Source organism: Saccopteryx bilineata, chromosome 1, assembly GCF_036850765.1.
Source record: "Saccopteryx bilineata isolate mSacBil1 chromosome 1, mSacBil1_pri_phased_curated, whole genome shotgun sequence".
In the NCBI taxonomy this organism is placed as follows: domain Eukaryota; kingdom Metazoa; phylum Chordata; class Mammalia; order Chiroptera; family Emballonuridae; genus Saccopteryx; species Saccopteryx bilineata.
Window position 1 is genome coordinate 79910982 of NC_089490.1, and position 141531 is coordinate 80052512.

Here is a 141531-nt window from a genome sequence, read left to right on the forward strand (position 1 = left end):
CGGGGGGAGCAGTCATGTGCACCTGCACCCCACAACCGCTTTTACTAGCTCCCACCCCCTCAAGTTACTCTCTCCTGGAGTGGGACCTGGGTTCACTCCAAGTCCGAGTGTCCTCGTCACCTCTCTGGATTCGAAAGGATGTACCCCTTTGCTGGGCCCTTTGGTGACTGTCCCTCAAGCCAGAGGGCAGTGCTCCATGGCCTGTAGTGTGGGGCTGGACTTCAGCCCTGGAATCACCCCAAACTCCTTTTCTCTTCCGACTCCTCCTATGCACAGAAAATTCCAGGCAGGGGCCCGGCCAGAGCAGGGCCATGAGAAGGAGAGAGCCCGGTGCGGCTCTGGGCCCCGTGGTGTCTTCCCTCCCTGGCAGGTGTGAGCTTCTCAGGCCCGAGACAGGCACTGCCCCATGACTGGGGGCATGGGAAGGAGTGTAGTGCTGGGGAGTCACCCAGGGCATGGTCCTCACCCCTGCCACTGGCCAAGGTGCCAGAGCCCTCACCCAGCTTTCCTTCCTCAAGAGCCAGCGCCCCAACCCAGCCCCCGCCTGGTCTGCGGTCACCCCCATGAGGCAAAGCAAATGGGGATGGAGCCTCCACCCCATGCAGTGTTCACCTGTGGCCACAGTGCAGGGGTGGAGGTGACAGTATACCAGGTGGCTGTATGGGCACAGTCTCCTCAGAGAAAGGCGGCCCACATGATCTGAGACACCCAGTGAGCCCACTCATACCCGAAGGCCCCCACCATGGCTGCCCTAGGATGGGCCCACCCCGCCAGGTGACACTGCTGCTCCTGGAACATGGCTTCCCAGTGCCAACTGTGGCCTGAGGTGGACAGCAGATCCATCCACATGACTTTATGGAGGGACAGGCCTGTGGGGGAGAAACATGGTGGGACTAGGCCCCTCACCTCCAGGACTCCTGTCTTGTTTTTAAGGGCTGGTGGCTCCAGACCTTCCTAATGTCCACAAAGAACGGTCCCTGAGCTCTCCTCGCAGCCCCCCATCCTGTGTGGGCTTAGGGGGATGGAACACCTGGGTCTGAGCCCAAAGAGTCCTCAGGAGCTCCCCTGCCCTGGGTCTCAATAGTCTGCACTGCCCACTGAAGCCAGAGGACCCAGAAGTCCAGCTGTGGTGGCATCTGAGGGGTCAGCCCTTGCTTGGCGCCAGGTTGGAAGGAGATGGGGGCTGGATGCAAAGAACCTGCACCAGAGAGTAAGATTTTTGTCAAATAAATGAGGGAATAAACGGCTGCCTCTCTGAGATCTCCGGCTGCGCGCTGGGGGCTTCCAGCAAGGTGGGCTCTTGGGAAGGACTCACGCTCATCTGGCTGGGTCTTGCAGTGGTGAGAGGTGTGGGAGGTAGGAAGAGGTGTGGGTATGGGTTCAATGCAGGGTGAGGGGTGGGTTGTGGGATGCAGGCACCAGGACTGGGTGGGGCTCCATAAGAAATAGCATGGTTCAGATTGTACCATTTCTCTATAATAGCTCTGTATAGCTCTGTGAACCTCATCTGTGTTTAGGTTTCCCAAAAAATGAGCCACACTCTGGAGGCCATGGGCCTAAGACCGCATCCAGGTCCCAGTTGTCATGAGGTCCATGGGCTGCCCTGCTGGCCAAGGGGCCTGCAGGACAGTGGCACAGAAGGAGCAGCAGTATTTGCAGGACTGGACTCCCACTGGTGCCACATTCTCCAGTTCTTCCTTCGGTCCTGACCCTGCCCTGGTCCTCCACAAGGCAGGACACGCCCAGGAAGACCTAGTTCCTCTGCCTGGTGTGCCTGAGCTCAGATTCCCGGAGCTGAAGCCCATCCTCACTGACCCAGGCATGAGGCTGTTTTGCCCATTGGCCACCTGGGAGGCACTTGCAGAAGGGGCAGCCATCCCTCACATGCGTAGAATCGGCTGTGTGCTGGTCCTTGTTGGGTAAGGGTGGCCATTGGCAATGCAATGGGAAGCCCAGCAGAGGCTTTGAAAGGCGAGCCACCCTGCCCCAGCCCCATGCCTAGTGGATAGATGGGAGCTGCTGCTTCACAAGGACTTCCACACTGTTCCTCATATACCCGGGGCAGGTTTGGCCTGCAGGCAGATGGGATCTGGGCCCTTAGAAGCCGAGGCCTTGGGCAGCCTTCCACAGGCCTCTTGCTCATCCTCTGACCCTGCCCGCTGCCCTTGCTCCAGGACACCTCCCAGGTCTCTGGCCAACCCTCCTTAGAGAGTGGGGTGGGCCTGTGCCCAGCCCCCTCCTCAGGCTGCTCAGGCCCCCATGGGGGAAGAGGAGGTGGAGGAAATGGCAGCTCCCCAGACATCCGGCCTCAGGGCCCAGGTACGCCCCAGCAGCAAGATCCCAGCAGCGCCTCAGGCAGGGTCTGGATTCCACTCTTGCCAGTGCTACCCTCTGCCAGGGGCCTGGCTGAGTCATGTTCCCTGGGGTTCGGGTGGGTCTGGGTGGAGAGGGAGGCTGTGGGGCATGGGGTGCTTATGCAAAGCAGCCTGCAACTTCCTGGAGCCTGGAGAAGACGCTGAGCCAGATCCTGGCAATGGCCTCCCTGTGGACACCCCAGGGCCTGCGCACAGGAAGGTGTGGGAAGCAGGGGGCTGGGGCCAGGGTTAGATGCTAGGTGGGAGGTTGAGTCTGGGGGGTAGCAGGCACAGAGGCCCAGGGTGGCAGCTCGGCAGGGCAGTTCTTTGTCCCTCAGTGCACTAAACAGGGCCCCCATGGGCTGGAAGGGCTGAGGCTGGGCCAGCTCCACGCCCAGGAGATCGGCTCTGGCCCCAGTGTTCAGAGCGGCAAATGTGCTCGAGTCAAGGCTCCTGCTTAGCTGCACACACATGGTGCCCGCAGGGTGTGCGATGGAGGCAGCAAAGGCTGGAGCTCGAGCCCTGGTCCCGTTAGGGACTGTGTTGGATCTTGGGGTAAAAGGGGCGGTACCAGGTGGGTATGGTGTGGTGTGTGCAGGAACTGGTGCTCTGGGATCCAAACAAACCTGGGGAAAACTGCCAAACCCAGGCATAACGTATGAAAAACATCTTCTTAAATCAACACCATGCTGGCAAAGAGCAAGGAATAAGGAATGGCCCGGTCTCCACTGCAGGAACACACAGGAACACAAGCCCCGAGGAACCCCCCCCCCCCCCCCCCCCCGCAACTTCTTCCCAGGCTTTGCCCACCTGGGGGCTGGAGCTCAGGATTCCCTGCCTGGGGCTAGGTGCAGGCAGAGTCAGCCCAAGACGGAAGAGACTCCCACCCTTCATGAAGCAGCAACCTGGAAAGGTCCACCGCCCTGCCCAGGGGTCAGAGGACTGCCCCCATGCTGAGCAACACCGTGAACCCCAGAGAAGTCCGAGCTGATTAGCCCACGTGTGCAGGACAGATTCCTGTCCCAGTGCTGGGACACAGTGTCTGGTGTGGATTTCAGTGACGCTGAGCGCCTTCCTCGGGCCTGGAGGGACAAAGACCTACACTTTGGAAGGAACACAAAGAATCCCTAGAGGATAAGAGGACAGAGGGAAAGGGGATGATAGGATGGAATAGACCTGAAGGGAAGGGGGGAAGGAGATGTTGGGAAGGGGGCAAGGGAGATGTTGAGGGGACTATAGGGGAGGGCAGGATGCATTCAGGGTGACACTAGAATCTATGTAAACACAATAAATTTAATTTAAAAAATAAAAATAAAATAAAGAATCCCCAGTTGACTGTGTACGGAAGACAAGCTGTTCACACGAAAGCGAGTGTGTGTGCCAGCAGAGCCATAGCACAAGCATGACAGGACATCAGGTGTTACTGTACAACGTAATTAGACACTGACCACGCACGAACTGTAAAACCTCAGCGCTGCTGAGAAAGTACAGGCAAGGGAGAGGAACACAAAGGTGACCAAAAGCTTCATTCAATGGACCCTCTAAAGACATGACACTGGTCTAACTAAAATTAAAGCCTCCAAGATGGGATGGGTAGTGCTCTGGGCCCCTGTGCAGACAGAGGGACTGGGGGCCACGCAGGAAGCAACAGTCAGGGATACGGGAGAGACAAGGGCACATCCAGTCTGTCCCAGAGGGAAGGAGCAGGTGGGACGCAGAATGGCTGATGATTTCTCATAACTGATTAATGACCTAGTGCGCAGATTGGAGAACTCACAGGACCCCAGTTAGAGTAAATGAAAGTGGACCGCACCCCAGACCTGCGGGCAAACAAGACAGACAGCTCCTGCATAGAGAGCAGCAGGGAAGCCCGACAGGAGCAGGTGACTCAGGTGCTGAGAGCAATGACCTTGCCCTGGACTCCCCTCAGAGAATCTGTCCCTTCCAGAAATAAGTGTGGAAAAGACATTTGTAGACCGGAAACTAATCCGAGTGTGCCACCAGCTGCCCCCTCACCAAGGGAGACTCTCAAGAGCATGTCCCCAGCAGGACTCAAGTGATCCCTCGTTGATGGTCTGAGACACGTGCAGGGGTGAACGGCACAGACGTGTGTGCGTAATCCTAAAAATCACCCATGGCATTTCACTGATTGTGTCAAATGCTTCAGTGTGTGTTGGTAGATTTTGTAAATTTCCTCCTCTGGAAAGGTTTTTTTTCATATAATTTCCCCATTTTCTGAGTGTATTGTGAACAGCTTTTCCCATTTGTAACTTGTAGTTTCACAGTTTAAAAGTTATCTTCTGATGGAAGAAAACTGCAGATTTTTTTTTTCTGTATTTTTCTGAAGCCAGAAATGGGGAGAGACAGTCAGATACACTCCCGTATGTGCCCGACCGGGATCCACCCGGCACGCTCACCAGGGGGCGACGCTCTGCCCTTCCGGGGCGTCGCTCTGTTGCGACCAGAGCCACTCTAGCGCCTGGGGCAGAGGCCGAGGAGCCATCCCCAGCGCCCCGGCCATCTTTGCTCCAGTGGAGCCTCAGCTGGGCTGTGGGAGGGGAAGAGAGAGACAGAGAGGAAGGAGAGGGGGAGGAGTGGAGAAGCAGATGGGCGCTTCTCCTGTGTGCTCTAGCTGGGAATCGAACCCAGGACTTCTGCACGCCAGGCCGATGCTCTACCACTGAGCCAACTGGCCAGGGCCTGAAAACTGCAGATTTTAATGTGCCTATTGAGTGGGTGGTCCCCTAGTGGCCAGGGAAGCCTTCTACCAAACCTCTCCCCAGTGGGTACACACAGGTTCTGCAGAGCCAAGGCCCAGCCCATCTCAGGCTTGGCCTGTGTACCCAGAGGAGGGTGCTTCTGTGGCCTCAGGGTCCCCAGGGAAACAGCGAGGGTTACCTAGGACTCTGGGGGCAGGTGTGTGGGGCAGGGGTTAGCAACTGTGGCCACTGGCACTGGGTGTGGCCTCCAACCAGAAGGCTTCCTGAGGAGGAGCCTCGAGGTGATTGGTCCACAGGTCACTCTGCACCTGCATGGCACAGCCCCTGCCTCCGCCACTCACCTTGGTGGTGAAAGAGGCTGTTCTGCCTTAGTGATTCAGCATCTGGTCACAGCTCAAGCTGTGGTAGTCGATGGCGTCCCTTTTGATCGTCCACAGGAAGTGAGGCATCTCATTTTTTACCAACCTGGACTGGCAAGAAAAGCTTTGTCAAGACCCAGCCTTCAAGGTCCATGTCCTTGGTCAGTAGGATGTAATCGAGGGTAAAGGAAGTCAGACTTCCAGTAACCACACACAGATTCTGACTGTGCATCTCTCATTGCACTGCTGTGTGTTGGAGACCCACTGTGTGCAGGGCTGGGGGCAGCCGGGAGCACACAGCTGCCTGCTGTCAAGAAGCAAGTTTGGGGGAGGTGGGGCTTCAGGCTTCGGCTATAGTGTCACTGAGGGGGACCTGGGGCTGCGTGTACTGTCTGAACAGCCTTCCTATGGGTGTCTGTGTGGGCTCAGGGATGTGTGGATGTCAGGTGAATGCAGTGCTTGCTGACCTGGCTAAACCCACTCCCAACATCCACGAGAGAGGGGCTAGAGAGGGGTTGACTGATGCTGGATGAGCACCCTTGGTGGACACACTGTGTTTACAAACAATGGCACGAATTTGGTAAAAAATTCTTACCAAAGAGATACAAGGTAATGAAAGCTTTCTCCAAAATCTTACCCCAGAGACAATCCCTGACCTGTGAAGACCCTCAGGGTCACTTCCTAATCTCATCCTAACCCCTCACTGAGTGCAGGCTTAGGCAGGGATGTGAGGCTTTGTTGTGGGGTCTCAGACAAAGTATAAGAAGCAGGACCACCCAGGCACCAGGGTAGACCCACGTCCAGGACCGAGCCACCTGGATCTGGAGACCCAACTCCATCCCACCCTGTAGCACATGCCTGCCAACAGTGTCACCCAGGGGCAACTTCTATAGAAACAAATTAAAACAACATGCCCGCCAGCCTGTTCACCTCTCTGTTCGTTTTCCTATGTGCTGTTTGGAACTATTTGTGAGTTCCTTCCACATTCTGGGCATCAGAGCTCTGACATCACATGTGCTGCTGAGCTCCCCCCACTCCAGCTTCTCCTCTGGCCGTTTCATGGTGTCCTATGAGCAGCAGGCCCTCATCATTTTAACGCAGTCCGGTGTGCCCAGTTTATCCCGATGATTGCTCTAGATCTTGTATTAAATCTGTCTGTCCCCTGAGGCACAGAACGACAGGAGTCCTTCACTGTCTGGCTTGCTTCTCCCCCGTGTGGACATCTCATGTCTCTACACCGGCTCTCAGGCCCTGCAGTGCAGGCTGAGCTGTCCCTGGCCCAGTCAAGGTCACAATGCTGGGCCCTGTGGGGTTCAGTTCTGCGCTTGATGGTTGGTGTGCGGCCAGCAGCACACTGTCTTTGCTGTCGTGGTCCCTGCTCACAAGCCTGGGGCTGCCCTGGTGCTTTTCCATTGTAGGTCATCACAGACACGGTGTTTTCAGCTGACACATAGGAACATGGATGCACACATACACACGCACAAGTGTCCTGCAGTGCATCCCCTGGGCTGTCTGATCCCCAGTCTAGCTCTGCGGTGGCTGGTCAAAAGGCCTGGTGTGACTCTGCCTTTGTTCCCCTCCCCTAGGAAATGCCCTAAAGGAGGTAGGTCAGATGCCATTTCTTTGTTATAACTGCCACTGTTTCTGTTAGAAAAAAAAAAAAAAAGAGGAAACTGTCAGTTGAGTTGTTCCTCTGAAATGTCTATTTTTTCTTCTCTGCTTTTAGATGTCCTGTCTTTGGTTTTCAGAACTTTACTGGGATATGCCTAGATGTAGGATGTTGTGTGTCATTTTAAAATGTTTATTGATTTTTGAGAGAAGGAAGAAAGAGAGGAATGTGTATCTGTCCTGTATGTGCCCTGACCAGGGATCAAACTGGCAACCTCTGCACTTCCAGATGAGGCTCTAACTAACTGAACTATCCAGCCAGGGCTTGTGTGTAACTTTTAATATACTCTGACATTCTGACATCTGTGGCTTCACCCACTGTCAATTTGGGAAATCCCTCAGAAACCCACTGTCTCCTTCAGGTCCTGCCTGTGCACATCCTCTTCCTCCAGGACTCCTGGGACCTGTCACCTCCCACTGTCCCACGCCACCTGCTCTCTACACTTGAGTCAGAGGTTTGCTCCTGACCTGGCTTTCTATCCAGCAATCTTCTCATTCAACTTTATATTAGGTCCATCTATTGAATTCTTAATTGGTTATTTGATTTTTCAGTTTTAGAATGTGTTTATAGATTCTTAATCTCTGGTGACATACTCCACTTTATCAATTTTCTTGACTGTATTGATCACAGTTAGCATCCATGTCTGAAAATTGGCATTCTCCTGTGTGTCTGTTTCTCTTGTCCATTCTCTTACTTTTGGTCCTGGTCCTCCTTTTAGAGTTGGATAATTTACTAAGAGTCAAAATGTATGTAGGTAAAGTTGTAGAAGCTCTGGGTCTTTTCAGAAAAAGAAAATTTTTCTTTTGGGCAGGATGGAATAACACAGGCCACCTTAATGCATTCAAGGTTGGGATGACACAGCTGTTTCAGGCTTTGTGAGAGCTGGTCTAACACATTTGCCCTTCAGAGGCTGCTGCTAGAAACTTGGGGTCCTACTACTGGCAGGCACTGGAGTCTGAACATCTGCCTGCACAGGGTGCCCATTTAACTTCTCAGCTTCTCAACCTGTACACAAGCACCTTGTAGGGACTGGCATCTGTAGCTGGGGAGATCACACGGGACACAGTCCCTCCTGAGGCGCTCTCTTCCCCAAGACCTCAGCTCTTGGAGTCCTGGTTGATTTCACTATGGGTCTCCCCAGACCAATGTTACTGCTTCCTGCTTTGCTTGCCACCTTGGCACACCAGCAAAGGTAGAGTTGTGAACACAGGACTAGTCTTCATGCAAGAGTCTCCTTGCTAGTGTTGTTCTTCCTCAAATTGTTGAGTGCTCCTTGATGTCTTCAAAAATCTCTTTAAAAAAGTACCTTTACTCTGGTCCGAACAGTTGTTGGCCTGATACCTGATGCTGCTTCACACTCAGAAGTGGAAGGAAATTTTAACTTTAAGTGCAGTCCAGTGTTTTATTAACATACAACATCATTCATTCACTGAAATGAGACACTTCCTGAGGCCGACACAAAGGGCTTTCTTTTTATTATGAGTGATCAGAGGAATGAAGACACCTGCCCCAAATGTCACCTAAAGCTGGGAAATGAACAGCTAGGCACTCAGGTCTGAACAAGTTGTGGTGGGACAGCTAAGAGCAGATGCATTTCTAGTTGCACCCAGCAACCCTCTGTCAGGCAAACATCGGTGTCAGGACCAGCGATGAGCAGCACCGTACAGCTGTCAGCATCGGTCCTATTTCCTCTTGCAGGACTGTCAGCAGCATGAGGACAGATGGTCTGTTTCCACAGTGCTCACAGGGGCTGCTTCAGTAATCAACAAGAGCGAATGTATGAGGAATGAAGAACCACCCTGTGCCTGTCATTTAAGGTCCATATTTTGGGCCGTGTTCTCTGCCTATGGATGTGAGCCTGGATTTCTGCAATCCCCTTTCATACATGACTGTAACAGTGTGCCTCAACACAATAGCCTGTGGCTGAACAGGAGAAATGGAACAGAAAGGTAGAGTAGACCGGGGCCAGCAAACTTGTCCTGGAAAGGACCCAACAGTGAACAGACAGCTCATGGGTATTACTGTGACAATCAGTCAGTGCTGCCCCACAGCTTGGGAGTAGACAGGGCATGAAGGAAATCTCACCTAGCAAACAGGCAACAGGCAGACAGCCTCATAGGGTCAGTGGGTCCTATGAGCCTATCAGCTCTGAGGGTCAGGGCTATGTGTACTCTGACCATGCTATGGGCCAGCAGAAAGGGGGGAATAACTGAACACTCTGCCAGTAACTCTGTGCTGACCTGCTTTAGGGGGAAAGCCACTAAGCTCAGTACCCCAATTCTCAGGATACTGACTTCAAAAGAGTACCCTCAGACAAGCCAGGCTGCAGGTTGACACAGGCACAGCTGAGCAGGACTCAACGCCCTTCTCCTATCCCACCTGCAGCTACATCCAAGTCAGGAGAGCTGGTGACCATGGGAGCCCCTACCTCCTCTGCTGCCCATAGCTTTCTTGACAAGGGTTGCCCAGGTACTGCCAAGAGACAGAGTAAGTCCCACTGTTTGGGGCAGCACCAAATAGTTGAGTGCAGGAGTCAGGAGGCCTTAGTTGGGGCTGGTCCTAGCCTGTGCAGGGGTCAGGGACAGGGAGCAGCTAAGCTCTGGGAGAGACTGGGATGACTGAGTCCCAAGCCACACTGTTGTCCCACCAGCTCACTGTTCTTACATGATGAACCCTCCCCTACTGTGGAAATCTAAGTCAAACCCTTGAAGCATGGATACAGAAGTAGGAAAATGCATCAACACTTGTCTCTGACATAAGCCAGGGACAACCATATCTGTGTGGACATGTACAGAGCCTCTTTTTTTTTTAAGATTTTTTTTTTTTTTACAGGGACAGAGAGAGAGTGTCAGAGAGAGGGATAGATAGGGACAGACAGACAGGAATGGAGAGATGAGAAGCATCAATCATCAGTTTTTCGTTGCGAGACCTTAGTTTATTGATTGCTTTCTCATATGTGCCTTGACCATGGGCCTTCAGCAGACCGAGTAACCCCTTGCTTGAGCCACTGACCTTGGGTCCAAGCTGGTGAGCTTTTGCTCAAACCAAATGAGCCCGCATTCAAGCTGGCGACTTCCGGGTCTTGAACCTAGGTCCTCTGCATTCCAGTCCGACACTCTATCCACTGCGTCACCGCCTGGTCAGGCATACATGAAGAGCCTCTTGTGGCCAGCAGAACCCTGAGGGATGGGGAGCCCCAGATCGTGACTAGAGGCAGAAGCATAGTTTAGAAACCTGAACGACTCCGAGTGTCAGCCCACTACCAGATATACAAACTTTTTAAGGACATTTTCCCCATATCAAGTCCAGCCAGGGTCTCAGATGAGACCCTAGAGCCCCCAGCCAAAAGGCCACCCACAACCTTGCCCCACTTGGTCTTGTGGAGAGAGACCAGCCCAAGATAAAAAGCTGAAAGACTCTTCCCTCCAGGAAAGCTAGGAGTCCAACACCGCATCTCCACATCTCTCACACCATTGGGACTTACTTCCTGCACACGGTTAGACTCAGCACAGGGAAGAATGATGATGGCCTGAATCCCAACCTGGTGAAGTCTTCATCCAAATTACTGCCTTGAGCACACGTTTATGGGGATTCTCATGTAAGTCATACTAACGTGATTCACTAGTACAGTGGTTGGCAAACTGCTGCTCGCAAGCCACATGCGGGAGATGCGCAGCTCAGCATCAGCTAAATCCCAGCCCTGGACCAGGAGGCCTCAGGAGAGCCCACACATGTGCATCTCTGTCACTTCTGTTGGCCTAAACCCACTACTGCTGAAGAAGCCGGCAGCAACCTCCTGTTGATATTTGGCTCTGTTGACTAATGAGTTTGCTGACCACTGCACTAGTGTGTCCCTGATCGGTGCTCCCTGGGCACTGGAATAGGGGCTGGTTGAGAATGTACACTACTCTGAGAAACGCCGTTGTAAAAACACATCAGCAGCTCTCCTGTGTCTGACCTGGAGTTAAGGTGAAATTTCAAAGGCTGCATGAAGGTGGTTTTTATGTATACTAGCCTCCAAAGAGGATGACTATTTCATCATCCTAATAATAAAAAGCCAGTGACCTCCAACAGTAGCAAATTATAAATACAAATTTAATTTCAGAAACCCAGTTCACCACTTATAAATACACTAAAACAGAGTCAATGCAATGTCAGATAAGTACAGAATTTTGACAAAACAAATTTTCTAAAAGGTCACAGCAATGAGTAACTAGTTTTGTAAGGATATTTAATTGGTATAAGAAAATTCATGAACCCTTTTCTAGACGTTGAAGCAAAAACTCTGAAGACATATAATTGTTAAAAGAATCTGACAAGTAACACTTCATTGTGGTGTCCTTGGGATTCTATAATACCTGTGAAGGCTGAGTCTTCCCTAGTATAAAAAAAAATCCAGACACCTAAGGCTATTCTTACAAGGGTAAAATAACAATCTTCTTCCCTGTTATTAAGCCACCTCTTCTAAAAAAAACTTTATATGTGATTTGATCAAACTGGGGGTCACTACACAAATTTCAAAAGACAGCTTCAATGCGTAGAGACAGTAGGTCAGAGGCACAGAGTTCAATCACCAGAACTGCTTGCTGCAAATGTGTCGTGCTGCAAACCTGCTGGACCACAAGCAGCAAGGAGCTCATTATAAACAGTTGGGACGACTGTGAGTTAATCAACCATGTGAAACCTGAACACAAAAAAATATCAGAGTTCTCCTATCAACCACCATTCAACTGACAAGTCCATGACACATCTTAAGTTTAGTCTTCAAATGCCACATCTCTGTCATAGTGAACAGTTACCTTCCACACATAATGTTATGTGTGTCTCTGACTCCTCACATACGTTAGGGCTAGTTAAAATCTGCTCGGTCAGGATGGCTTCAACTCCACCTCCTATTTACAGATTTTATTTGACAGTCACAAAGGCTGCTTTGTTGCAATTAAAGCAGTTTTTAACTAACATACAGTACTTGATTTGTGGTTTTTATATAATTGAGTAAAACACCTACAGAATAAACTTGTTTACATCTTCTCTGTCATTCTAGCAAAACAAATAACTAACCTCCAACTTTAAAAGACTTTAGTTATAAATTATAACCATATCATCATATTTCATAATTGATAGGACAGGCTATTTCTAGTGGCTTCTTAAAATGCACCATGGTACCTGGCATGAAGGACTAGGAGTAAGGCACATGTAGACAATACGGTGAGACTGGAAGGGAAATTTCAGCATGAACCTGAGAGTGCCTGGTCTGTTGTCATCCTTGGCCCCGAGAGGAGCAAGCCACCAGCTCCTGACAAATAGCTGGTGCCTCGTGAGCAACAACATCTTTAGCCTGGTGGCTCCATTGTGATGTCAATACTGAAAGTATATTAACGGAAGATTCACTTTCAAAAAGATAAGTTTTTCAAAATGTTCCATCATGAGCCTGGACTGGCCAAAGCTACCGTTCTCGGTGGGTGTGCTGAACAGCCTTTCTGAAGGGATGATACTTGGGGGACAGCCCAGAAACCTGACAGCTAAGGCTGAGAGGCCCGGCCAGGCCGACTTCTTTAGGTTCCAGTAGGTGAGCGGGTCACAGCTGTGTTCAAGCACCTCCTCCTCCAGGTATGCGAGCACCATGGCCTCAGGCATCTTTGTCTTTTTTCTAGGGTCTTTCTTTTTTATCTTGGCCATAAGGGACCACAGGCTCTCATCCCCATCAGAGTCTCTTGACGGGGAGCCTAGAGCACACCCATTGGAGACAGTTGTGTCCTCTGAGGTAGAATTCAGCATTTCTAGTTCCCTGATTAAATCCTGCTTGTACTGCTCTGCCTCCTCCTCGGAGAACAGGGAGGCTTTGTAACGAGGGTCCAACAGTGTAGCAAAGATGTACCTGGGGTCGTGGAGGGTGGCGGACAATCGGCTCACCATGGCTTCCTTCAGAGATTTCAGCATGGTGTCGATGCCCATCGTCTCCTCAAACAGCATCTCAATCTTTCTGTTCAGGATGTGGATCATGGGGATGACCTGGCTAAGGGTGGACATGTGGCTGCTCATCTCACGACTTGCAGCATCAAAGGGCTTCAGCGCGTGACACACGGACTGCATGACCTCCCACTGGTCACAACTAATCAGTTCTCTGAAATTACACTCAATGGACATCTCATTAATTGCCCTCTTCTGTTCAATGAGCCATTCGAGCATGTGAAATGATGTGTTCCATTTAGACGGCACGTCCTGAATAAGATGGTGTGGCGGCAGTTCATACTCCTTCTGCAGCTCGGCCAGTTTCTCTTTTGCTTTGTGTGAGCGAAGAACCCGTTCACATATCTTCCGAGCAATGCTGAGTAAATTCTGGACCATTCTCTGGCTTTTAATGGCCTCAGTGACAATGAGATTCACCGTGTGACTGAAGCACTGCACGCTGGAGTATTCCCCTTCATTCAGCGTCTTTCCTATGCTGGGATTATCAGTCACCGTAATGCCAACCTGGAGGCCAGTGGATGTCACCCAGGCCTCCCACCAACATTCCAGCTGCTTCTGAATGCTGTTCCCACTATAGTCGCAGTCAATCTGGGACACGTCCAACAGTGCTGAACAGTGGTAGTCCTCACAGTGCGGCCGGACTGACGACTCAAAGGTGACCCAGTGAGCGGTGAGGGTCAGGTACTCCCGGGTCTGGTTACTTATCCATATTGCAGACGTGAAGTGGACCACGCCACTCTCAGCCTCCTTAAGGTGTGACAGAATGATTTGTTTCACATTATCGTACATTCCTGGGATAGCTGTCCTGGAGAAGTAGGAAGGGGAGGGCAAAGAGTACTGAGGTTTCAAGTATTTGAGCAGTCTGTTAAAGCCAACATTGTCTACAAAAGAATATGGTTGAAGATCAAGTGCAATCATTTCAGCTATGAGACTGGTTATCTTTTTGGCAACTGGATGAGAATCATAAAACTTCTCATCGGTGTCATCAAAGGAAGAAGCTACTGACAATTCTGTACTCAGGGGCACATGGATGCCCGGAGGAGAGGGCAGCGTAGTTTTGGGGACATCGGTCTTCAGCACGCTGCCGTGGAACCTCTGTAAGTGCCTCAGAAGACAACTGGTGCCCAAGTTAGTTGGCTTCTTCCCCCTGCTTATCGTCCGACCACAGTGCAAGCACACGACTTTCGTGGGGTCTGCAGAGTAGATGGAAAAATGATTCCACAACTTGGAGGTCTTTTTGCTGTGAACGGGGAATAGTACTGGATTTTTTGTGACCACTGTTGGCAGGTCAGTTAACTTGGAGGAGGAACTTTCTGCAGAAGCCAAGGTGGCATACGGAGAATTTGCCAAACTGGACCCCAGGAAGCCCTTTTGGTTCCCAACAACTTCCGGGTGGTGTCTGTAGAGATGTCTCATCAGACAGCTAGTGCCCACATGACCCTTCTTCCCACGACTGATGACACAATCACAGTGTCTGCACACTGCCTTCAGACTGTCCATGGGGGCTAGCGAAAAGTGATGCCAAACCTCTGACTTCAGTCTCTTCATCACCTTTTTATTCTGTTGGAATACAGCACCAGACTCAAACATATGAGGCCTTGATCCGCCACCCTGCTGCTTCTTAGGAGAGGACACCACTGAGGCCTCATGAATGTCATCAGAGGATGACAGCACCAAGGCATCTTCCATTAGTGCATCCCCGGTGTTCAGACGCACCTGCAGGTCCTCAGTCAGCTGACCTGGGGAGGAGGATGCCGAGGCAGATTCTTGGACCAGCTTTCCTGGAGATGAGGACATGGAGCTTGGATCTCCTTCGGGAGGTGGGAGGATAGACAGCAGAGTGGGGGGCGCAGAGTAGTGGGGCGGCATGCTCGCACCCCGAGCCTTCTCCTGCAGCACGATGGCACGGTGTGCCCGCCACATGTGCCTGATGAGGCAGCTGGTGCCCAGGTCTTTCCCGTTCTTCCCTCTGCTGAACTCATTCATGCAGTGAATGCAGACGGCCTTGGAACTGTCCAGAGGTGACAGGTAGAAGTGCTTCCAGACCGCAGACCTCCTTCGGGATCCGGAGGTGCTCTTGGGAAGTGGGAGGCCCTTTTCTGGCCCACTCTCCACAGAGTCATCATACTGGGGTACAGGGGTGGGTGGGGATGGCCCCACTAGGGCATCTTCCTGGTTGTACTTCTCAGAGATGGACACGTCAGAGGAGATCTCCTCAGAAGACACGACAGACACAGATTCCTCCAGCACCTGATCGGGAGATGGGATCTTAGGGGCCATTTTCTGGACAAGTTTGATAGGGGACATTCTGGTGTCCAGGTCTCCAACGTGTGCTGGCTGTGGTGGGAGCAGCAATGCAGAGGGGGTGCGGGAGGTCAAGGTGGACACACTGCCATCTTCCTGGATGAGCGCCGTGGGGTGCGCCCTCCTCACGTGCCGCATGAGACAGCTGGTGCTCAGGTCCTTCTCGTTCTTGCCGCGGCTGAACTCCTTCATGCAGTACACACACACCGCCTTCGTGCTGTCCCGAGGAGAGATGAAGAAATGCTTCCAGGCTGGGGACTTCTTCCTGGAGCTCACGTTGCGGCTGGACAGGAGGCTCTGCGTCACAGCCTCCATGGCAACATCGTATAACGTGCTGCTGTACTGGGAGAACAGAGCCCCGTAGCTGTCCTCGTGGTCGGAGGGAAAACACTTTCTTGGGGGCCTACAGCTATAGCTCACTTCTCTGATCTGTGCCTGTTCGTCACCACTGTCGGCTGCCTTCCTGTCCTCATGTTCAATTTTAAAGTCCATTCTTTCCAAACCGTCATTTGGAATTCCATCATCATCTTCCTCTTCTATTTTAAAATTTATTTTGTCAGAAACAAAATCAATATCCCCTTTGCAGTAGGTGTCCTGATCATTCTCCATGACTGACCATAACTATTCCCGCTGTGCAACCATGTTGATATCTCAGGTTGGTAAAAAAATTATCCGAACTCTCATCAGTGCCCTTCAATGTACTTTATCTTCAGTGTTCTGAAAATGATTCTATCTTTTGGGATGTTTATGAATACAGCCAATCACAAACCTCACTGAAAAACAGAACGTGTAACTCATGAGTATTTCATCTCAGCACACAGACCACTGCTTTCCAGGAATTCTACAAAGAATCCGTAAATTCACGCTGTGTGGACCTGTTCATTGTCTTGGAAAAACGATTGCTGCCATCTTGGTGGTCCTTCTGCATTACCTACAAGAGATGAAATCGGGTCAAGCACTTAACTGAATTACACACTGCAAACCCTAGTGCCAGGGACTAATCAGCCTCAACATGCACAGATTAAAATTCCATAATGGTAAGTCAAAATAAAAAAAACTTGTTCCTTTAATTTTTTAAAATCCACTTACACAATGAAAATACCCTAAAATGGCAAAATCAGTGAAAAAATAAAGATAGGAGTTTAAATTTAAATGGCCTATTAATAAATGATTGGGAAGCATGGAAAAAGCCCTTTAATGGTAAACAGGGCTCGGTGTCGTTTAGAATTGACGCCCTCTCATCAAACACTGTACCAGAGGCACTTATAACTGCTGCCACCAGCAAGCTGAACTCCCTAAAATCCATTTCATTCCACTCTGCTGTAGGAACTGACATAGGAAGTGACAAACCTGCAGCTAACCTCTGAAATAACCAGTTCACAGACTAAACACTGAATGTCATACAGAAAATGAGGTCCCTGCAACCAAGAACAAAGGTCAGTCCTATGATAGCCATGCAGCGTCCAGCCTCCATGGACCACCCATCCTCAAAAACTAAGATCTCCACTGTGCCCACCACCAGAAACCAGGACGCGTGATGTTCTGAAGGCATGTGAGAGCGAACTGAACATGTGGGACAGGAGCTGGTATGGGCAGCACAGAGCCCGAGCTGAAGCATGTGGGGTCGTGACGAGGCGAAGCAGGAATGGAGCACTGAATAAAAAAGTATAAAAGAGCAACAAAAACCAGCCCTGGCCAGTTGGGTCAGCGGTAGAGCATTGGCCTGGTATGTGGAAGTCCTGGGTTCGATTACCAGCCAAGACACACAGGAGAAGTGCCCATGAGCTTCTCTACCCTTCCTCCTCTCCTTCCTCTCTTCTCCTCCTGCAGCCAAGGCTCCATTGGAGCAAAGTTGGCCCAGGCGCTGAGGATGACTCCATGGCCTCTGCCTCAGGCGTTAGAATGGCTCCAGTTGCAATGGAGCAACGGCCCAGATGGGCAGAGCACCAACACCTGGCGGGCATGCTGGGTGGATCCCGGTCAGGCGCATGTAGGAGTCTGTCTCTTTGCCTCCTCACTTCTCACTTCAGGAAAAAAAAAAAGGCAACAAAAACCCGTTCTTGGCAACTTTGAGGCACAAATACAAGGAAGAGCATGCTTGTTATAATAATAAAACTAGACTCTACATAACATACAAAAAAAATTTTTTTTTTATTATTATTTTTTAAGAGACAGAGAGAGAGTCAGAGAGAGGGATAGACAGGGACAGACAGACAGGAATGAAGAGAGATGAGAAGCATCAATCATCAGTTTTTCGTTGTGACACCTTAATTGTTCATTGATTACTTTCTCATATGTGCCTTGACCGTGGGACTTCAGCAGACCGAGTAACCTCTTGCTGGAGCCAGTGACCTTGGACTGAAGCTGGTGAGCTTTGCTCAAACTAGATGAGCCCATGCTCATGCTCAAGCTGGCAACCTCAGGGTCTCGAGCCTGGGTCCTCCGCATCCTAGTCTGACGCTCTATCCACTGTGCCACCGCCTGGTCAGGCAAAAAACTTATTTTTTTTGATACAGCATTTAGCAGGGGTATAGAGATATAACCAAAATAGAAAAGACTCAAAACTACACATAAGCCAAAACCAGAATGCCATGAGGTGGGGACAAAAGGCAGATTTCTGACCCTTAGCTCAGCCAGCCTCTAAATAAAATCCCATCAGAGGACAAATCAAGAAAATAAGGAGAGGGCAGTTCTCGGCTGTGGGAGGAAAGAAGGTTGTGGATGGTCAGGGGATCAGGACAGGCCCTGCACTGGGAGGAGGGCCAGGTTCCTCACCACAATGCAGCTGACCCTGAGCTGCCCCAGGTGCATGGGGGCCCTGCCCAGCTGGGAGGCTGGACCATGCCAAGGACAAGGCTATGCTCCCCTGGAACAGATGGCAGCTGCCCAGGGTGGCTGTGCTGGGTGGGATCTGCATTCAGGTGGCCCATGCAGGGGACGGGCATGAGCTCAATCACAGTACCTGCCTCAGCAAGAGGCTGACCGCAGGTGCCTCCAGCATCCATGCAGAATGCAGACACAGCATCCTTGCCCTTCATGCCCATCCAGGGCCAGCATGGTTTGGATGGGCCACTGAAGGGCATTGGATGCCCAGGGACAAACACCTGGTATAGGAAGCAGTGCCAGCCACAGGGCCTGGGCCTAAACACATTGAGGAACACAGGCTGCCCAGCTTCATTCCCTAGCCAACAGCTGCTGGGCAGCCCAAGCGCCTTGGGACTCCAGCTTGTTCCAAATGTTGACATCAGCTGTTTACATATAGAAACACGACACAAATGCATGAGTACATGTATATTTATTTACCAAACTGTATAACTTATTACATGTCAATTACAGCTAATGTGAATTAATGATATATATCTATATCTATATCTAAAATATATATCTATGAGTCTCTGTTCCCAGTTCCTGCTAATATTTGGTCTTTGACACCAGTTCCTGACACAGAGCTCTTGAGTGATAGGAAGATCTCTGGTTCTAATTAAGTGACTATGGGTGACTCCTGAATGGGGACTCAGTACTGGAAAGATGAAGCCATGATTAGAAGCTTGGACCTAGCACCCTACACCCTCCCCCATCCTTCAGGGAGGGGAGATAGGCTTGAAAGAGTAATAACTGATTGTGCCGACGCAGTGAAGCCTCCATAAAAATCCCAAGTGTACAACGTGGGTCTGAGGAACTTCTAGGTTGGTGCAAAAAGCAGCAGAAAAAGATTAAGGTCAATCTCACAAAAAGATGAGAAAAAACTATAAAGAACAAAAAAATATATAGATAATATAAGCACACAAGAAAACCATAACCTCAAATTAAATAAAAACTGTCACTTATTTCAAAAGAAGCTAATGATATGGAAAAAATAATAATACAAAAAGGCGACATAAATCAGGATAGAAAAATACTGAAAGAAGATTATGGATCCTAGGAAAATATTACAAATAAAGTAAAATATCATTTCAAGGATAAAGATGATCAATTTTCAAAATAATGGTTTTTCTATCATCCTCCAAAGTTGACCAACTGACTTCACTTTAGTACTATAAACTCATAGATTTAAACATACTGGATGAGGTTTGGTTTTTGTTTTTTTCTCCCCGAAGTGAGAAGGGGGTGGGGAAGCAGACAGACAGACTCCCGCATGTGCCCAACTGGGATCCAGCCGGCATGCTCTGGGGCAGTGGTCCCCAACCCCTGGGCCGCGGACCGGTACCGGTCCATGGGCCATTTGGTACTGGTCCGCAGAGAAAGAAAAAATAACTTACATTATTTCCGTTTTATTTATATTTAAGTCTGAATGATGTTTTATTTTTAAAAAATGACCAGATTTCCTCTGTTACGTCCGTCTAAGACTCACTTTTGACACTTGTTTCGGTTACGTGATACATTTATCCACCCACCCTAAAGGCCAGTCCGTGAAAATATTTTCTGACATTAAACAGGTCTGTAGCCCAAAAAAGGTTGGGGACCACTGCTCTGGGGCATTGCTCTGCTGCACTTGGAGCCATTCTAGCGCCTGAAGTGGAGGCCACGGAACCATCCTCAGTGCCCGGGCCACCTTTGCTCCAATGGAACCTTGGCTGCGGGAGGGGAAGAGAGAGATAGAGAGGAAGGAGAGGGGGAGAAATAGATGGGCGCTTCTCCTGCATGCCCTGGCTGGGAATTGAACCTGGGACTGCCACATGCTGGGCCGACGCTCTACCACTGAGCAAACCAGCCAGGGCCACTGGATGAGTTTTAATGTGACTATAGGCCTTTTTTATGTTCAAACTGTCTCATTTTTGAACAGCAGGAGCCTGTACAAGTTGGCTCCTGACAGAACTGTAGTACACTCTCAATGGCTCCTTGCTACCTGGTACGCCAGCATGTCCCAGACTTACTGTTCTTCCTGCCCGACTGCAAACAAACCTGTCAAGAAACCCTGGTCTCTTTTAACGGTCACTAACCCCTTTTGGTCCCTCCACAAGGCAATCATCACACCAGAGGAGAAAGAAACCAGACTGAGGGGCTGAAGCTGGGCCAAGAAAAAACATTAAGTACAAAGTAAAGAGAAGGACTGCACTGACCATGATCACTGTTCTTCATGCTCCAGCAGCTCATGTCCCATCTGGTTACTCTCTGAATGCTACACAGGACAGGGACCTGAAACAGAGACATACACAATCATCTCTCAATGTTCACTGAGCACAGGATCTAGGACACACCCTGGATGCCAAAATCCGCAGATGCTCAATCAAGTCCCTGATATAAATGGCGGTAGTACAGTTCAGCCTTGAACAATGCAGCATTAGGGGCAATCCCCCCCACCCCGGCACAGTAAAAAATCACACATAAGTTTCTCTTTCCATATTAACTACTAGTAGCCAATGGGAAGCCGTACCAGTAATATAGGACCAGTAATATAAGCAGTCCACTAACAGAAACTTTGCCTGTGTATTTATACATTGTATTCTTACATAGAGAAAAGAAAACCGTAAGAGAAAGTACATTTACAGTATTTATTAAAAGACAAATCCATGTATAAGTGGACCCTCCCAGTTCAAAGCCCTGTTGTTCAAGAGCCAATCATATTTGCATATAACCTATGCACATCCCACCTGTAAACTTTAAATCATCTCTAGGTTCCTTGTAATACCTAATAAGATATAAACTAGTAGGTACACAGAACTGTTTAGGGAATAGTAACAAAGGAAAAAAAGTCTGTAAGTGTTCAGTACAGATACACATGCAGCATCGCAGGCCTAAGTACAAAATACACAACAGCAACATGTAACTTTTTCACTAATATTTTGGCTTGCTTGCAGACGTGGAGCCCCCAGATATAGAGGGCCAACATACTTCCTTCACTAAGTAAATCCTGCATAGCAGCTGCACAGAGTTTAGTCAACAACCCCAATAATTTACTTTCACCAAGGTGTTGAGAATATTCTTTGCACAGCCTGAGAGGCTTGGGAACCTCCTTATGTGCACCGAAGAACACAGCAGAGTGTTCACCTCCAAACACTTCAGGAGTTAACCAGAACAATGTGTGTGGGCCACGGAGGTGAGAGGGGGGCTGTCAAGTAATCATCTGTCATGTGGACTGAAAATCTGAGCTTTCTTCCTATATAGGAGATGAACTGTGTCCTTTGAAACTTTTTGAAGATATACAGAATCTCTCTAATCTGTTCTAGAGCTTTTTCTGAGAAAATGTAAATTATGACAAGCAGGCATAATCTAAGGATGACAGACAGCACATTCCTCACAGACATCCCAATGGAAATCAGAGTACGGAATCAAACTCCCTGTAAGCAGTTTCCTTTCTCAAGAGAATTTTGTTTAGTAACCGAAATTAACTCACAATTGAAATCTGGCTGATCCTTAGCACTTAAAAGAAAAAATTTCCTACCAAATCCTTCCTAGTCTCCTAATTTTATCCGCATGTTATAAACATCAACAATTAACATTTCAATATTAAAAATCACACGGCCGCCTGTGCTTTATGTAGGAACTGGCCTCCTTAAAGTCTAAAGTGACTTTCAAAAACTATACACAGTTAACTTCAACAAATAACTTCCCCTTTCTACAAACCCTAGCATGCCAACAGGGGCTTCTCCGAGGGCTCAGCTTGGTGTGCGCTCTTCTCCTGGAAGCAGGTGTCTCCACAAAATCACCAGAACGCGAAGCAGCACAGGAGCCAGGGTGGCACCTCTCATAAGCAATGGGGGTGTTGATCACAGAATGAAGAGAGAAGACAGGACTCTTAAGTTCACTTGGGCCTAAAAAAGCAACTGCAACAGGAAAAAACATCCGAAATCACGATTAGCGATTTGACTCTTATTTCTGTCAACTAAATTTGAATAGTCACACCCAGGAAAACATACAGTAACAAAAGCTTCAAAAGCCCGTAGTGACAACGAAGCGGTCTCACCCGCTTGCTAGCACATTTCAACAAGGACCCCTGGAATCGCTCTTCTTGGAAATGCCCCTGGAAACCAACTCCACCCGGAGACGCGTCCTAAACACACAACGTCCCAGGCGATTCGCTGCGGCGACGGGCACAGAGTCCCCGGAGAACGCCGTTGGGCACCTGTCTCCGCGACAGGAGCCGCGGAGCCGCCGAGCCGCCGAGCCGCCCGACCCGCAAGCCGCGCCGAGAACGCCCGGGTCGGGGGTTTTCGTCCCCGCGGACCCGCTGGACCCCGCAGAAACCAAACGCACCGCGCGCACATCCTTGTGCGGTCGCCCTCATGGCGGCACCCAGGGGGCACCAGCGCGAATACGCCGGTCCGCGCCCTTCCGTCCGCACCTAACGCCCCTGTTGTCCGGGTCCGCGGCGGCGGCGACCGCACCAACTTTACCATTTCGGCTGCTTCGTTCACAAAATCCCGCAGCCCGGAGAACAAGCCTGTAGACCGCTCGTCTGGCCAGCCGAGTGTCCGGGCCGCCCCTCGCCAGCTGTCAGCGGGCCGGGTCGAGGCCGACGGTAGACCGGCGCTGCGGGCACCGCGGCCCAGTCGGCGGCGGGCGGGGTCCAGGCCACGGGATGTCGCGTCCATCTGACCCCGACCCCTGGCCCGGACGCAGACAATATCGCGGCTGCCCGCCCCCAGCCTGAGCCCGGCCCCTTGCCCAGCGTAGACAGTCCCACCGGGCCGAGAACCCCGGCCCGACCCGGTCCCCAGGCCCAGTCCGACGGCGTGGCAAGACGGCCGGGCTCGGGGGCAGGTTCGCGGCTGAGGCAGAGCCAGCTCCTGCCGCGCACTCACCTCGGGCGCCGGGCTGGGTCGCGGGGCTTCAGAAGGCTGCGAACCCGGACGGCGGAGAGAGACGCACTCCCATTCATTAGCTGCGGCTTTGTCTGCCCTCTCAGCCCCTCCCGCCACCGCCACCCCCGGCGCCGCCGCCCGCCTTTCGTTACGCCACCGGACGCTGCGCCCCTCCCAAGGCCCCGTGCAGCGCAGGGTGGGGCCTGGGCGCAGGGCTGGAGTGCGCAGGCGCAGTGCCCATGGGCCCCGCCTCGTCCCAGGGACCTGCCGTGCAAGACGCTCTCGGTGTCGACGAAGAGGTCTCCGGGCGGACTACGCAGGCGCAGTTGGCTCGTTGGCTCCGCCCACACCCTGGTCCGGACCGATTTTTCAGGTGCTGATTTTCACTCTGGTCCCGCCCCTAGATTCGGCAGTACCGACTACGCAGGCGTAACCCCCCATACTTTGACCCCGACCCGCGCAGGTCCGGACCGATTACCAGGTGCCTAGTTTCACTTTGGCCTCGCCCCCGAGCTCGACTGGACCGATCACGCAGGCGCAGTATTCATTTTTTGGCCCCGCCCCCTCGGGTCCGGCTTGACTACTCAGGTGCAGATTAGAGCTTCTGCCCCTCCCCAGCAGGCTTGTCCTACGTTTCGGTCCCTTAGGGGTCTTGAACCTCTAGTGTTGAAGTTGGGCGCTAGGCTTGGCCGGCAGTTGTGCCAGTCGCGGTCCATTTGTTCGTTTCTCGTTGGTGGGTCCGGCCCCACGCCCGCCTGGCCCTTAGCCGTGGGGGTGGGAGTCCACCTGTGGGCGACGTGCCCCGGTTGCGTGACGCAGCGTCCGACCACTTTACCCGGAAGTGGCGCCGAGTGTCCAGCTTCATGCCCAGGAGCTCCGAAGGCTGTTGCAACCACGTGCTGAGTGTACTTAAGCTCTTAAATCTAAGGTGATAAGGTGCTTCCAGGCGCGGCCCCGTTCTATGTAGAAATGGGATTAAAACTTAACCCCAGTGGGAGCCAGGGAGAAAGACGCTCACACTGTGGTAGCCAACACCAGGGAAGCCTTGGGTTGGCAGGCTGTGGCTTCCGAGCAGCCCCTCGGGTAGAAAGGGCCAGCGGCAGCAGGTGCTGATCACGTGTAATTCGGCCCCTTTTTAAGTATATGTAAGCACTCTGGACATGTTATGTAGAATTTCCTAACGCAGATTGTGGGTTAGTTTATTTTGTTTGAAAATGACAAGTGTGTACACTGTATAAGTATCAGTGTAATGATTAAGCATTCACTTACTCAACAATTATTGGCATACTTTGCAAGGTGAGTCCACGGACCCCTTCTGCCCAGAGCCCTTCATGGCTCTACTCCCCATTCTCCCACAGCCTCCACAACCCTCTCTTGTGTGGATAATTGAGGCAGGCACGCAGGAATTTATGACCTTTTCACACTCTCGATAATTATAACTCAATAGCAGAGTTTTGCTTATTAATTCTCACTGATGGCTCCCCCTTCCTACAATGCTGCCTCGCAAAGAACAGTGCTGGATGATCGTATGGCTCAGGGGCAGCAAACTATAGCGCAGCCCTAACCCTGCCAGCACCTGTTTTTGTGCAGCCCCTTGCCAAGACTTTTTTTCTTATTTTTAAATGCATGAGGGAAAATCAAAATAAGAACACTTATTTCATGACCTGTGAAAATTATATGAAATTTGAAAGATCTGGGCGCCCATTTGCCCCAAAAGCTCCTGGCCCACAGAAACCTCCATGGAAGTAGAGAGGCCTGCAATCTGGAGACCATGTTGAGAGCAGGAGGTGGAGCAGGGCAGGAACTCACCAGAGCTGATCTCCAGAGATCAGCTACTCCTAGGGTGGAGTTGGGCAGTGACACCAGGTGAATCCAGCCTTTCCCCAGTGTCTATTCCCTCATCTGAGCACCTAGCCTCATTCAGGTAACAGCCCCCTCCTAGGTATCTCCATCCATACCCTTCCAGGTATCCTCCTGCGGTGGGTGGGGCCTGGAGTGGAGGCTCCAGCACCTCCAGGACTAGCAAAGAGGAAGTGCCTTTCAGCTTCCGCTTTGAACCGGTTTTTCATTGTCACTTCGTGTGTGTGTGTGTGTGTGTGTGTGTGTGTGTGTGTGTGTGAGAGATAGAGAGAGAGAGAGAGAGAGAGAGAGAGTCAGAGAGAGGCAGGACTGCAGGCTCCTGTTGTAGATGTGCAAACTGTTGTTCTGCTCTTTTTCTGGGTGCTCATGTCTGCCTTCAATGGCCCTCCTACTTCAGGGGACACAGCTACATAGGCCTTAACCGAGGTGGAGTTGGGCAGGTGGATGTAAGGGCTGGTGTCCCAGGGACCTCAGCACTCACGGTGGAGTTGCACTTAACCACCTTCCGAAAGCTTGCTCCCCCGGCAAGGATCATTTTGAGAACAATTAGATGTATATCTTGTCCAGGTTTTATATACATGTTGGCAGATTAAAAAAGGGATTTCACTATGTGTACTCTTTTCTAGTATGCTGTTTTCATTTAAAATACCTACCCCCATATGTCCAGGGCAACTGTGGCTGCACAGCACAGGTGGACACACAGCTCTAGGAAGGGGTGCCAGCTGCGTCTAGCTCTCTGTCATAGACAGTTCTCGGAGAAGCATGACTACTCTTATGCCTTTGCAGCCCCTCTGGTTACTTCCTCAGAAAGAATTCCTAGCAGTAGAAGTTTTTTAATTGAAAGTTTTATGGAGGTAATTATATATTCACATGCGATTCTAACAAGTAACACAGAAGGCACCCTTGTGCATGTTAGCTAGTTTCCCCAGAGGTAACTAACATTTTATAAAACAGTAGAAGGTCACAACCAGGAAATTGATGCTCATACAATCCATCCCCTCATTCTAATTTCCCACCTTTACTTGTATTTGTGATTGTATTAACTTCTGCACAGTTTTATCACCAAGTTGGTTCCTGTATCCACAGTCAGGATACTGAAAAGCGCCAATGATGATGGCTCATGTTGCCCTTTTATAACCACACCCACCTCCCAAATGTCTCCTACTGGACACTAACCCCTGACAACCACTAATCTGCCCTTCATCCCTAAAATGTTGTTATTTTACTTCTCTACAAGTGGAATCACATAGTAAATAGTCTTGGGGAGTAGCTATTTTGTCCAGCATAACTCCATGGAGCTCCCTTTAAATTGTAGCATGCATCAATAATGTGTTCCTTTGTATTGTTAGTAGTAGTCCACAGTATGGGTGGGCCGATTTATTTAACCACTCACGCATTGAAGAACATCTGGGTTCATTCCAGCTTTATTCTATTACCAAAAAGACACTAGAAACAGGTGTGTATAGGCTGTGGTGTAAAGAGAAATCTTCATTTCTCTGGGATATGTACCCAGAGTGCAACTACTGGGTCATACAGTCGTACTTGCACGTTTAGTTTTTGAAGAAACTGCCAAGCTGATTTCCAGAGCAGCAGAACCATTTCACATCTGCACTAGCAACGGGGAGTGATCAGGTGTCTCCACATTGTCACCAGCAGTTGTGGTCACAACTTTTTGTTTTCATCCATTAGGTGTGATAGCTCATTGTGCTTTTAGTTTACATTTCCCTAGGGTAATGATGTCACACCTCTTTGCTTCTAACTGATTAGACAACACCCACCCACATTATGGAGGGCACTCTGTTTTACTCAAAGCCCATTGATTTTTACTGTAAACTGCATCCTGAAACAACCTCACAGACACATCCCCAATGATGTTGACCAAATATCTGGGCACTGTGACCCAGCAAAGTTGACTTATAACATTCATTAATCATCATAACCTTCTCATTACTTTTTTGATGTCTGTAGGGTGTGGAGCAATATCTCCTGTTTCATTCTTTTTATTTGTCATTTGTCTTCTCTCTTTTTTCTTGTCAGTCTTGCCTGAGGTTTGTCGATTTTATTGTGTTTTTCTTCTGAGAATCCAGCTCTTCATTTCACTGATTTTTCTGTTCCCAATTTTATTGATTTCTGCACTTATTTATATTATTTCCTTCCTTGTCTTGCTTTGCTCTTTTTTTTTTTTTCCAAGGTTCTTAAGTTGGGAGCTTAGATTATTGATTTGAGACTTCCTCTTTTCTTGGCTGTGTATTTAGTGCTCTAAATTAGATTTCCCTCTCAGCCCTGCTTTAGTTGTGTCCCAGAAATTTGGATGTATTGCCTTTTCCTTTTTATTCAGTTCAATATTTTAAAAATGCCCTTGAGCCTTCCTCTTTGAGCCATGAATTATTTAGAAGTGTGTTGTTTAGTATCCAAGTCAGGGGTCCCCAAACTTTTTACACAGGGGGCCAGTTCACTGACCCTCAGACCGTTGGAGGGCTGGACTATAAAAAAAACTATGAACAAATCTCTATGCACACTGCGCATATCTTATTTTAAAGTAAAAAAAACAAAACGGGAGTAAATATAAATACAATATTTAAAATAAAGAACAAGTAAATTTAAAACAACAAACTGACCAGTATTTCAATGGGATCTATGCTCCTCTCACTGACCACCAATGAAAGAGGTGCCCCTTCCAGAAGTGCGGCGGGGTTGGATAAATGGCCTCAGGGGGCCGCATGCAGCTGTGGGCCGTAGTTTGGGGACCCCTGATCCAAGTACTTGGAGATTTTCTTGTGGTCTTTCTGCTTTTGATATCTGTTTGATTCTGTTATGGTCAGGAGAACACATTCATTATAATTTAAATATTTTTAAATGTTTTGAGGTTTGCTTTGTGAGCCAAGACATGGTCTATCCTGATTAATGTTCCATGGCTATTTGAAAAATATGTGTATTCTGCTATTGTTGGGTGGAGTGTTTATTTTATTTTAAACTTTATTTTATTTATTCATTTTAGAGGGGGGGGGGAGAGAGAGAGAGAGAGAGAGAGAGAGAGAGAGAGAAAGGGGGGAGGAGTAAGAAGCATCAACTCTCAAATGTGCCTTGACCAGACAAGTGCAGGGTTTTGAACCGGCGACCTCAGAGTTCCAGGTCGACGCTTTATCCACTGCACCATCACAGGTCAGGCCGGGTGGAGTGTTTTATAAATATTGTTTAGATCTTGTCAGATGTTGGTAGTATTGAGATCTTCTGTATCTTTATTGACTTTCTGTCTAGTAGGTCTATCAGTCGTTAAAGGGGGGTGTGAAAGTCCTCAACTATAATGTTACATTTGCCTGTATCTCCTTTCAGCTCTTATTTTTTGATTTATGTATTTTAAAACTATGTTGTTTGATGTTTACACATTTAGGATCATTATGTCTTTCAGAAGGATTGCTCATTTTATCATTATGTAATGTTCCTCTTTGTTCCCAGTAATTTTCTTTGTTCTGAAGTCACTTTACCTAATTTTAATACAAGATTAATAACATCATAACATATAATGTACATTATTTAACAAATAATAAACTATGGCCACACCTACATTTTTTACAAATGTTTGCATGTATTATATATTTTTCATTCTTTTATTTTTAACCTACCTGTGTCATTATGATGAAGTGAGTTTCCTCTAGACAGCATGTAGTTGGGTTGAGTTTTTTTTAATACACTCTGACAATCTGTGTGTTTCAATCAGTGTATTTAAACCGTTTACATTAAAATTTTTGATATATTAGGACATAAGTCTACCACTTTACTATTTGTTTTCTGTTTATTCCCTTTCTCATTCCTCTCTTTTTGTTATGGAGGGGGAGAGAAGCATCAACTCGTTCCACTTAGTAGCGCATGCATTGATTGCTTCTCGTAGATGCCCCGACTGGGCCTAGAACTGGTGACGTGGGGGTTGAACCACTGACCTTGGTGCTCCAGGCTGATGCTCTATCCATGGCACTGCTGTGCCACCATGTCACTGTGCCACTGGCAAGGTCCCTTTCTTTCTCTCTCTCTCTTTTTTTTGCCTTCCTGTGGGTTACTTGAATATTGTTTAGAATTCCATTTTGAATTTGACTGTAACATTTTGTATAGTTTTCTCAGAGGTTCTCTGGGTATTGCAGAATCCATATATGTTATCAAAGTCTACAGATACCATTTGAGTATCTGTAAGCACAGTGTAAAAACCTTACTTCCACTTAGCTACCTTTACTATCCTCATTTTAAAAAATGTGACTAGCCTGACCTGTGGTGGCGCAGTGGATAAAGCATCGACCTGGAATGCTGAGGTCGTCGATTCAAAACCCTGGGCTTGCCGGGTCAAGGCACATATGGGAGTTGATACTTCCTGCTCCTCCTCCCCTTCTCTCTCTCTCTCTCTTCTCTAAAAAATGAATAAATAAAAATAATTTATTTTTATTTTATTTTTTTTTTGTATTTTTCTGAAGTTGGAAACAGGGAGGCAGTCAGACAGACTCCCGCATGCGCCCAACCGGGATCTACCCAGCATGCCCACCAGGGACGATGCTCTGCGCATCTGGGGCATTGCTCTGTTGCAACCAGAGCCATTCTAGCACCTGAGGCAGAGGCTATAGAGCCATCCTCAGTGCCTGGGCCAACTTTGCTCCAATGGAGCCTTGGCTGCATGAGGGGAAGAGAAAGACAGAGAGGAAGGAGAGGGGGAGGAGTGGAGAAGCAGATGAGTGCTTCTCCTGTGTGCCTTGGCCAGGAATCTAACCTGGGACTCCTGCACGCCAGGCCGATGCTCTACCACTGAGCCAACCAGCCAGGGCCAATAAAAATAATTTAAAAAATAAAAATAAAAAATGTGACCTAAAGTGTTTTCTACTTATACATTTAGTGCCATATCAGATAATTACAAGTTTTGCTTCAACAACTTGATATTATTTAAGAAACTCGTGATAAAAAAGGATAATCTATTTACTCCTATTTTATCTATTCTGTTGTTTTTTTGCTCCTTTCTGAAGCTCTAAGACTTCTGTTATAATTTATTTATCATTTGGAGAACTTCCTTTAGCTATGCTATACGGGTAGTTCTGCTAGTGATAAATTAGTTCTCTTTGTATGAAGATGTTTTTGTTTCCCCCCTCATTCCCGAAGCATATTTTCACTAGACATAGAATTCATGGTTGACAGTTCTTTCCTTTCAGCACTTGAAAAATTTGCCACTTCCTTCTGGCCTCTGTGTTTTCTGATGAAAAATCCACTGTTATTCCAGTTGTTCTTCTCTCTCTCTTGTTTCCCCCCAGTTGTTCTTCTCATATAGGCAATGTGTTGATTCTCTCTGTCCATTTTCAATATATATATTTTTTGTCACTAGTTTTCAGAAGTTTAATTGTCATGTGCATGTCATAGATTTCTTTGGTTTTATCTTGTTTGGGATTTGCTCAGTCTCTTGAATCTGTGGGTATTATAGCTTTTGCCAAATTTGGAAAGTTTCTGCCATTAGTTCTTCAAATATTTTTTTCAGCCTCACACCCTTCTTCTCTCCTTCTGAGCTCCAACAGTAAAAATGTAAATTTTCTCTTTTATAGTCCCAACAGTTCCCTGAAGCTTTGTGATTTTTCTCAGTATATTTTCTCTCTGGTATTCTGATTGTGTAAATCCTATTGTTCTATCTTCTTGTTTGTAGAATCTTTCTGCTATCATATCAGATATGCTTTGGAGCCTGTTGAGTATTTTTTTTAAATTTTGGTTTATTGTATTTTTTAGCTCTATAATTTTCGTTTGTTTTATTTAATAAGTTGTTTCTTTGCTAGGATTTTCTGGTTTATAACTTCTTTCAAGATAATTTGTAATTGCTTGTTGAAGCATTTTATCTGTCAGGTAATTCCAGCATCTGATTCGTTTCAGTGTTGGTATCTATTGATTGTTTTTTTCTTATTCAGGTTATGAATTTCCTGGTTCTTGATATAACAGTACTTTTAAAAAATTGTAATCTAAACAGTTTGGATAGTACGTCAGGAGATGTGAATCCCATTTAAACCTTCCATTTTATCAGGCAGTCATGCTGGTTAGGGGCAGCACATCCTGGCCTGCTTTTGTGGGTTGTGGCTGCAATGATAATTTAGTTTTCAGGGACTTTGCATTTCTATTCTGGTCTATTTTGTTCATCTGGTACCACAACAGCTTCCACTTAATTCTGCTGGTGCTGTCTGTAGGGACAGAGGTGATTTTCCAGGCTGCCCAGGCTAGTTGGTGGCCACTGGGAAAGGATGGACCCATAGATGGAGAACTTATCCTGAGACCTGGTATAAGCAGGGTTCCTGCTCAATATCTGCCAGTTCTCCTGTGGGAGGGTAGTTGGGCTCCCCCACATCTGCTGGTGTGAGGGTGGGTGGGGAGACACTGGGCCTGGGCTGCCTTCTACTCCTGGGTGGGGAATGGGAGACTCCAGGCTACTATCTTTTTCCCCAACCCTAGGTCCCTGGTTAGCCTACCTTCCTTTTTCCACCATTCAGAGGTCTATACTTGTCTTCTGTATTATTTCCCAGTTTTAAAAATTGTATTTAGTTGGAGGAGCAGGGAGAGATGTGTTCAAATTATCTACTCCTGGACTAGAAGTCTCTGATATTATTTAAAATTTTTATTTATGTAATTATTCAATGTGTTTTAAAAACAGCGTTATTGAGATATTATTCACATACCATCTACTTTACCCATTTAAAATATACAATTTAGTGGTTTTAATGTATACACAGGGTTGTGAAACCTTTGGCAGTCAATGTTAGAACATTTTCATCATCCCCAAAGAAACCTTGTACCAATTAGCAGTCACTCCCCACTTGCCCCTTACCTGAGGCCCTCATAACCACTAATCTGTTTTCTGTCTCTATAGATTTGCCTGTTATGGACATTTCATATCAATGAAATCACACAACATGTGGCCTTTTGGGGTTTTTCACTTAGCATTATGTTTTCAGTATTCATCCATGTTGTAGCACATTTCAGTACTTCATTTCTTTTTATTGCCAAATAATATTCCATTTATGGATAGACCATGTTTTACCTGTCCATTTACAAGTTGATGGACATTTGGTTTGTTTTCACTTTTTGGCTACTATGAATATGAGTGCTATGAATCTTTTTTTTTTTTTAAGTTACAAGAGGGGAGATAGTGAGACAGACTCCCTTATGTGCCCCGACTGGGATCTACTCTGCAACCCCTGTCTGAAGCTGATGCTAGAATCAAATGAGCTGTTTTTATTTATTTATTTATTTATTTATTCATTTTTAGAAGGGAGAGAGAGACAGAGAAGGAGAAAGAGGAGAGAGAGACAGAGAGAGAGAAGGGGGGAGGAGCTGGAAGCATCAACTCCCATATGTGCCTTGACCAGGCAAGCCCAGGGTTTTGAACCGGCGACCTCATCATTTCCAGGTCGACGCTTTATCCACTGCGCCACCACAGGTCAGGCAAACGAGCTATTTTTAGTGGCTGAGGCTGATGCTTGGACCAGTGAGCTATCCTTAACACTTAGGGTGGACACTTGAACCAATTGAGCCACTGGCTGCGGGAGAGGAAGAGGGAGAGAAAGGGGAGAGGGAGGAAGAGAGAAGCAGATGGTCTTTTCTCCTGCATGCCCTGACCAGGAGTTGAACCCAGGATGTTCATATAGCAGGCCAACGCTCTATCCGCTGAACCAACCAGCCAGGGCCTGTTATGAATCTTTACATATAAGTTTGTGTGGGCAGGTTTTTTCACTTCTCTTGGGTATATGCCTGGGAGTGGAATTGCTGGGTTACATAGTAACCCTGTTGAGGAACTTCCCAACTGCTTTCCAAAGCAGCTGCCCCATTTTACATTCCCACTGGCAATGCAAGAGAGTTCCAATTTCTCCACATCCTCACCAATACTTGCTATATCTTTTTGATTCTAGCTGCCCTTGTGGGTGTGAAGTGGTATCTCACTGTAGTTTTGACTTGCATTTCTCTGATGGCTAATGATGCTGAACATCTTTTCATGTGCCTATTGGACATTTTGTATATTCTTTGAAGAAATATCTACTCAAGTTCTTTACCTGTTTTTTAAGCTGATTGTTTATTTTGGTTGCTGAGTTGAGGACTTTGGCTATTATTCTGAGAGAGATGGGGAGCCACTGGAAGTTTGTAAGCACAGGTATGGCAGTATCACTTGGGATGCTGTGTATAGAAAAAATATAGATGTGCCTGGTGAAGCACAGACTAGTCAGAATACTGAGATAACCCTGGTGACAGAGTGTAGTGACTGACCGCGAGGTAATAACAGAAGAGGCGGTGACGTGGGCTGGTTCTGGGCACATTTTGAAGCAGGAGCCCACAGGATTTGCTGATGGATCAGCTGTGAACAGTGAGACACTGCCTTTCATTTAGGAAGCAGGGAGTCATCAATTACAGAGAAGGTATAATTGCCATAACAAAGAACCATAAACTGGATGGTTTAAAAAATAGAAATTTTTTTGTCTCATAGTCCTGAAGGATGGAAGTCTGAGATCTGGGATTCTGCAGGCTGCATTCCCTTTAAAACCTGTAGGGGAGGGCCCTGGCCGGTTGGCTCAGTGGTAGAGCGTCGGCCTGGCGTGCGGAGTCCCGGGTTCGATTCCCGGCCGGGGCACACAGGAGAAGCGCCCATCTGCTTCTCCACCCCTCCCCCTCTCCTTCCTCTCTGTCTCTCTCTTCCCCTCCCGCAGCTGAGGCTCCATTGGAGCAAAGATGGCCAGGCGCTGAGGATAGCTCTGTGGCCTCTGCCTCAGGCGCTAGAATGGCTCTGGATGCAACAGAGCAATGCCCCAGAGGGGCAGAGCATCGCCCCCTGGTGGGCATGCCGGGTGGATCCTGGTCAGGCGCATGCGGGAGTCTGACTGCCTCCCCGTTTCCAGCTTCGAAAACATGAAAACAAACAAACAAACAAACACCTGTAGGGGAGGATCTTCCTGCCTCTCCTAGCTCCTGGTAGGTGGTGGTCCTTGGCTTGTAGCTGCATCCTCTCAATCTCTGCCTCTGGTGTTACATGTCCTTCTGCCTCTGTCTGTATCCAAATCTCCTTCTTCTTATAAGAACAGAAGTCACTGGATTAGGGTTCACTTTAATGACCTCATCTTAATTTGATCATCTATAAAGTCTTTGTTTCCAAATGAAGTCACATTTACAGGTTCCAAGGGTTAGGATGTCCACATTCTTTTGTGGGGGACACAGTTCAACCCTAACAGTTGTTGAAGACAAGGAGAAGTTTGGAGATGAAGGTACTCAGTATCAGGCATGTTGAGATGCCTGTAGACATCCCAGAGGAGATCCTTAGGAGGCAAGTAGATATAGGAGCTGTCAAATAATAATTTTCAAAAAGTTAAAAAAGTATAGCTCTAAAGTAAGGCTGTGTCAAAGATTTATTTAAACCATTTATAAGGAAACCATGGTGGTGAGGATGCTTCAAAATATTGGGGAGAGAGGAAAGTATTTGTATGTAGATGAAAATAGTTAGCTTAAGTTAACTTGCTAATTTAGATTAAATACAGGTCAATGTTGGCCGTGGCTGGTGTCTCAGTGGATAAAGCATTGAACTGGTGCACCAGAGGTTGCAGATTTTACCCCCTGGTCAGGGCACATATAAGAAGCGATCAATGAGTACATAACTAAATGGAACAAATAAGTGAAATGAGTTGATTCTTTTCTCTTTCTCTCTCTTCACCCCTCCCTTCCTCTTTCTCTCAACTCAATTAAAAAAAATAAAAAAGAACCAAACAAACAGGTCAGTGTTCTATAGGGCCATAAAACTACAATCTCTTCTAACTGTAATTTTTTTCTACAGACAGAAATAATTTCTATCATATTACTACTAGGCAGAATTTATTTGCATTCCTTTCAGACAAGAATTGTTTCTACATTATTTTCCACAAGTCTTCCCTCCCTGAATTGTAAAAAGCCACAATCAATAGTAAGTAACAAAAACAGCACACCCAGAAAATCAGAAAATTCCCTTGGTAGGTCTGCTACAATACTTAACCTTCCACCCAAAGGACCCACTGTCATTCCTCTGTCTTTTTAAAAGTTTTGGAAAATTTTTATTAGCATCGCCCTTCCTACCCCCACCCTTCACGATGATAATCTCCAAAGGTTATTCTTAAGCAGAGAAAGCTAGTCTTACTGTGTTTGGAACTGATTCATCCACACAGGTGCTGTGAGAAGTAGTAATTAACACATATGAGCCTCCTGGTTAAGCCAGCACATCTAAGCCATATGGCATTACTCAATGACAGAGTCTGGAAATTCAACTTGTTTGGAGATGTCATCATAAGGAATGTAGGATTGGGCCTTTATTATGCCTGATATTTACATTTTTTTATTGGCTTTTCTCTTCCTAGGTCACAAAACTGAACCAAACTAATCTCCCTCAGGTTTACCTGCTGTGCCTGTGAATGTAGGTACATTTCTGTCTTCTTAAGTATTGTAATGTCTGCCACAGCTCCTGTTTTCCTTACTACTTGTAAGATTGAGAGCTGACTAGTTTGGTTCTGAGGGCTGTGTGGGCATTGGTTCAACATAGATGCTACAACCCTTGTTCCGCAGTTGGGTGGGGTAAATGGAATCACATGAGATGTATTCTCAAATATGGCACAATGTAAGGCTTTGGTTGCACAATCGATTTTTCTAATTATATCCTGGTAAAAAGGAGGACTGGTTATTGAAACTATGCAAATAACTAGATTTATCTTAAAAGTGAAGAGTCGGTAAAAACTTTTTCTTGAATTCTGAAGTGAGAAAATGTCATTTAAGAAATGTCTCACTTGTGAAAATGCAGTCTATTAAATTAAAGGTTAGAGGTAGATCAAGAAGAAAGAAAAAGAATTTTACAAAAATAAAAATAAAAAGTGATACAGGTCCTACCTGGTTCTCTTGGGACTCTTGCTCTTGGGAACCTGACAACCATCCCATGAGGAAATCACCAAGGCACACAGTTCATAGCATGAACCAGCTTAGCAGCCACATGATTAGTAACCTAATCATGGACATCTTGGACACAGCCCCTCCAATGCCTAGTGGAGTTGCCCCAGCCGGCACAGCATAGAGTAGACCAGCTGTGACTGCTGAATCCTACAGATGTAGTAGATCAATGAGCAAAGGTAACGATTGTTGTTTTGAGGTATGAAGTTTTGGGGGTGGTTTGCTATGCAGTGATAACTGATACACATGTCTAACTTCATTGGGTAATACCATATTACATATTTACCAAGATAATTGCACCACTTGACATTCTAGACAGTAGGGTTCACCCTCTTGCTATCACTGGGTATTGCTAGACTTTAGTGTTTGTGCTCATTTGGTGTGGTTTCAGTTTGCATTTCTAAAATTACTAGTGAAGTTATTGGCCCTTTCTATGTTCTTTTCTGTAAGGAGCTTGATATGGGTTTTGCCCATCATTCTATTGCCTTATCTTTTTCTAATGGATTTGAAAGGGTTCTTTATATATTTTGGTTACTAATCATTTGCAGGGTAAACTTGCAGATGTCTTCTAGTTTTAGTCTTTTGTTATTCCTTCTTTTTATGGTCTTTTGAGGAGTAAAAGTTGTATGGTACATGCTTTCCATTCTTTTATTTTCAATATGACATTTTAAGGTATATTTCTTATAAACACTATTTAGTGATATTTTTATTCCAATAAAGACTGAGAGTGCTCGCTTTGGCAGCACATATACTAAAATTGGAACGATACAGAGAAGATTAGTATGGCCCCTGCACAAGGATGACACACAAATTCGTGAAGCGTTCTATATTTTAAAAAAATAGTCTTAGTCTTTCAATAGATAACTTTAATTCAAACATGTCTGATTACTCAAACATTTGAATTTATTCCTATCATTTATTATGTTCCTTATTTACCATACACTTACCTTTTCTTCTTTTCTGCGTTTTGTTGGCACTGTCAATTTTTCATTTCAGTTTCCCCCCATCAGTACTGAAGTTTGTAAATCCTGTTTCCATTTTTTTTAGTGAAAACTTGGATATTTTAACCTTTTTCTGTCTATTCTAAAATCCTATGACAATATAAAAACTTACATACACTTTTATTTCCTCATATCATAGCCACATTCAGTTCATCTGGGATTTTCTCTCAAGTTGTTATTTGGTTTTCTTTTTAACAGTCCAGACTGTTTCTTTGCTGGCATCCATGTTTTACTCTCAGATTCACTTTTCATTTTGCTAGAGCAGCGGTTCTCAACCTGTGGGTCGCGACCCCGGCGGGGGTCAAAAGACCAAAACACAGGGGTCGCCTAAAGCCACGATGCCTCCCCTGTGTTTTGGTCGTTCGACCCCTGCCGGGGTCGCGACCCACAGGTTGAGAACCGCTGTGCTAGCGGATATCTTTCAGTAATTTTTTAGAGACTTTGTGTGAGGTAAACTTGGATGTTTATAGGCCATGAAATATCTTTATTTTGCTCTTTCATTTGAATGCTAGTTTCACTGGGTATGGAATTTTAGTCTTAATATCTTAGAATTGGCCCTGGCCGGTTGGCTAAGTGGTAGAGCGTTGGCCTGGCCTGCAGAAGTCCTGGGTTCGATTCCCGGCCAGGGCACACAGGAGAAGCGCCCATCTGCTTCTCCACCCCTCCCCCTCTCCTTCCTCTCTGTCTCTCTCTTCCCCTCCCGCAGCCGAGGCTCCATTGGAGCAAAGATGGCCCGGGCGCTGGGGATGGCTCCTTGGCCTCTGCCCCAGGCGCTAGAGTGGCTCTGGTCGCAACAGAGCCACGCCCCGGAGGGGCAGAGCATCGCCCCCTGGTGGGCAGAGCGTCGCCCCCTGGTGGGCATGCTGGGTGGATCCCGGTCGGGCGCATGCGGGAGTCTGTCTGTCTCTCCTCGTTACCAGCTTCAGAAAAATACCAAAAAAAAAAAAATTATATATATATAATATATATATATCTCTTAGAATTTAGTCAATCACTCCTTTCTCAAGGAATCACCTAGGCTTCTCCATCCTCCCCAAACAACTGACAGTCAGGTTCAGTCTGATTAAAGATCTTTCCTCTCTGAAGGTTTCTGTGTTCAGCTCTTTATCCTTGGAGTTCCACAATGACACTGACATGACTATGGGTCTTTTTTTTTTTTTTTTAACTCCTTGGGCAAATTTCTATCCTTTGAGAAGCCAATCTCCCCTTATCTCTTTTGTTATGTAGAGCAGTGGTCTCCAACCCCCGGGCCACAGACTAGTACTGGTCCGCAGAGCAAGAATAAATAACTTACATTATTTTCGTTTTATTTATATTTAAGTCTGAACGATGTTTTATTTTTAAAAAATAACCAGATTCCCTCTGTTACATCGGTCTAAGACTCACTCTTGACGCTTGTCTCGGTCACATGATACATTTATCCGTCCCACCCTAAAGGCCGGTCTGTGAAAATATTTTCTGACATTAAACCGGTCCATGGCCCAAAAAAGGTTGGGGACCACTGATGTAGGGGATTTGTCTTCCATCCTCTCTTTCATTAAACTGTCTTGTGCTCTGTGTTGTGAGACCCTCCAGCTTGTTGGTTTGCATCTGGCTTGCCCAAGATGGAGGCGAGCAGAGTGCAGGCCCCACTCACTTGCACTCCACTACTGGCTGCCCCAGCCCATTTAGACTCATATAAGCAGACATCTTAAGAGCAGAGGAGAAAACTTGCAGTTCCTGGGTCTGGAGCAGATGTGCTGGGCTTACCGCACCTGGGCCTAAGGATGTGGCTCGAGGGGCACCAGCTTCGATGTAGGAGCTTGCTCAGGACTGACCACTGGGTGACTTGAGCTGCAGTCCTAAGCCACCCTCTAAGCCTTCACTTCTCAACTTGTACACTGGGTACAGTGGTGCACAAGTGCTGGTCAGCAAAAATTCTGTGGGGGATCCATCCCCCACTTAGGATATTTGGGTTGGCAGGGACAGCCCACTCCCAATCTGGTATCTAATGGAGGATCCTAGCATTGGACCCTGCCCTGTTTGCCCATGTGGGGTAGTATCTGACCAGCTCAGAAGGATCCCAACTCTGCCTTGGGTGGGGAGGGTGTCCGTTCTCTTCCTGAGTAGCCTCCCCTGATGCCACCAGGGGTCCACTTGCAAACTTCTTTCCCCGGCCTGGGTCTGTGCTCCCCATACAGCTAGTTTTGCACTGACAAATCCTCCCAGGAAACCAAGGAACCATTCAGGTTGCTCCCAACTCTCAAAACGTTTTGCGATGCGATGTCCAGATGAAAATTCACAAAATCACTGAATTTTAGAGTTTAAACAAAGTTCAGGCACCAAATTTCTGGTATGCTCAGCTTTGAGGCCTGAGCAGAGCAGACCTCTCCCAGCCCCATCACATCGGGAGCCGCTCCTTTCTTTCCAGGGACTTCTCCCCCTCCACCACCAGGCCACCCCTCTCTCTCATTAGGTGGCCACTGCCTTTCTTCTTCTTCCATTGTTGGGGTTCCCTTCATTCCCAGCTCCAGGCTCCCCAGGGCCCCTGTCCCGTGTTCGCCCATGCTTCAGGAACAGCTGCCACACCACTTCTTAGGTTTCCTCCCCACTGGGGTCCCCTCTCAGGCATCCCTCCGCCCTGCACCCCTCAGGTCTGCTCTGCTTCTTTCTTTAGCCTGGTGCCCTCAGGCCACCACCCGTGTCCTATTACTCTCTCAGGCCCTCCGCTTCCTTAGGCATTTGGTCCCCTCAGCAGCCTCCTCAGCCCCCTCAGGCCCTTAGTCCCCTCGGGCATTCACTCCCTCAGGCCCCTCAGCCACCTCGGACATTCGGCCCCCTTATTCCCCTCAGGCCCTTTGACCGCCTCAGGCATTCGTCCCTTCCAGCCCCCTCAATCCCCTCAGTCCCCATCCCCCACCCCCCTCAGCCTCGAGGCCCTCCGGACCCCAGCCCCGGTGTACAGCCGCCCTCAGGCCCCGCCCCCCAGCGGCCCTCCCCCAGCGTTGCGTCACGGCGGCGGGCGGGGCACGTCTCGCACGCAGCGCGCCGGGCGGAGCGCTCACCGCATTGTTTCCTTCGCTGGGGAGCAAGCGAGCGAGCCGGCCCGGGCGTCCTAGCAGACCCGAGCCCGCGCCTGCGTCCCGCTCCCCGCTTCCCACTGCCGGCCGGGTCCCACCTGGCCTCCCCGGCCCAGCTGCCGCCCCCGCCGCCGCCGCCACTGCCCGCCGACAGGAGCCCACCGATTGGAGCTCGCGCCCAGAGCGGCGGCGCCGGGCCTGCGCGGCCGTTGGCGGAGGAGCCGCGGGCGCCATTAGCGCCGCCTCGGCCGCGCCGGCCCCCGCGCCCGCCCGCCCGCCGGGCTCCCGCGGCCCCGAAGGTGAGTGGGTGGGGGCCTGTTCGGGGTCGCCGCCACCGCCGCCGCCTCGCGGGCCGCCTGCGGCCGAGTGCCGAGCCGCCGCCATGTTTGAGGCCGCGGCGGCGGTGCATTGTCCGCGGGCGGCGGGCGGGGGTCGGAGGGCGGCAGGGGCTGCCGGGGTGGTCGGGCGTGCGGCGCGAGGCCGGGTTGCTGCGGGGTCCTGGCCTGCGGGGGTCTGGGCTGCGGGGCTGGGGGCCCAGGGGCCGGGACGTCGGGAACGTTGGGGAGGCCGAGCTGTGTGGGGCGGGGGCCCGGTGGTCTGGAGCGGTGGGAGTCGGGTTGCGGGAGAGGCTGGGCCGTGGGGCGTGAGGCCGGGGCAGCGGAGAGGCCGGGGCCGGACTCGTTCCGGGCCCGCCCGGCCTTTTCGGGCTCGGGCGGCGCAGGGGCGGCCTCTGCGGGGCGGGACCGGCGCAAGGGCCGGCTGTCCCCGGTCGGGAGTCCTGGTCGCGCCCGCGGGTCGCATTATGTAACAGACACACTGGTACGTTTTGCCGGGCGGGAGCTTGTCCATAGGCGCGACTGTGGAGGTTTCCTGCGAGACCGGGGAGTTGGTGGACGCAAGGTCAGGCCCCGGCGGCGCAGGGCAGCGGCCCTCCCGCTTCCGGGCGGTGTTGGCAGTAAACACCGTGCAGTGGACTTGTGCCCCGGCCCTCCTGGGCCCTTTCTTGAAGGAAGGAGTTTGTGAAGGCACAGTCTGCAGATAGGGCTCTGCTGTGAGCTCGCAGTGAGTTCTGAGTCCCCAGAAGAGTCCCGTCATTCCACAGACCTCACCTCTGCCGGACCCTCGCATGAAACGGGGTCAGAGACTCGGGCTGCTTGCTGTTTGCTTACCTGGCCTAGCACCAACCCTACCAGGGCACTGATCTGAGCGCTTTATGTTCACTTGGTCTGCACGCAGTCCAGGAGGTGTGTGCTGCTGCTCCTCGCGTGTTGCAGCGCAGAGCAGCAAGCAGCGCAGGGAGCCACGGCTGGGAGAGTCTCAGGGACCCGGCCAAAGCCAGGCAGGAAGTGAGGTGACTTGACAATGTGAGCTGATTATTGGTGTGGAGTCTACCCTCTTGGGGCTCCCAGACTTTTCTGGATGTATTTAACAAGAATTGTTTCTGGGGAGGCTTCCTGACTCTTCCTGCCCATCCCTCTCCGGTGCACATGCTTCTTCCTGTGCAAAAGTGCCAGGGGTGGACAGAGCCAGAGGAAGGAACGTAGAGCCTGTGGGTGTGGGAATGCTGGAGTAGGTGAGGTCGTGGGGCACTGTGCTGGGCAATGCTGCTAAATGTCTTCTTTCCCTGCCACTGTTTGCCATGACTGTTAAGCCTTGGGTAGAAGTCTTGTAGAGTTTCAGCGTGCACTGGGACAAGGTCAGTTTGGAGGGCTGGTTGTAGTTAGAGCTCCCTTCCCTGGTACTTTGCTGTAGAGGAGGCAATTACATGTTTTAATCTGGTGAGTAACCAACTGTTGCTTCTGCCCCACCTCAGTAACAACACGCAAACCTGTTTCTGGGTGTATTAGGGTCCCCTCTGTAGGCTGTGGCGCTGACACCTGGGGGACACACCCAGACACCCTCAGAAGGGACTGCAGGCTGGGCAGTGGTTTTGTTGATGCTCCCCAGGAATCCAGGGCTGGGTTCCTGGGTTCTTGTGGAGGCCCCTGAGTGCAGGTGAGTTGGGGTTTGGCTGACTATGGGGTTTGCCATTCTTTACAAGAAATTCCTGTCAAAGTGTGGATTTCCATTTGACAAAAAAAGGAAAACCACATTGTGCAGGGCCTATTTTAGAAAGTGCGTTTAGGGGTTGCTGGAATTTTCTTTCGGGATGTACAAAGTAAAGCCCACTCTTTGAGTAGTTTTCCCAAAGACTAGCTAGCTAGGTGGTGGTGAGGCTGTGGTTCAGGCTCCTGCAGGTGCTTGATACCAGGCTTCTCCTCCTGGCTGGCCAAATGCAGCTGTGAACCTTGAGCTCAACTTGGAATGTGTGTTTGTAAGCCAGTCTCTTAGACATCATTTGCTTTCTGTCAATAAAATGGTTGTTTGGAGGGTGGAGTCTCAGAGGTCTGAGAGTGATCCTTGTCAGTTTCTAAGGTGACAGATACTCTGTTTGGCAGGTGGTGGTCTAAACTCAGGGGCTTCACATGAAAATAGACTCTGTTCGTGACAGTGGAGACTGAAAAGTGCAAATTATAAGTCTCTGGCCAAGATTTCAGGTACCTGAGCCATTGCCAGCAAACTCATAGTGGGGGCTTTGCAAGCAGTATGGGGTTCTCAAGGGATGGACCGTGCTGTGGAGTGAGAGCAGAGGTGCCATCTCTGGCACATTGTATGTGGCTTGGTGTATATGGGGCAGGCTGACTGGCCCATGGGGATTTCCATGGTGGTCACTGCTGAGACCCTGCAGAAGCTGGGTTGAGGCCTTGCTGGGGATGAAGATTGTTTCCCTAGGGGCTCCCCTCTTGGTTCAGCATGGATGTGGAGGATATGTTCACAGAGAGGAAGGAGAAGTAGGTTGTGGTCAGACCACTGAACCCTCTGGCCCCCAGCACAGATGCTGCCAGGACTGTGCACCGGGCTCCAGGGGCACTCTCCTGCGCAACAGTAGGGGAGGAGGAGAGTGGGTTCTGGGGAGCATTGGTCAGAAACAGGGAGCCACTGAGTACCCTTGCCTCATGGTTACAACCTCCATGCCTGCTAGAGTCTCACTCAACAGGCATGGGCTTCCCTGGGCTCAGGATGGGATCACTTGCTCTTGAGGGATGTTCCAGTTATCTCAGTGACCTGTTGGCTTGATCTAGGAAGGTAGCTGGTGAGCAGTGGGAATCACAGAAGGTACTACAGCAGGGGTCTCAAACTCGCGGGCCTGTGGCCTGCCCACCAATTTTGTGTGTCCGCAGACTGGCCCGCAGATTAATCCACGAAGTTTGATTAGTTTGCGGGCCGCACAAAAATTGGTGGGCAGGCCGCATGGCCGTGAGTTTGAGACCCCTGTACTACAGGGACGTGTTGATGCACATATCTCTTGAGGGCCACTCCTTGCCGTCTGGTCCTGGGAGTCCCTGGTGAGGTATGGCCTGGTGGAGACGAGCTGTTGAAATATGATCTTGAGTCTTGGGATGAGTGATTTGGAAACCTCAAAATAAAAAAATACCTGGAATTTTTGATTTAGTGTGAGTGGGTTAGCTAGCTCTGCCCAAGTGTACATGGTGGTTTTCTTGAGTTAATTTCACCTCTGCCTCTCTTTCAGGGAGTCAGTACCAAATGAGGAGGAAAGGACGATGTCATCGAGGCGCTGCAGCGAGGCACTCTTCCTCCCCATGCAGTACTAAGCACTCCCCAACAAGAGAAACCCTGACCTACGCGCAAGCTCAGAGGATGGTGGAGATAGAGATTGAGGGTCGCCTGCACAGGATCAGTATTTTTGATCCCCTGGAGATCATATTAGAAGATGACCTCACTGCTCAAGAAATGAGTGAATGCAACAGCAATAAAGAAAATAGTGAGAGACCACCTGTGTGCTTAAGAACTAAGCGTCACAAAAACAATAGAGTCAAAAAGAAGAATGAAGCCCTTCCCAGTGCCCATGGCACGCCAGCCTCAGCTAGTGCACTTCCAGAGCCCAAGGTGCGGATTGTGGAGTACAGCCCCCCGTCTGCTCCCAGGAGGCCTCCTGTGTACTACAAGTTTGTTGAGAAGTCGGCGGAGGAGTTGGACAATGAGGTAGAGTATGACATGGACGAGGAGGACTACGCCTGGCTGGAGATCGTCAATGAGAAACGGAAGGGTGACTGCGTGGCAGCCGTGTCACAGAGTGTGTTTGAGTTCCTGATGGACCGCTTTGAGAAGGAGTCCTACTGTGAGAACCAGAAGCAGGGTGAGCAGCAGTCCCTGATCGACGAGGATGCCGTGTGCTGCATCTGCATGGATGGCGAGTGCCAGAACAGCAATGTGATTCTCTTTTGTGACATGTGCAACCTGGCTGTGCACCAGGAATGCTACGGGGTGCCCTACATCCCTGAGGGCCAGTGGTTGTGCCGACACTGCCTACAGTCCCGGTCCCGGCCTGCTGATTGCGTGCTGTGCCCCAACAAGGGAGGTGCCTTCAAAAAGACAGACGATGACCGTTGGGGCCATGTGGTATGTGCCCTGTGGATCCCGGAGGTTGGCTTTGCCAACACAGTATTCATTGAACCCATAGATGGTGTGAGGAACATCCCTCCCGCCCGGTGGAAGCTGACATGCTACCTCTGCAAGCAGAAGGGCGTGGGTGCCTGTATCCAGTGCCATAAGGCCAACTGTTACACAGCCTTCCATGTGACCTGTGCCCAAAAAGCTGGCCTCTACATGAAAATGGAGCCCGTGAAAGAACTGACTGGAGGCGCCACAACCTTCTCCGTAAGAAAGACCGCTTACTGTGATGTACACACGCCTCCGGGATGTACCCGGAGGCCTCTGAACATTTATGGGGATGTTGAAATGAAAAACGGTGTATGTCGAAAAGACAGTTCAGTCAAAACGGTCAGGCCCACATCCAAGGTCAGGAAGAAAGCAAAAAAGGCAAAGAAAACACTGAGTGAGCCCTGTGCGGCTCTGCCACCTGTGTGTGCTCCATATATCCCCCCCCAGAGGTAAGCACATGCAGGCGTGGGGGCCAGGATGAGCCTAGAATGGGAGTGCCAGAGAGGGGCTCCACAGGCTATGTTAGAGCATCCTCAAGCCTTATGTTTATAAAGCTTCCTAATGGTTTCCTAAAATGTGGCCTTATTCATTTGTCACTTTGTGGGAGCATGGATGTTGCAAAAGACTTGAGTCTATTAGATCTGGAAGGTGTGTGATTTCCTTAATGCTCACATCAGCCCATGGGGTAAGACAGATGGTGTCAGGGTATTGGAGGCTACACTGACAGAGATCTGGGGCCTTCTAACACAACAAAATGCTCTTTCTCACCTTGTTCCTCCACCAAAATTTGGGAACCTTGTAGAATTTTTAAAGCAATTTGTTGGAAAGTGAAGCAGCGTGGCTGAGTAAGAACACACTGGGATGGAGATCTGAGTGGGGCTGGTGAAAGCTCTGGGGAGGGAGGGCTGACCACTTTTCTATTGTGTGAGTTTATCTGGTTATCCTGACCATTTCCTTTGTGATATGAACATTGCTTGGTCAGTGTAGGGCTCTCTGACCTTGAGTGGTGGTCCACTATGGTGAGGTCCGGGCTCTGCTGTTGCTCACTGTGAGCAGACCCTGCCGCTCTTTGTTTCTGGCTAGTCCTCATCCTGCTGTGTCCATTCCTGTGCCTGAACTTCTTTCCTCGTCTTTGCCTGCTCCTCTTATTACAGACTTACTTTTGTTATTTGGTTGTCTTTTGAAATGTTCTTGTTCAGAGTAGAGGTAAGTGACTTGATGAGTTTTACACCAGAACCCGTGAGTGCTCTGTGAATCTGGGAGAGCAGACATCCCCACTCCATCACTTCCTTGAACTTTGAGGAAGTGGTGCTCTTTATTTTTAATAGGGAATGGGGCTTTAAAACATTTGGTTAAGGAAGTAAAGCATTGACCTGATGTCAACATTTAAACAGATGTCTGCTTGTGAGAACAGTTGATAAGATACCTGTTGTTACCTGGACTATCTTGTTATCTGAAAGTCACGGATAAAGTTGTATTTATCTTACAGATCAAGTGGATTAACAGACTACCAGTATATTTTTTGTGTTTAAAAAAATTATCTTCAGCATATTTAATGTTAGCTTTTCGTATTATTTTCCTGCACTTCTGTGATGTAAAATAATTCACATTTGATTAAAAGATAGAGTTTATTTTAACGTGTCATGATTTTCATCACACTGATTAGTTAGGTGGTAAGAGTATAGTGGGACTTGCCACGGACATTATTGTACTGTTTTTGTCTTGAGAGGAGCAAGCATATACTTTGTATTAAGATTTAGAAGCATGGCTTTTTTCCTGAAATAAAATCTTTTTTCTTTTACAGCATAGTACTGGGTGCTGAAGGACAGAGGCATTAATTTTGAGTGTGTGCAGGAGGCCCCACTGGAGTGTGGGTTGGGTTAAAGCCGGGCATGTTGCATGCAAGGGGGAGCTAGGTGCTCTCCACAGCTTTGGTGTGGGACCATCAAGAGTAGCACCTACGACATCCTCTGGGACAAGCTCTGGGGCAGGTGCTGAAGGAGAGACGTGGGACTCATTGAGCAATCATTTTGGAGATCCTCAGAAGAGGAGGGATCTCCCTTATTCCCTGCAGAGAGCAGAATCTGTTCTGAGAGAAAGGGGGGCTGGACTGGCAGGGACTGTGAAATGCTTTTGTAATTTGAGTGGTTTAATTACTAAGTTTTCATTGACTCGTAAGTTATAGTCTGTTTTTAATGAGAGGAGGAGATGTTTAATTTTTAAATAACAAAGATTGCTTTTTACTTCTCTAAGAGATTATGGAATAAGTTGTGGATATTGTGAGGCTTTGCCTGTCCATTCAAGAACTTAGATTGGTGGCATCAGGTTGGATGGCAGGGCCACTCCTGTGGCCAAGAACAGCACTGCTGGAACGTGATTGCTGGTGGGGTGGCTCGAGTCTGGTAGACATTTGGCCTTCCTGGTACTTCTGCCTGTGAGGATCCTGCCTTCAGTGTGCTGGAAGTGCCCAAGACTTTTAAGTTACTCTTGAGTCGTTGTCCCAGTATCCTTACTTGTGGCTCTCTGTGCCTGTTTTTCCTTTTTCACCTACTTTTTTTTTTTTCCTTTCTGAAGCTGGAAACGGGGAGAGACAGTCAGACAGACTCCCGCATGCCCCCGACTGGGATCCACCTGGCACGCCCACCAGGGGCGATGCTCTGCCCCTCTGGGGCCTCGCTCTGCCGCCTGGGGCAGAGGCCAAGGAGCCATCCCCAGCGCCCGGGCCATCTTTGCTCCAATGGAGCCTCGGCTGCGGGAGGGGAAGAGAGAGACAGAGAGGAAGGAGGGGGTGGGGGTGGAGAAGCAAATGGGCGCTTCTCCTATGTGCCCTGGCCGGGAATCGAACCTGGGTCCCCTGCACGCCAGGCCGACGCTCTACCGCTGAGCCAACCGGCCAGGGCTCACCTACTATTTTTTAAAATAAAAAGTGTTGCCCTGGCTGCTTGGCTCAGTGGTAGAGCATCGGCTCGGCTTGTGGAAGTCCCGGATTCAATTCCCAGCCAGGGCACACAGGAGAAGCGGCCATCTGCTTCTCCATCCTTCCCCCTCTTTCTTTCTATCTCTCTCTTACCCTCCTGCAGCCAAGTCTCCATTGGAGCAAAGTTGGCCCTGGTGCTGAGGACGGCTCCATGGCCTCTGCCTCAGGTGCTAGAATAGAATGGTTCTGGTTGCAGTTCCAACAGAGCAATGCCCCAGATAGGTAGAGCATTGCCCCCAGTGGGCGCATGCGGGAGTCTGTCTCTGTCTCCCTGCTTCTCATTTCAGGGGGAAAAATAAATAAAAGTGTTTTCCAGCATAGAAACAACATTATTAAAAACAACATTTTTAAACTGACCTGTGGTAGTGCAATGGACAAAGTGTCAACCTGAAATGCTGAGGTCACCGGCCCAAAAGCCTGGGCTTGCCTGGTCAAGGCACATATGAGAAGCATTGAATGAACAACTAAAGTGAAGGAACTATGAGTTGATACTTCTTGCTTTCTTCTTCCCTCTCTTCTCTCTCTGTAAAATCAATAAATCTAAAAAACAAAACCAAAACCAAAACAAGAAACTGGGGAAGATATGAGAAGTTATCTGAAGATAACTTTTCCTTCCCTTTTTTGCCTGTTTCTTTTGCTGGTGGGTGCCCTTGCTTACCAGACACTTCCTACACCCCACTTGGTAGGACACATCTAAAACAGGCTGACCTCTAGGTGGGTATGGTGAAGGTTTCTTTGTTGTCCGTTTGCATCAAAGCAGGAAGGACCAAGTTGGCCCTGTGCCTCTAGTCAGGACTTGTCCTGGTCAACCTCCTTTGTTTTGGACATTTCCACAGCTGCTCAGTGTCTTCTGAGATGTCCCGTTTTAAGGACAAATGAGAGAGTGAGTGCCTACTAGCTACTGGACAGGGGATATTTATGTTTGTTATCTTTAGCAGGAGTTGGGACTTGAGTTTTGTATGCCTTTTTTTTTTTCTTCATGTTTCTGGCAGTGAATTTTACATATTATAAAAGTTCTGATATACTGTGGACTAGGGACATGAGAGGTGTGCTTGGCTTAGCCCTTCCAGGTGAAAGCCCTTCTCTGGACGACTCATAGCAGGGCTGTGTGTGTGTGTGTGTGTGTGTGTGTGTGCTCATGTGGATGCCCCAGGGTGGTGAGGGAGCCCAGCTGGCTTAGATGGTAGCTCTACCCAGGGTCCCCAGTGGAAGAGCCTGTGTAGTTGCTACTCTGGAAAGAACAACTAAAAACCAAATTGAAACAAAAAGTGCAGGTTGTGGAGTGCATTTTTTTGTGGACATGCAGGGCCGGTGTTTCTGATACCAAACTGCTGTCTCCAGTGGAAGAGTGTGCCATGCCTGAGCTCTTTTGAGAGTGTTGTTCTGAGTGCTGTCTTACTCAGGGTGGAGCAGAGTTACGTATACAGTTGTGAGTATAAGAAACACAGAGTTTATTCTTGTAGTGTTATTTATTGTAGTCATCCTGTATGATCTACTTCTCACCTTCCTATGACTTCATTGCTTTCTTTTTTTAAATTTTTTTAATTTATTTTTATTTTTTTTTAATTGAAGCTAGAAACGGGGAGAGACAGTCAGACAGACTCCCGCATGCGCCCGACAGGGATCCACCCGGCACGCCCACCAGGGGCGACGCTCTGCCCACCAGGGGGCGATGCTCTGCCCCTCCGGGGTGTCACTCTGCCGCGACCAGGGACTGGGTGTCTTGTGAGTCTGTTCCATTCCAGCTTGAAAGGGCATCCTCCAGTGAGGTAGGATATGGGACATCTGGTAAGCAGATTTGTTTTTATCAAAGAGCCAAAGTGAATGAAAGTAAAATAGTGCTAGGAAAGATGTCTGGGTTATTAAAGGCTGCATATCTCATCATTTTCAGTGCATGTTTCAGATGTGCTGTACTCTTCTGAGAGATTCTTGTATTGAACTAAAATTAGTGTTTCTGTGTGTAGTGCTGTGGGCTCTGCTCTCTGGTTATAAGCATTTAGACACATAGGCCCAGGCTCTGCTCTGTCCTAAGGCCCCCTCCTCCTTGGGGTTCTACAATACTTGGTGGTCTTCTCTGCCGGGACCCCTCTGCTGTTGCCCACACTCAGGATGTCTGCCGTACTGGCCATCCTACCAGGCCGAGTTCCTTCCCCAGGTGTCCCCTGCACGAAGAACAGGCTTTCAGACCCCAAGAGGAACTCACCAGCATAGTGGTTTTTTGCCATTTCTGTTTACGTCCACTGTATTCACTTACTTTAGGCAGAGATAAGGTGACAGTTTATTTGAAGCCTTAATACTGGCAGTGGGTAACTGTCACACAGTCTCACCACCATTGTAGCTTAGGTGCTGCTTGGGCTAACATGGAGAACGTTGTTTTGGACGTACATTTTGTGTCAGTGTTCAACAGTCAACAGTAGGACAGACCGACTGAGGAAGGGCCCTCTATGGGCACACACAGAGACTAAAATTGGGTCAGGGGTATCATCTTTATTTCAACGTTCATTTGGAAAATTTTCTAAGTTTATAAAACATGGCAAAAATAAGAAGAGCAACAATAACTCTACCTGAGCTCACCTGTTTGCTAACATTGTGTCCCATGTCCCTTGCCTGTGTAACATGCACACATGGGCATCCTCTGAGGGCACTTCCTATACCGCACTTGGTGGGACACATCTAAGACAGGCTGACCTATAGATGGGTATGGTGAAGGTTTCTTTGTTGTCCGTTTGCCTCAAAGCAGGAAGGAACAAGATGGCCCTGGGCCTCTAGTCAGGACTTGTTCTGGTCAGCCTCTTTTGGTTTGGACATTTCCACAGCTGCTCAGTGTCTTTTGAGATCTCCTGTTTTTAAAGAAGACTCCCCTTTCCCTTTAATAGAGCCAGCCTTGTTTTGGGTTTGTCTGGTGTCCTCATTGCTGATGGAGGTGTGCCTAGGTACCACGTAGGTGCCATGCATCCCTTTATCCGGATGCAGTGATGTCCCCTGCTTCTTAGTGATTAAGATGTTGCCAAGCATCTCCATGGATGATTTCTGCTTTTGTTTCTTGTGTCCAATCGAGGTCTGGGAGACCCTCGAAGGCCATTTCACTGCTGCTTATCACTGCCCAGATGTCATAGCTGTTTTTGCCTGGGTCATCTTCCCTGTGAGGACTGGCAATGAGTGTTTACCTCAGCCCTCCCTCCAGTTTTCCTCTCAGCAGATCCTTCCCTTCTCTTGACATTGTGGATCAGGAGATCTTGGTTTTCAGAGAGATCCATTCCAGCAGGGCTGTGGAGGTGGGCTCCCAGCTGTATTAGGCAGGATTGGGGCTGCTCCAGGAAGGCAAGCATATGGTGGGATTTTTAATAAAATTGGGCTCTGTCCAGCCAGCTGTTCTGTCAATCTGACCTCAGGAATCTCAGCTCTTGGTTAGTTAGCTGAGGGGAGACCCCCGCTGTAGGTGCCACCTCAGTGTAACTGGGTGATGGTGAGGCCTGGTGGGGCGGGCATGGACGTGTGTACCTTAGCGATCTTGGGGCTCTGTGACTGTCATCTGTACATCTGGAGCCTCGAGGACAGTGCAGGTAGTCCTGACCTGAGCTAAGCTGGGCAGGGGGTTTCTCCCAGGATATAGGGTGGAGCAGGACCACTACTACTAGAGGCATATTCTGGTCTTTTTAGGTCAAGAAGGTTGGATCTTAAAGGTGCCACCTTGACCTCCACCTGACCTCTGAGCTGTTGGTGCCCATTATAAAGATTCAGACAATTCAGCCTGTTAAAAGGGGGGTGGGGGGTGGGGGGGTGGGAGGGTCCAGTCTAAAACTCCACTCTTCACAGGTGATGGCTGGGATGTCACCAGAGGGTCTTCTGTGTACCTTTAGTGTGTTTTGGGAAGTGTGGAGCGTTTTTTTTTCCACACCTAGATGGAAATAATTTTTTGATGGCTATTTTTTTTTATTTTTCATGATCTTTATATACAGTTTAAAAACAAGGAAAAAATTAGATTTAACATACTTATCAAATATGAAAATTAAAAAAAAGGAAACAATATTAAATGAATTCTCATAAGTTACTCTTGGGACACTGCAGTCCCAGCAGCCCACCCCTCCCATAGCAACTACTTACTTGTAAATTGGGGTTCCTCAGAGCCTCGCTTTTCTCTTTGTGCACCGGTACATGTGCAGTCTGGTCTGGGTTTGCGCACTGATTGAAGACGCAGTGCTGCTGTACTGTACAGGGCACTCAGTGTTGCAGTGGGTCTGATTTATTCTACCTAGAGTGCCCCTGGCCATGGGTAGGTGATGTTGGGGACATTCATGCAGCTAGTGCCAAAGCTTTTCTGGCTCTGGGTGGAGCTGTAGTTTAGTGTGTTGTTTTTCACTGGCCTGGGCATGGGGGGTTTGTGCGTGTCCCTGGGGCTGGAGAGGCTCTGCCTTGAGTAGTGGGTTGTGTTCACTGTGTATCTCTTCCTCTGGGTTTATTTTCTTTTAAATTTGGGAAACTGTATCAAGTAGGAAGAGTCCATCTGTCCTGTGACCCATCTTCAGCAGTCACTGCCCCTGTCTGGGCTCCCTTGCTTGTTCCTTCCTTGTGATCATTTTGAGGTAGCTCTCACTTTGTCCAGGGCTGTGTCAGTGTAGATCAGTGTTTTTCAACTACTGGTCTGCAGATGAGTTAACCGCCCTGATGTTGTATGAAGATTATAGATCCAACAATCTTAGTCAAATTTTACTTACGCTCAGGGTGATTTCTGTCTTAAGTGGTTCCCAAAGTCTCCTGTTTTCACTGGTCCCCAAGTGTAAAAGGCTGAAAACCACTGGTGTTGATAACAGAAGGATTCTTTTTTTTTAAAGTGAGAGGAGGGAAGATAGACTTCCCCATGTGCCCAACCAGGATCTACCTGGCAGCCCCTTCATGGGTGATCATAGTTTGCTTCATTGAAAGTCCCATGAAAATTTAGTATGGTAAATAGTGTTTTTTAAAACTAGCTTTTTTTGTTATTTGTGTAGATCCACTTTATTTTTTAATGTTGTGTAATACATTATGAAATCTCTTTGTGGACATGGAAAATGACAGTTTGGGTGGGCTTTTCTTTCCTTCTTCAGTTTTTCCTGTCTTTATCCAGATTCAGCCCAGCCAAGGGCTGCTGGTCTGGCAGGTGAGAGCAGACATTCTTGCCTTGGTCCTGGTGCTTTACAGGGGATTGCCTTTTGTTTTTACATATTTACTTATTTTATTTTGTGGCCAATGTTGTCATATCTTCTTTGAATAATCCTTTATTTCCCTGAGGGCCTCAAGATTTTCTTCTAAAAGCTTTTGAATGTCTGTCTTTGCTCCTGTTCCTCGCATATTCCTCTGGCCTCAGCAGTGAACAGTTTCTTCCAAACCATTTGAATTGTTGGCTGTTTATGCCATGATGGCCTCCCTGCAGTGTCCTCCCCCAGGCCTCCAGAGGTGCTGGATCATTATTGAATCCCAGTTCCTTACATTTGAGTCTTTAATCACTTGGGGATGAGTGTTCACTTCAGTGTGGACAACCTTGCTTTCAACTTTCCTTAGAACCCCACCTTCCAGCCCCTGCCACCTTCCCTGTGTGGGTGGTCTGCTTCTCTCTTGCTGTTGGGGCGAGCTCTTAGACCAGGGCTGGTTCTTACTGACCTGTGGTTTCTTCATGTAAGTTTTGTAGTCATCCTGTCAGGTTTCTGACAAATCCTTTTGTGAATTTGGATATTCCATGAACTCTATGGACTAATTTGGAGGTGGTTTGTGGTTTATGATGTTTTGTCTCTGTTTCACTAACATTGTTCATTGTTGAGCATCTCCACTATTTAGAGCTTCTTTACTATCATTCAGTAATGTCAGATAAATTTCTCCCTTTATAAAGCAGCTCATATCTGGTCCTTAAACTGCTACCTTTCATTTGTGGGAACTTCCCCTACAGTTGTCATGGAACAGGGATGGTGGGCATCTTGGTTCTGATTTTGGGGCAGCTCCCAATGGGCTGAGGTGAGGCTCTCACAAGGTCTTGGGATGGAGCCTCTCCTGACCCCTCCTTGTGTGTTGAGGGTTATGGTGACCCCTTGCTTTCCCTTTTTTTGAGATGGTCACATTCTGCTCTCCTTATCTGTTGCTATGTGGGTTCTATTTCTAGAACTTTTCATCTTTGCCTTCCTGGGACAGACACCCCTTGGTCAAGGTGTACAGTGTTTTTTCACATTCACATGGATTTGGTTGGTGTGTCTTATTTCAGCTTCACATACTTGTTTACAGTGAATTTGCTCTTGATCCTTCCTGCCCTGGTGTGGTGCACTTGCCTCCTGGGAGCTGTGTGCATCTCTTCCTTCTGAGTGGTGGTACCAGGTTGGACTGATCCGTCTAATGGTAAACCTCTTCTGAGAATTCATCTTTTCCTTTTCTTTTGAGGTGGGAGGAAAATTTTAAACTATACTGTTTCAGTTTCTAAAATAATTACATGAATGCACTTAGATTTTTTTTTTCTTTATGAGTTGGTTTTGGTAAGGTACACTTTTTTACAGATTTGTTTTACGTCTCAGTTTTCATGGTACTTTAGTTGGATATTTAAAAAAAATTTTTTTAAATTCATTTTAGAGAGGAGAGGGAGAGACAGAGAGAGAGAGAAGAGACGGGGGGGGGGGGGGGAGGAGCTGGAAGCATCACCTCCCATATGTGCCTTGACCAGGCAAGCCCAGGGTTTCGAACTGGCGACCTTAGCATTTCCAGGTCGACGCTTTGTCCACTGCGCCACCACAGGTCAGGCCTGGATTTCTGATTCATTTAGTTTTTCCACTGCTGACATCATTTTGTCCTCTTAATTAGTGCTCATCAAAGTTTGTTTTTTGTGTTTCTGTCTTTTTTGCTCCAACTTTACTGAAATATAATTGAAATAACATTGTAAGCTTAAGGTGTCAATGTGATGACTTGGTACCCGTATATGTTGTGTAGTATTTAGCACGATAGTATTAGTTATCACAGTTTTTCAGTTACTGGCTGGTCTGCTAGAAATTTTGTGTCTGTCTGCGAAAGAGTTAACCACCCGGATATATGAAGATTATAGACCCAATTTTACAATCTTCATACAACATCAGAAGAATACAAACTCAAAGCTGAGTAAAACAAACACATAACTTAGTGAATTGCTATGGGGCCAACACACTTATAACCATCCACCTGAGAAGACAGAACCTGGTCAGCTCCCATGCCTTCAGTGACCCTTACCTATCCTCAGGACCATTGCTGTCCTTCCCTCTGTGGGACTTGGGTGCTTACCCCTTTCTGAACACTAAGGTTTAATGTGCCTTTAAAATTATTGATCCTTAAAGTCTTTCCTTTAAAGGTCTCTCTTGGTCTGTTTCACTTTGGAGTTTATGAAGGGGGCTGGGTCCCCATCCTGTCTTGGTCCCTGTCCCTTGGCTGGGTGTTTCCCTGGTACAGTTTTGCGCTTTGCTTTGCCCCCTATTTGCTGTGCGTGATGGTTGGGTTGGGGCTGATGGGTGCAGGTGAATGTGGTGGATGTGTTCAGCATTGGCATGGCTGCTCTCTGGAGCTGTTCTGTCCTTTTGGGAGCACATGGTGAGTGCCTGCAGTGCTGCCTCAGTGCTCAGCCCTGCCTGTTGCTCGTGGGGTAGAATCAGTGTTCAGCACATTCAATAAATCCTGTTTTACAACAGCTGTAAGTCTGTTTTCATCAAAGCCTGTTGTTGCTCACGCCTGTAAGCTGTTGACTCAAATCCTGCCTGTTGAGGAGATGGCAGCTTGTTTCATGGGACAATCTTTACTTATAAGCATGTTGCCAAACAGTGTTTTTTTGGACTTGAAATTGTTAAAAACTACTTCTGTCTACATTGGTTCACTTGACTGTGGAAATAATTTAGTGTGTATATGTGTTAGAATGACCCCATGTACAGAGATCCATGGAGTTTTGTATGCTAAGGTTTGTGCACTTCACTGCACCTGTGTGATGCCTCAGTCAAAAATGGTAAAAACAAAACATCCAAAACGGCACCGGTAAGGTGCCCAGGACCAGCCCAGCTATGGCATGGGTGCTGCAGACAGAGCCTACGTTCCCAATGTGCCTCTTGCTGGAGCCCTTGAGGACATGGATGTCCTGTCCCTGCTGAGGCCGTGTGACCCGATGTCCTCCAGCGTGCAAGCCTGTGGCCCTTCAGTCAAGGGCAGACTGTGGACACATTGAGCTTGGGTTCTGTCTTGATCTACCTGTGGAGTCTCTTGGTACCTTCTTGGGGATTGATTTGACATGGCTACCTCTGCAAAGCCCCCAAGGTCAGGTCACTCTAAAGGACTTGTGTTTTGCCTTAGGAAAGGTGTCTTGGGTCTCTTCATGGCCTATGGGTCCAGCAGGAGGCCAGCTGTATGTGATGCATTCCCTTCAGAACTTGGCCCTGAGGCCAAGCCAGTGGACAGTCTTGGAAATGCACCAGAGCTGTTATTTAAAATGACAATGACAGCATGACTTTCATTGTGGGGATGTGGTTGAGCTGGGGGTGCTCTCACAGTTCTTTGGTTATTTTGTAAAACATGATTTGCATTCGTTAAAAAGTTTGGTCTTGCCTGACCAGGCGGTGGCGCAGTGGATAGAGCGTCGGACTGGGATGCAGAGGACTCAGGTTTGAGACCCCGAGGTCGCCACTTGAGTGCGGGCTCATTTGGTTTGAGCAAAAGCTCACCAGCTTGAACCCAAGGTCGCTGGCTCCAGCAAGGGGTTACTCGGTCTGCTGAAGGCCCGGGGTCAAGGCACATATGAGAAAGCAATCGATGAACAACTAAGGTGTTGCAACGCGCAATGAAAAACTAATGATTGATGCTTCTCATCTCTCTCTCTGTTCCTGTCTGTCTGTCCCTGTCTATTCCTCTCTCTGACTCACTCTCTGTCTGTGTTAAAAAAAAAAAAAGTTTGGTCTTAAAATTCCTTGATTTTTGTCTTGACATTTTTTTGTCCTGACTTTTTGATTGTGGTGTACAATGAAGAATGCCTTCTTGTTGCATTTTGTGTTTTTGTTTTCTTTTTAGCTTAGATTGAACTTAGCTTTATCTTTCAGTGTCTCTATAAAGCAGTGAGGAGTTGCCCTTTGTTTCAGCAGGAGAGTGATAACTGGGTACACAGGAGCTTCCTGGTAACCTGAAGGGATTGTTAAATGATCCTCCTTTGCCCTGTTTTAAGAATCCTTTGCGTTTTATAGCCCCCAAAAAGATAAAGTCTCTCAGTAACACTGTCATTTCCAGTTTCCATGATGAAAACTTATTAATGTACTGCTTTAAAGCTAAACTCTGAGTTTTTCTGTGTTTTAGATTAAATAGGATTGCGAATCAGGTGGCCATTCAGCGGAAGAAGCAGTTTGTTGAGAGAGCCCACAGCTACTGGCTACTCAAAAGGCTGTCTAGGAATGGCGCTCCCCTGCTGAGACGACTCCAGTCCAGCCTGCAGTCCCAAAGAAGCACGCAGCAGGTACGTGCCCTTGCACATCTCTTGGTGTCTTTTGTCCTCCCGACACGCCGAGTAGACATAGTGGCCCTAGAAGCCAGCACCTGCTTCAGGCTGATGTGTGGCCAGCCTCATGGGCTCCAGGCCTCCCGTTTGCAAGCCCCAGTCTGGTTTGGTTCAGTCCTAGAAGCAAATGAGGACCTACACGTGCCCCGGGCTTGCTAGGCTGTGGGTTGTGCAGGTGACTCTCATCTGTGTTTGTCCCCTGATGTTCCTGCATTTGGCTTCTCCCCTTACTCTGTACATGTTGCCTGTTGGGGATACCAGGGGAAGGGGAAGCTGTGACCATGTGACCATGTGGGGCCTGGTCCTGGGATGGGGTGCAGCAGTATATGAGGCCCTGAAGCCCATGGGCATGGGTCAGAGATGGGCTGGGCATTTGTGTTCTGGAAATGTACAAGGAGTAGTGCTTTATTTTAACTTTTAAAATTTTTTTCTAATTTTTTATTTGTTGATTATAGAGAGAGGAAGGGGCAGGAGAGAGACAGAAACGTCGATCTGCTTCTGTGTGTGCCCCAACCAGGAATTGAACCCACAACCTTTGCTCATTGAGAAGATGGTTAACCAACCAAACAATCTGGCCAAGGCAAAGAGTGCTTTATTTTAGAGGCCCTTCTCTGCAGGCTGGTTTAGTGTTGGCTGCAGAGGGGAGGACGAAAGGCAAGAACCAAGATGAGTGAGAGGGAACAGGGATTTTGCCTTTTCTTTTTTTTTAGTATGACAGGGACAATAGGGATCAGACAGATAGAGAGAGGGATGAGAAGCATCAATTCTTCACTGCGGCACCTTAGTTGTTCACTGATTGTTTTCTCATATATGTGCCTTGATGGGAGGGGGGCGCTATAGCAGAGTGAGTGACCCCTTGCTCAAGCCTGTGACCTTGGGTTCAAAAGCCAGCAACCATGGGGTCATGTCTGTGATCCCACGCTCAAGCCAGAGACCCTGTGCTTAAACTGGTGAGCCCGCGCTCAAGCCAGTGACCTTGGGGTTTTGAACCTGGGTCCTCCATGTTCCAGTCTAACACTCCACTGCACCACCACCTGGTCAGGTGGGATTTTGCTTTATAAAAGAACAAAACCAGTGCTTACTTCAGCAGCACATGTGCTGAAATTGGAACGCTGCAGAGATTAACGTAGCACGGTCCCTGCATAAGCATGACAGGAATCATGAAACATTCCTTTAAAAACAGCAAACAAGCTCTTACATTTTAGTACTTAATTTTAGCATATTTTCTTTTTAGGTGTTTACTCTGATAGACACGAGTGAAGGAAAAGGGGATGAAACCTGGGGATAGCAGGAGATGGTGGACTTTGTATCAGCAGAGCCAGCGGCAGTGTGGATGAGGGAGAAGCACAGTGAGAACATGTGTGGTTTATTAAAAGTAACACTGTCATTTCCAGTTTCTGTGATGAAAACTTGTTAATGCACTGTTTTAAAGCTAAACTCTGAGTTTGATATTATAAAGCAGTTCTGAAAATAAGGATTTAGGAAGTCAGAAATTGGAAATAAAAATTCTCATCTGCCCATTGCCTCCATTTTTGGCTGGTGTTGTTCAGTCACTCTGTGCTGTAAAGAGTGGCCGGCCTTGTAGGGAAGAGCTATGTCTGTGGTTGGCCTCTGGGTTTGGCTATCTCCTTGGTCAGTGGTCGGCAAACTGTGGCTTGCGAGCCACATGTGGCTCTTTGGCCCCTTGAGCATGGCTCTTCTACAAAATACCATGTGCGGGCTGTACCTTGATAAGGAATCTACCTACCTCTATAGTTTAAGTTTAAAAAATTTGGTTCTCAAAAGAAATTTCCATCTTTGTACTGTTGATATTTGGGTCTGTTGACTAATGAGTTTGCCAACCACTGTCCTTGGTATAGAGGCTGGGAAAACTCAATGGAGAGCAGAGTCTGGTAAGATGTTCCTTTCTGCCCCTTCTCTGCCCTCTGACAAGTTAATGTTAGATCCCGTGCGGCTGCAGCACCACCATTGTCCAAATGGCTCTGCTTCTCTGTCCTTTCTACTTGACTTGCCAGGTGGCTGAACAAGGCCAAGGGGATGCTATCAGACACAGCGGGATGTGGTGCTCTCTGGGCGGGCAGGGACGGGGCTCTTGACCCACCAGGTTGCTGGTCTGGGGGGCTTCTCTGATGGGCAGTAACCCTGACTGTTGACCAAACTGCTCACGTCACTCCCTCTATTGTGTTCTATTGTTGGGCATCACTCCTGGTGGGGCTGTTCTGGTTTTAAAGTTAGTCCCACTGAGCAAGAACCCCATCCCTCCACAATGTTACCACCCCTCCACTGGGCCTGCACAGAGGAGAGGCCAAGATGGATGTTTTTGGTTGTTGAGCAAATCAACACCGTTTCATCTTGTCATATCTTGAGATGTCACTTTTCACCTCTGTACTGTCCCTTTGTCCTTAGTCACAGTGAGCCCGGGCTGAGTGTTTCCCTTTCCACCTCCTTGTCGCTGGCCTGGACGTTAGTGTCATTCTTAGTGAATCCCTTGTCTCAACTTTTTGTAATTCTGTGGTGACAAATAGATAATTTAATTATTAACACATTTGAATGTTCAGTTTTTTTATTTTTATTTTTTATTTTTTATTTTTTTATTTTTTATTTTTTCTGAAGCTGGAAATGGGGAGAGACAGACTCCCGCATGCGCCCGACCGGGATCCACCCAGCACGCCCACCAGGGGCGACGCTCTGCCCACCAGGGGCGATGCTCTGCCCCTCCATGGTGTCGCTCTGCTGCGACCAGAGCCACTCTAGCGCCTGGGGCAGAGGCCAAGGAGCCATCCCCAGCGCCTGGGCCATTCTTGCTCCAGTGGAGCCTCGGCTGCAGGAGGGGAAGAGAGAGACAGAGAGGAAGAAGGGGGGGTGGAGAAGCAAATAGGCGCCTCTCCTATGTGCCCTGGCTGGGAATTGAACCCGGGTCCCCCGCACGCCAGGCCGACGCTCTACCGCTGAGCCAACCGGGCAGGGCCGAATGCTCAGTTTTTTTGAAGAGTTTCTTTTTAAATATTGGTTTTAGAGAGAGAGATACAGGAACATCAGTCTCTTGTATGTGTCCTGACTGGGGATCAAACTGGCAACCTCTGTGCTTTAGGATGATTGTCTAACCATCTGAGCTATCTGGCTTGGGCAAATGCTTAGTTTCTTAAAATTTGGATTTTAATGTCTCTTTTAATACTTTTTGAAAACCAAAGAGAAACTGTAAAGATTCTGGGCCTTTATGAGATGGGATGTGCCCTCTGACCTTCATTGAGGCTTGAGGGTTGTACTTCTTGGACCCCGCTGCCCTTCTGAGGGTGTGGTGGTTAGACTTTTTTCTCTCAGTGGTCCAGGGCTGTGTGTGGGTTTCCTGGTGGCCACAGTACCGTCTGAGACCTTTCCCACTAAATGTATAAGCACACATGGTCTCAGGTAGTGATGAGGGACAGTGTGTGGTGAGGTCAGGCCTCTGTGCAGACCAGCATTGCCTGCCTTGTCTTAGGACTGCAAGGATTGTTGGAGTGGGGGCACTGGGTTCAGGCTCCATCTCACTGAAGGTAGCTCCCTCAACCCAAGCTCTTGTCTGCTTTGGGTGCACATGTAGATAAAGCCTGGCTTTGTGAGCATCCTGACATGCTGCTGGCCTGCCGAGTGGTCAGCTGCTCGTTCCATCTGGTGCTGGAATTGCTGAGTGCTTTGGACACATTCTTTGTTTTTCTTCGTGTCTGCTGCAGGCTCCAGGGGCTGTGCACATGTGCATCCTGCACTCTCTGAGTTGGGTCTGGACCTCTGGAGTGCACCCCCAACCTTTGCGTTGAACCTTGGATGTTACGTTTGTTAGCAATGCCTGCTTAGCTGACGTGCTGTGGGTTTATCCTTCCACTTTGTGAATGGAGTTTGTGTTCCGGTCAGGGCTGTGCCGGGACCCATGCCCTTGGGACTACCAGCTGGAGCTGGCATGTCACTGGGATGTGCTGACTGAAAGGTGGAGCGGGAGGTTGAGACCTGAGCCTGTAAGACCTCCATGTGAGAGGAGGGGCTCCTCTACAGGTAGATGAGGCATTGCAGGGATTGGGATGCTGAGGCAGGATGATGCAGGGAAATGGGACAAGTGGAGGATGCGGACCCAAGTTCTCATCTGTCATAGAGCCATGGATGAACCATGTGGTTTGTACACATGGGCCTGCTGAGTACGTCAAGCCAGGGCAGTACACAACTTTGAGCTTGTGTGGTCTTTTTTGGGGGAGTTGTTGGACTAGGTTTGAGGGTGGGAAAGTTGAAGGAGGAAGGGCTGAGAGGGAGGGAGGGAGCTAGGAGGCCTGTGCACGCAAGAGGCTGTGGGAACAAGAGGTTGTGGGAACACGTGGTTCTGTCTCAGGAGGTATTGCTTGACACATTGGTGTGAAATCAGTTATCTTAGATTTTGCCTCCTGCCACCCAAGGTAAATTTGTAAGGACAGGAAGACAGAAACAGAAATGTTGGCTTCATTTCAGAAAGGTTGGGGGAAAAGGCATAGATTTGAGTCTGTCCCACTCGACCTGGTTGGTGTTAAGGCCCTGCAGTGCACCTTGACTTTCCAGGTCTGGTGGGATGTTACCGATAAGGCTGCAGAGTGGTCACTTAGGCCTGTGTAGGCTGTTGCTTAGACACAGGTCGGCCCTTTATGGGAAGGGTGGGAGGTGGCTGGTGGAAGGGCTGTTCTCAAACTGCTGTAAGGGTTGATTTTTGGGGGGTCTAGAACAGTGGTCTCCAACCTTTTTTGGGCCACGGACTGATTTAATGTCAGAAAATATTTTCATGGACCAGTCTTTAGAGTGAGATGGATAAATGTATCACGTGACCGAGACAGGTGTCAAGAGTGAGTCTTAGACAGATGTAACAGAGGGAATCTGGTCATTTTTAAAAAATAAAACATCGTTCAGACAAATACAAATAAAACGGAAATAATGTTAAGTTATTTATTCTTTCTCTGCAGACCGGTACCAAATGGCCCATGGACCAGTACCAGTCCGCAGCCCGGGGGTTGGGGACCACTGGTCTAGAGTAATAATGTTCCATACTGAATGTTTTAAGTCTTGGTGTGATTTTAATGTTTTTTTGAAACTTTAAAAATAGTAGATATTGGAACTTAATTTAACTCATTTGTTCCATGTTTTTGGATGCCCGTCCTGAGCCAGGCCCTGGAAGAGGTTGGGTGCATTCTTTTTCTCTTGTGCCTGACCTTCTGGGGGGGACAAACAGGACTAGCTGGTCTGAGAGCAGACGAGGCATCTCAGGTTGCTGGGTGCTGCTGGCGCCCCTGCACTGAGAGTTGCGTGCTGCAGGATGGCGTTTCCTCCTCTTAGTCTGTTTGGAGCCTGCTGAACCCTTCTCTGGCCATCACCCTCCTTCAGGTTCAGGCATCAGATTCAGTAGCAGGAGCTGCCCCTTCATGAACCCACTTGAGGGTCTTGGATCTTGCTACTCCTTGGGGTCTTTAACTGTGTCGTAGTTTGGGACTTAGGTGGGTGTGCTGGGCACTCACCCTGTAGAGTTGGCGTGCCCTTTCCACCAGCAGAATGTTTTTTTTTTTTTTTTTTTTTTTAAACAGAGACAGAGTCAGAGAGGGGGATAGATAGGGATACAGGAACAGAGAGAGATGAAAAACATCATCATCAGTTTTTTGTTGCGACATCTTAGTTCATTGATCGCTTTCTTATATGTGCCTTGACCGTGGGCCTTCAGCAGACCAAGTGACACCTTGCTCGAGCCAGTGACCTTACTTAGGTCCAAGCTGGTGAGCTTTGCTCAATCCAGATGAGTCCGCACTCAAGCTGGCGACCTGGGGGTCTCGAACCTGGGTTCTCCGCATCCCAGTTCGACGCTCTGTCCACTGTGCCGCCACCTGGTCAGGCAGCAGAGGGGTTTTGATTTGAGCTGGTCCTGACCGTGGGACTGTCTCCCCGACAATGGGTATCCTTTTTGTTTGTTGAGTAGAAGTTGGCCTGATTTCAAACATGGTCTTCTAAAATTCTCTTTAGATAGCTTTTTGTTGTGAGAAGTAATCACTTTTATTCTGCTTCTGGAGTCTTCTAGGATTGGTTTTATGTGGGAAGTAAAGACCACTCAAGAGCAGGGTCAGAAAACTTGGGCCCTTTGGGCAGGTGAGACCACCATATGCATCTTGGTCTTTCTCCAGCCAGTGTGATGAGCATGTGGGCATACGGGTTCCACATACAGTCACCAGGCCAATGTCTTTTTTTTTTTTGTATTTTTCTGAAGCTGGGAACGGGGAGAGACAGTGAGACAGACTCCCGCATGCGCCTGACGGGGATCCACCCGGCACGCCCACCAGGGCGATGCTCTGCCCACCAGGGGACGGTGCTCTGCCCCTCTGGGGCGTGCTCTGCCGCGACCAGAGCCACTCTAGCGCCTGGGGCAGAGGCCAAGGAGCCATCCCCAGCGCCCGGGCCATCTTTGCTCCAATGGAGCCTTGGCTGCGGAAGGGGAAGAGAGAGACAGAGAGGAAGGAGGGGGTGGGGTGGAGAAGCAAATGGGCGCTTCTCCTATGTGCCCTGGCTGGGAATCGAACCCGGGTCCCCCGCACGCCAGGCCGACGCTCTACCGCTGAGCCAACCGGCCAGGGCCCAGGCCAATGTCTTGGTGCTTGATGTTTCCAGAGTGTATCTTGCAAATGAATGGACAGGATGGCTTTTGGATGCTTTTGGGGGAATTTGATTTTCTAAATCTTCTTTATGAATTAACTGGACTTGTTTATATAGCTGACTTGTTATTGCGGATTCCTGTTTGATGCCTGAGTGTTTCAGAGAACATTCAGTTAACTGGTTGTTCAGTTGGTGGATACTGAGGCCACCTTTTTTGGTCCCCTGCACCCTGGTCCCATGACTAGAGCACCTATACCTGGTTCACTCCCTCCTGTACCTTTGTCTGTGTGTCCGTAATTGCAGCTCTCTTTAGAAAGCAGTGTCCATTCCTCAGGCAGAGTTCTCAGCTCTGCCAGGTGTTCAGACTAGAAGTGAAGTTTTGGGACATCAGGGTAGGGGCCTTTGGATGGGGGGCCCCTTTTGTTTCAGCTCTGTCTGGATAGTGTGGGGCAGAGTCATCCAGAGAAAGAAGAGGGTCTGACAAGTGTATGTTTCAGAAACTTGATGATGAGTGACTGGCCGAGGTTGTAGGTGTATGTGTCCCAGGAGTGGGAAGGACAGCTGTCTTGAGGTGAGACTTTCCCTTAGTCCAGGGAGATGTGCATGTAAAGTTGGAATAGGATTAGGGCATCTTGGGCTGCTGTGATCAGGACCCACAGCGGGCACAGTTTTGAGCATCTTAGCAGAGCATGGTTTTAGGAGGAGCTGAGGGGAGCGCTTTGATAGTTTTCTTTGCTGTCGTGATGGGTCTGTCCTGGGAGTTGTGGTTGCTCCGGGTATGTGGACTTTGTAGTGCTGTGTCGATAGCAGGCAGTAGAAGGTGGGCCCAGAAGTGGAGCTGAGGATGGGCAGCTGCTGTGAGAGTGGACAGTGATCACCTTAGGTGTACATTAGGACCATAGGGCCTGGGCACACCTTGAGGGACAGGAAATTTCTTTGTGAGGAAGTGCATGGAGTTATGTGTGGCTGTGTGGAGCCCGGAGGGGAGGGTGAGGTTGGCAGGAGGCTGGAGTGCTGGGAGCCTGCCTGGAGCTGGGCTAGTGGTTGTTGCATCACTGGGGACATGGAACACATTTGGTTGTCATTTCCTGTGCCAGGATAGTTCTGTTGGGCTGTTGGGGACTTTGACAATGGTCTCTGTAGGACCATTGTGTGCCACTTTGCTGTCTTTTCTGTTGTGGCTGGAGTAGCTCCTGGAGCACCTTGGTTGGAGGTGCATCTGGTGGGCCTTGTGCTGCCTGGGGCTTAGTGCCAGCCACAGCCAGCCCTACCCCCACAACACCCCATCTGCGCTCACTGCCTGTACTTCTGTGACTTTTTAGTATGACATATATTTAGTGCTGGAACATAGACTGGGACAGGCGAATGGCATGTCCAGAGCACTGACCCACGTGTACAGGCTTGGTGTGCAGCAGGACTGCTTGACGCGAGTGTTTTCTGTATCTTGGTTTTTTCCTGGGCTGCTGCCTTACTTATTCTCAGGGTCCAGGAGGTGGGAGCCCTGGCCCCATCCTGAGATCAAGGAGCATGGCTGCTCTCAACACAAGCCCTTCAGCTCTTGGGGTTCTGAAAAGTTCCCTCTCTCTCTGCCTGGTGTGCTCTTCAGGTTGGAGTCTGCACCCTGCTCAGCTCTTCCTCTGCTGCCCTGCGTGCTGGCTGGGGCCTGTGGGGAGGGCTGGGCTCCTGGTGCTGCGTTGGGGCTCAACGCAAAGGCTTCTGAGGCTGACCTTCAGCTTTTTGATTCATTTTCTCAGAGAGAAAACGACGAGGAGATTCAGGCTGCCAAAGAGAAGCTCAAGTACTGGCAGCGGCTGCGGCATGACCTGGAGCGCGCGCGCCTGCTGATTGAGCTCCTGCGCAAGCGTGAGAAGCTCAAACGGGAGCAGGTAAGGCCCAGTGTAGGGCTTGTCAGAGTGTGGCTTCTGGACCTGCAATCCTTGGCCCTGCCCCTCCTCTGAGTCATCCTGGTGCCCTGGATTGCAAGCAACTTTATGGAAGGGTGACACTGACCCCCTGAAGGAGGTCAGGGCCAGTGCAGGGGCAGCGTGGCATCTATTGTGGTATTAGGGATGGCACAGGGCCATGGAAGGCGGGAGCTGAGCTGGCACTTGGTAGGTGTTTTGGGGCGCCATGTGTGATGCACTTTGACCTGGGCTGTGGGGAGTTAGGGTGTAAAGTAGGAATTTGAATTGGCTGTGGACTGTGTGACAGTGCTGAGTACTTCTGCAACAGGAAGGGAAGTTTTCAGAGACAGGAATACCTTGTGAGTGTCAGTGCTGATCACCATTGTTTTCCAGGTGAAGGTGGAGCAGATGGCAATGGAGCTGCGGCTGACCCCGCTCACGGTGCTGCTGCGCTCTGTCCTGGACCAGCTGCAGGACAAGGACCCGGCTCGCATATTTGCCCAGCCAGTGAGCCTGAAGGAGGTGAGTGTGCAAACGGACTGCACCTGCCCTGACCCCTTAGTTAGTGCCCACTAGCCAGGTAGAACGCAGGCGTACTGTGTTCTTATTCTTATCTAACCTCTTATTTCCATTGTGAAAGTGTATTGTTGTAAACTGTTGTAAATGAGAAAAGTTCTTAGAAAGAACCTCTCAGCAGGTGGCAGGGTCTGCCCAGTGGGCGCAGCAGTCGATTATGATTTCATTAAGGGGCCTGAGTTAGCAGGCTCTGTGGGGCTGTGGGGCTTAAGCTCGGTGTATCTCAGTGCTGCCACTTACAGTGTGTGTGTCCTTTGTGTTGTGTGTGCATGCTTGTGTGTTTCAGCGTCTCGTGTGTGTGAGTTAGACTCCTGTGTGTGACGTGTTAGTGACGAACCTTTTTGTTTGTAAGTGCTTGTTTTTTCCCTTTTACAATTAGGTCCCAGACTATTTGGACCACATTAAACAGCCCATGGACTTTTCCACGATGAGGAAGCGGTTAGAAGCTCAAGGGTACAGAAGCCTCCCTGAGTTTGAGGAGGACTTTGACCTCATTGTGGACAACTGTATGAGGTATAACGCCAAGGACACGGTGTTCTATAGAGCCGCGGTGAGGCTGCGTGACCAGGGTGGTGTCGTCCTGAGGCAGGCCCGGCGCCAGGTGGACAGCATCGGATTTGAGGAGGCCTCAGGGGTGCACCTGCTGGAGCGGCCTGCCGCGGTTCCTCGGCGGCCTTTCTCCTGGGAGGATGGTGAGCACCAGGCCCCGGGTGCATGAGTGCATGGAAGAGTGATCCTCCTATAGGCTCTGTGTTTCGACTTGGCCCAGTAGGACTAGGGTGTGAACCACATGTGATTTGAGTTCTCTGTGGCAGCAACCTGTCATGGACTTAGAGCATGGGTGGAGGGGCTGGTCATGTGGCTGAGCAAGGGGTTTTGGCCAAGGGCGATTTAAGGGGTGGTGGGAGTGCTTAAGGTTGTCTTGTCTCAGAAGGCAGCGTGGCATTTGATGACTAATGGGCATATGTTCTTTGACTTCAGTGGACAGGTTGCTGAACCCAGCCAACAGGACCCACATGGTCCTGGAGGAGCAGCTGAGGGAGCTGCTGGACAAACTGGACCTCACGTGCTCCATGAAGTCCAGCGGGTCACGGAGCAAGCGGGCCAAGTTACTAAAAAAGGAAATTGCTCTCATTCGAAATAAACTTAGCCAGCAGCACAGCCAGCCTCCATCCACGGAGTCAGGTATTGGAGGCTTTGAAGAGGAAGGTGCTCAGCTGGGGCAGGAGACTGAGGAGGAAGGTAAGCATAGTGCTGTCTCAGTGTTGGTCTTTCCCGAGGCCTAGGATCACCTGGGTGACACTCCCCCAATCCTGGCATACTGGGCATTTTGTTCCCTTACAGTTGTGCAATTGGTGCTGTGTTTTGCTGCTTAAATAGTAGAGTTTAAGGTGCAGAGTATGACTTTCTGTTTCAATTGGGCCCTGAAAAAATATTTTAAAAGAATGGTTCGGTTCAGGACTGGCACGGCCATCTGGAACAGTTGATGAGTGGAGGTAGCTAAGCAGCAGGAGCGAGGCCATAATATTGCTCTGTGTCTGCATGGGGGGAGAGCCATGTGATACACGTGGGCTTATCAGAGGGCTGCTTTAAAGTGCCTCCTGGCATGCTCCTCTCTGATGTTTGCAAGGGTGGAAAGGTAACTGGGTATCAGTCACTGGGTGGGCAGACAGTGGGGCCAGAGCTGCCTCTGTCATGGCCGCTAGAGCCCACCTGTCTTGGCAGCATTTGTGCATTCACACGCAGAGCGATGGCGGCTTATCGTGCCTACAGTTGTAGTGTGTCTGTGAGCAGCACTGTGCAGCAGGCTTGTGTGTATGGCAGGAAACACACAGTGGAGAGAAAGCCGGCCACCAACAGGAAAAGGGGTACCTGGTGCAGATGGACATTCAGGGTAACTTGTGTCTGAGAGGGAAACTCAGTTGGGAACTTTAGTGGTTTGAACAAGTAGAACTTGCTAGAAACCCCTCTCTTTTTTTACCGCCTTTTCTGATTTTAGAGTCAGCATGGTTCAGTTACATAAAGAGATAGTGGAGTAAGATTCTCCACCACAACCAATAGCAGTTGGGTTTATAATCTTTCTCAGTTTTTTTTTTTTTAAACAATACACAGAAATTGTGCAGTTAAAAAGAAGCAAACTACTTCTTTAAAAAGCTTTTCTTTTGCTAAAGAATAAAAACCTTTGCCTGCTGTGGACTGTCTGCGGTGTCCTGGTCATGGCCACACAGTGTCTTATGTGGTGTGCTATGGCTCTCCAGCCCCTAAGTGCTGGCTGGGACTGTTTAGTCTCTTCGAGTTTTACATGGTTCCCCGTGGGTTATGGCTCCCGTACCTTGTAGCATGAAGACTTGTAGCCCTTGAGTTTTTCTCTTAGGAAATTACCTATGCACACAGCCAAAAAGCGGTTATGCAGCCTTTTCCTCATTTTGTGCCTCGTTTTTAGTTTGGTGATGTATTGATTTAGGTTACTGTTGCATTAGACAGGTGTCCCCAAACTGTGGCCCCCTGAGGCCATTTATCCGCCCCCCCCCACACTTCCGGAAGGGACACCTCTTTCATTGGTGGTCAGTGAGAGGAGCACTGTATGTGGTGGCCCTCCAACGGTCTGAGGGACAGTGACCTGGCCCCCTGTGTAAAAAGTTTGGGGACCCCTGCAGCATGTCTCCTTTGGGTGATATAAATTATAGTTGATTCTAGAACAGAGAAGAAGCTTTAGTTTTCAATGCTTTCCCTGCCTGAAGGGTTTGGTTCTCAGGTGCACTTGCTCATAAGAGCCTCTGGCAGCCAGATGTATCTGGGGGCCCAGGCTGCTTCATGTTGCCAGGCCTGCTGCACCTCTGGAGATTGAGTGCCCTGGGACCACGTAGCACCTGTAGGCTGGGTCAGTGTAGGCTACCCACCCTCCTCCCAGCCAGTCCCCTTACACTGCCTGAGCTGTTGCTTTGGCCAGGGTAATCTGTTTACTTTTAGGAAAGCCACTCTTACTTGCCTTGAAGAGAGTGAGCTGGGGAGAAAGCATGTCAGCAAGTTGGTTTATTGTTGTTAAATCGCTGGTCTGAGCACTTCTCTTTCCTAGCAGTCCGGGTCTTCTCAGTGCAGAGTGATGTGTGACCCTTCTTGTTCCTTTGTCACAGGCTTCCTCCCTGGTATCGAGTCCCCACCCAAGGAGTGGCAGGCAGTCCCCACTTGGTTCTGGTTCCTCAGAAGGCCACTTTTGCTACTCTGTATATCTGGATTTTAAAGGAAGCATTTAAACAGATCTGAAGTGAAGGATGGCCTGGAATCACCTGGAATGTACACCTTTGTTAAAATGACCAAATGCACAGAAAGGGCATTTTACTTTGAGCTGAGAGGGGAAAGGGGATGGAGAGGAAAGCAGCCTGGAAGGCCAGTGTGGGGGCACCCTCCATGAAGAAGCAGGGGACCTCTGGTGGAGTGGGGTGTGGTTAGATAATTCTATCAGTGTGGGTGAAGACACCCAGAATCTAATGTCTGTGTTCCTGCAGAGACATTCACTTAGATGGCACACAGCCAAGAGTCTTCTAAAGCAGTGGTCCCCAACCTTTTTTGGGCCACAGACTGGTTTAATGTCAGAAAATATTTTCACGGACCGGCCTTTAGGGTGGAACGGATAAATGTATCACGTGACCGAGACAAGCGTCAAGAGTGAGTCTTAGACGGATGTAACAGAGGGAATTTGGTCATTTTTAAAAATAAAACATCATTCAGACTTAAATATAAATAAAACGGAAATAATGTAAGTTATTTATTCTATCTCTGCGGACCGGTACCAAATGGCCCACGGACCAATACCGGTCCGTGGCCTGGGGACTGGGGACCACTGCTGTAAAGCACAGGTCTCACAACAATGTTATTTCACCTAAAGTAGTAATTTCTTAACATCATGAGCTGTTTTGGTTGTAACTTTATGTTTATGTGCTTTCCATTTGAAGGACAGGAAAGTAATGGTGGCTGTCAGTTCTGTTGAGCCACCTGCTCTGAAGGAGGGGGTCTTCTGTGCTCCGTGTCCCCAGGGACGTCTCTCTGAGTCCCTTGAGGTGCGGAGACAGCAGGCCTATCCAGGTCACACAGGCTCTGCAGTTTGGGGACAGTGCTCTAGCACTGTGTGGCTGTCTCAGCTCCTGGTCTGTGTTGCGGTCCAGTTTGGGGCTGTTTCCTGAGGTGACTGTGGAGCTGGGTGAGGTTCAGTGAGAGCTGGAGGTGGCATGTCACAGCTCCCATGTCACCTGCCCTGTGTGCAGTCAGCAGCTCGTAGAGGCCTATTTTCTTCATTTCCTCAGTTTGGTTCCAGTGGACTGGCTGGTGCTGAATAATGAAGACAGGCAGCTTTGGGAGAGCAGCGAGCTGTGGGGTGGGGCAGGGGTGTTGTCACTGAGTCTCAGAATGGAGCTTTTGCTTTTGATTGTTGGGGTTTGAGGTCATGTTTTGATCCCTTCTCACTGTTTCAGGACTGAGCTGTGCCTTTCACTGGAGGGTCCTCAGGCCTGCTGTTTAGTATATCCAGCAGGGTGTGCTGTGCTGGTGCTATATTATGACAGCCTCTAGTGCAGGCGAGGATCCTGTCATGTTTGTGAGAACTCCCATGTGGTGTGAGGTGTGTGTGTGCGCGTGCACGGTGGAGGGGGTGGTAATGCAGTCTGTACTGGGTTGGGAATGGCCGAGCATCATGCTGTAGTGTTCCTGAGCTTTTCTTGGCTTTGCTCTGGAAGCGTTTGATGAGCATAGTTGGCGACCAGGTATGTGAAGTGTTGTACAGCTGTGGCTGAATATGTGTGAGCACACGGAATGGCAGGTGGGCCCCAAGAGCAACTGCTTTATTTTATTTTTTTTTGACAGAACAGAGAGTCAGAGAGAGGGATAGATAGGGATAGACAGACAGGAAGAGAGAGAGATAAGAAGCATCATTTTTTTTGTTGCAGCACTTTAGTAGCTCATTGATTGCTTTCTCATATGTGCCTTGACCAGGGGGCTACAGTAGACCAAATGACCCCTTGCTCAAGCCAGCGACCTTGGGCCCAAGCTGGAGGTTTGCTCAAACCAGATGAACCCCTGCTCAAGCTGGCGACCTTGGGGTCTCAAACCTGGGTCCTCCGCGTCCCTGATGCTCTATCCACTGCGCCACCGCCTGGTCAGGCTGCTTTATTTTTTTAAATGTTTATTGATTTTCGCAAGAAAGGAAAGGAAGAGAGAGAGAGAGACACACACACACACACACACACACACGCACACACACACACACACACACACGCCTTGTGCGAACATCACCCTGTTCCTGTATGTGCCCTGACTGGAGATGGAACTGGCAACCTCTGCGTTTGAGGATGATACTAACCAATGGAGCTACCTGGCCAGGGCGAGAGCAGCTTCTCTAGATCAGGCATCCCAGGGTAAGGCTTTGTAGCCATCTTGTGAATGTGATACATTCCATTGAGTGGAACTTAGGATGCTGATTTTTATATGTGTGTGTTTTAAGTGAGAGGAGGGGAGGCAGAGACTGACTCCTGCAGGCGCCCCAATCGGGATCCACTGGGCATGCTCACTAGGGGATGATGCTCTGCCCATCTGGGGCCCTTGCTTTGTTGCAACCAGAGCCATTTTTTGTAGCGCCTGAGGCAGAGTCCGGGGAGCCATCCTCAGTGCCTGGGGCCAACTTGCTCTAATAGAGCCATGGCTGCCAGAGGTGAGAAGGAAAGAGAAAGAGAGAAAGAAAGAGAAGTGAGAAGGTGGGGTGGAGAAGCAGATGGGTGCTTCTGTGTGCTCTGACTGGAATCAAACCTGGGACATTCACACACTAGGCCAATGCTCTACCACTGAGCAAACCAGCCAGAGCTTGATTTTTATGTTTAAAGTTGCATCAAGTTTAATTTAGAACAGTGGTAGTCAACTTGGTCCCTACCGCCCACTAGTAGGCGTTCCAGCTTTCATGATGGGCGGTAGCGGAGCAACCAAAGTATAAATAAAATGATAGATTTAACTATAGTAAGTTTTATAAAGATTTATTCTGCCAAACTTAGCGAAAATCCAACATAAAGTACTCGGTAAGTAATTATTACTATATGCTTTAACTTGCTGTAACTCTGTTTTATAAATTTTATAAAGTAAAGTTACTTCCCTACTTTATAAATCACCATTACTGTGGAACCGGTGGGTGGTTGGAAAATTTTACTACTAACTGAGATACAAAAGTGAGCGATAGGTATAAAAAGGTTGACTACCCCTGATTTAGAAGGTCATTGAGCTTTATCTTCTCATAGTTTAATTACATGTAGCTGTTTGCAGGCACTGACTTTTTAAAATAACTTTCTTACTTGTATATTAGTGTCCAGTGAGGTTTCCACTCATGGTCCTGGTGAGGCACCCGCTGTTGGTAGGCTGGACAGCAAGGCTCTGCCTGACCGGTGCAGTGTTGCAGCCTTGGGGTTCACCAGGCATGTGAGTCTATGTGGGCCCTGCACCTGATCACTGGAGCATCCTCTGCTTTTTACTGTGGCCTTTCATCTGCCTGCCCCCTCAATGCCCTAAAAATGTTTCTGTGAGCTGCCTTGGCAGTGGGTGCCCAACTGCAGAGCAGGGATGGTGGCTGAGCAGACCCATCTGTGGGTGGAAGGTGGGGTTGCGCCTGGTGTGTGGGGCTACTATGAACCAGGGGAAGGATGTATCAAATGAGAGAGAGGAGAGAGCATGTGGACTGTGGCGGTCTGGGGCCTCACATGAGCTGCCAGCGACATGAAGTTTTGGTGTTCTGTTGCCCTGTTGGACTGGGTGGGCCCTGGCGATAAGGTTGGCTTTTGAGTAGGGGTGGGCTGAAGATGGCTGATGAGGGGCTTGGTTGTGCGATGGAGAACCCAGCAGGGAGGACCAGCCAGGGAGGGGCAGGGGGTGCTCTATAGGCCTACCAGGCCAGGACTGAGTGGACCCCTGCAGAGACCATGGTGGGCAGAGGTGTAATGGTCAGGATGAGTAATCAATGTGGGGGCCTGAGAGACAGGCCAGAGGGAGGAAAAGGAGGCAGGAAATCAACAGAGGGTCTGCTGGGGAAGGGAATGGACAGGCCTGCAGCTGTGTCCCTGTCCTGTGTTTGGTGCGTTAGCAGAAAACTTTCATCAGGAGCTCTGCATGTCCCTTCTGCCCACGTGCGCGGTGTTCTTTTGTGCTTTGTAAATGCTGTTTTATTAAGTTTTTTAGTGACTTTAAACAGTGGCAGGAAGAATTTTGTCACCAGCCAAGTGTCACTGTGGCCTGTGAATTAGTTTCCCACTTGTAGGTGTCACAATAGACCAGGTGAGTGTGCCTGCCACAGTAGCCTTGAGGAATGCTGTTTTCTGTGACAGCTCTTGGTTGGGAAGCCTTTTTCCCTCAGTATTTGACTCACCTGTGTGACTGGTGTTCTAACAAGCTTGGCGTGGCATTTGAAGGTGGAAGGTGTGACCTCGGCTATTTCTGAGATGGCTGAGCCCCTTGTGGTCAGTTCTCCAGCGTGGGCTCTGAGGTAGATGTGCACTTTTTCGTTTTCTTTTTTAATTTTTTTTTTTTTTATATATTTTTTTTTTTTTTCTTTTTTTTTTTTCATTTTTCTGAAGCTGGAAACAGGGAGAGACAGTCAGACAGACTCCCGCATGCGCCCGACCGGGATCCACCCGGCACGCCCACCAGGGGCGACGCTCTGCCCACCAGGGGGCGATGCTCTGCCCATCCTGGGCGTCGCCATGTTGCGACCAGAGCCACTCTAGCGCCTGGGGCAGAGGCCACAGAGCCATCCCCAGCGCCCGGGCCATCTTTGCTCCAATGGAGCCTTGGCTGTGGGAGGGGAAGAGAGAGACAGAGAGGAAAGCGCGGCGGAGGGGTGGAGAAGCAAATGGGCGCTTCTCCTGTGTGCCCTGGCCGGGAATCGAACCCGGGTCCTCCGCACGCTAGGCCGACGCTCTACCGCTGAGCCAACCCGGCCAGGGCTTTCTTTTTTAATTTTGACAGAGAGAGAGAGGGACAGATAGGGACAGACAAGAAGGGAGAGAGATGAGAAACATCAGTTTTTTGTTGTAGCTCCTTAGTAGTTCAGTGATCGATTTCTCATAAGTGCCTTGACCGGGGAGGGGGGTGCCTGCAGCATTGTGAATGACCCCTTGCTCAAGCCAGCGACCTTAGGCTTCAAGCTGGCGACCTTTGGGCTCAAGCCAGTGACCATGAGGTCTTGTCTATGATCCCACACTCAAGCCAGCAACCCCTCGCTCAAGCTGGACCTCAGGGTTTTGAACCTGGGTCCTCCGCCTCCCAGTCCAATGCTCTATCTGCTGCGCCACTGCCTGGTCAGGCATCATTTTCTTTTTCAAAATGAACTTGAGATTAAAGTGCTAACCTAACACCTTTCAAGTGGCTTGGTGGACTTTGCAGGGTTCATACAGTAAAAACTGTACCTGGGTAATAAATATCACTTAGGATCATTTAAATGGTTCCTCTTGGCTGTAGGTCACACATCCTGTAGCCAGAGTTAGTCTTGCTCAGAAAGAAACTGCATGCTCATGCCAGCAGGTGTGACCTTGCACATGGCCAGTTGGTCTGTCTCTGTGGGCCTCCTCTCCAGGGCCAGTCTCAGGCAGAGCAGCTTCCAGTGCTGAGTGCTAAGCTTGGCTCCTTGTTGTTTTCGACTTCTTGTTTTTATGTTAGGAAGTTTTAAAAGGTTTTAAAAGTCAGATAAAAAAAAGAACTTAAATTGTAGCATTTTAGAAGCTAGTGTGTTTTGAGAACTGAGTTGGGAGGTTTCTCCTCCTTTCCTTGAATATGTTCACAGCCACTCAGCACTGCCTGTTTTTGGCATTGACATAGGAAACCCTTGTCAGAAATGAGGTGTAAGTGTTGATTCTGTGTGCTCAGCTCTGGCTGAGGCCAGGATGATGTGAGGATTCTGAGTTAGACCCTTAGTTATGTGAACTATTTTTTCTTCCTCAAGGTAAGTGAATTATTGATTGCAGCAATTGTCATGCACTCGAATGATGTGTTTAATGTTGGCCAATGTGAAGTCATCTTTCCTGGTTGTTTCCAGAGAGACCAGGGTGCCTCATCCTGTGGGGTTAGGGAGACCACGCCGTGTGATCCGAAGGCCCCTCACTGCCTGCAGACAGTTTTGTGTGATGCTTTGTTTCCTTAATTGAATCAGTATTTTGGTGGACTTCACATTTATAGTAAGTTTTATAATAGATTTTATAATTACCAGTTTTCAAAAATCACTTTATTTATAATTTTTTCAGGAGATAAATCTCCCCCTAAACTTGAACCATCAGATGCATTACCTCTTCCTTCAAACTCGGAGACTAATTCAGAACCACCAACCCTCAAACCAGTAGAACTCAACCCAGAGCAGAGTAAACTATTCAAAAGAGTCACATTTGATAATGAATCACATAGCACTTGCACTCAGAGCGCACTGGTAATCGGACACCCTGCAGAGCCCACCCTCGCCTGTAGTGGCGATGCGCCGGCGGCGGCCTCCGCGGTGGCGGAGCCAGCAAGCGATGTAAACAGACGCACTTCTGTTCTCTTCTGCAAATCGAAAAGTGTAAGCCCCCCAAAGTCTGCCAAGAACACTGAAACCCAGCCAACTTCTCCTCAGCTAGGGACCAAAACCTTTTTGTCTGTAGTCCTTCCGAGGTTGGAGACTCTTCTGCAGCCAAGAAAAAGGTCGCGGAGCACCTGCGGCGACTCCGAGGTGGAAGAGGGGTCCCCGGGAAAGCGCCTGGACACAGGTAAATGCCACGGCATCCTCACTGCACCCTTCTCTTCTCTGGGGTCTTGGCGTAGTCATCGGGAATGCTGCCCAAGTGTGGTGTTTCAGTTTACTGTCCACAGTTCTCTTAATTTCCAGATGAGAAGACAGATGGTGCATTATTTTTTGAAAAGTTCTAGCTTATAGGTCTGAGGGGTGCCATCATGGTTGGTTTGGCGTGGGCGGTCCTGCTGCTCCTCCCCTATGTTATATACTAGGAGGGGCTCTGGAGTTGCTCATTTTGTGCGCAGTACCCTAGTGGCATGGGACAGGCTGTGTCTGGCTTGTAGAGCTCACGGAAGGGGCACGCTTTGGGGTGATGCTATGGGGCTCTGGTCTGCAGTGTGCTGGGGTGTTCCATTCTGAGGACAGTATGGGCCCTGGGTACCATCCTTAGGCTGAATGTAGCACTTTGCCCAGTTAAAGAAATTTTTGATATTTATCACTGTTCTGTGTCGCTTTGTTAGTACGTGAATGACTATTTCTTGCTAAAATGACATTTGAAGGTGTTTCTTATTTACTGGTAAGCTTTTATAACTTAAATTAGTTCAGTTAACTGAGAGATTGCCACATGTACCTTTGGTCATCAGATTTTTCATGGGATCCCAGGGGCTAAGCAGGATGGGGGGTGCCTGAGCTCTTCTGTAGCCAGCTCCTCAGTCTCAGGACCAAAGTGCAAGTGTCTGCTGATGCTGATGGGCTGTTGTCATCCGCTTGGCTCCTTGATGGCTGTGCTTCTGGGAGGTACTGCCTCTGACTGGGACACCTCCTCCTGGAGGCATGTTTGTCCCATGGGTTCTTATCTTCCTGGTCTGTGTTTCTGATTGGTCTGTTATTTGCAAAGAATAGTGTGCTTTCTTCTGCCACTCTGCTGTCGGTGCTTCCCGAGTTCAGCTGTGAGGATGTGAGGCTGCAGCCTAGAACCTGCCAGGGCAGAGTCAGGTTGGGGGCAGAGGGCGGTCCCCTGCCTGCACCCATCCATCTGTGGTTGAGGCGTTGAGGTGGAGGGATGGGTCCAGTAGGTATTTACTCTGGTGCCCGTCCTACACTTCAACAGACCATCTTTCTTGTTGCCAGAGTAACTTCTTATCAGTTTCATTTTAACATGTAGGAAACGTTTACATGGGAATTAACTTTATAGAAAAGCTCTATTTATGTCCCCTTTTATTTTATTTATTTATTTATTTGCATTTTTCTGAAGCTGGAAACAGGGAGAGACAGTCAGACAGACTCCCGCATGCGCCCGACTGGGATCCACCCGGCACGCCCACCAGGGGCGACGCTCTGTCCACCAGGGGCGATGCTCTGCCCATCCTGGGCGTCGCCATGTTGCGACCAGAGCCACTCTAGCGCCTGAGGCAGAGGCCACAGAGCCATCCCCAGCGCCCGGGCCATCTTTGCTCCAATGGAGCCTTGGCTGCGGGAGAGGAAGAGAGAGACAGAGAGGAAGGTGTCGCGGAGGGGTGGAGAAGCAAATGGGCCCTTCTCCTGTGTCCTGGCTGGGAATCGAACCCGGGTCCTCCTCACGCTAGGCTGACGCTCTACCGCTGAGCCAACCGGCCAGGGCCCCTTTTATTTTGATGGGTTTATATCAAGTTGGAATTCTTTTTTTTCCCCTATGGATTTGAGAGAGGGGGAGAGCGATGGGGAGGGGAGAGGGGAGAGAAGCATCAGCTTGTTTCACTTAGTTGTGTACCCGTTGATTGCTTCTCATACATGCCCTGATCCCAGGATCGAACCAGTGACCTTGGCGCTCTGGGATGATGCTTTGTCCATTGTGCCACTGGCCAGGGCTCAAGTTGGAATTCTTAAATAATTTTTAAAAATTTGAACTTCTAATACAGACCTTCAGTGTTTCATAGGTGGTAGGTCAAGTTACTGTGCTTTCTTTAGCACTTGGGAACTTCCTTTCTCTGCTATGGCCTTCCTAGTGCACTTAGGAAATGTAGTATAGTTCTCTTTTCTTCCCCTTCCCCTTCTCCTTGCTCTTTCTCTTTCTCTTTTTTAAGTGAGAGAAGGGGAAGATAGTGAGACAGACTCCTGCAGGTGTCTCAACCGGGATCTACACAGTAACCCCCATCTGGGGCCGATGCTCAAATCAACTGAGCTTATCCCCAGTGCCTGAGACTGATAGTCTTGGACTAACTGATCTATCCTCAGTGCCTGGGACCATGCTTGAACCAGTCGAGGGGATGCGAATGAGAAGCAGATAGTTACTTCTTTTGTGTGCCCTGACTGGGAATCGATTTTGGGACATCCATATGCTGAGCCAACACTATCCACAGAATCAACTGGCCAAGGCTTGCGATTTCGTTTTCTAAGTGTTCTGAGGAGAAGTCCTTGCAGTTAGCAGTTGGAGGGGAGTCACCATGTGTTGTGTACCTGTTTGGCAGTTAGCTCAGGGTGCCAGGCCCTGGCAGATGGCTCCCTGATCTGGGGCGCCCACCACATGCTGGAGCCTCTGACCTCCCTGTCTGCATTGTGTGTGCAGGGCGCTATTGGTCAGGAACCCCACTGAGAAACTGGTGTCTCAAAAGTAGCTGGCCTGGCCCTGCAGTGGCCCTTACCTGACACTTTGGGTCCTGCTGGAGCTGTTGCCAACTGTGGGCCTCTGACTGTTGGTGAGGTTTCCCCAGCCTTTCAGTCATGGCTTTTGGGGTGCTCTTGCACTCACTCACCAGATGTCCTTTGTAGAAAATAACCTGCCCCCCCCCCCCTCCTGCTTTTCTGTCTCTGAGTGGAGGGTTTTGCAAGTGGTGATGGGCCTTGGAGGAGAGTCTGCGTCCTATGATCCTGACTGAAACACAGGTCTCTGCTTTCTTATTCCAGAATGACAGTAGAGTCAGTGGACACAGGACGAGGCCTCACGCCCCTGTGCGCCCCGGGAGGGAGCCTTAGTAGCGTGTGGGCAGAGCGCCAGCGACGTTGCCCACCATCCATTTCTGGCCTCGCCTCACCTGGGCCTGCGGCTCTGCACACCTGGATTCCTTGCTCTGAGCTGCAGCCTTCGCAGTCTGGACTTGAAACACTCTGGGCTTCCAGTCGTCCCACACGTTCATCTGTGTACCCTGCCTGCCTTGTAGGCAGTTCTCTGGGTTCCACCGCGCACTTCAGGATTTCCAAGTTAGAGTAAAAACTGATGCATTCATTCTGAGACACTGGCCCCTGTGGGCTCTGTTGAAAGTGCCCGTGTGGAGATGTGTGCTGCTTCTTGACCTCAAGAAGGGTTAGCGCACCTGAGTCTGCTCCTGGTGTCCTGTCCCATGGAGCTGCACTGTCTCCTAGATTATTTCTTCTGTGACCACTAACTTATTTTCAACGATAAGCCATCAGGCTGGAACGTTTGTACAACTTGTCTCTTCTCTTGAGATTCCTGCTGTGCACATGGTGGGGTGTGTGTGTGTGAGGGACAGAGAGAGAGGGACTCTAGTGGCCTTGGCTGGTCAGGGCAGAGGCTGGTCTGTTATGTTTTCTGTCAGACTAAATGACTTTTTCACTGTTTTCTAGGTTCTCATTTTAACTGCTAACATGTTGGGTAGTTCACTCTTTGGATCCTAATTATTTTCTCTTACTCAGCTTGGATTGGAGTTCTGCTAAGTGGTCATTTTGAAATGCAGAGAGATTGCTGCACCCTTGTATTCCATGTAATTCTTTGGATGACATTGGAAGCATCAGTCCAGCTACTGTCGAAACAAAAACACTAACACCAGCACAGACCTGTTCCCTTCTGTTAAGTTAGAGCCACACACCCCAGGAGGAACTACCTTGCTGGGATGCCGCCTTGGCTCTCCCTGTGGATAGGTGTGAGCCTTACAGTCAAGTGGCTCATAGCGCTTCCTGCATCCACAGAGGACTCGCTGGACAGATTCTGATTCCCTCCTCAACAGGCGCAGCACTGGGCCTGACATGGCCTGCATGTTCCACATGGCATACCTGGAAGACCCATGGCTGTTAGCATCTGTGTCCCTGCTGTCTGCCTGACCTTCTCCTCTTCCTCTTTCCTTCTTTTCCTCCTGGCTGTCCCCCAGCTCGTCTCTCTGGTTACCACACCAAGTGCCACTGCAATGAGTGAAGCCTTGTTTGAGAGACGTGAAACATTCTGTGCCCAGCATCCTCTGTGCACTTCCACTGCCATGGTGTCTTTATGGAGCTGGTCTAGGCACAAGCAGGGTGATGGGGATCTAATTTGCTGTGTTTTGGTGATTTTATTGAAAGATTGAAACATGCATCCTACATGAAATTCTCTTTTCAACAGTAAAAATAAAACATGTGAGCAAGATTATGGGCTCAGGAGGCTGAGTGCGGTCACTGTGCCTGCTGGCCTCTGAAGCTGGTCACACATTTGACCCCATGTCGTCATGCTGGGGAGCTACGTGGCAGCTTGGGTGAAGCACTGGTGTTCACAGCACATGGCTTTAGGTGGACGGTAGTGACCGCAGCCTACTCTTTGCTTTACCTCTTGCTGGCTGCCATCCAGAAGGTTCTTTAAGGCCTAGTGAGGGTGTGGCAGGTATGGACTTTGTTTTGCTTGGCCATGTGGGCCATTTGGAACGGAGGTCCAACCTCAGTGAGCTTTCTCTGAAGAGGTGCCTTATCTGTCCCAAGGGGCATCTGGTACCTCTTCTGCACGTGGCCTGGGTTTGCTCTAGAAAGACCAGGACGGGATTGGATAGCTGGGCCAGCACACCTCTCTGCTTGGTCAGGCCTTTGGGGGCAGGGGAGGTCTTCTTTTTGTTTTTGTCTCCTAAGAAGTTCCTGTGACCACAGGCAGACTGGGTGTTGGCACAGTCTCAAGTGCTCTGGGGAGAATGTAGCCTCTGTGCAGGAGAACGTTGGCCTGTTTCTGAGGCACCCTGTCTCATTCTCATAGCATACTGACTTGACTTTCAGCATTCAAAACATCCCTCTTGTTGCGATTGTGCTGAGCATATGCTCTGTTGGACATGGCTGATGTGTGGGCTTGGGCTGAAGGGTGGACCCCGCTCTCTGCACTCCTTTAGGACCTGCCTGACTGAGTGTCCTTTTATGTCCTTGCAGAGTCTCCAAGGCATAGCCTGGTGAGTGTCCTGAGCAGCAGAGAAGGGTTTACACAGGGAACCCATGTGGGAGAGTGACAGTGACAGGTGCCCACTCACATTTCATGGGTAACGTGAAAAACTTTGTGGATTGTCACACCGGTGTGTCCTCTCTGTCCTTAGAGAGGTGGAAAGGTTGAGGCTTCCACATGTCCCCTTCGTTTCCCTTAGTGTCACCTGGCAGCCTGATGTTAGGTGGTTGTCCTCTAGCACATTGTCTGCCTCTGGACATCAGTGTGGACTCACTCCGTGTTTTGGTGCCGGTTTCCATTGTCTTGGACGCCTCACCTCTGCTACGCACCTTACTTGGTCTGCCCTTGGCCAGCTCTGTTCAGTGATGGCGCCGCCTGCTCTTCCTCATGCTTTCTCTGCAGGCTCCAACCTGCCACAGGGCCCAAAGGGGCAACGCAGACACTGACTCTGCTCATCACTCGCTGGAGCTCTTCCCAGGTACCTCCATGTCCCTATCACAGATGGGGGAGACTCGCCCATCACTCTTTTAGAGAGACTTCCTGGTCTGGGCCCAGCCTTTTGCCTGGAAAGGCATACAGTCAGCTCCTTTGCAGAGAGGAGGCGAAGACATGACTGGAGTTCCTGGGAAGTTAGATGCAGGATGAGGCCATCAGTACCGTGTTGACATTGCACGGAGTGACTTTATGGCTATGTGTCCTTGTTGAGAGGACTGTTGCCACAGGTGTGCCTGGATCTGGCCCAAGTCCGGAGAATCCTGTCTGGGGTTTCCCCCAAGGGTCTAGGCGGTGGTCTTGTAGTCTTGCTGATACTGGGCCCAGACGGGTGCCTATGTGACTGTTGCCCCTTCTCAGACCCAAATAAATCTTGCATACCAGACTCCCATCTGTCTGTCCATCCATCTGGGCTGGGTTGGTAATCTCTGACTTACTGAATTGTGGGTTGCTCTGTTCCTGGGGGATCCCTGTGTCTCCAGACAGTGCATTCTGTGCCCTCCTAAGCACTGTTGCCCTAGAAGACTCTGGGTGGAGATGCTCTCCCCGTTTCTCCCAGGGGAGTAGGGTTCAGGTCAGATCTCTTATGCTTCTTATGCTAAGGGGGTGACGAGAAGCGAGGTGTCTCTCCTGTGTCAGCTCAGGTGCTTTTTTCAATGTGGTTTGGTAGTTGCTCACAAATGTCAGATTACAAAGTGAGTGTAACACCTGGCAGTCTGCAGTTACTGCTTATAAAAATGTGTTAATTTTAAAATGAAAAGAACTAAGTTTTTCTTAAAGCCAGTGTTAAAGTCCAGCAGAAATGGAGCAAGCTGTCTAATGCAGTGGCTTTCTACCGTTTTACACTTGGGAACCAGAGAAAATAGAATTATTTTGGGGCTTGCTAAGGCAGAAATCATCATAAGCATAAGTGAATTTGGCTAAGATCATTGGGTCTGTAATCTCCACACGACATCAGGGTGGTTAATGATTTTGTGGACTGGCACAAAATTTCTGGCGGACTGGTCTGTGTACTGGCGGTTGAAAAACACTGGTCTGATGAATTTATGTAAAGAAAATGCATAGCTTTGTTCTGTTCAGTGAGCAGCAAACTCATATACTTTCTGCATTTTTATTTCTTAGCTGCCATCAAGGTTTATTCATCTCCTTTATTTAAAAAGTAAGTCATATGATTGAGGAAATACAGAAAGTGCCGCACACCTTGGAGATACTGTGGGTTTGGTTCCAGACCACCACAATAAAGCAAATACGCAATAAAGTGAGTCACGTGAATATTTTGGTGTCCCAGTGCATGTAAAAACTATGTTTATACTACACTGTAGTTTATTAAGTGTTTAATAGCATTATGTCTAAAAAAATGTAGATACCTTAATTAAAACTACTTTATTGCAAAAAAAAAATGCTAACAAGCATCTGAGCAAGCTGTAATCTTTTTGCTGGTGGAAGGTTTTGCCTTGATGTTGATGGCTGCTTGGTGGTAGTTGGTGACTGTGGCAATTTCTTACAATAAGACAGCAGGGAAATTTTTTCTATCATTGGACTCTTCCTTTCATGAACAATTTTCTACAGCATGCAGCATTTTACCCACAGAACTTTCTTTCTTTTTTTTCTTTTGTATTTTTCTGAAGTAAGAAGCAGGGAGGCAGGCAGATAGACTTTTGCATGCGCCAGACTGGGATCCACCCGGCATGCCCACCAGGGAGCGATGCTCTACCCATCTCGGCTGTTGGTTCCGTTGCTACTGGAGCCATTCTAGCGCCTGAGGTGGAGGCCACAGAGCCATCCTCAGCACCTGGGCCAACTTTTCTCTAGTGGAGTCTTGGCTGGGGGAGGGGAAGAGAGAGACAGAGAGAAAGGAGAGAAAGCGGAGAGGGGGGAAAGGTGGAGAAGCAGATGGATGCTTCTCCTGTGTGCCTTGGCTGGGAATTGAACCCAGGACTTCCACACGCTAGGCTGATGCTCTACCACTGAGCCAACCAGCCAGGGTTTTTTGGTTTTTGTTTTTTTAAGTGAGAAGAGAGGAGATAGACAAACTCCTGCATGTGCCCCAACCGGGATCCACCTGGCAACCTCTGTCTGGGGCTGATGCTCGGACCAAACCAAGCTATCCTCAGCACCCTGGGCCAATTCTTGAACCAGTTGAGCCACTGGCTGTAGGAGGAGAGAGAGAGAAGGAGAGAGAGAAGGGGGAGGGCAGGGGAGTGGAAGCAGATGGTCGCTTCTCATGTGTTCCCTGACTGGAAATCATACCCAATGTCCATGCGCCTGGCTGGTACTCTAGCCTCTGAGCCACTGGCCAGAGCCTAAGAACTACTTTCAAAGTTGGAGACAGTCCTCAAACCTGCTGCTGCTTTATCAAATAAGTTAATGTGACATTCTAATTCCTGTGTTGTCATTTCACCATCCTCACTACTACATCTTTGCCAGGAGTGAAGTCCATCTTGGGAAATCACTTTCTGTGCTCATCCATGAATACCTCCCCATCCGTTCAAGTTCTGAGATTGCAGCAGCTCAGTGCCATCCATCTTTAGGCTCCACATTTAAAAAAATATTTTATTGATGTTATGGGAGGTGGTGGGGTTATGAGAAGTAGTTGTTTCACTCTAGCTGTTCATTGGTTGCTTTTCATGTGTACCTAGACTAGGCAAGCCCAGGGTTTCTAACCCACGACCTCAGTGTTTCAGGTCGGCTCTCCATTTGTTGTGCCACCACAGGCCAGGCCAGGCTCCACTTCTAGTTCTGGTTCTCTTCCTGTTTCCACCACATCTGGAGTTACTTCCTCCACTGAAGTCTTGAACCCCTCAAAGTCATCCACGAGGACTGGAATCAACTTCTTCCAAACTTCTGTGATTATGGGAAGAAGTTTCCCATAAGCTCTTAATGGCATCTAGAGTGGTGAATCCTTTTCCATTTATTTTGCCCCAATCCATCAGAGGAATCGCCACAGCAGGTAGAGCTTACAAAATGTATTTCTTTGCCCTGGCCAGGTAGTTCGGTTGGTTGGAGTGTTGTCCTGAAGCACAGAGGTTGCCAGTTCGATCCCTGGTGAGGGCACATATGGGAACAGCTCGATGTTCCTGTCTCTCCCTGCCTCTCGCTTAAAAAAAAAAAAAAAAAAAAATTTCTTAAATGATAAGACTTGAAAGTCAAAATGACTCCTTGATCCAAGAGCTATAGAAAGGCATGAAAACAATATTAATCTTGTCCATCTCCATCAGAGTTCTTGGGTGAGCAGGTGCATTGTCAGTAAGCAATAGGTCTCAGTGGTGGGTGGGCTGAGTTGTTCAGTAAACTGTATTGTACACAGTTGTGTTGTCATCTAGGCTTTGCTTACCATTTATAGAGCACAGCAGGGCTCTACGGTTTTCGGAATGGTAACTGAGCATTGGCTTCAACTTAAGGTCACCAGCTGCATGACCCCCAAGCAAGAGAGCCAGCCTGTTTTCTGAAGCCAGGCACTGGCTCCTCTCCAGCTGTGAAAGTCCTAGATGGCCTCTTCTGCCAATATGGAAGCCTGTTGTGCAGAGTGGCCACCTTCAGTAGTCATCTCAGTGCATCTTCTGAGTAGCTTGCTGCAGCCTCTTGCTCAGCGCTCTGCTTCACCCGACAGCGGCAGCCTCCGCCAGCTTCGCACTCCTCTCGGCCTTCACAGAGTGGAGGAGCCTTAGGACCTTGCTGTGGGTTAGGCTTTGGCTTAAGGGAATGTTTGTTTGATCGTCTGTCCAGACCACTGAAACTTTTTTCTGTATCAGCAATGAGGCAGTTTCTTTTTCTTACCATTGTGTGTTCAGTGGAGGAGCACTTTTAATTTCAAGAACTTTTCCTTGGCATTTACAATTTGGCCAACTGTTTGGTGCAAGAGATCGAGCTAGCTTTCAGCTTATGTTGGCTTTTGACATGCCTTCCTCACAAAGCTTATCATGTCTAGGTTTTGATGTAAAAGTGAGAGACATGCAGCTCCTCCTTTCACACGAACACTTGGAGGCCAGTGCAGGGATATTAATTGGCTGAATTTCAATATTGTATCTCAGGGAACTGGGAGGCCCGAGGAGAGGGAGAGAGACGGGGAGGGTCAGTCGTTGGAGCAGTGACAGCACACAGGCAAGTTCGCCGTCTCCTGTGGGTGCAGTTGTGGCGCCCCAATTACAGTAGTAACATCAGCAATCACTGAACACAGATCACCATGACAATGTGATAACAATGGCAAGGCTTGAAATAGAATTTCACTGAGCACAGGCCTGGAAAATGGTGTTGATAGTGCCGGATGCAGGCCTTCACTTGCACAACCTTCACTTTGTAAAGACGCAGTGTCTGTGAGGTGCAGTGAAATGAGGTTGCCGTGCAGAGCAGGTTGTAGAGTCCTGTAATCTGGCCGCCCACCTCAAAACATTTTAAAGAAATGGATTGTTAATTTTTTAAGCATGAGGAATGGGATTGATTCATTTTTAGAAAAACAGACGCACAGTCCTGTAGGTGTCGTATGGGAGGGAGCCAGGCTGGCCCACGTTGTTTGGACACAGGCTGTGTGAGTGAGGAGTCTTCACCTGGTTTCTTTCAGGCCTGACGTTGGTGGTAGGGGATTGGCCAGTGTACTATTTATATTCAGTGGCACAGAAGTCAGACTTTTTGGGAGGAAGGTCAAGGGTTCAGTTTTGAGATTGGCCTTGACTAAAGCATTTCTTGAGGACTTAGATGATGAGGTTGTATTGTGAGAGCTGGCTTCCTGGGGAGCGGCACAGGCCTAGCCCTCAGCTTCCCCAACGAGGTTAGCCAGGTGCCAGTGTTTATTTTAGTGTTTCAGTGTTTTTGAGGTTTTTGTTAACTCTTCTTTTGAAAGAAGGTTTTTCTTAAAATTCAGAGTTTCTGTTTCCACTTGAAGTTCCCCTGTGTGAAGCCACTCTCGGTAGTCTCACTCCTCAGTGAGGGCTCCACGTGGCCTAGCCTGCGAGAGGCCTGACCCAGACATGGCTTGTCCCCTGTGTACCTGATGGGCAGGTGTGTGGTTCTGTCCATCTGGGAATGAATAACTGTTGCCCTTTCTTTGCCTTTGTGGAGCCACTTAACACTTGGCTTTTAAAGAAGAGCACCTTCTAGAGACCAGTGTCCTCTGAGCTAGCTTGATTGTGGTTTGTCACCGTGTCTTGTTGCACAAGTGCTGTGTGTCTCCTGTGCCGTGAGTGCTGTGCTAAGTACTGGGAGGTTTGGGCTGGTGACCACTGTGCCGTTGGACTGTGCACATGGGACACACAACAGATTCCAGTTCAAAGGGTACATGGTGCCTGGAGCAGCTGGCTCTGGCCCTGAGCTCAGGTGCTTGGTGTCTGTTGCAGGTCTCACCAATGGCTTTGGGGGTGTGAGGAGTGAGCAGGAGCTGGGCAGTGCCCCTGGGAGGAAAGCCACGCCCCGGCGCCGCTGTGCCTCCGAATCCAGTATCTCCTCCAGCAGCAGTCCGCTCTGCGATGCCAGGTGGGAACATGGGCTTCGCATCCTATGGGGGGGGGGGGGGCTGGGGTACACCTGCTGATCGGGGCACTTGTTTGTGTTGATATGTTAATGTGTTTTGTACAACTCAATCAGAGATGGAAAATGCAGCTACATGAAAATACAGTTTTTAAATTGTAAAATTTGAACTTTGGTGGTTTAAACTTTAAATTGATAGTTTGTACTTTGATTTTTTCTTATGTCTTTCCTTTATTGAAGTGGTGGCAAGCACAGGCCTGGCTTCCTGCCCTGCAGTGGCCACTTTCTTTCTGGGCATAGCTGCACCCTATGTGGACTGGGATGGGGCTTTGGCTCTTGGGCCACAGCTGGGACTGCCCTGTGACACGGCTCTGCTTCTCCTCTGACAGTTTCAGTGCTCCTAAGTGCGGCCGCGGCAAGCCGGCCCTGGTGCGCAGGCACACGCTGGAGGACCGCAGTGAACTGATTTCCTGCATTGAGAATGGAAACTACGCCAAGGCAGCCAGGATTGCGGCTGGTGAGTGGATGCCCAAGCCTCTTTTTTGTTTCTCTCTGGCCAGAAGGCAGCACAGTGGGACGGGGGTTCCCACTATGGACACTGTGCCTGGCCTTACTTCCAGAAAGGGCTGGCTACACCTCATGGGCATGAGGCAGGTATGCTGCGCCGCAGACAACCCAGAGGGTGGGGCTGGGTGGGCAGCCACCATGGATGTGTGGGAGGATGTGAAAGTTCTGTCCTGCAGCTTGCCGTTGTGTGTGGATTGCTCAGCTCCAAGTGGTCTGGTTGTCAGATGCTCTGGAGGCTGCTAATGTTTGGGCTCATATGGGATTTGTAGCTGACTGTGAGACTGTGAGGTGGGGGTTTCTCAGCTTTCAGCATCTGGAAGAGGCTTGGGATGTCAGTGGGAACAGCTGGACTGTGTGGTTGAGGTGGAGACTATGTCAGAAAGGTGCTCAGAGACGAGGGGTGATGCAGCCAGGAGGGGTTTGAGTGGAGTGGCTGATAGCATGACCCTGAGTGATGCTCTGGGCTGTGTGGAGAGGAAGCTGAGGACTAGGTGGGACCTTGGTCACTAGGATGTGGATGTAGACTTCCAGGGAAGTTCTGAGAGTCGGCAAGGCTCCCTTCTGATAGAGTGAGGAGGGTTCAGGTGGGCAGAGCAGGTAAAGGAGCCAGGGCTGCGATTTTGAATTTGGGGTGTCAGTTGCAGAGATGCACTGGGGGCCCATTCTTGGAGGTCGGCATGTGGGGGTGAGAGGTTGGGGGCTCAGGAGGGAGAGCTATTGAGAACCAGGAGGTCAGAGGCCCTTGAGTGGGGAAGGGGGTTGAGGAAGCCTGGGGTGAGGCTGTGGTGATGCAGTGTTGTGACCGCAGAGGGGCAGGTGCACTGTGGCCACCTAGTCTCAGGAGGGGGGTCGCTGCGTGAGGATGACATGCACCCTGCTGGGATGTGTCGTTCGCACTGGGTGCCCTCTAGGCCACTCACTTCTTCGTCCCTTCTTTTTTCCAGAAGTGGGTCAGAACAGTATGTGGATTTCAACGGATGCTGCGGCCTCTGCTCTCGAGCCTCTGAAAGTGGTGTGGGCCAAGTGCAGTGGCTACCCCTCGTACCCTGCCCTGGTGAGCCGGGGCACACGGGTGTGGGGTCAGTGCTCTGGCTGGTGGGCAGTGGAACTGCTAGGTCCAGAACTGTTCCACAAGCAGTGTGGGGACAGGTGTCCTGTGAGTGTCTGCCGAGGCACTTACGTGTGGGTTGTTGGGGTGGGAGAGATCCTTCAAACCAGCCTCCAGGAGAGGCCCAGGACTCTGTTGGGGTGCAGTGCTTGCTCTCAGATTTGACCAAATGTATTTTCCCCTGGCAGATCATTGACCCTAAGATGCCACGTGTGCCCGGCCACCACAATGGGGTCACCATCCCAGCCCCACCGCTAGATGTTCTGAAGATAGGCGAGCACATGCAGACCAAGGCGGATGAGAAGCTGTTCCTTGTTCTCTTTTTTGACAACAAGAGAAGCTGGTGAGCACCGTGCCTGGGTGGTGTGGGGGCCCCAGGTCTGTGCAGATGGCATACTTGCACTCTGATGCCTGGAAACCATGGAGGCATGTGAGCAGCTGGGTCTCCTTGAGAACGAGAATGTGTGCTGAACTCCAGCCATGTCTCCACTCCAACAGCTTTGTCTTCCTCTTGGGCACTGCAGGCTGGCCAGGCCCCCATCTCTTACCCGTGTGGTCCACCTGGTACTCATTGGCCTCAAATGGGCCCCTGACTCCAGCGCTGTGCCAGGAGCTGCCCCTGCTTAGGCCCCTCTTAGTGTGGCATGCGTGTTGGCTGTCTGCACAGAGAGTGCTGACAGTATGTCTTAGGGCTGAAGCTCATTGAGCTGATGATGGGCTCCCAGGCAGTTTCAGATCTCTGACCCTATGGACTGCAGCCCCAGTGTACTCGAGGCTGCTTGGTGTGGAGTGATCATGTGGCCTTTTGGAGGGCAAAGCAGCTGCTTCAGTGTGCCTGGTGTTGTACCCGCTGGGGGTGAGGGTGTGCAGGGCCCGCAAGCACCCATTGAGCTGGGTTGAGTTTGTGTGTCACGGTGGTGTTTACTCTGGAAAGACATGTAAAGTTGGTGGGGCCTTGAGGACATAGTTTGCCCATTGGGAATCATGGAGGAGGAGGTGACCACCTGGTTTCATGCCTCCCTGAGCCCCCGACCCCCAGAGGTGTGGTGGGAGGCTCAGGCTGTGCCCTAGTCCCCAGGCTGACCAGGCCCAGCTGTGGGCTTTCCCAAGGAGCATGTCTCCCAGCCTTGGTGCCACGGTGCCTGCTGCCCCTAGAGGGCGCTGGGTCGCTGGTCAGACTATAACGTGGAGCATGACAGATGGGTGTGCCAGCGACTCTCACTGTTTCATTTTTTATTTTAACCAGGCAGTGGCTCCCTAAGTCCAAAATGGTTCCTCTCGGCATTGATGAGACGATAGACAAGTTAAAAATGATGGAGGGGAGGAACTCCAGCATTCGGAAAGCCGTGAGGATCGCCTTTGACCGAGCCATGAACCACCTGAGCCGCGTGCACGGGGAGCCGGCCAGTGACCTCAGTGACATCGACTGAGGGGCTACCCTGCCTTGTCCATATGTTGATAAGCTGTACATGTTTGTATATTGTTCAGAACCTAACTTATTCTGAATTTTAGGCATAGTTCTTTAGTTCTTTTTTCCCCAGGGAGGGGGGAGGTTTTGTTTCCAAGTTTTCTATGGAGCCGTCCCCGTCTCAGCGCTCTGAATGGCGGGGGCGCATCTTTTGAGCACGACTCTGTGCCCATCACAGGTCACACTGGAGGGTGCTGCTTGCATCACTTTCTTTGATCCGTAGCTTTTTTTAAAAAGACTTTTGAATGTTTAATAATTTTGTAAATCATACTCTTTACATAGAGTACCAGTTATTTAATAAGATGGGATGTAAATTTATGATGACAAATGTGTATTTTAAGAAAGAAAATGACATTATTTTGAATGGTACTTTGTGGAAAGAGGTGGAAAATAAGTTTCTGCCGTGTACATCACCTGCAAATCACCAAAACACTCCGCCGCCCCGTGCGGGCTGGGCGGGCCTTCCTCTGGGTGTTACTGTCCTGTCCTGTCGTCCCTGTTCGCCCGCCAGCCTCCCGGCCTCCCCAGTTGCCCACGGGCCCCCCCCAGCAGATTATTTATTGTAGAAAATGTATTCATTTGCTTTATAATGAAAAATAAATTTGCAAAAGTATATTGATATGCATTTTTATACAGGCACATACATACATTCGACTTGCTTCGGAGCAGGACGTGTTGGTTGTTGTATAAACGACTCTGGCTGTGTTCTTTGGTTTTGTAACTTGTACTCTTGTTTACAATGAGGGGCTTTCTGTAACTTGTTTTGATTTAGAACACTTTGGTAGCAATAGAGACTTTGGATACATTTTGTATGGTACCTGTGATGTACATAGAATTAGTACTTTATTTTTATTTTTAAGAGGTTAAAGCATTATGTTAGGGGAAATGGTAGGGTGGGTTTCCAAAATTGCATTTTTTTATATTAAAAAATAAAGTCAAGATTTGGACAGTGTGGCCATTTTATTCCTACACCCCCAGCGTGCTGGTCGGTGGGCAAAGTGGAGGCTGGCCAGTGTTCTGGCCCCTCAGCCTGTCCCCGCCAGCTCATCGAGGCACATGACATGCCTTCATCTTAACATTGTCATGGGATGGTATTATTTATTATTTTAGCTAATCATATTTTGTTTTAAAGTGGTAGTTTGACATTTTTAAATGTTTTTTTTTTCTTTTCAGTCTCCGTTGTTTGTAACAACTCCACAGAAACTTGAAAATAAATGTCTTCCTTTGATAGTTTTGTCTTGTGTCTGACAGACGCTTTCTATCTGCTGTGGTCCTTCCCAGAAGGTCGGTTGGGTGAGCCATGACTGTGCTCAGAGAAGGGCCCACCCTAAGCCTGGGGCAGTGGCAGGTGCACCCTGTCCATGGACTATAGGAAGGTGCTGTCATGGCGACTGAGTGGACAGTGGGGTGGTGACGCTTCGAGCTTCTCTGTGGCATCAGGAGGGCTGAATCTTGTCTCTGAGTGTATCAGAGCTGGGACAGGCTGCAGGGGAGTTGGAAGGTGCTGGGTAGCTGGCCTGGGGCAGAGCCTGTTGTCTCGGGAGACTGTAGGCACCTGGGGCTCCAACCTACAGGGTGTTTCATATCTAACCCACAGTCCAGGTGATTTGAGAGAGTTCATGGATCCTGTGGATTTTTGTCTCTTGCAGGGTAGTTGGAGATGCTGACATTGGTGTTTGAGATTTCCTCTACCTTTGGCTTGTGGTCGATGTTGGGGTACCCAACCCTCACCTAGGTCCCAAGCTCTTGGTAGGGCTGAGTACAGGGGTGGTGTGGGTTCTCTCTGGACTGCTGTGTACTGGAGGAGTGGGTCCTGTAGGTCTTCGGGGTGGGTGGGCTGCAGGGGCAGCTTGAAAGGTAAAGGGGTCCTGACGGATGCTGGGGAACCAGTGCCCAGCAGAGGTGGTGGGACCCCTTGGAGGCAGCAGTTTAGGAGCACTCTGGTTGAGGAGCCCAGCCTGCCCTGGGAGGCCACTGTCACTGGAGGGGGTGGGACTCTGAACTCAAGGTGCTGCTGCCCCTCCCCCAGTGCCACAGGAGAGAAGCAGAGCTGTTTATAACCCACAGCTCACTTTTAAAAAATACATCACTTCAATAGAAACTCGGTGTGGGGCTTGGTCACAATACTTGATTACTGCTGTTACAAGGCTCAGTGTGGGCACCGTCTGGTGATTCTCTGTGCTGGTTTATACACAAGACTTGTGTTTAAAAATAAATGCTTTGATATTCTGGAGGGGGTATAATTTATTTGGTCTTTAAAAGTGATAGACACCAAGATACTGAAAATTAAAAATTCCTCAAAGCTCTGAGGTTCCCGTCTGTGGCCCATGAGACACAAGCAATTTGTCAGGGTTGAGGGGCTGACTTTGGATCTTTCCTGTGGATTTGGGAGAGACTACAGAGACCAGAGGTTCCCCCGGGAGGTCATGGGGATGGGGGTGGGGAGTGTGCACTAGGCCCTCTGGACCAGTGCTGGGCTCCCACCTCAGGGAAGTTACACCTGGCACTTAGTGTCCTCTGCTCTGAATCGGGTCCTGTAACCTCATTTCATTTCAGCACTTTTGCTGTGAGTGGAGAGTCTCTCAGGGACCTGGTTCCAGAGTTTCCATGTCAGCCCAGCAGGGGATTCCCACCCCAAAGCCCCTGACCTGCCAGGCCCTACCACTGCTCCCTCCACCTGCCACCCAGAAATCCCCAGGGGGTGAGAGATGTCTAAGGGTGGGTTCCATGATGGCAGCCCAGGTTTGAGGACAGTGTGCCAAGGTCCTGGGCCAGAAGGATAGGGAGGCCAGGTCTCTGTTATTAAGCCAAGTTCACAGTGGCAGCTGTGGTGCCCCTGCCCCTGCCCCTGCCCTCTCTTTGAGACCTGTCTACAGTGGTTGTGGGACTTCAGGTGACAAGTAACATCTGAAGTCAGGTAGGACCTCCAAGCCAGCCTTCAACTCAGCAGAAATTTGGGTTTTGTGTAGACCAAAGACTGAATTTCTGTTTGATGAGCAAACAACAGTCATTAAAGAAAAATTAAAAAAAAGTGTGTGTGTGTGTATATTCATGCCTATGTTTGTATTTTTAATTCATTGAGAGTTTTTTTACTCTGAGTGACATTGTGGCAAGGATGCACGTTAAAGTGTGATCATGAGCTTGGTGTGGGTGGGCAGTGCTGACAGGCCTGGGCCACCCCCAGGACAGACCTGAGTCCCAGCTGATTCCACTGATGGTAGGTTTGGCCGTCGGTCAGTGGCGTCCTCTCTGGGTTTTTTAGTGATCCTATCTTCCTGTGAACACAAGCTTTGCACACAGATCACTCTGTGTGATCTGTGGGCTTTGGCCTATTACAGGTGAGTATTCTAGGCAAACGGAAATTTGTCTTAATTTATACAAAGCAGACACTTTGGGCTGCTGCCCCGAGTGGGTCACTCCTTGCACTTGGGCATTTCGGGTGTCTCTCCGCTGGCCTCTGACCATCGTTGGCCTGCAGCCTGAGAAATTTCCTCAGAGCCAAAGAGTGGCGGCTGCTGCTGGGCTCCTTGGGGCTGATGTGGAGATCTGGGTAGGCTGGGGCTTGGCGCTGTGGGTCGGGGGCTGCAGCTGGCTTCCCAACTGCTTCCAGCTGGCACTAGAACCCCTTGTGCACGCACGGGAGACATGGCCAGCCTCGGGCCCCAGGTGTACTCACCTGCAGCTGGTCTGAAAGAGGCTTAAGTAGGCCCTGACGGGCTGGGGTTGTTGGGGTTTCTGGGGCTCAGGGTGCTGGGGTACAATGTAAAACAGGCCCAGCTTGCTGCCTGTGCTGGGCCCCTGATAGCTGCCTGCGTCTGCTCGCCCACTTGGGGCTGTGGGGGCTGGTTTCATGGGTGTGTTTCTTCTCCCGGATCCTGAGGCACAGGGGGCCTGGCTGGGGGACTTGGGCAGGAGATGGGGAGCCTTCCACAGGCAGAGTTGCAGGGTTGTGTCCTCTAACAACAACTGTAAAGGTATTAACTGTCAAAGTATTACTGTTCCCATTTTCCAAAGGAGAAATGGGCTTGGAGGGTGGTGTTACCTGCTCAGGGGTGCAAGGGACAGCTCCGGCAAATCAGAGCCACAGATTGTCTCTATCTCAGAAGATTGTCTTTATCTCATGACATCGACCTGGATGTATTCTGGTTGTTCAAAGGGAGACACCAGATCCAGGCCCCACTTGGGAGCGATCACCGAGGGACAGGATCTTGGGGCCTGCCCCAGCACCTGATTCCACATCATGTATAGTGACTCGTCTTCAAAGACTGAGTTAGAAACTTTCCTATGCAAGGTCTTAGAATGAGCGAGGATAATTTCTAGAGGTGTTGTAGTTTCTGTGATCGGACCGTATCTACACGTGGAGAGACACTAGGCTTTCTTAAGTTGGTATGGAATTGAGGAATCTTATTTGTTCTGACAGTTAATGGGTCTTACTGGGTTTTCTGCAGAAGCTGCCACGTACCTGCAGGAGCTGCAGATACACCTTCCCTTCTGAGTCTGCTCATGTGACTTTGTCATGTCCTATGGCGTTGGCTGGGTCCTCTAGAACCATGTCCCCTGCACTCAAACTGCTCTGTAGTCAAAGCTGAGAGGCTGGTCAGTCTGAAGATGCTTGTGCCTGAACCACGGACCACCTCCATCCCAGCAGCAGCCCCCATTTGCTGAGAGTCTCCTCTGGGGCTTTTGCTGTACAGACTCGGGAAGGCCCTGCCCATGCACCCAAAGGGCTCATGTCAGGAAGGATCAGCAGGGCAAAGTGGGCAGCATAGCCAACCTGTGTGGACAGCGCTGGGAGTTGCTGACCACTCGAGAGGGAGATGTGTCTGGCTACGGGTATTAGGAGCATGTATCCTTGTTACCCTGGACCTGTCTGCCAGGCCCCTGGCTCACTGTTCTTCCCCTGCAGGGGTGGAGTGACACTTTCTCCCCTTCTCAAAGAGAGAGCCCTCCTTGCACATTTGGGGTCACCCACCCCAGCTCCTCTTTTCTGCCTGCTGGCCGCATCCCCACCACCCAGATCACTGCCCAGACCCCACACTTTTCTCTTCTGAGCTTTGCCCTGGATCCAAGTGCCGAAGGGTCACTCCCAGGGCAGCTTCTCCTCCCTCTGGCCTCGTGACCTCACTCTCTCGCTCTGTCTCTTGTCTTCTCCCTTCAGCTGCCACCTGTGCTCCTCGAGTCTCCTGTGTCCTGTCCCGGGGCCCCTTCCTCAGCCTCTTCTGTCCCCTTGGTCATTTCTTCACATACCCACCTGGTTTTACAGGTAGTTTCTGGGACCTACTGTGTGCCAAGCTCTGTGTCAGAACAAGAGGTGGGGAGGATAAGAGACAAGAAGCTGCTGCCCCCATCCAAGCAGGAGCTGGGAACAACCAAAACCAATAATGGAGTCACATGTATGCCAGGCAGGCTGCCAGGAGGAGGAGACCATACAGCATGCTCAGGATGGAGAACTGATGGATGTCAGGAAGTGGACCAGCCCGAGGGAGACCATGGTGGGTGGTCAGACACATTTATTGCCTTGTGGTCCTCACTGCAAACTGGGCTTCCCTGCTGAGTAATGTGGATGCTGGGCTCTGCCCCAGATGCCCCCCTACATGCAGGACTCTCACTCGGTCCCCCAACACCAGGGGCTGTCCCCAGTTCCTGTCCACCTGCCCATGGGGGAGCAATGGGCCATGGCTGTCAGAATGAGGAGTGGAGGAAGCGCTATTTGTAGCCATCAGATGCTGAGAGTTCAGGGCCAGGGCTTTGCGGCTGTGATTTGGGCAGCTGGTGCAGGACTGGCCTGAATCTAGGTATCCTGATCCATTGCTTTCCTCACCTCTGCCTGCAATGCCCCACACGGCAGGCTCTGATTTGAGAAAAGGAGTAGCTTCTGGAGCTCGTCACCCATGGTGTGCAGGGGAAGTCCTTTCCGGAGACATGGACAGGCCTGATGTGGCAACAGCCCACTGGCAAGCCTCCGTCAGATACTCCGTGGGGACGTGGGACTGAGAGCCCACAGGACTGCTGGCCCCTCTGACTGGTCCCAGTGTCACTGTGGTGTAGAGCTGGGCCTCTGAGGGGGTGGCCAGGGCCATGTCCTGCCAGCCAGGTCAGCTGTGTGACTTGGAGAGGGATAGTGTGGTGGCGGGTGGGGCTGGAGGGCCCTCACACTCACTGTCCTGCTCTTTTGGGGGACTGTGCACACAGCAGGCCTGGCCCACAGTGAGCAGGGCGTGTGTTCCCTTCGAGAGCGGCCAGGGTCCCCCAGGGCCACCCCTCCCGGCTCCTGGCAGTTTGAGAAATTGGACCGTGAGTGATGAGGTTCCAACGGATTACTCCTGATAGATTTCTGCAAAGTTAATTGAAAATAAAATGCATGATCTTTTCTTTTGATGAGAAAAGGCATATTTAGCTGAAACTAATCAGCGGCGGGGCTGGAGAAACTTGGAGACCGTGGAAAGAAAATAAAAGTTTGAAAGCATTTGAAAAATATGGTAATTCTCCCCAAGCAACGTGCGTTATGATGCATGAATACCCCGGCTCCGAGTGATGGCCGGGCTCTGCTGCTGTTTGGAGCCATTACCCAGACACAACACAATCTTGATCTCATTGTCATGATCTTTTAATTAAATCATAGTATGGATGGCATTTGCTGTCACACTTACACGGACTGTCTGTCCCAGGAAGTGGCTCTGAGAGCCAGATGCTGGAGCCCTGGGGGTTGGCAGGGTCTAGGAGCCATGCACCACAGCCTCGTGGGCCTCCCTCCATCCCCGCTGACACCTGTACCTGTCTCTCCTCTCACCGGATGGTCCCTCCACCCTCCACCCCACTTCCTCCCCCCAGCTCTCAGGAATGAGCTCACGTACCGCAGCTCTTGGTCTGTGGGTATGGAGCAGCCATGAGAAGCGTTGGCTACGTTGTCTTTTGGACTTGGCTGCAAAGCTTCCCAAATGCCATGAGGCTGGCATGCTGGGCCCTGAGACCATGTACGAGCTGCTGTTCATTATCCTTTGCTGAGAGACAGAAACTACAAAGACAGTGAATGGCTAGGGCCATGCATGTTTCATATCACGTGGTTTCTATGTGCAGGGGTCCGGCTTGCTGGCTGGGCCCTCTGCTTAAGCCACATGTGGTGCAGTCAAGCTGGCAGCAGGGCAGCGGTCTCATGGAAAGCTTGGCTGGGGGAGGATTGGCGTCTATGCTCATTCAAGTTGTTGGTACAACAACTTGGTTGTCAGACTGTGGCCTTTGGGTCCGGTGTGTGGTGCTCCCCAGTGTGGCTGCTTTACTCTTTCAACAAAATGGGGTCACAGTCCTCCAGGATGTAGTCATGTGCACCTATCACTCTTACCCTGTTCTCCTGGTAACAAGCCAGTCATACCCTCCCCTATTCATGGGGAAGGTGCCATGAAAAGGCATGGACACCAGGATGTGGGCAGTGGGACCACCCTAGCGTGCACCTGCCGTGCCTCTTCAGGTGAGCCTCACACCCACCGGTCTGAGCCCCACAGCTCGGGCTCTGCATGCACTCTGGTGAGGGGAGGCCAAGACATCCCCTGCTGGGTTGGCCAAACTGCCCGACCTTGCCTCTGCTGTCCAGCCTCTTCTCCCTCCCCACCAAACCTCCGGGTCTTGGCCCTTCCTGTGGCCTCTCCCTAGAGTGCTGTCCCCTCCTCTGGCAAATGTCGATGAGTGTGTGTCTAACAACAGAGCATTGAAATACGTGAGGTAAAACCTGATAGACGGCAGAGAAAGGTGGACCAAACCCTTTGTTACCACTGGAGGCCGCAGCACCCTCTGTTGTCAATGACAGACCCAGCTGGAGAAAATGATGAAGACACAGTTGAACTCCACCACCCTATCAATCCACCAGACAGAATGGACACATACAGATGGCTTCATCCTAAGGGAGTGGAACATGTGCCCTTCTCCCGCTTACATGAGCAGTCACCCAGACAGACAGCATTCTAGGCCACAAACACTCCTTAACAAATTTAAAATGGTGACATCATACAAAAATCTGCTCTCAGACACAATGGAAGTAAATGAGAATGGAGGTGACAGGGAACAGAGCTGGAAAATCCCCAAGTACTGGGAGAATAAACAATACCTGAGTCAAAGAAAAGTCTCAAAAGAAATGAAGTATTTTGAACTAAATGACAATGGACATGCAAGTTGTTTTTTTTTTTGAAGTGAGAGGATGGGAGACATAGAGACGGACTACTGCATGAGCTCTGACTGGGATCCACCCGGCAACTCCCATCTGGGGCCAGTGTTCTGCCCATCTGGGACCATGCTCACAACTGAACTATTTTTAGTTCCTGAGGTGGAGGTTTCATGGAGCCATCCTCAGCACCCGGGGCCGATGTGCTCGAATGAGTTGAGCCATGGCTGTGGAAGGAGGAGAGAGAAAAAGAGAGAGAGGAGAGGAAGGCAGAGGGAGGAGAATCAGATGGTTGCCTCTCCTGTATGCCCTGATGAGGAATAGGACCTGGAACTTCCACACACTCGATCGATGCTCTACTGCTGAGCCAACTGGCGAGGGCCACAAGTTTTTAAAACTGGTGGGATGTAGCAAAAATAATTCCCTGTGCTCACAGGGAATTATTAGAATGCACATATTAGGAAAGAGAGACTAGGGTAAACTGTTCTGCTCTTCTTAGAGCAAATTAAGTCCACAGTGAACAGAAGAGAAATAGTAAGAACAGCAGAAGTTCATGAAAGTGGAAACAGAAAAAACAGTACACAGAATTGGTCAAAGTAAAAGCTATCAATCCCTGAAAGAGCAATGAAATCAACAAACCCACAGCCAGAAGAAGAAAGAAAAGATCTCTAGAAAAAAAGAAAGAGAGAGAGAGAGAGAGAGAGAACACAAATGACCAGTATCAGAAAGACGGGCCATCACTACAGATCCCATGGGTGTTTGGAAAGGATAATAAAGTGATATGATAAACTCTGTGCCACAAACTTGAAAAGTTAGATGAAACGGGCCAGTTTCTTGAGCGACACAACTTACCAAAAAACAACCTGAATAGGCCTCTTATCCATGAAAGACATTGAATCAGTAATCAACAGCCTTCCAAAACAGAGAAACCAGGCCCAGATGACTTGAGTGATGAATTCTAACAAACATAATTTAAGGAGAAATTGTACCCATTCTGTACAATCTGTCCCAGAACATGGAAGTGGGAGGAACCTTTCAAAACCGATTTGATGAGGCCACATTCTCCTAACACTCCTAAGACAAACACATTAACAGAAGAGAGTGCCGCAGACCAACATTTCTCATGAGCGCAGAAAAATCCTCAATAGAATATTAGTGACTCAAGCCCAGTGATGTACAAAAGGACACACTGAGATGTGGCACAGCAGGATTCATCCAAGTCATGCACGACCGGTTCTGCCTTCTGTGATTGGTAAATGTAGTCCCTTATTGCACCAGCAGGCTACAGAGGAAAGATCCCATGTGATAATGTTGTAAATCCTATGTAATGCAGATAGTGTGCATTATGCTCTATTGCTGGGATGCTGGGATTTTTTTGTCTATTCACCAGTTTGGGGCTGTCTCCAGTGGCTGTCACTTCCACACACAGACCACCTAGAGGGCGTGTCTTCTCTTGTCTCCTGGGCCAACACCTGGGACCGGGTGACAGACAATGGGACAAGTGTGGTTGGCTTCATGACAAGTGCCAGTCTGTCCCCACCAGCAACGTCAGAGACATCTAACAGCTCCGCCTCCTTGTCATTGTTTGATGTTGGTCTATGTTTTGAAGAAACAGTGGCCTCAAATTTCCCCAGTTCCATGACAAATATAAACCCACACATCTGACAATCTCTGGCATTTCCAAGCATGTGAAGATAATTTTACCAAGGGATGTTGCTTGAAACGAAGCCTACATTTTCCAGAACGTCACAGGGTTGGGATCACATGGCATGCAGATTTCTCAGACTGGCTTCTTTTACTTTGCAATATGCACTGAAGGTTCCTCTATGTCGTTTCAGGGTTTGATGGCTCATTTCCTTTTATTGCCGGATAATATTCCATGGTCTGGATGGACCACAGTTTCTTTATCCACTCACCTACTGAGGGACATCTTGGTTGCTTCCAAGTTTGGACAATTGTGAATAAAACTACTACAAAATTCCAAATAAAAAACCAAACAAGAACACCCCCCCCCCCACAGAAATCCCCCAAATCTAAGGCTACAGGAAAATTCTCCAAGGCAGATTTGAGGGTGATCTGAGGCTGCCTTTCCAAGGCTCAGATCCTCCTTCCAGCTCGTACAGAGCCTGGCTGATCAGAAGGACAGCCTCTTGGGGGAGCCTGGGTGGGCAGGGAGAGCCCTGACCCTAGAACAGGGGTCCCCAAACTTTTTTCGCAGGGGGCCAGTTCACTGTGCCTCAGACTGTTGGAGGGCCGGACTGTAAAAAAAACTATGAACAAATCCCTATGCACACTGCATATATCTTATTTTAAAGTAAAAAGACAAAACTGAAATAAATACAATATTTAAAATAAAGAACAAGTAAATTTAAATCCACAAACTGACCAGTATTTCAATGGGAACTATGCTCCTCTCACTGACCACCAATGAAAGAGGTGCCCCTTCCAGAAGTGCGGCGGGGGCCGGATAAATGGCCTCAGGGGGCCGCATGCGGCCCACGGGCCGTAGTTTGGGGACCCCTGCCCTAGAGGGTCCTGTGGGCTGAGCTGTCTGGGACATGGCCCTCTTTTTGTCAGGGTCACCAGGCTTGTTGTTGCCTCTGGATGGTGTCCAGGCCCATCCTGCTTCCACCCACCTGTCTGCCTGAATTTTCAGCTGCCCACCACCCAGATCCCAGACAGCCACTGGCTCTAACCTCAGTCCAGCCTGAGTGGCCCTCATGTATGCCCGTTTGGCTCCACACCTTCTGGTTCCTGGGGACAGAACCGCCTTGCAGACTGGCACCATGCCAATCCTTCCTGTCCCCGTGCAGCTTCCTCTGAGGGTGGGGTCCTAATGCTTGTTCTGGGGGAACACTCACCCAAGTGAGCTTTGGAGAGTGGCGGGGTGACTGAGTGTGAGTCCTGTCTGCCCCTTCAAGGAGCTCCGGCCACTTGGCGATGGGTTTTCCTTGTGCCCAGCAGGTGTGGGCATGCTCGGCTCCAGAGGGAGCTAGGAGGACTTGGGCATGGCCTGCCAGGGGCATCAGCTCTTAGGACAGTATCCTGTTATTTTCAAATTATCCTGCCCAAATGGCAGGGTGTGGGGTGCCAAAGTGGCTCAGCGTCTGTGTTCACTGCTCAGCAAGGAGGGGTGCTTCTGGGGTGTGCTCCTCAGACCTCGTTGGGGGCACAGTGATGGCAAAGTGTGGGATATCTGTGCCTGAGCTGGGAGAGGGTGGCAAGGGCTCCCTCCTCCTTCTCTGCCCTTGGCTTCTAGACACTGCAGAGTCCTTGCCCATGGGGACCTGCTCTAGTCTGTGAGGCCTTCAGAAACCACAGCCAGAGAATCCCCTGTCCAGTCTTAGGCCTTCTGAGCCCCAGCTGCTTATAGGACTAGGCAAGGATGGCTCCCTGAGGTCGCTCTTGCCTCCTGCCTGGCCTCCTGCAGACATGCACTTACCACCTGCACGTGGAGGGTGGCTTCTGGTCCTTGCCTGTCCTCTGTTCCAAATATTTGGCAGTCACCATTGCAGGTGGGTTTTTGTCAGAACAAGTTCTAGCCTTGCTCTGGGTCTGTTGAAGGAGGATTTTCTTAACTGAAATGCGTAGGCAGCAGTTTTTATTAATAAAAACAAATTTTATTAAAAAGCAAGAACAGTGCCTGACCAGGTGGTGGCGCAGTGGATAGAGCGTCGCACTGGAACGCAGAAGACCCAGGTTCGAGACTCCGGGGTCGCCGGTTTGAGCACAGGCTCATCTGGTTTGAGCAAAGCTCGCCAGCTTGAGCCCAAGGTTGCTGGCTCGAGCAAGGGGTCACTCAGTCTGCTGTAGCCCTCCGGTCAAGGCACATATGAGAAAGTAATCAATGAAAAATTAAGGTGCTGCAATGAAGAATTATTGATGTTTCTTATCTCTCTCCTTTCCTGTCTGTCTGTCCCTCTCTGTCTCTGTCACAAAAAAAAAAAAAAGCAAGAACAGATACCAAAAGGTACTCAGGATCTTGGCTTAATGTGACAAGTAGCTGATCTAAAAATAAGCAGGAGAAGAAACTTGAGGTGACTTCCTCAGGAGAGTTGGAGTTTCCGGGGCAGGTGGCTCTCTGCCTGGAGACCTTCCATTCCCTGCTCCCTGCCCTGCGTCCCCACTGCTTGGTCCGACCTGATGTCACCTGACCAGAGATCACAGATCTGCTTCCCTTCAGGGCCTCTCAGGAGTAACAGCCTCCCCTGGGGTCTGGAAGTGGAAGGGAGCCTGAATGTCCAGTGTGACTCTGCTCTTGTCCTGTGCTTGGGCCTCGCTGGGCCCTGGGGCATTCAGAGAAAGCTTAGCTGGACCTCTTCCTGCTGGTTAGAGGTCCAGCAGGAAGTGGGGGTTCAGGGGTGGTCGGTCCCAAGACTCTTTCCCTTCCAGCCCCTCTTTGCATACCCAGTGCCTGAGCCTGGGGGGTCCTGTTCCCAGGGGGACAGCAGAACGAGGCCGAGGGCGGGTGGGCTGCTGACTTGGCTCCCCAGGACTCTCAAGAGAGTGTAACGCGTGGTGGGCATTTCCTGCAGCGTCTAAGGAGCTGGCCTGGCCGAGGGCGGGGGGGGGGGGGGGGGGGGGGGGGGCTCTGTCTGCTTCTGCCTGCAGCCTTTGCTCCGAGTTCCCTTTCCTGGCCGCCTGCACTATCCTCACACGACCACCAGGTGGCAGGCGCGTTCTTCGCCGGCTGCATTCCAGCGACAGCACCCAACCTCAGACCAAGACTGACATATTTGTGAATCCAAAGTTTGGGAGAAAAGTATAAAATATTCAACAGGAAAAGTTTAACAAGTTTTATTTTTCTTTTATTTATTTATTTTATTATTATTATTATTATTATTTTGTATTTTTCTGAAGTTGGAAACGGGGAGGCAGTCAGAGAGTCTGCCTGGATCCTGACCGGTATCCACCCTGCATGCCCACCAGGGGGTGATGCTCTGCCCATCTGGGGCATTGCTCTGTTGCAACCAGAGCCATTCTAGTACCTGAGGCAGAGGCCATGGAGCCATCCTCAGCGCCCGGGCCACCTTTGCTCCAATGGAGCCTCGGCTGCGGGAGGGGAAGAGAGAGACAGAGAGGAAGGAGAGGGGGAGGGGTGGAGAAGCAGATGGGCGCTTCTCCTGTGTGCCCTGGCCAGGAATCGAACCGGAGACTCCTGAACACAAGGCCGACGCTCTACTACTGAGCCAATCAACAGGAAAAGTTTAAATAATAATTTTGTGAAGGATGGAGACATGTCTTTGGATGTTGAAATGGTGTTGGTTATTAATTAACAACTCAATACAAAGCAGGACAGCAGGGACCTAGGGTGCTGAGGCTCTGGGCTGGGGGTACAGGTGTAGGGTAGAGGAACCTCTTTCCTGCCTCATGGGGTGATGCGGCCTTCGCACCCAGGCTGGGGGTGTTTTGTGTTTTATTTCTCAACTGGGGTCCCTCAGTGTGGGAGGGGATGCTGTGGATTCAAAGATTCCCCCTGCTGAGACTGTAGGCAGAAACCTGCATCCAGGGTGGGGTGGGGTGGGGTGGCAGGTGGTGTCTGCGTCTGCTGAGACCCTGTGGGTGTTTGGGAATACTGGGCGGTGGGTAGGTCAACTCCAGCCCTCTCCATCTCCTGCAGGGAGTTTGGTCCAGAGGTGCAGGGCCTGGAGTGTGGAGAACAGGGCACCACATCTCTGGGGCGTAAGAGGGAGCTGACGTAGAGGCCTGGCTCGGATGAAGATGGCTGGCCAGAGCCCCTGCCAGGATTCTCCTTGTCTATCTGCACTTTGCCCCCTGGCCCCTCAGGAAGCCCACCCTCACCTGAGCAACCTCTGGGCTCACATCAGGGCAGGGGCCACTGTTCAGAGCTGAATCACATTCCTCTTTCCCCAGACTGCAGCCCTGAAGGCGGGGACATGCTGGTGATATCTCCACCACAGTCCAGCTGGGGTCTGGGGCACCAAATCTGGGTAGGAAGCAGCCCCAAGCATGGGGTCCCCAGTGACCCCTGGAGAGGGAGCACAAGAAACTGGCGTGGTGGGCATGGGGACAGTCAGGGCTTCATGGAGGGGTTCACAGCAGTGTGTGGGGGGCTGCCAGTGCCCCACATCATTCCTGTTGGCCCCTGAGCATTGCAGCAGGGCCCCTTGTGTGCGGTGTGCCCCTGGCATGGGTTCTGAGGGGTCACTCCTGAAGGCGTGGAGTACAGTGGGTGAGAGAATGGACACTCAGACACTGTGTGCCCTTCACCAGAACAAAACTACTAGAAGGAGAGTAAAGGTTCATCACTACGGAGAAAAGCAGGTCGCAACGGGCTGTTTATTGGTCATCTTTGAGAGCACATTTTCAGACCGGTCAGTCTTTGGTGGTAGATGTGGAGGGGAAGCCGGGCCAGGCTGGGAGTGTGACGGTGGTGATTTCTCTCTGTGTTCCTCAGGTGAGGATGACGAAGTTACTGTCACTTTGTAGTTAGGAAGAGTAAAGGATGTCATGCAGTGAGGCCACTGTGGGGCCAGGCAGAGGTCCAGCTCTTTGTCCTTGTTCCTCTGAGGTTATTCTGAAGTCATTGCGGGGACATGAAGGAGCTGGTCCACGGGGATCCTGCATCTTTTGTGAGGGGCCTGGAGGAGGCAGGAGGGATCCTCCCTTGATTTTGGACCTGTGATTTCTGTGTGTTGTGTATGTCACTACCCCCCCCCCCCCCCCATTAAGAGTCTAAGCTCCTCGTGAGAAATATGTGTCTGGGCGGGTCCCCAGCCATGCTGGTTGGGACGTGAAAGCAGGAATATGGAAGTAGCTATGGTGGACGTGGGACCCTCTGCCCCCAGGAGGAACAGCTCCCACCCCACAACTGCTTCTAACCCAGGAGCCTCTCTTTTGTTTTCTGTGTCTTTTCTCTCCCTGGTCCTGTTTGGCTTGACGAGGAAATGGGCAGACAAGCCCCCACTGGCCCCAGTAGGCCTTGGTTCTCCTGGGAAGTGCCAGTGGTCAGATGAGGTCTGGCTCTTTCTTCTGGGAAGGGCTCTGAGACCCACAGGGGCCCTGGGCCTTCTCTGAGATTTAGAGTGAATGTCCAGCTGCCAGGCAGGCATGGTGGGACAGGCTCACCTCTCCTGAGGCGGGTTATCATGTGCCCCAGTGCCAGTGGGGATGTGCCCAGCCTGGGGGAAGCAGTGAGCCCCGCAACCCAAGGATGTGACATGTATCCTGGGCTGGGAGGACTTTATGTGGCTGGGGTCTGGGATATACTACTTTATGGCAAGTTAATAAAGAAAAGGGAATGTGTAAATGAGGGACAAACAGGTGTGTGTGGCAGTGCTGTGCCCCCTGTGACCCAGTGTTTGCTTAGCTCCTTGTGCCATCACCGAATCAGTCACACATCACTGGCTCCTGCCACATGGGGAGGAGGGAAGATTGCCTGAACTAATTAGGAAGGCGCTGCATGTGGGAAGTGGTAGGCAGCGCTTCCTGAAGAGACAGAACCTGACCTCGGATATCAGAGCCCCTGCTCCCTCTAAAGCAAGCCCGGGGGACTTCCTGGAGGTGCCTGAGGGATTCACTAAAAACCATTGGAGCTAATAATACATGAGTTCCACAAGGTTGCTGGTTGCAATATTGATGCATGAAAATAAATTTTATTTCTATCCAGCAGTCATGAACAAACTGAAGATGAAACAAGGGGAACACTTCTATTTATAATAGCATCAAAAAATAAAATAGGAGTAAATTTAACAAAAGAATGCAAACTTGCACTCACAATGAAATAAATTTTTTTAACACTTACTTTTATTTATTTATTTTTAAATTAATTTAATGGGGTGACATTGATAAATCAGGATACACATGTTCAGAGAAAACACCTCTAGGTTATTTTGACATTTGATTATGCTGCATTCCCATCACCCAAAGTTCAATTGTCTTCCGTCACCTTCTAACTGGTTTTCTTTGTGCCCCTCCCCTCCCCCAACCCTCTCTCTCCCCTCCTCCAACCCTCTCCCTCTCCTCCCCCCACCCCGTAACCCCCACACTCTTGTCGATGTCTCTGAGTCTCATTTTTATGTCCCACCTATATATGGAATTATATAGTTCTTAGTTTTTTCTGATTTACTTATTTCGCTTAGTATAATGTTATCAAGGTCCATCCATATTATTGTAAATGATCTAATGTCATCATTTCTTATGGCTGAGTAGTATTCCATAGTATATATGTACCAAAGCTTTTTAATCCACTTATCCACTGACGTATACTTGGGCTGTTTCCAGATCTTTGCTATTGTGAACAATGCTGCCATAAACATGGGGATGCATTTCTTCTTTTGAAACAGTGCTATGGTGCTCTTGGGGTATATTCCTAAAAGTGGGATAGCTGGGTCAAAAGGCAGTTCGATTTTTAATTTTTCGAGGAATCTCCATACTGTTTTCCACAGTGGCTGCACCAGTCTGCATTCCCACCAGCAGTGCAGGAGGGTTCCCTTTTCTCCACATCCTCGCCAGCACTTATTCTGTGTTGTTTTGTTGATGAGCTCCATTCTGACTGGTGTGAGATGATATCTCATTGTGGGTTTAATTTGCATTTCTCTAATGATTAGTGATGTTGAACATTTTTTCATATGCCTATTGGCCATCTGTATGTCCTCTTTGGAGAAGTGTCTATTCATTTTTTTCGCCCATTTTTTGATTAGATTGTTTGTCTTCCTGGTATTGAGTTTTACAAGTTCTTTATAAATTTTGGTTATTAACCCCTTATTCAGACGTATTGTCAAATATGTTCTCCCATTGTGTAGTTTGTCTTTTTATTCTGTTCTTACTGTCTTTAGCTGTGCAAAAGCTTTTTAGTTTGATATAGTTCCATTTGTTTATCCTGTCTTTTATTTCACTTGCCTGTGGAGACAAATCGGCAAATATATTGCTGCGAGAAATGTCAGAGAGCTTACTGCCTATGTTTTCTTCTAAGATGCTTATGGTTTTACGGCTTACATTTAAGTCTTTTATCCATTTTGAGTTTATTTTTGTGAATGGTGTAAGTTGGTGGTCTAGTTTCATTTTTTTGCAAGTAGCTGTCCAATTTTCCCAACACCATTTGTTGAAGAGGCTATTTTTACTTCATTGTATGCTCTTACCTCCTTTGTCAAATATCAGTTGTCCATAAAGGTGTGGGTTTATTTCTGGGTTCTCTGTTCTGTTCCATTGATCTATATGCTTGTTCTTATGCCAGTACCAGGCTGTTTTGAGTACAATGGCCTTGTAGTATAACTTGATATCCGGAAGTGTGATATCTCCCACTTTATTCTTCCTTTTCAAGATTGCTGAGGCTATTCGTGTTCTCTTTTGGTTCCATATAAATTTTTGGAATATGTGTTCTATATCTTTGAAGTAAGTCATTGGTATTTTAATCTGTATTGCATTGAATTTATAAATTGCTTTGGGTAATATAGACGTTTTAATGATGTTTATTCTTCCTAACCATGAGCGTGGTATATGCTTCCATTTCCATTTGTTTGTATCTTCCCTGATTTCTTTTATCAGTGTTTTATAATTTTCCGAGTATAAGTCTTTAATATCCCTGGTTAAATTTATTCCTAGGTACTTAATTTTTTTGTTGCAATGGTGAAGAGGATTGCTTCCTTAATTTTTTTTCTGACAGTTCATTGTTAGTGTATAAAAATGCCTCTGATTTCTGAGTATTAATTTTATATCCTGCCACCTTGCTGAATTCATTTATCAGGTCCAGTTTTTTGACTGAGACTTTAGGGTTTTCTATATACAATATCATATCATCTGCAAATAATGATAGTTTTACTTCTTCTTTTCCAATTTGGATACCTTTTATTTCTTTTTCTTGTCTGATTGCTGTGGCTAGGACTTCCAGAACTATGTTGAATAAGAGTAGTGAAAGGGGGCACCCCTGCTTTGTTCCTGATCTTAAGGGGATTGCTTTTAATTATTCCCATTGAGTATAATGTTGGCTGTGGATTTGTCATAGATGGCCTTTATCATGTTGAGGTATGTTCCCTGTATTCCTATTTTGCTGAGAGTTTTGATCATAAATGGGTGCTGGATTTTATCAAATGCTTTTTCTGCATCTATTGAAATTATCATGTGGTTTTTCTCCTTCTTTTGTTTATGTGATGAATCACATTGATTGATTTGTGAATATTGTACCAGCCTTGCCTCCCAAGAATAAATCCCACTTGATTATGGTGTATGATTTTTTTTATATATTGCTGGATCCAGTTTACTAATATTTTGTTGAGGATTTTAGCATCTAAATTCATCAGGGATATTGGCCTATAATTTTCTTTGTGTTATCTTTGCCTGGTTTTGGAATCAGAATTATGCTCGCTTCAAAAAAGGAGCTTGGAAGTCTTCCTTCCTCTTGAATTTTTTGAAATAGCTTGAGAAGGATAGGAGTTAATTCTTCTTTAAATATTTGGCAGAATTTACTTGTGAAGCCATCAGGCCCAGGGCTTTTCTTTTTGGGGAGTTTTTTGATAACTGTTTCCATCTCATTTGTTATAATTGGTCTGTTTAGGCTTTCTGATTCTTCCAGATTAATTTTTGGAAGATTGTATGTTTCAAGGAATTTGTCCATTTCATCTAGGTTGTCCAGTTTTTTGGCATACAGTTCTTCATAGTATTTTCTTACAATATTTTGTATTTCTGTTGTGTCAGTTGTTATTTCTCCACTTTCATTTCTAATTTTATTTATTTGAGTCCTCTCTCTTTTTTTCTTGGTGAGTCTGGTTAAAGGTTCATCGATCTTGTTTACCTTTTCAAAGAACCAGCTCCTGGTTTCATTGATCCTCTGTATTGTTTCTTTAGCCTCTATGTCATTTATTTCTGCTCTGATCTTTATTATTTTCTTCTTTTTACTACCTCTGGGCTTTACTTGCTGTTATTTTTCTAGTTCTTTTAGATGCAGGGTTAAGTTGTTTATTTGAGCTTTTTCTAGCTTCTTAAGGTATGCCTATAATGCTATGAACTTCCCTCTCAGGACTGCTTTTGCTGTGTCCTATAAATTTTGAGTTGATATATGCTCATTATCATTCATTTCTAGGAATTTTTTAAATTTCTTCTTTGATCTCATTGTTAACCCATTCATTATTTAATAACATGCTATTTAGTTTCCAAGTGTTTGAGTACTTTTCAGTTTTTCTATTGTGGTTGATTTCTAGTTTCATGCCATTGTGATCAGAGAAAGTACTCGATATGATTTCAATCTTCTTAAATTTGTTGAGACCACTTTTGTGCCCTAACACATGGTCTATCCTAGAGAATGTACCATGAGCACTTGAAAAGAATGTATATTCTACTGCTTTAGGGTGAAAGGTTCTGAAGATATCTATTAAATTGAGTTGATCTAGTGTGTCCTTTAAGTCTTCTGTTTCTTTGTTAATTTTCTTTCTTGAAGATCTATCCAGTGATGTTAGTGGGGTATTGAAATCCCTTACTATTATAGTATTGCTGTTGATCTCACCCTTTAAATCCATCAAAGTCTGCTTTATATATTTAGGTGCTCCTATATTAGGTGCGTAGATATTTATAACTGTTATATCTTCCTGTTGGATTGCTCCCTTTATCATTATGTAGTGACCTTCTTTATCTCTTACTATAGCCTTTGTTTTAAAGTCCATTTTGTCTGATATAAGTAGTGTTACCCCATCTTTTTTTTCATTTCCATTTCCGTGAAATATTTTTTTCCATTCTTTTATCTTCATTTATGTGCGTCTTTTGTTCTAAGGTGTGTCTCTTGTAGACAGCATATGTATGGGTCCTGTTTTCTTATCCACGCAGCTACCCTATGTCTTTTGATTGGGTCATTTAATCCATTTACATTTAAGGTTATTATGGATATGTAGTTGTTTATTGCCATTTTATTCTTTAAAACTGTATTCCTCTTTTGCTATATTCTTTTTCTCTTTTGATCTGTTTACAACAGGCCCCTTAACATTTCTTGCAGCATTGGTTTGGTTGTAGTGAATTCCTTGAGTTTTTTTTTTTTGTCTGGAAAGCTTTTTATTTCTCCTTCAATTTTAAATGATAGCCTTGCTGGATAAAATAGTCTTGGTTGTAGGCTCTTGTTCTGCGTTACTTTGAATATTTCTTGCCATTCCCTTCTGGCCTCAAGTGTTTCTGTTGAGAAGTCGGAAGTCATCCTTATGAGAGCTCCTTTGTAGGTGATTGTCTTTTTTTCTCTAGCAGCTTTTAATATTTTCTCTTTATCACTTAGCTTTGGTATTTTAATTATGATGTGTCTTGGTGTAGATTTCTTTGGGTTTCTCTTTAATGGAGTTCTTTGTGCTTCTTGAACTTGTGAGATGTTTTCCTGCCTTAATTTAGGGAAGTTTTCAGCTATGATATGTTTGAACAAAGTCTCTATCCCTTGTTCTTTCTCTTCTTCTTCAGGAACCCCTATGATACAGATGTTATCTCTCTTCATGTTGTCACAGAGCTCTCTTAGAGTTTCCTCAGACTTTTTGAGTCTTTTTGCTTTTTTCTGCTCTGCTTCTGTGCCTTCATTTATCTTGTCCTCTAACTCACTAATTCGATTCCCAGCTTCATCCATTCTACTTTTAATTCCTTCCATTGTGTTCTTCATTTCTGATATTGTATTTGTCATTTCTGACTGATTCTTTTTTATTATTTCAATGTCCTTTTTTATATTTGCTATCTCTTTATTTAGGTGTTCATAATGACCATCTATTGTTGTTCTAATATCGTTGAGCATCCTAACAATCATTATTTTAAACTCTGCATCTGGTAATTTGGTTATATCTGACTCATTCAGGTCCTTTTCTGGGGATTTCTCTTGATTCATTTGTGTTGCATTTCTCTGCCTTCTCATTTTGTCTGTGTAAAAGAAGGTTTTGGCCACTGGAGTCCACTGGGTGTGGCCTCTGTGTTTCCTAGGTGTGGTCTGTCTGCATGCCCACAATCCCCTTTGCTGCTGCTGCCTAGGGTGTTTAGGTATGGGCATTGCTGGTGCCAGCCCACTGGGGCTGTTTCTGTGGTTTCCGCCTCTCCTTCATGGGAGTGGCTGTGATCACTTGCTGGGTATACATGCCTTGGTAGCCTTGGCCTTTGACCCGCCCCGCGGGTGGGGTTATGCTCTGCACTGAGGGCAGGAGTGAGCACCTTTGCTCAGCTGCGGGTCTCTGCCTGATTCTGGGCTTTTGTCCCACCCCTGCAGGAGGAGCCCGCTTGTGGGACGGCTGCAAGCCTTGGCTCCACGGGCTGGGTGGGACTGTGTGCCCACACTCAGTTGCGGGACTCTGCCTGTTCTGGACTTTTGCTCCACCCCCATGGGAGGAGCTGGCTCCTGTGACAGGCCACAAGCCTTGGTTCTGCGGGCGGGGCAAGGCTGTGCTCCTGCGCCATTGCTCAAGGACAGGTCTCAGCCCCTTCTGGGGCTTCTCCCTTCCCCTGCAGGCTGGATTGCAGGTGACTCGCTGCTGGGCTCGACCACTTTTTTTTTTTTTTTGCATTTTTCTGAAGCTGGAAACAGGGAGAGACAGTCAGACAGACTCCCGCATGCGCCCGACCGGGATCCACCCGGCACGCCCACCATGGGGCGACGCTCTGCCCACCAGGGGGCGATGCTCTGCCCATCCTGGGCGTTGCCATGTTGCGACCAGAGCCACTCTAGCGCCTGAGGCAGAGGCTACAGAGCCATCTCCAGCGCCCGGGCCATCTTTGCTCCAATGGAACCTTGGCTGTGGGAGGGGAAGAGAGAGACAGAGAGGAAGGCGCGGCGGAGGGGTGGAGAAGCAAATGGGCGCTTCCCCTGTGTGCCCTGGCCGGGAATTGAACCCAGGTCCTCCGCACGCCAAGCCGACTACCACTTTTGCACGTCATTTCCTCCCCAGCCGGGCAAGACCGAGCTCACACTTGGGCCTCACTTGTGGCCAGCCAGCTTCTGCCCTTGCCCACAGAACCGCACTTTCGTGTCCCACTACCACCCGCCCTCGGGCAAGCCCTCAGCCATGTGGGTGAGGGTGCTGCAGCTCAGACCCTAAGACTCACTACTGTAGTCTGAAAGCTCCCTTTGCTTCTAAGTGACTCTGCTCTGAGTGCTGCGGGAGAGCTTGTTTGGCTGGTGTCCTGCTTCCCTTTGCTAGTATTGCTGTTTCCAGGGGAAATATTCTCTTCAGATTTGGGGAGTGACTCGTCCCAGGGGTTAGGGTGGCTGTCTCTCAAAATGCTTCTCCCTGTGCCTCCTCCTGCTACTCTGGTATTCTCCTCTCTCCCCATCCCCTGGAGCCCTGGGTGAGTGGTTGTGAGAGAGGTGTTCTGCGCGGTCCCTTTAAGAAGAATCCTGGGTCTGAGAAATCAGTCTCTTTCTCACAAACAGCATCCTGACTTGTTTCCAGCTAAATACTGTCCATACACCTCTTCTAGGCTCTGGGGCTGCAGGCTGGGGCTTTGTTCCTGGGGCTCAGGACCCTCCCCTCTCAGCTAAACTCACTTCTTACCACGCGAGTCTCTCCTGGCTGCCATTCGCTCTGGGGAGCTGGGCAGCCCTCTCTGTGTTTCCGCTTTTCCTACCAGTCTCAGTGTGCCTTCTTCAGTGTTCCTTGGTTGAAGAGTCCTCTTAGTTTAGTCCAAAGTTGGTTTTTCCAGATGATGGTTCTTAAAATTAGGTTGTAATCCACTTTGGTTCTGGGAGGTGGGAGTTGGTACGTCAGCCTACTCCATTGCCATCTTGTCTTGGGCAGATATGGTAGGTAGTCACATCTCAGTCATATAACTTCTTTAGTAAAATGTTTATCTTTGCCTTAAGCAAATCTTATCCATTGTTCTTATGTATCTGGGTTAACACACTTTTTTTCTGAAATAAATTAAATTAGATCTAAATAAGTGGAAAGACAGCTTATGTTCATGGATTGGAAGATTTAACACTTTTGAGATGTCAACGTTCCCATATCAATGTACAGGTTGAATGCAGTCCCTGTCAAAATCCAAGCTGATCTTATTGTAGAAAAAGAAAAACCCAGCCTAAAATTCATATAGCCAATTTTCATATAGGGACCCTTAATAGCCAAAATCATCTTGATAAAGAAGAACAATGTTGGAGGACTCATTTTTCTTGATTTCAAAATTTCCTGCAAAGCTGAATAGTGAAGACAGGGTGGTCCTTCCATAGTACAGATAGACACAAGAGCAGAGGTGCCCCTCCCGGTGCCGGAAAATGAGGAGGATGAAGGATGAACCCTGGACAAATGCAGGAGCCCACAGGTGACCCAGGCCCTAGGGGTCCTGTGAGCCATGGTGGGTGGCACAGCACAAGGTGGCTCTCGGGCTTTGGGCACCAGCTGAGGGAGGTCTTGTGAGGGGGCAGAAGGTGGATTGCCTGGCAGGGGGAAGTGTCACCTGTGTGTGCAGGTCTCCTCGTCAGCCCATAAATGATGCCAGTGTGGCTTGAACTGGATGCTGGGGGGCTGAGGAGGGTGAGGGCAGGGAGGTTTTCCTGTCAGCTAAGGATGGTGGCTGGTTTTGCAGGTGGCCCGGGAGGAGGACAGATCTACTTTCCCGGCTATGGGGGTCCAGAAGACTCCATGCTCTGTGGCCTCGGCACTGGCATGTGGGGGTTGCCCTGTCAGTGTCCTTGATGCTGTGACCCAGTGACCCTACAATACACTTGCCCTCCAAGGGGTTGGCGGAGTTAGTGTGTGGGATACAAGCACTGCCCCCCCCAACCTGGTAAAACAGTGACTCTGGGAGCTTGAAAATACCTCCAGAATTGGAGGCAAAGAAATTTGTCAACACATACCTCCTCCTCCTCCTCCTCCTCCTCCTCCTCCTCCTCCTCCTCCTCCTTCTTCTTCTTCTTTAAATAAGAGGTTTCCTCTGAGCGGTATTTGCAGCTGGGTATGCACTCTGGTTTTCAGATTTGAAATCGTTTAGAAGCTGACTTCCATTTGGCCTCATTCTGTGTTTTATGAAAGAAAGTCAGAATCGCTAACACATCTCCTTATATTTCTGTTTGGGAAGAGGATGGATATAAATGATGGAACTTGGTGGAAGCTGTTAGCCGATGTCCTCACAACTGCAAACTATTCCTGGTGGCAGAGACGCGGGCCCAGCATCAGGATTGGCTTTACACATCAGTAAACGTGGCTTTGGGGGAGGACAGCGGCCTGGACAGCGACCTGAGGTCACTCTGCAGGGGCCTGGGAGGTCTGCATGCCTCCGCAGGAGAACTCACATTTCTTTGTGGTCTAACGTGGATGGAGCTGTCAGCTGGAGATATTACAGAGCTGATGGGAAGCTCACTCCTTCACATGGACAACTGGTCTGTCTCTGAGCAGGTCTGTGTTTCAGAAAATGATTTATCTCATTGAACTGATCACAACTGGCTTCTTCCTTCCCTCGCTGGACCCAAGGTCACTGTGCTGTGCCCCTTGCTGCCATCTGGCTCCAAGACGTCCATTGTTTGCCCATCTGTGGTCTTTGTCTAACAAGGTTGAGACTCCTTGTGTACCACAGAGGGCCCCTCTGTCCAGTCGGGGCTGCAGACTGGGTGCCTCAAGCCTGTGGAAGCCTCAGCCGAGCGGGAAAGAAGCCAGCACCCGGGAGTTTCTTGGTAATTTTAGGACAGTGGGTGAAGACAGCAAGTCCTTTCAGTCTCTGGACAGTGCCTTGTCCCAAACCCCACCTGGCCCCTCTGGCCTTGGAGAACCAGGGCCCGTGTAGGACGCGTTTCTGCATGACAGGGCCATGGGAGCTCACATCCCCATCTCTGTTCTTACGGAACCACCTGTTTTTTGTGCTGGAAACACCTTAGGCTCTTGAGTTCATGACCATACCCATCCCAGCCAGTGCCATCGTCTGTGAACCGGTCCAGTGTGCATCTCCTAGGCCACTCCAGTCTCAACCTGAGGGTGCTGGTCAGGACCTTGGCTAGGGCCCCTCCTGCAGGTAATCCTGTATTCTGGGTTCGGAATTGGTTACCAGTCCTCACAGGTGGGGTCTCCTGCCGACCTTGCCCACCTTGCTCCCTCAGGGCTGGCCACCTCCTTTGTGAGTCCCCAGAGTCCGGCCCCTCTACGCGGATGCTCAGCTTTCCTCAACCAATCACTGGGACTTGGTCTTTGCAATGAGATCATCAATCTGGGGAGAGCAGAGTTGAGCCCCTTCCTCACCTGTGGGCTGCAGGACAGGAGTTCCCCACTCTGTGTTGGGTCAGGGATAGGCCCCAAGACCTTGAGGGTGACCCTGGCCCACATAGGGGAGCATAAACAAAACATAGCAAGGTATTATTACATTTTTTTATTATTAAGTGAGAGGTGGGGTGGCAGGGAGGCAGAGAGACAGAGTCCCGCATGCACCTGGAACGAGATCTATCCCACAAGGCCCCCACCTGGAGATGCTCTGCCCATCTGGGGCTGTTGTTCTATTGCTTGGCAATGAAGCTATTTCAGTGCTGGAGGCGGAAGCCATGGAGCCATCCTCAGTGCACTGGGTCAACTTGCTCAAACCATTTGAGCCATGGCTGTGGGAGGGGAGAGAGGAGGAGAGAGAAAGAAAGAGAGGGAGAGAAAAAGAGGAAGAGGGGAGGAGAAGCAGATGGGTGCTTCTTCTGTGTGCCCTGATCAGGACTCGAACCTAGTTCATCCACACGCCAGGCCACGCTCTACCAGTAAGCCAACTGGCCAGGGCGTATTATCACATTTAACATGAGCAGATACACTGATAACATTCATGTAACACATTAAGTGAGAACCTAGAAGCCAGATTTATAAAGGATTTGAAAACATTTCAAGCTCCCTCACTGGTGAAAGGTGACGTGCAGGAGAAGCTCGGAGGAAACCCCTTTAATTGGAGTGATGCCGGGTCCTACAAGGAGCGCCTGCGTGAGGTATCGTCGTCTGAGCACTCAGCCGGCAGAGAGCACAGGACCACCTGCCACGCCTTCCCTGTCTCTTCTCCTCACCACCAGAATTCACTGTCATCTCTTTCCACCCAGGCACTCTAGTCCCGGGGCCCAGCTCCCACCAGGCACTGTGAGCAATGGAAGCAGAACCAGAGGCCAAGCGCTGTTCATGGGCAGCAGGACCTAGACGGTCCACACAGTCAGCAGAAAACCTACTGGATAAATGCACATGGCTCATGCCCAGTAAACTTCAGAATAAACATGATCTTGCAAACTCTGCCTGGCTACTCCCCGCTAGGAGCCTCCGCACCTGCCTCCTGACAGCCTCTTCCCCTGCTCCGGGTGCCCTGCCTGGCCCTGGTTCTGCTCCCTCTGCCTCCTGCACATGGCCCAGGGCAGTTTGCATCTTCCAGAAGCTTCCAGACCACCTGATCCTTGGAGGTCCTTCCCTACTCCTGCTCCATTTGTGTCCACTTGCTAAAGAACTGACCAGCCCACTTCCTGTCAGACCTCTCATGCTGGACTGCCTTGCTCCTAGCTTCAGGCGTGCGAACAGGGGGCTCTCCTTCATCCTGCCCGCAGTGCTGGACGCCAGCTTTCCAGAATTCTGAGTCTTGCTGGAAAGTTCCCCCTAAAAAGCAACAGCCTCTGTATCCCCGCTCTTTAATCTGGGCCAGACTGGTGACCCGCTGTGGCCAGCAGACGGTAGTGCAGTGACAACCACCAGTTCAAAGGACAGGCCTCAGGAGGAACCCCCAACCTTGCAGAGCCTGCTGGAGGAGGGAGGAGTCCAGTCCTCCTTGTCAAGCCATCCTAGACCAGCTGTCTCCAGCCAACTCCAAAAGTGAAGACAGCCCAGCTATGGCCACAGAACCACAGAACTGTGAGTTCCAACTCTCACTGACCCAAGACGCTGAGTGAACCCGGCTAAGACCTGAACACCAGTCGACCCAGCCCCTTGTTGCTGGGAGCTGCTGAGTTTGGGATGTCTGTGACAGACAGCTGCTAAGGGGCATGGCTGCCTGCTGAGTGATTCATGGAGAGAAACCAAGTCGGGTTAATGGCATGGATTTTCCCCAGAAGGAAGAAAGGAAGAGGGAGGAGAAGAAAGGGGCAGTCTGGTTATGGGGCGATAGGGCTCTGGGCTCGAGGGTGCAGACCTGCAGGGCTGAGGGGTGACGGGAACCCTCTGGTACCTGAGAACCAGCCCAGTTCCTTCTGGGCACTCATGGGAGGGGGAAGGGGGACAGTTAATATAGCTCTAGAAAGAATGGAGTCTTCTTAGAATGATTTTATTTAAAAGGCCCTCAAAATATAGAAAGCTTTCCCCCTATCTTGTGATTAATTCAAACCATATAAGAGGCACCAGTGCACCCTTAGTGAAAACCTATGGGGTTTTCATTTGCAAAACCTGTAAACCTTGAAATCTCAATTTGTGTCAAATAGGCTCTTCCAGGTGTCGTTCTGGGTTCAAGCAACAGAGTGTCCCATTTTGTTCCATTTTAATAAATTACACACTCGGTCACTGCAGCCTGAGTCCATCTTCTAAGCAAATTGCCAGCCCGGTGGGTCCCAGGCCAGCAGGCTGACAGGGAGGGGACGGGTCCTCCCAGAATGAAGTTGGGATGTGGACACAGCTGTGACGAGGGTGATGTAACCCTGGGTCTCCCGGCGAGGGGCTTGAAGATCCACAAGGACCGTCTCCTTCTGTCACTGCACGTTCATGGTGTCCCTGTGTGGTGACGAGTGGCTGGGGGGGGCAGCAGCTCTGTGGACACAGGGGTGCCTGTCAGGTGGGGCTCTGCCTTGGGTGTCTCCAAGGGCCCGAGGCTGCAGACCTGTGTGTGGACATGCGTGTCATGTACATGTGTGTACTGGTGTGTCTTTGTGGGTGTATGTGTGCATGTGTGTGTATTACATATAGGCCCATATGTGTACTGTATGTCAGTATTTATGTGTGTGTGTCTCTGAATTTAATTATATATGTATATGTGTTTATATGGCAGTATGTACACGTGTATCTCTGTTCATAATGTGTGCACATGTGTGCATGCATGGCATGCACATGTGTATGTGTGAACGTGTCAATGCGTGCATCTGGGCATCAGTGAAATTGTGTTCCGCCCACCTTGGTGTCTCACAGAAGCCCTTGTTCTGTCTGTGGCTGTTCATGAGTCCACACAGGTGACTAACAGCTGATCCTCCCTCCAGACACGAGGTCTCTTCTTTTCAGGCCCCACCATCTTCCTGGTCCTGGCCACATGTGGCTGCAGGGCCCCACCAGCCTCCAAGCTCCATGTGGCCACCTTTTCCCTATGCCTGGATGCTGCTCGGACCTTCCAGGGAGCAAGGGCCCACCTCCTTGAGCCCAGTCCCCCGCGTGCTGGAAGGAGGGGTGGGGGAGAGGAGCTCAGGACTGCATCTGGAGCCTTTCACAGGAAGTGGGGTCTGCTAGCTGGGAGCTAATGGTTCTCCTCCTCTGTCTCTGGTGGGGGTGCTTTACACCTCTCTAGTCAGAAGTATGAAAGGAGACAAATGCAGGCGGAGCTCGGAGGTTGATGCTCCGCCTCCATAGGCTCACGGCCACAGCTGCGGCCAAGGATAAACCAGAAGCCTTCCAGGAACGTAGGGTGACCCAGGGACTTGTCCATGAGACTTGCGGAGCGCAGGGGGCAGCATCAGACCAGTTTCAGCACAGATCCGGGCTGACACTGGAAGCGTGGTGAGGCTACACGGCTCTGGGGCACTGCAGTGGACACATTTAATTCTGTCCCTTGTTCTCGGCCCTTCTGGGTGGAGAGTGAGACAAGCATGGCTATCAACCTGCGTGCTGATGCCTCTTCATAAGCCACAACACCAAATTCGTCCCTTCACACATGAATCCTTTGATAATTAGAAATTTGAAACAGGATTACTGAACTTCTGTGGAAAATGAAGTGGCGCGGCAGTGTGCCTCCTCCCCAACCACCCACGACTGTGGACGCTCAGCCTTTCCTGTCCACGCCCATTGGGCTTCGACCACCTCGAGCACCAGCCAGTTGGGGAGGAGGGTGGCCAATGACCACCCTGGCTGACCATCTTCCCCAGGCCATTCCCAGAACCCTGATCCCTCACATGCTGGGTTCAGGGCCTTGAAAACTGCACTTTATCCTGGCACCTGCAGCCCAGCCCACAAGGGCAGTGGGCACTTGACCTGCGTGAGCTTCCTGATCCATTTTTTCTTTTAAGGTTCTTTGAGAATAAGAAGCAATTTTTTTTTTTTTTTGTATTTTTCTGAAGCTGGAAACGGGGAGAAACTGTCAGACAGACTCCCGCATGCGCCCGGCTGGGATCCACCCGGCACGCCCACCAGGGGCGATGCTCTGCCCACCAGGGGGCGATGCTCTGCCCCTCCAGGGCATTGCTCTGTCGCGACCAGAGCCCCTCTAGCACCTGGGGCAGAGGCCAAGGAGCCATCCCCAGCGCCCGGGCCATCTTTGCTCCAATGGAGCCTTGGCTGCGGGAGGGGAAGAGAGAGACAGAGAGGAAGGAGGGGGGGGTGGAGAAGCAAATGGGCGCTTCTCCTATGTGCCCTGGCTGGGAATCGAATCCGGGTCCCCCGCACGCCAGGCCGACACTCTACCGCTGAGCCAACCGGCCAGGGCAAGAAGCAATGTTTTTTTGTTTTTTTTTTTTCATTTTTCTGAAGCTGGAAACGGGGAGAGACAGTCAGACAGACTCCCGCATGCGCCCGACCGGGATCCACCCGGCACGCCCACCAGGGGCGGTGCTCTGCCCCCCAGGGGGCGATGCTCTGCCCATCCTGGGCGTCGCCATATTGCGACCAGAGCCACTCTAGCGCCTGAGGCAGAGGCCACAGAGCCATGCCCAGCGCCCGGGCCATCTTTTGCTCCAATGGAGCCTTGGCTGCAGGAGGGAAGAGAGAGACAGAGAGGAAAGCGCGGCGGAGGGGTGGAGAAGCAAATGGGCGCTTCTCCTATGTGCCCTGGCCGGGAATCGAACCCGGGTCCTCCGCACGCTAGGCCGACGCTCTACCGCTGAGCCAACCGGCCAGGGCAAGAAGCAATGTTTTTGATGTCACATCTGAGAAACCTTTTTAAAGTCAAAGCCAGCTTTTGTTTAATTGATTTTTCTTTTTCTATTTTATTCATTTCTTCTCTGATCTTGAGACTTTTCTGCTGTGTACTTTTAATTTAGTATACTGGGTTTTTGTTTGTTTTTGTTTTTTTTACTGTTTTCTTAAGGTGAAAGATAAGGCCACAGATATGAAAGATTTTCTTACTTTCTAATGTTCGTTTTTAGTGCTATGAATGTTACTCTAAAGGAAACTCTAGCTGCATCCCATGAATTTTGAAACACTTTATTTTTATTTTCATTCATTGAAAAGACTCTTCTTTGATTTGTTATTTTTTTTAACTTATTTATTTATTTTTTAAGGTTAGAGGAGGGGAGATAATGAGGCAGACTCCTGCATGCACCCAGACCAAGATCCACTTGGCAACTTCATCTGTGGCTGATGCTTGAGTACCGAGCTATTTTTAGTGTCTGAGGCTGATGCACTCCAATGGAGCCATCCTCAGTGCTCAGGGCCATGTGCAAACTACTCTAGCCACTGGCTGTGGGAGGGGAAGAGGGAGAGAAGAGAGAGAAGGTGAGGGGGAAAAGCAGATGGCCACTTCTCCTGTGTGCCCTGACTGGGAATCAAACCTGGGACGTCCATACACTGGCCGATGCTCTACCACTGAGCCACCAACCAGGGTGATTAGTGAGTTATTTAGAAGCATGTCACTTAGTTTCCAAATGCATGAAGATTTCCCAGATAACTTTTGGCTGCTGATTTCAAACTTAATCTTGCTGTGATCGTAGAATTTACTGAGTGTGACTTGAGTCTTGTCAAATTTACTGGGATTTGTTTCAAGGCCCAGATGATTTTGAGAAGCATCTCAGAAGTAGGGAGGGTGACAGCTCAGTAGCCCAGATGACAAGTCACATCTTGGACCTGGAGAGCTGGAAGCCACATGCGACAGGATTACCTGTTCTCATGGCAGACTGATGGGGTCCTGTCCCTTGCTGCTCCCCGAGGCCCTGACCAGTGTCCCTATCAATGCATGAAACATAGGGTGAAGGAGGGAGTCAGTACCAGGGCAGCCCTGTGGGCTCTGAGGACAGAGGTGGAGAAAGGTTACTTCAGACCAGGTGGCTGAGCTGCCCGCAGGCTCCAGGTTTCAAACTGTTTCTCAGATTCAGAGTCCCAAGCCTTATGACCAGCTGATGGGTCTCAGGGACCTCCCCGCTCCTCAAGAGCCAACTTCACAGCAGATGCAGCTCTTCTAACCAAGATCAGAGGCCTGAGCTTGGGATGGGGCTGGTACTTGGTGGGAAGCATTTTGTCCCCCACACGGTGCTAGTTATCATGTGTCATCACTCCAGTCACCTCGTGAGGAAGGGTCACTGTTCCCGTGCGGCTACAGATGCCGAGACGCAGTCCATGAAGTCATTTACCTGCACAGCTGAGTCAGCTCTGTGTGTCTACCTGCAGCTGTCTCATGCCAGCCTCTGTTTTCTCGTTCACTCGGGTGTTCCTGCTACAAGGTGACTCAGATTCCGCCAGAGCCTCTCCCCTGGGAACAGACAACAGTCTTGTAGAAGTGCTTGGCCACCCGAGCCTCCCACCTAGATGGCCTGTTTCCTGCACAAACATGCACCTCACAGACCGGAGCTGGCCAAACTGAGAGACATGCACCTTGCTCACCTGATGGGACAGGTGGGTTTCTGGGTGACTCTGAAGGGACAGCAGAGATGGATGACAGGCAGGCCTGGGAAGATGGTGTTTCCAGAGGCCTGGGTCCCACACACAAGCTTCTTCATGGAGGAATCACTGGACACAGCTTGGGCACCGTATCCAGACCCCAGGAATGGCTGATGGGAGGATATTGGGATGGTTTTCCCTGCATGTCTCAGTGGGTGGTATGGTGGTCTCCGGTTGGAATGAATCACCGGGGGGGGAGTGGGAGTAAGGAAGGAAGTGCCCCCCAAACCCAGCTCCTCCACAGTCCGAGGAGGAGACGGGGGACGATGCCGGACTTCATCCAGCTGGCTGTCCCTGATGCCCACAAAATCTGAACCCCAGAGCACTGCCTGCAGCCTCCCTGCCTCTACTCTTTGGGGCCCTGCACATGTGCTTCTTGCTTCATTGCCCTGGTGACGAGCAAGGCAGCTGAGCTGGCCAACGTCAGAGAGCCCTGGGCCACACAGGTTGCTCTGTGACTGGGACCCACCTCTAGGCAGGAACACAGACAGACATGATGCCCGAGCCCCAGGGTCCATAACTCAGGGCATTACACAGGGCGTCTGCTCTACCAGGCTCCCAATCTCTGGCTAGCTGTATGTCTCTTGTATCCAACGTGTACTTGGCAACGGAAACCCGGATGGCATCTATAGGCACGGACACTTCACAGAGATGGGAGTGGGGTGGGGCGGGGGTGTCTGAGCCTGAAGGAGGGTGTTAGGGTCCAGGGCGCCAGCAGGGCTGATAAGTGGGATTTATCCTTGGGGTGTAATGAGAGCCGACACCTGTCTGTGACAGGACTATCAGATCACCTGGCAGGAGTGCACCCCACTCCGAGTGGGCAGACATCCATTTGCTGAAGGTGAAAATGTCATTTAAACTGTTGCTCCCTTTCAAATTGTCTTGGCCAGATGCCACATGCAGCCCAGCCTCTCCTGAGAAATATGTGCAACAGAGACCTCAGCAGAGGTATGCGGCTAGCACGTGGACTTCTCCACCCCTCCCTGTAATTCACACACTGCATAAGGGAATTTGATTTTATGGGGGGAGGACTCATAATCTGATGTTGCTGTGAGGTCCTGGCCCGCCCTCGGCTGGACGTTCCTCACACACTGGCCTCTTCAGACCCTCTGGGGTGGGGCGGCAGCTCGGGAGCTGGGACCAGATCAGCAGTTCAGGCTGCCCCTGAGTGCGGGGCCTGGGAAGGAAGGGCATGCCATCTCTGTGTCCTGGGAGGCCTGAGGCTGCCAGATGGTCCTAGTTGTGCTGTGACCAATGACCTTTGTTTTTTCCTCAGAACCAAGCCCCCCCCCCCCCCCCCGGGCTGAGGGCCAGGAGGTGCAAGGCTGTTGTTCAGTCCTTTTCCCAGACTGAGTGTGACTCCCAGGGGCTCAGCTTGGGTGGGACAGGCACCCTCCAGGCTAGACTCTTAGCAGGACACGTGTGTGCCCCGCAGAGCATGGTGGCCTGTCCAGCTGCCCCGGAGGTGAAGGAAGAAACTGCGTGACCCATCCCTGCCAGTGCTGGGCCTGGCCCTGTGTGGGACAGTGTGGTCTGCAGGGCCAGTTCCCTTTCCACAGAGAGTGTGGGGCACATGCGGCTAAGAGTGGGGTTGGGGGCAGCCTGCTAGTGCCTGTGTTCCTCCTTGACAGACAAGTGCCACGAGCAGCTCACATCGAAGGCTCGGCAGACAGGGCCCGTCTGGCTGCTGTGCGGGAATTGGGGTCCAGCAGGAAGAGGAGGCTCGAAACCAGTGCTGAGTGAAAGTGCATTGTGGGTGCCCCTGCAAGGCCATCAGAGCGCCCCCACCCCCACTGACAGTGAGGAGCAGAGAGGCGGCCACAGGCTTTGCAGCGAGGCTCTGGTGGGCAGTTGTGACACGAGGAGCCACCAGCTTGATTGCAGTGGTTATGGGCACACTAGTTTGGCCAGACCCCTCCAGCGGCCCTGGTTCCCAGCAGGCATAGAAGCCACAGATGCCATGATGCGCTGTGAGCACCCTGAGTGGATGTGGGCAGTACCAGGCTGGCTGGCAGACACGGATTCTCTGGGTCACTCAGGCCCTCCTACAAATGTGGTTGTGGGCACCCCAGCGACCCGGACCACAGGCCACAAGTCTTGTGACCCCCTGAGGCACAGAGAAGAGAGGACTCCAGACCAGCCTCAAGGGTGAGCTGGCTGGGGAGACCTCCGTGCCCACCTCCACCCCACCAGGCTTGCGCTGCAGGGAGGACCTGGGAGCATCACCGTTACTCTGCCTCCAGGAAGCCCTCCCCCCAGATCTCCCCATCCCTCCTGGGTTTGTACTCATTTATAGCCAGGCTCTCTGAGGAGCCACTCAGCATGTGCCTGGCCTGCAGGATGGTGGGGACACTCTGCGTTTCATAATAAAATAGAACCCAACTCTCCTGGGTTTGAAGTCAGATGAGAAACAAGTCTCCCCCTTCTTGTCTCCATGTCACCTACCCTGCAGGGTCCGGAGGGACACATCATACGCCTTTGGTGCCACAACCCTGGCTGGGACTGGCAGACCCGAGGTCCTAGGGCCCAGGGGACAAGGAGAGGAGGTGGGTTCTGTGGAGCAGAGGGGTTGGAGGAGGGGAGGGGCTGATGAATATCAGTTTGAGATTTTTAGCAGCAGACACCTTGGTTCAGAGAAGGGTGATATGAGTAGCAGTGCTTTTGGTAAAACACTGGGAAACTCAAAATGTCTTGCCCCAAGTTAGGAGGTGGAGGACACTGGGCCCTGCTAACGCTGGCAGTGTCCCTGCCCTGTCTGCTGTCCTACAGCCCTTGCTCCGGCTGTCACCCAGTTTCATTCAGGGTGTTGGCTCTGGTCCAGGTGCACCTGGACGCGGCACCTGTGAGTGCCTGTGTGTCTGGTGACTCTTGATTAATCTCCATGGCCAGGGCTCAGGTTGGGTGGGTAAGGGTGAGACCGGAGTGGCTGTTTCGGCCCCAAGGGTCATGAGGGGCCACCCTGCTCTGTGGAGTTGGGGTTGTGGCCCCTGATTCTTGACACCTTGCCCACAGTGAAGTCTCCACTGTGCCGGCCTTGACCGTTGACTGTAGCTTGAGGTCCTGGCTGGAGCGCTGAGGGCCTGTGTCTGTCTGAGAACGTGGACTTGCAGACTGCAGTCCAGCGAGCAGTCTTTGCCAGTCCCCTGCCACCCCCCACCCCCAAGCCGAGTGGGGAGAGGACAGGAGTGGAGGCCAGGGCTACCATGGCCGCAGTGCTGGAGTGACAGGGAGCTGGGGTCCCTGTGACTGGGACTGGCCCAGCAGTTAGGGCAACCCTGGCAGAATCGAGGCATCATTAGCAAGCATCTAAAAGCCATCCCTCTGGCTTTTCAGAAATACCTCTTCCACCAGTGTGGGCTAGTTCTTTTGTTACCATTTTCTGCCCAGAAATCAATTTCCCCTTTAATGTGCTTACTAATGAGACACCTTCCTGAAAGCCAAGTCATTAAAATTTACTTTTGTGGGAGGGAGACGTACCTGTCTGCAGGTCCCTACCCCACCAGGTGAAGGCTAGGCTTTGGGGATTCTGCCGGAGGGGGTGCCCCGGGTATGGACAGGCTGGAATGCTCCCATGGAGGGGACATGGTGAGGAAGGGCGTGGAGACCCCAGAGCCTGGTGGTGGTGGGTGAAGGTGGAGGTCTTGAATGCTTTGGCCAGGGTCTCTGGTAAAGGAGACGATGGGGGCATCTGGGCCCTGGGCAGATGGGCCTGGCCGTGCTGGGGCGGAGTGCCCCTGCTTCGAGTGTGACCCCGGTACCTCCTCTTCCAGAACCTGTCTCATAGTGACCCCCCAACCTCAGGCTGCCTGGAGGGGGAGCTTGGAGGATAGCCTAGCATGGCATCCCCTCATGCCCTGGGCAGTGTGTCCAGCGCTTTGGCACGGCCATGATCCCACATCTCTGCAGAGTCTCAGGAGGCCCCTGAGACCTCCGTCTCAGGATGAGCCTCTCAGCTTCCAGCTTCCCAGGCCTGGGGGGTGAGGTTGTGACCTCCATGCCCACGGGGCAGGATGGGGCACGGGGAGGCTCTCAGCACAGGGGAGGTTGGGCCGGCTCCCATCCCACCAGTGTGGTCATATCGGTCACAGATGGCTGTGCCTCTGCTTGTGCCTGTGTCTGCATGTGTGTTCATGTGTGCACACATATGCCTGCCTGTGTTCTTGTCCTTGTGTGAGGGAGGCACCAGGCAGAGGGGTGTCTGCTCGGTAGCTGGCTGGGAAGAACATTGGTTAGGAAGAGATAAAATCAAGTTACAGAGGAGGTGACCTCTTGCTCCTCTAGTCCGCGGTGGTCTCTGCATCAGCTGTGCTGAGACCAGGACACTTGCTCTCGCTAACAAAGTGGCCCCAGAACAGCCAGGTGACAGGAAGGCTGGGACGGCTCCAGCGAGGTGGCTCTGAGTGAGGGGGGCAGGGGTCCTGGATGGATATGCTCGGCTGTCTCCCCAGTGCTGGCACCATTCAGGCCTCTAACTTGCATTCACTGGTGCCAGCCCACAGAGCTCTCCTGGGACCCTGCGGAGAGTGGAGCTGTCCATCTGGCCATGCGCACTTTTGGGAACCACCACCATCTTTGGGCAGGAATATGGAAAACTTCATTATTTCTGTGATGAAAGGAGATGGATTTTTTGCGGCATCCAGAGATGCTCCTAATTGGGTTTTTTGGCCCCGTGCTTCTGACAGATGCCCACTCGGAAACCTTGCCCAGTTTTTAGCCAGTTTTTCTTTTTTTTGGTGGGAGACAAGAAGGAGGCTCATTTAAATTGGATTCTAGGGGAGCAGCAGCAGCCCCTTCCCCCACTGTCACCTGCCCCGTTACTCACAAACCGCCCCCCCACCAGATCCATTTGCCCTCCCTGAGGCTGCTAAGGCTCTAACGTCATTTCAGGGCACCGAGGACACACCTCAGACAGGGAATCCATCAGGCAGGCGTTGGAAGGGGGGTGGTCGGGAATAGTGACCCAGGTTGATGGGGTAGTCTCGTGTCCTGGTGACCAAGACTGGCACCTGCGTGTAGCCTAAGTGCTGCGTAACAAATCAGCTTGCAAACTTAGTGGCTTCAGATAGCAGCCACAAGCCCAGTGCACAGTGTACTGTGCCAGCGTCAGTGGGCTCACAGGTGGTCCTTCGGGTCTCACCCAGACACTCATGCATCAGTGATCAGCGGTCAGTGTGGCTGGGGGTTGGACTGGCTTAGGGGCCCAGGCAGGGACTTCACAGTAGTCCCGCTGCATTCTGCTGGCAAACAGCCATAAGCTGCCCCAAATTAAGGGGTAGAGAAACAGAGCCCACACTTTGTGGGAAAAGGTGCAAAGAATGATGGCCTCACAGTTGTGAGACTGCTATGAATGGGGTGTCACTTCGATTTAGTTAGGCCGTCCTGTTTAGCCATTCACCCTGGCAGGAATCCTTACCCTCCTCTTTCTGACTGGGGTGTGGTTGATCCTCCACACTTCCCAGAGCTGGGTGGGGGTAGGGAGCTGGCTGTATCAGCACCTTGACTGTGGTGGTGCACATGCACACCTTCACATGTGACAAAATTGCCTAGTATCCCCTCCTTCCCACCTCCCTCCCACATATGTAGGAAGAGATGAGTGCATAAAAAATTGGAGAAATCCCAGTGAGGTCAGTGGGTTGTTTCAACGCTGATTTCCTGGTTGTGACATTGAAAAAGTCCTGCAAGGATGCTACCACCCAGGAGGGAACAGGATAAAGGGTAAACGGGCTCTCTCTATTATTTCTTGAAACTGCACATAAAGCTACAATGACCTCACAATAAACAGACAAGAAAACCAAACTGGGCTGGTATGACTGGTAAGATCCACCACCTTCTCCCGCAACAGTTACTGCCCATCCTGTACAGATTCAGAAACAGTAAAAAGATAGTAGCGACCCTCCTCATTTTACGTGGCTAGTGGGACCTGGAGGAAGCTAGAAACAGATTAGGCTTATAAAGTAGAAGAGAAACATACAGGCTCATTTCACTGATGACCATAAACACAGAAACCTTACATAAAATATTGGCTCATCAAATCCCACAGATAATACAAAATAATCCATTATGATGGTGCTGGGCCTATCAGGAATACAAGGATGGTTCAACACCAGATGAGGAACCCATGCATCTTGGACACAACAGACCAGAGGAGCACTCAGTGTCCAGTCACCACAGTTAACAGGCTCTGCACTGACTCACCACGGTCAACTCATGATACTTTATTCATATATGTTGTGGGTTTAACTGTTTGCTACAGAGAAGCATGAACAGGTGAAAGGAAGCAGAATGTCTCACCTTCCTTTTAGGAAAGAGCTTGGGCTTATTGTAAGGTATTTTTACCCACCAAGGAAGAAGGAAGGACGTAGCCACGAAGTGTGGAATAATAAAAGCTTTTTTTAGTACAGTGCATCCCGCCCGACGAGGTTCTCTGGTCCCAGGGACAAAGGCCAGAGAAGTCGCATGGATGAAACCACGTGGGGGATATTTAAAGGGTCATCTAGGGTGGAGGCGAGTTGATATGACATGGTGAAATCTCACCGGCTGGCAGACAGTCGCTCTATTCCAAAGGACTTCTGGGAAGTTTCTTCTGGTGTGCATGGGTGTGGGTGGTTCTAGCCAAAGTTCCTGAGCCAGGTTCCTCATGTGACCTTCCCCCATTACCCATCGACCTTACCCTTATGAACTCAAAATCTCAGTGGTTCAAAGCCCCACTTTCTGCCCAGAAGAGAATCCGGGGCTTTTAAATGGCCTGCCATACTGGTCTGGTTGTGGACACAGAACAAAGGTTGCTTGTTGTTGAAGTTTGTCATTTGAAGTTTCCTCCCTAAAAACCTGTTGGGAGATTTAGTGGATGTTAGCCAAGTTTGCACGGGAAAGCCTCAGATCACATTGTGCGGCCCACTTACCCTTTGAGGTTCCGGGAAGGTAAAGGGGTTGATCCAGGCCAGGGAGGGGCAGTGGTTGAAGATGGCCTTCAAGTTCATCCATGCAGATCTGCTGCCCAGCTCTCCACTCTCCCTTCTGCATCGGTTGGTGCAAATGGCATACATTTGGATGGTGAGCATCAGGGACCCGAGGAGAAAGCCCATGAGGGCCAGCAGGGAGAGGAAGATGAGGGAACCATGGGGCGCCACGGCACTGAGCAGGTCCCACTGGCTATGCATGTACCCCCTCAGGACGGGCCAGCCCAACAGCAGCAGCACGTGCAGCCCTGCCAGCGCCAGGTACAGCGTGAACAGCAGGAAGTACTTGCGATTGTCCTTGCCCACACAGTTGTTGACCCAGGGGTAGTAGTGGTCCAGCTCGCGGATGCAGCACCTGCACACGAGGCAGTGGTGCGCGTGTGCCGGCTGCACAGTGCCGCAAAACTGACAACCGGGATTGGGGGCCCCGTAGCCCGGGCCAGTCTGCGCACCCACGGGCAGGGAGCCAGGGTCGGTGAGCATGGTCTGTGCGTGTGCCACCAGCTCCAGGGAGGCCAGCAGGTGAAAGAACGCACCGTGCGCCAGGCATGTAGGCCGTGCCCCAGGGAGGCAGCAGCTCGCGCAGCACCATCACGCTGGTGCTCAGCTCCAGCAGCCACACCGTCGCTTTGCACTCGATGCCCAGGGCGTCACACACGAACTATATGTGGCGTGGCTCCTCAGGGGATTTGTGCATGGGCATCGTGTTGTGCTGGAGGAGCCCCACCGGTCTTTGGGCGCCCTCCCCCGCGCCCTGCCTCCCCCATGCGCCTGGCTGGTTGTAGATGAGGCTCTTGGCTCTTAGCGCAGGGTTCTAGAATGTGCTCTCAGCCAGAGGTCTGTGAGCACAGAAAGTAGAGCCCTTCCCAATGATGAGTGACTTTGCCCCATGGGGCAGGGCTGGGCACAGGCCCTCTGTGGGGGCTGGTGGTGGCTGAGCACCCTGAAAGTGCCCTGGCTTTCTTAAGGACCTTGCAGAGAGCGAGGGAAGAAGGAGTGAACAGGCCAATGTGTCTCCTGTGTTTGTGGAATGGGCAGATGTTGTAGGGAGCAGCAAGGGCCTTGGGCAGTGGGAACAGCTGAGGATGCCTTGGGGAAGTCATTTGACAACTGTGGTCCTGGTGGTTTTGGGGGCCAGGGGAATGGCTGTAGGCAGGGACACTGATGGAGACAGGATGATGTGTAGAACAGGTGACATTGTACAGGAGAGAATCTCCGTGGGCTGGGGGGAAATTTTAAAGCCCCCACATCTTCTTTGATTCCAACATGAGGACGGCGTTCTGGGACTGACCCGACAGGAAACAGTCACACTCACTGGTTAGGGGATGCATGGTGTTGAGCCATCTGGTACCAAAGTGTGTGGTGGTGACTAGGGGGAGGACACCAGCGTGGGCTCTGCCTCGGTCACGTAAGTGCCCCAGGGAAGCTCTGCAGGCCAATTCCTCTAGGTCCCCAGCTGCCCTTACCTTGTTCTCGAGGTCTCACAGTTGTGAGGCTGCTGTGAATGGGGCACCATTATGATTTAGTTAGGGTATACCTGTTCAGCTACACACCCCAGCAGGAATCCCCACCCTCCTCTTTCTGGCTGGAGTGGGGTAACTCCTCCACACTTCCCAGAACTGTGGGTCTGATGTTATCAAACAGTCCTAACTTCCTGTCCTCCCCCAGTGGCCTCTCTGCTTATGTCAGCTGTGATGGATGCGTGACTGTGTCGTGCATAGCGACACCTGTGTCAGCTGGCTCAGCCCGACCTCGGCAGTGCGTAGCTGACTGTGGACCGGTGACATGGAAGGATGTGTAATTTTGCAAAGCCGGTTCTCCATAGTAGCCGCGATGATGGCTCATCGACTCACCTGCATGTTGGTGATTTAATATTCAGCTGGGTCTCATTTTCTCATTCCCCTCACACACGTCGCCATCGATCTCCCGTGTGGAGATGGACTTCCTCTCCTTGTTTCAGGGGAGGTCTCCTGACAACCTCAGACCCTCGCGGTGATTACTGTGGAGCTGACCCTGAGCACACCAAGAAGACAGAGCTGTGAAGTTACATTCGGAAGGAGATCCTGCCCGGGCTCCTTGCGGGAGACTGATGAAGCCAGAGGAGAGACGGCATCACAGGGTCCCTCTGAGTGTCAGACTCACAGGGTGCTGCGTGTGAGCACCCGATTCAGAGTCCCAGACCCTCTTTCTTCTGCAAACTCATCTGAAAGGGATTTTGACAAGTTGTGTGGGTTGTTAAGTAGACACATGCGCAAGGGGATTGATGGAATTTGTGGGTACGTGTTAATGCCCGGCTAGAACACAATGGTTGTGGTCAGAGGTTCATATTTCAGACAAAATAGAGCTCCTGCTTTCTGGCCACAGCGGCCTTGCTGAAAGCTCAAATCTACCCAAACTCACCTTCTCACTTATAAAGCGTTTCTTGGGATCTTGTGTCTCTCCCTGCCTCCAAGTCCTGTATTTCTCTTGTCTATGAAATGGCTTCTTTCTGCCATGCGTTGTCTGCCGTCCTGAGCAGTTTAGCCAGATCTGTGATGGCCGGGATGGGCCAGAGGAGCCGGGAACGACGCTGACTCGGTCAGGTGGACCTAAGATGCCAGCTAGGTGATGCTGCCCTGCTCTCCGTGAGTCCCCTGGAGTCTCCATGACGAGTTGCACAGACAGGGGAGGCTCCAAACAACAGAAATCTATTCTCTCCAGGTTCTGGAGCCAGGAGTCCACAGTCATGGTGTCACAGGGCATGCCCCCTCAAAGGCTCGGGGGACGTTCTTTCCTGCCTCTCCTAGCCTTTGCCTGCCCACAGTGCTCGCATCCCTGGGTGTGTGGCTGCATTGCCCCGATCTTGGCCTCTGCCATCATGTGCTTCCTGCACCTGCTCTGCTGTCTGTTACAGGGACACATGTCATTGGACATAGGCCCAGCCCAAGTCCAGCATGACCTCCCCATGAGATGCTTAATTAATGACATCTGCAAAGACCCTGTTTCCAAATAAGGCCACATTCTCAGGGTCTAGGTGGACATAGATGTTGGGAGGACCTTTACACCCCCCCCCCTACTCTTCAACTCCTAGCTGGCTGTACTCACTGTTGGCGTTCCTTTGGCCACATCTGCTGGAGGGTGGAGGGACATCAGTGATCTTGGCTTCCCTGGAGCTCAGATTGCTGGAAAGGTGATGATGTCCATCCTGTGTCTGCCCAGCAGCTTAGGTCTGAATGTCCATGCACCCCAAGCCCCTCAGTGCTCACTCACCTTGTCCTCGTTAGGAATAGTCACAAGCAGAGCTCCTTCTCTCCTCTGGGTGCAGACTCAGCAGGTTGTGCTGTTGGCTACATGGGGACTTGTCAGCTTCTCCACCATTCTACTCTTCATTTACCCGGAGCCTCCAGAGGGCCGTCTGGCATGCATGCGTGTGCAGAAGCTCCAGCCCCACTCATCTTTCTTGGAGACCCAGGCTCCCTGTCCGGCCAGCACGATCCAACAAGGAGGAGTGGCCCATTGCACAGGACTCTGAGTTGGTCATGCACACTCAGCACACAGCTACTGGTCACTTGCTGAGAGCCGGGAACCAGGAGGGGGCAGGAGGAGACGGTGAGCCCTGCGGGGCTGCCTTCAGAGCAGCTGGCCGTTGTCTGCCCTGGAACCAGCACCACCTTCCCTTTCCACCAGGTAGCTCTGTCTCTGGGGTGCAGCTCAGCGGCACTGGGGGGCACTTCAGGCTCAGTTCCCTCTGCTGGGCTGCTTGATGTGCCCTCACATTCTGAGAGGCATCCTCTGGGGCTCTGGGTGTGGAGTCCCCAGCTGCTGATGACTCCGGGCCCTGCTGGCCCTGCAGCCTCCCCAGCTTCTGCCTGCTGCAGCCTCAGGATCCTGCATTCTGGCCTGGCCTGGCCACGACCTTGACCCAGCAGGCACATTGAACTCGACTGTAGGACACAGCTCAACTCCTCTGCCACCCTCTGAAGGAAGCAGAAGACTGGCAAGCCGGGAGGGCTCCCAGGTTGAGGAGGGGTTCCTGGGCCCTGTTCTGCAAGGGGGATGTCTGTCCATCTGGGCCGAGGAGGCAGATGCCTTTCTCTGCTTGTTGCTGAGCTGTTGAAACCATGAGGCAGGAAGCCAGGGTCATGAGCCCAAAGAATGACAGCGCTTCTGATCAGAAAAGTGCTCCTGGGGTGTCAGAGGCAGAAGGAAATGGGATCCCAAGGACAATGCCCCATTTTTGGACCCACTCCGTCTTGATAGCTAATGGCTGCAGAACCCCCACAGCTGCAACGGGAGGCAGCTCTCAGGCTGCAGAGACGGGTGTGAGGGAACGAGTAGTGGGCCTGGGCCGCCGTTCTTTCTGGGTCACTGGCTTCCTCATCTCCCGCGCTAACAGGCCGGGGCTGCTGAGTCGAGTTCAATGCATCACGGTTTAATCAGATGTGGCAGCTGTCGGGAGCCTGAGCCCGGGGACAGCTTGCAACCAAAATGATCTGATGCATCCAAGATATCTTCATGCTGTCAGTGGGCATCAGGGCTGAGCCTGCCTCCTGCGGCAAAGCCTAGCGCCAGGTTCCCTGGCCTGTGGGCCTGGCGGGCTCTCTATACAGCTGGAGACAGGAATGGGGACCCTCTGGAGAAGGAGCTGTTTTTGCTTAAGAGAGACAGATGATTTTAGAGAAGGATGCAGTGGAGATGAGGTCTTGATCTCTGCTGAATTCACAGACATCAAACAAGAAATCCTCATGGATAAGGGTGTCTCTCTGGGGTGAGGACCTATCTGTACTGTTACCTGGGAAGGTGACTCACTTGCTCCTTTATTGAGGGGTGGTGACCCCTGTGTATTTCTTTTCTTTTCCTTTTTTTTTTTTTTTACAGAGACAGAGAGAGAGTCAGAGAGAGGGATAGACAGGGATAGACAGACAGGAATGGAGAGATGAGAAGCATCAATCATTAGTTTCTCGTTGTGCATTGCGACACCTTAGTTGTTCATTGATTGCTTTCTCATATGTACCTTGACCGCGGGCCTTCAGCAGACCGAGTAACCCCCTGCTTGAGCCAGCGACCTTTGGTCCTAGCTGGTGAGCTTTTGCTCAAACCAGATGAGCCTGCGCTTAAGCTGGCGACCTCGGGGTCTTGAACCTGGGTCCTCGGCATCCCAGACCAACTCTCCATCCACTGCGACACCGCCTGGTCAGGCCCTGTGTATTTCTATGTATTAATTTAAAAGAAGTCAGGATACTGTAATTTGTCTCTGTTCTAAAAAAGTTTTCTCGCCCTGGCCAGTTTGCTCAGTGGTAGAGCATTGGCCTGGCATGCAGGAGTCCCGGGTTCAATTCCTGGCCAGGGCACACAGGAGAGGTGCTCATCTGTTTCTCTACGCCTCCCCCTCTCCTTCCTCTCTGTCTCTCTCTTCCCCTCCCACAGCCAAGGCTCCACTGGAGCAAAGGTTGGCCCGGGCGCTGAGGATGGCTCCATGGCCTCTGCTTCAGGCGCTAGAATGGCCCTGGTTGCAATAAAGCAACGCCCCAGATGGGCGGAGCATTGCGCCCTGGTGGGCATGCTGGGTGGATCCCAGTCGGGCGCATGCGGGGAGTCTGTCTGACTGCCTTCCTGTTTCCAACTTCAGAAAAAAAAAGAAAAAGTTTTCTCATTTGGAATCAATCTAAAGATTTTTGTCATTTCTCCCCTTTTGTTTTTCTTTCTTATTTTTTATTTTCTTAAGTGAGAGAAAGGGAGATAGTGAGACAGACTCCTGCATGCATCCCGACTACAATTCACCTGGCAACCCTCTTCTTGGGCTAATGTTTGACTCAATCAAGCTATTTTTAGTGCCTGAGGCTGATGTGCTAAGACCAACTGAGCTCTCTTCAGTTCCTGGGGCCAACACTCAAACCAATTGAGCCACTGGATGTGAAAGAGGAAGAGAGGGAGATTGGGGAGGAAGAGGGGTGGAGAAGCAGATGAGTGCTTCTCCTGTGTGCCCTGATCTGGAATCGAACCAGGGACACACACATGCCGGGCCAACACTCTACCATGGAGCCAACCAGCCAGGGCCCATTAATTCTTGTCAATGTATTTTTTTAAACCTATTTTCATGTTCCTTTTTCAGGTTCAATTTTATTCTTGTGTGAAAAGCAAAGTCATGAACATCTACCATAGTATTCCCAGGAGGTTCCTTGAGTAGCACAAGTTGACGGGTTCCCTTTGGGTCCATGGAATGCCTCTGGGTTTCTGGGACCAGAGCTCCTCCCTGGAGGAGGTGAGGTGGGGGACGGGCGGTTCTGCTTTAAAGCAGCTCCGTAGGGAAACGATGTTCAGCGTGCGGTTTTAATTTATCCTCAAGCCCGCAGTCCTGAGTGCATTCCTCATCACGTTATCTGAGATGGCTCTACAGATTCTCATGCTGGGATCAATTTTATCCTGGAGTGGCATCCACTTAACACCATGAGCCCCGCGCTTTTAGCTGAATAAAGGTCAAACCCTCAGATGTCTGGGCGGAGCTCATCCATCATGCTGGCCGAGGGGGCCACCAGGGAAAGGTTAATGGATGCGAAAGACGGGATTATCACAACAAGCGTGGGGTGACGCCTCGCCTCGGCACAGATGTTTCCATTTTCATTCAGTCCAGTGGCTGGATCCTTGCGATGTTCCGTTCGAACTACTCCATTTAGGATGTGCTCCTGGGAAGCTATCTTGCAGGGGTCAAGGCTACCCTTTTGTAAGAAACCTCCTCTCCGATTATCTGCGGGAGCCCAGAAAGTGTCCCTGATGAAAGCAAAGATGATGAATGAACAGATTACGTACGATCTTCCTCTCCAATATCTCTCAATAAACTGAGTGCATTTTAATGAGCCCCAGTATCAAGGAAGGAGGGGAAGGGGACCAGTCGCCCTCTGGGTGCTCTGGGATGGGCCGTCTATGCCAGTACATGTCTGATTAATTCCACATATTGAGAGGGAGAGAAGACAGGGATCTGGGAGGTGGGCAGCCTGAGCTGGCAGGTGATGAAGGTAGGGAGGTTTCCCGGGACTGGAAGGACCATGGTCAAGGGGCTCAGCTTTATTTCTGAGCCACCCCACCTGCTGGGAGTGTTCTAAGGGAGACAAGTGTTCATAGTCACTGTGCCCTAGGGTGTGGGAAAGTCAGGCTGCATGGGCTGGTGGACGTATCCTTGTTCCTGTGCAGGGGACTGTGTGGTGTCCGGGAAGCACACTCCTGTGCTGAGGTGAGGCGGAACCCACAGATGCTGGGCTGGTTTTAGACGACAATAGCCAGGGATCTTCTGAGGTGAGTCTGGAGAGGACCAGTCAGTCCAGCAGCTATCCCCATGGGTCACCTGCACGTGGTTGTCTCTTCATGTGTCTGGGACTGGACTTGCCCTGTTGAAGCAGAAGGGCACTGTGAGGGTGCTGGACTCCTGGTCCAATCCCCCATCTGGCCTAGGAGAAACTCCGTGGGCGCCACCTTCTGGCGGCTTCTCACTCTGCACCCGCACACCTGAGCAAAGATGTCAGTCAGGTAAGGGCCCTATGTGCGTGGGACCCAGTTCCTTGCCTCAGGCCACTCACTGACCTTCAGTTACTCCCAAACGGACTGGGCTGTGCCATCAGCGCCTGCCTCTGGGGACCTCGTATCAGAAGTTGCGGGAGCAGACGGGCTGGGTTCCAGGGGCTTCAGCAGAAGGGAAGACAGAAAGGGAGTTGGGGGACCCGCAGGCAGAGGCAGGTGTGGCAGGGCAGCCTCGGGAAGCATCCTGGGGGTGGAGGGCAGGAAACGACAGGGATGAAGGGAGGGTGCAAGGGCGCCTGGTACACCTGCACAATGGCAGAGGCATAACTTGATTTAATAAGCTCTTCTCCTTGTCTTTACACTTGATCTTAACCAAAAGGCCGAGAAGCGATCTTCTCCTTGTCTTTAAATTCTATCAAAAAGATCGATCACTCATTCTGAAATCCATGGAAAAAGCTGACTTGAATCATTACTGGGTGGCTGTCTAGTCACACCTACTCACGGCAGCCGCTCAGATTCCCAGGCGGACGGGGCTGCCCACAGGCTGTGGCTCCCATGCCCACCGCTAACGAACCGTGCATTCTTCACTCCCAACCTAGACACGTGATCCACCATGCAAGCCGTCCTCGAACAAGTCAGATTAATGGGTGGGATGACTGGGGATGGAAATGAGAGGGTCCCACGCCTGAAGAATGAGGGCACCAGGTGGCCTGTGTGCCTGGAGTGTCACTGGGGAGGACATAGGGAAAACGAAAGTGAAGTGACGCACAATCTTTCCACTTCATAGTGACCTGGACATTTGAAACAAGATGTATTATATATATATGGCATATTCTTACTTTAATTAAATTTTAATTTCTTGAACTTTCTTCTTTATTTTTAATTTTCTTAAGTGAGAAGTTGGGAGGTGGGGAGACAGACTCCTGCATGTGCCCCCACCAGGATTCACGTGGAAAGTCCACTAGGGGGCGATGCTCTGCCCATCTGGGGCATTGCTCCATTGCTCAGCAACTGAGCTCTTCTTAGCACTTGAGGCAGAGGTCATGGAGCCATCCTCAGTGTCTGGGGCCAACTCATTCCAATTGAGCCATGGCTGCATGGAGGGGGAAAGGGAGCGGGGGTGGAGAAGCAGATAATTACTTCTCTTGTGTGTCTTGATCAGGAATTGAACCTGGGACATCCATACGCTGGGCCGATGTTCTAACACTGAGCCAGCCAGTCAGGGCTGATTTCCTGAACTTTCAATTAACTACAGAGCTGAGAGAGTAACTCCATTGTGGAGGCTGGCTCGGTCCTTCAGGTAGCCGGAGGAAGGTGCTGCAGCCTCTGTCCCAGGTGGTCCTGACCGTCCCCAGGCATGCGCCTAGGACTTGGACAATTCTAAGAAGTTATGGTTCTGATGCAGAAGGCCAACCAAAGAACTCAACTGCTAACTCACTTCTCAAAGAATCAGGAGCTGTCTCCAAGTTCTAAACATTGAGTCATTGGCCAGTTTTTCTGGTGATTCTATGACCTGTATTCCTGGCAGCATGGAGTGGAGGGTGGAGGTCTCCAGCGGTCTGCCTCAGAGATCTGTGCTGTTATATCCTTGTTTTGGATGAAGGTGTGCCAATTCTATGGCGAGCTGAGGATCAAGGGCAGGCGCTACAGTACAGAAAATGAACTCAGGACCCGGAGCTTGGGACACTTGTCAGAAGTGAGCCTGAATCGCCACACTATTGGTGCACCTGGACATGGGTGCTGTGGGCGTCTCTACTCGGACAGGTAGCAGGTGAAATCTTGGCATGTCTAGAGTGTCCCCTGGATTTCCAGTGCCAACTGCAGCCCATTCCTTAGCCCTCTCATGCCCCAGTTTCTTCCTCTTTACATTGGGAGCAGTAAAGATCCTGCTAAGTTTGCCTGTAAGGCTCAAATGGGAAACCCAGAGCCCGGCATGGGGTAGTGCACCTTAAAAGTGTCGGTGCAAGGAAAAGCCACACAAAGTGATCTTTAAACCTTCTGGCAAAATGTTAAAAACCTTCTTACTGTTGGTTATAGCACACAAAGAGAGGAAAAACTAGGAAAGGTGACAGAACCCTGTAATTTAAAGCACTGGAAACATGGGGAATTAAAGTGGCTCATCTATTAATAAAAGGCCCATCAAGAGCAGTAGGAAGGGCACTGGCCTTCTGCCCCGTCACTCGGTGCCTGGAGAGTAGACACACGCCTTGCCTGTGTGGGTCAGTTCCCGACACGCCATCCTCTGCTCTTCCAGTGTCGGAAAGTGCCTCTGAGCATTGCTTTAATGTCAGGCTCTTCCTGGTGTCACTTCCCTGGGGCATCTTCGCTGCGGCCCCCTTCCTCTCGCTTGTCGAGAAGTCGCCTGCACCTGGTTCTCTGGCTGCTCATCCTGCATCTCTAGCGGCACCGTGTCCCCCTCCCATTGGCCCGCTGCCCCCTCTGCAACCTCACGAGCACTGGCTCTAATTTCCCTTCCGGGCCCTCATCCTACTCTGTTTGCTATGCTTGTGTCCTGGGGGCCCTGTTCCTTGTCTGCTGCTTTGTTTTTGTCAAGTGTCATGTGAGTTCATCACTGGGAGACAAGGGGGAAGCACAACCGACTGCTTTGCTGTGTGTGTGGGGACCGAGGGGCCAACTCTGACAGCAGTGAGAGGTGGGGCACCAGTCATGACGTGCATCTGCTTTTTCAGGGATTTGGGGGTCTGGAGAGTGAGCAAGGGGGTGTGTGCTGTATGTATGCAGTTACAGCTCGTGCACCTGGTAACTGGAATTTGGCCTGTGTTCACAGTGGGGTGGGGGACACGTCATTTAAGTAATCATGGGAACTGAAGTTCCTGGGGCCAAGCTTGACCTCTGGAGTGTCATTAGCTGATCCCTCCCTGAGGGCAGACACCCCTCCCCCTGGGAACCTGTGTTAGTATTGGGGGTTGGACAAGGGTCTAGGACCTGAGACTAGTTGAGACCCCCTCACAGCAGAGTAGCTAAGCCCCGGGTGACAGGTGCGAGGCCTCTCTCCAAGCAGACCTTCACTTTGAGGGGTGCTGGGGTGCAGGGCTCATGTACATGGCCTCTCTGCCTGGAGCCCGGCCTGGAATCAGTGGGCAGAGGCAGGGTCAGGGGTGCCCTCCATGAAGCTCCAGGGGAGGGGGCTCCACCCCAATGACAGGGGCCAAACTTGCTGCTGCACTCAGGGCTCCCGGAGTTGTGCCACCGCCCCTTAAGTTCTCTGGTGCCTGGACCCCACATCACAGGTGAGAAGTTGGGTGGGGGCTGTGAGTTACAAGCCCAAAGTCATTCAAGGTCAAGTGGTCAGTCAACCCAGAGGAGAGGTTATGGGCCTGAGTACACACTCTTGGGAAACCTGCACGTAAAAGCATTGATGAACCTGACCTGTGGTAGCACAGTTGTCGACCTGGCACAGGGGTCGACCTGGAGTGCTGAGGTTCCCGGTTCTAAACCCGAGGCCACTGGCTTGAGCATGGGTTGATCAGCTTGATGTCACTGGCTTAAGCAAGGGGTCACTGGCTCAGCTGGGACATCTGAGAAACAATCAATGAACAACTAAAGTGCCACAACTCTGAGTTGATGCTGCTCATCTCTCTACCTTCCTCTCGTTCTCTCTCTCTAAGAAAACAAACAGCCCCCTCAAACATTGATGAAATCCCAAAGTTAGACAATGCTAGATTTTATTACAAAAAAAGTGAACAGTCCTGGATTGGGGGTTTTTGCAGAGACGAGGACTGGAAGGCTGGGCCTCTGCATTGCTGAGTGGCCTGCTCTCTGTGGGTGGTCGACCTGGGGCTCCGCCCCCACCCCAGGGCAGGGCCTGTGTCCCTTCCTTGCTGAGTGGCCTGCTCTCTGTGGGTGGTCGACCTGGGGCTCCGCCCCCACCCCAGGGCAGGGCCTGTGTCCCTTCCTTGCTGAGTGGCCTGCTCTCTGTGGGTGGTCGACCTGGGGCTCCGCCCCCACCCCAGGGCAGGGCCTGTGTCCCTTCCTTGCTTTCTTGCCCTGCAGGGAAGTGGCGGCCTCCTTTCTCCTGAGGGACAGAGGGCTCCACAGCCCAGCTGAGTAGGAACATGGCTCTTCCTGCAAGCCTGGGGAGAGGGCAGGGGCAGGGGGACTGACACTGGCTGTCTGGTTCTGGTGACATCTGTCCAAGCTCCTTGCAGAGGATTTGGGAGCTCTGAGGCTCACAGAAGGACCTCCCCCCCCCCCCCCCGCCACTTTCATTTGTCTTTTCAATTATTTAGTTTTTTGTTTTTTTTTTTAAGAAAGAAGTGTTTAATTTTTTTTGTAATAAAATCTAACATTTTCCAACGGTTGCGTGTTAACAATGTTTTTAAGCTTAAGGGATTACTGGCTTCCATTTTCAGTGGTCTTTCAAAAAATATATTGAGGTGACATTGGTCAGTTACATTACATAAGTTTCAGGTGTGAACTTCACACTATGTACTCCATTACGTCCCTACTCGAGGTCGAGTCTTTGTGGGGTCATGTGTGTTCCCCTGGGGACAATATAGCCGGTACCTCCTGGGGGTGGCAGAGGAGGACCCTGGGGCACCCCTGCCCTGGGCAGTCCACCCTGGGCTGGGGCAGCATGGTCACCCAGACCCTTGTTAACCTGCTGGTGGGTGCCGTGCACCAGCTTTTGTTCAGACTCGTGACATTTTTGCTGGCTGGTGACTGGCTTCTTTCAAAGGAGGAAAGTGTGCTCTTAAGGAAAATGGTGTCTGCACAGTAACCCCCATTAACCTCCCACCCCCCGTGAGGTGTGAGGCTCTGCGGGTGACTTTGCACTTTGGGGCAGGTAGGTGCCTGTGTACCCACGCAAGCGTTCCAGTGCTCCCAGACCGTATCCCTGGGCTTTCCTTCCCCCAGGACCCACGCGACCCCTCCCATGACAGCCCCAACACCCGGCTTCTTCCTAAACCCGTTAAGCTCAGCGCCTCATCCAATTTCACCGAGAATACAGCTCAATTTGAGCGACGCTGTCGGCCAGGAACTCATACTTTCCCCATAAACCACGGGCGCAGGCAGATGTCAATGCGGCTGGAATGGACTGGCATTCAGACGTCAGGTCCATTTAGATGAAAGCTTCTAATCAGAGGAGCCCTGGGCCCAGACGAGATGGCCAAACCATTTCAAGATCGTTTATCTCAGAAATTAATGCTGAGGAAAGTTTACCCCCAGGACTGGAGCTTAAAGTTTTGTTTTCAATTTATTAAAACCCCAACGCCTTGTTTTCTGCTTGGGCCAGCAGCTGTCTTGGCTGTCT

General features: G+C 50.1%; 2 protein-coding genes, 1 non-coding gene and 1 pseudogene across 7 annotated transcripts; 3 read left to right on the forward strand and 1 right to left on the reverse strand.

The window, feature by feature from the left end:
- Positions 1-9994: 9994 nt before the first annotated feature.
- ZBED4 (zinc finger BED-type containing 4) lies at positions 9995-23257 on the reverse strand. The gene is made up of 5 exons (XM_066255002.1): positions 23119-23257; positions 21941-22140; positions 20437-20512; positions 16252-16307; positions 9995-16149 (listed from the first exon to the last, which is right to left on the reverse strand). The coding sequence occupies exon 5, from the start codon at positions 15983-15985 to the stop codon at positions 12461-12463; it is 3525 nt and encodes a 1174-aa protein (XP_066111099.1). The 5' UTR covers positions 15986-16149; positions 16252-16307; positions 20437-20512; positions 21941-22140; positions 23119-23257; the 3' UTR covers positions 9995-12460.
- Positions 23258-36652: 13395 nt separating this feature from the next.
- On the forward strand, positions 36653-36759 carry LOC136321575 (U6 spliceosomal RNA). The gene has a single exon (XR_010728725.1). It is a non-coding gene; the product is annotated as a U6 spliceosomal RNA (small nuclear RNA).
- Positions 36760-39969: 3210 nt separating this feature from the next.
- Positions 39970-91221, forward strand: BRD1 (bromodomain containing 1). 5 transcript variants are annotated; one of them, XM_066254975.1, is made up of 13 exons: positions 39970-40284; positions 43557-44937; positions 56772-56928; positions 65346-65477; positions 65889-66017; positions 66451-66763; positions 67053-67313; positions 75335-75829; positions 86719-86854; positions 87238-87365; positions 88360-88469; positions 88712-88866; positions 89770-91221. In XM_066254975.1, the coding sequence occupies exons 2-13, from the start codon at positions 43571-43573 to the stop codon at positions 89951-89953; spliced, it is 3567 nt and encodes a 1188-aa protein (XP_066111072.1). In that variant the 5' UTR covers positions 39970-40284; positions 43557-43570; the 3' UTR covers positions 89954-91221. The 5 variants fall into 5 exon arrangements, 4 of the variants coding, with proteins under 4 accessions (XP_066111072.1, XP_066111080.1, XP_066111087.1 ...); XM_066254983.1 differs by having other exon boundaries at positions 40152-40284; positions 75725-75829; XM_066254970.1 differs by lacking the exon at positions 39970-40284 and adding an exon at positions 42430-42522.
- LOC136321113 (U6 spliceosomal RNA) lies at positions 58045-58145 on the forward strand (annotated as a pseudogene).
- Positions 91222-141531: the final 50310 nt, after the last annotated feature.

Bases quoted from the DNA above. Each gene is read 5' to 3' on its own strand.
- BRD1 (XM_066254975.1), top strand. From the start codon at position 43,571: ATGAGGAGGAAAGGACGATGTCATCGAGGCGCTGCAGCGAGGCACTCT. The intron at 75,830-86,718 runs GTAAATGCCACG...TGTCTGTTGCAG, and splicing joins GGGAAAGCGCCTGGACACAG to GTCTCACCAATGGCTTTGGG. The intron at 88,867-89,769 runs GTGAGCACCGTG...TATTTTAACCAG, and splicing joins TTTGACAACAAGAGAAGCTG to GCAGTGGCTCCCTAAGTCCA.
- ZBED4 (XM_066255002.1), bottom strand. From the start codon at position 15,985: ATGGAGAATGATCAGGACACCTACTGCAAAGGGGATATTGATTTTGTT.